Source organism: Anomaloglossus baeobatrachus, chromosome 3, assembly GCF_048569485.1.
Source record: "Anomaloglossus baeobatrachus isolate aAnoBae1 chromosome 3, aAnoBae1.hap1, whole genome shotgun sequence".
In the NCBI taxonomy this organism is placed as follows: Eukaryota; Metazoa; Chordata; class Amphibia; order Anura; family Aromobatidae; genus Anomaloglossus; species Anomaloglossus baeobatrachus.
Window position 1 is genome coordinate 591,021,337 of NC_134355.1, and position 144,179 is coordinate 591,165,515.

Consider the following 144,179-nt stretch of genomic DNA (forward strand, 5'->3'; position numbering starts at 1 on the left):
TCAGTCCCAATCTAGAAATCAGCCCATCTAATAATGGTTCATGGCTTTTTCTCACTTGTCTTTTTAGGATCACCTAGTATCCTGGCTTGAGACCGTGTGCTCCTGAGTGATTTAGGATCTGGAATTGGAGAATGCATCTGTTTACCACACTGTTTAGTCAATTATATAAGGCTTAGTGATGAGCGAGCATGCTTGTCACTACTCGGTACTCGCACGAGTATCGCTGTACTCGGGCTGCTCGGCGGGGACCGAGTAATCTCGCGATACTCGTGCTGTACTCGTGGTCTTCATTTCTGCATGTTGGCGCTCTTTTGAGAGCCAGCCCTCATGCAGGGATTGGCTGGCAGACCACTGCAATGCCACAGCCCTGTTAGTTGTGGAATTGCAGTGATTGGCCGGCCTGCACAGCGTGACCGAGCCTTTATATCAGCCGGCGCGCTGTGCTCTGCTCACAACTATCCAGACAGTCAGTGCAGGGAGAGTGTCGCTGATTCAGGGAAAGCTTTGCGGCCCTTTATAGTTAGTTCCGGAGCAGGGCTGCAAACAGTGTGACCAGAAGTCCTTCTCAGGACTATTCTAGTTGTATACAGGCAGGCAGGGTATAGCCAGGTCGGAGTACAGTAGCAGAGTCCTTCTCAGGACTATTGTTGCTATATACAGGCAGGGTATAGCCAGGTCGGAATACAGGCTAGTGACCAGAAGAGTCCTTGTCAGGACTATTGTAGCAGTATACAGGCAGGCAGGCAGGGTAGTGGTGACCGTATACCAGCCTTTATCATATCTGGGGCTGGTGTACACAGTGTAAAACAGTCCAGATAGTGTCAGACTTCTCAGTAATTGTCGCTCCTAAAAACCAGTTAGGTTCTTATTGCGTCCGTGCTTGCATTTAAAAACAGCACGTGTGTGGCAGTCGGTGGCAGGGTACAGGTGCGCGTTTTGCACAAACTATTATATAACGCACAAGTCTAGTGTATAATAATACACGTCAGTCAGCAGTGTCTGATAGTGTCAGACTTCTCAGTAATTGTCGCTCCTAAAAACCAGTTAGGTTCTTATTGCGTCCGTGCTTGCATTTAAAAACAGCACGTGTGTGGCAGTCGGTGGCAGGGTACAGGTGCGCGTTTTGCACAAACTATTATATAACGCACAAGTCTAGTGTATAATAATACACGTCAGTCAGCAGTGTCTGATAGTGTCAGACTTCTCAGTAATTGTCGCTCCTAAAAACCAGTTAGGTTCTTATTGCGTCCGTGCTTGCATTTAAAAACAGCACGTGTGTGGCAGTCGGTGGCAGCGTACAGGTGCGCGTTTTGCACAAACTATTATATAACGCACAAGTCTAGTGTATAATACACGTCAGTCAGCAGTGTCTGATAGTGTCAGACTTCTCAGTAATTGTCGCTCCGAAAAACCAGTTAGGTTCTTATTGCGTCCGTGCTTGCATTTAAAAACAGCACGTGTGTGGCAGTCAGTGGCAGCGTACAGGTGCGCGTTTTGCACAAACTATTATATAACGCACAAGTCTAGTGTATAATACACGTCAGTCAGCAGTGTCTGATAGTGTCAGACTTCTCAGTAATTGTCGCTCCGAAAAACCAGTTAGGTTCTTATTGCGTCCGTGCTTGCATTTAAAAACAGCACGTGTGTGGCAGTCAGTGGCAGCGTACAGGTGCGCGTTTTGCACAAACTATTATATAACGCACAAGTCTAGTGTATAATACACGTCAGTCAGCAGTGTCTGATAGTGTCAGACTTCTCAGTAATTGTCGCTCCTAAAAACCAGTTAGGTTCTTATTGCGTCCGTGCTTGCATTTAAAAACAGCACGTGTGTGGCAGTCGGTGGCAGGGTACAGGTGCGCGTTTTGCACAAACTATTATATAACGCACAAGTCTAGTGTATAATACACGTCAGTCAGCAGTGTCTGATATTGTCAGACTTCTCAGTAATTGTCGCTCCTAAAAACCAGTTAGGTTCTTATTGCGACTGTGCTTGCATTTAAAAACAGCACGTGTGTGGCAGTCGGTGGCAGCGTACAGGTGCGCGTTTTGCACAAACTATTATATAACGCACAAGTCTAGTGTATAATACACGTCAGTCAGCAGTGTCTGATAGTGTCAGACTTCTCAGTAATTGACGCTCCTAAAAACCAGTTAGGTTCTTCTTGCGTCCGTGCTTGCATTTAAAAACAGCACGTGTGTGGCAGTCAGTGGCAGCGTACAGGTGCGCGTTTTGCACAAACTATTATATAACGCACAAGTCTAGTGTATAATACACGTCAGTCAGCAGTGTCTGATAGTGTCAGACTTCTCAGTAATTGTCGCTCCGAAAAACCAGTTAGGTTCTTATTGCGTCCGTGCTTGCATTTAAAAACAGCACGTGTGTGGCAGTCAGTGGCAGCGTACAGGTGCGCGTTTTGCACAAACTATTATATAACGCACAAGTCTAGTGTATAATACACGTCAGTCAGCAGTGTCTGATAGTGTCAGACTTCTCAGTAATTGTCGCTCCGAAAAACCAGTTAGGTTCTTATTGCGTCCGTGCTTGCATTTAAAAACAGCACGTGTGTGGCAGTCAGTGCCAGCGTACAGGTGCGCGTTTTGCACAAACTATTATATAACGCACAAATCTAGTGTATAATACACGTCAGTCAGCAGTGTCTGATAGAGTCAGACTTCTCAGTAATTGTCGCTCCTAAAAACCAGTTAGGTTCTTATTGCGTCCGTGCTTGCATTTAAAAACAGCACGTGTGTGGCAGTCGGTGGCAGGGTACAGGTGCGCGTTTTGCACAAACTATTATATAACGCACAAGTCTAGTGTATAATACACGTCAGTCAGCAGTGTCTGATAGTGTCAGACTTCTCAGTAATTGTCGCGCCTAAAAACCAGTTAGGTTCTTATTGCGTCCGTGCTTGCATTTAAAAACAGCACGTGTGTGGCAGTCGGTGGCAGGGTACAGGTGCGCGTTTTGCACAAACTATTATATAACGCACAAGTCTAGTGTATAATACACGTCAGTCAGCAGTGTCTGATAGTGTCAGACTTCTCAGTAATTGTCGCTCCTAAAAACCAGTTAGGTTCTTATTGCGTCCGTGCTTGCATTTAAAAACAGCACGTGTGTGGCAGTCGGTGGCAGGGTACAGGTGCGCGTTTTGCACAAACTATTATATAACGCACAAGTCTAGTGTATAATACACGTCAGTCAGCAGTGTCTGATAGTGTCAGACTTCTCAGTAATTGTCGCTCCTAAAAACCAGTTAGGTTCTTATTGCGTCCGTGCTTGCATTTAAAAACCGCACGTGTGTGGCAGTCGGTGGCAGCGTACAGGTGCGCGTTTTGCACAAACTATTATATAACGCACAAGTCTAGTGTATAATACACGTCAGTCAGCAGTGTCTGATAGTGTCAGACTTCTCAGTAATTGTCGCTCCTAAAAACCAGTTAGGTTCTTATTGCGTCCGTGCTTGCATTTAAAAACAGCACGTGTGTGGCAGTCGGTGGCAGCGTACAGGTGCGCGTTTTGCACAAACTATTATATAACGCACAAGTCTAGTGTATAATACACGTCAGTCAGCAGTGTCTGATAGTGTCAGACTTCTCAGTAATTGTCGCTCCTAAAAACCAGTTAGGTTCTTATTGCGTCCATGCTTGCATTTAAAAACAGCACGTGTGTGGCAGTCGGTGGCAGGGTACAGGTGCGCGTTTTGCACAAACTATTATATAACGCACAAGTCTAGTGTATAATACACGTCAGTCAGCAGTGTCTGATAGTGTCAGACTTCTCAGTAATTGTCGCTCCTAAAAACCAGTTAGGTTCTTATTGCGTCCGTGCTTGCATTTAAAAACAGCACGTGTGTGGCAGTCAGTGGCAGCGTACAGGTGCGCGTTTTGCACAAACTATTATATAACGCACAAGTCTAGTGTATAGTACACGTCAGTCAGCAGTGTCTGATAGTGTCAGACTTCTCAGTAATTGTCGCTCCTAAAAACCAGTTAGGTTCTTATTGCGTCCGTGCTTGCATTTAAAAACAGCACGTGTGTGGCAGTCGGTGGCAGGGTACAGGTGCGCGTTTTGCACAAACTATTATATAACGCACAAGTCTAGTGTATAATACACGTCAGTCAGCAGTGTCTGATAGTGTCAGACTTCTCAGTAATTGTCGCTCCTAAAAACCAGTTAGGTTCTTATTGCGTCCGTGCTTGCATTTAAAAACAGCATGTGTGTGGCAGTCGGTGGCAGCGTCAGGCTCCATATTGTCCCTGGATAGAGACGTGCATGATGGCCTGTAAACATGAAGTGCCCATTGTAAGGAAGTGGGTCTATTGTAGTATAGCCCTTAGGCAGGGCAGCCAAAAATTGGGAGGCTCCACGTTGTCCCTGGATAGAGACGTGCATGAGGGCCTGTAAACCTGAAGTGCCCATTGGAAGGAAGTGGGTCTATTGTAGTATAGCCCTTAGGCAGGGCAGCCAAAAATTGGGAGGCTCCACGTTGTCCCTGGGTAGAGACGTGCATGAGGGCCTGTAAACCTGAAGTGTCGATTGGAAGGAAGTGGGTCTATTGTAGTATAGCCCTTAGGCAGGGCAGCCAAAAATTGGGAGGCTCCACGTTGTCCCTGGGTAGAGACGTGCATGAGGGCCTGTAAACCTGAAGTGCCCATTGGAAGGAAGTGGGTCTATTGTAGTATAGCCCTTAGGCAGGGCAGCCAAAAATTGGGAGGCTCCACGTTGTCCCTGGGTAGAGACGTGCATGAGGGCCTCAAAACATTGTTCCCATTGCAAAGGAGCGGGTCTCCTGTCGTTGTAATGTCTATTCTGCAAAGAATGGGCGAAAAAATTTACCACTGGGGGTATACCTGAAACAAAGGCCTAAGTATTGCAATTTGTAACGGTCATCATCATGGTGGCGCATGAGGAGAAGGAGGAGCAGTCCAGCGATTATCCAAAGTCCAGAAGTGTGTACCCATGGGTGAGTGGAGGTACATGGCAAACTTTAAATTCCGCTCTCATTTGCTGGTGGTGTGGTGAAGTCTGGCCCAATCCAACCCTTGTTCATCTTGATCAGAGTCAGCCTGTCAGCATTTTCAGTTGACAGGCGGGTGCGTTTATCTGTAATGATTCCACCTGCGGCACTAAAAACACGCTCTGACAAAACGCTAGCAGCAGGGCAGGCCAGGACTTCCAAGGCGTAGAGAGCCAATTCATGCCACGTGTCCAGCTTGGATACCCAATAATTGTAAGGCACAGAGGAATGTCGGAGTACAGTTGTTCGATCTGCAAGGTACTCCTTCAGCATCTGGGCAAACTTAGGATTTCTTGTGGCACTACCCCGCACCTCAGGGGCTGTGGTACGTGAGGGGCTGAGAAAACTGTCCCACATCTTAAAGACTGTTCCCCTACCTCTGGCGGATTGGACTTGTGCCTCTCTCGGCTGTACGCCTCGGTTGTCCACTGATTCATGACCTATGCCGCTAGCGTTTTGTGAGGGGAATGCTTTGCCTACTTCCGTGACTATGGCCTTCTGGAACTGCTGCATTTTGCCTGACCTCTCCGCCTCGGGAATAAGAGACATAAAGTTCTCCTTTTAGCGTGGGTCTAACAGTGTTACTAACCAGTAATGATTGTCGGCCAAGATGTTCTTAATGCGAGGGTCACGAGACAGGCAGCTTACCATAAAGTCAGCCATGTGTGCCAGACTCTTAACAGCCATCACTTCAGTATCCTGACCAACATGATGACTGAACATGCTGTCCTCCTCCTCCTCCTCATCATCATCTACCCTGTCCTCTGGCCAGCCACGCTGAACCGAGGATATGACTGCATGTCATATCCTCAATTTGGCCAGAGAGTTGCTCCATGTCTTCATCCTCCTCCTTGTCATAGTCCTCCACTGCACGTTGTGATGAGACGAGGCTGGGCTGTGTGTTATCATCACCCACACCCACTACTGTTTCTTGCTCAAACTCATCGCGCTCCGCCTGCAATGCATCATGGTTGTTTTTTGAGCAGAGACCATTTTAGAAGGCAGAGAAGTGGTATGGTGACGCTAATAATGTCGTCATCGCCGCTCACCATCTTGGTGGAGTCCTCAAAGTTTTGGCGGATGGTGCATAGGTCGGACATCCATCTCCACTCCTCAGGTGTTATGTGTGGAGTTTGACCCATTTCCCGACGGCTTAGGTGATGCAGGTACTCAACAACTGCCCTCTTCTGCTCACATATCCTGACCAACTTGTGCAGAGTTGAATTTCAACGCGTGGGGACATCACACACCAGTCTGTGTGCCGGAAGATGCAAACGGCGTCTTAAGCCGGCAAGGCCGGCTGAAGCAGTAGGTGACTTTCGAAAATGTGCAGACAGGCGGCGAACTTTTACCAGCAGATCAGACAGCTCTGAGTATGACTTTAGAAACCGCTGAACCACGAGGTTGAGCACATGGGCCACGCATGGAACATGTGTCAGCTGGCCTCGCCTCAAAGCCGCCACCAGGTTCCGGCCATTGTCACACACGACCTTTCCTGGCTTTAGGTTCAGAGTTGTGAGCCAGTGATCTGCCTGCTGTTTCAGAGCTGTCCACACCTCTTCTGCATTGTGGGGTTTGTCACCTATGCAGATTAGCTTCAGCACTGCCTGTTGCCGCTTCGCCGAGGCAGTGCTGCAGTGCTTCTGTGTCGCCCTGGACAAGCCAGGGGCCACAGAGCACAACACTTAAACACCCCACACTCCCTGCAGGCATATCATAGTCAAAACACAAAATCCTTGTTGCCTTCAACAGGGGCTGTTGTCCACACCAGGGTGTGGAGCCAGGCGGTTGGTCTCCACCCACCGAGGAGGAGGGAAAACACAGGCAGTGAGAGTTAAGCTAAGGAAGTGGAAGGAGGAAAGTAGTAGAGAGGAGAAAAGTGAGAGCAAAGAGCCTGAAGTTGGTCCGGGTGTGTGGCCCGGACAGGACAGCAAGGTTGGCAGGATGTGGTGACCGTCTGCAGTGGAGGCCGATTGGAGTCTGCCATAAGGACCGTGGACGGGTGGTGACCCGGCCGTACCGGACCGGTATACAAAGAGAAGCCAGCACCATTGGCAGAGGACTTTCGGATCCCGGCAAGGCTTGGTGTCGCCGTGAATTTGCCAAATCCGTTAGTGAAGGGAACCTCAGGGTTTCCAAACAGCCAAGTCCAGATAGAAGGCAACCGTACAACCGTGAAGGGGAGACACAGCCACCGCCAAGGGCAACCGTCTCCCAGGGCCAGCGCCTGTGGGCAAAAGGGGCTCCTCCGGCCCATATCCAGGTCGGGGAGCGGGTTACCGTTGGGAAACCATCACTACCAACACTTAACTTAGGTGCAAGGAGAGACAGTCATCACTAACCTGCAGGGAGGAACAACCGCAGCCGTCCGAGTGACCCGTCCATCCAGCCACTTGTTTAACCGTGAACTGTGTCATCATCATTGGGCTGAGTGAGTACCTCCGTGCCGTGCGGCACAGCGCTGCCCCTGCGACCCTGCACCTCATCAGGCCCCGCAACCCGCCTGTCATCCATGTCTACCCCATCACCAGGCCCCGGGACAACCAACCCCCCTACCCACGGAGGGGAGAAATAACAACAAAGCTGCTCCCTGTCACAGGCTCCCGGGATCCCCGTCCAGAGCAGCGGTGGTGTCCACACAATCACCACAACCGTGGGTGGCGTCACGGACAATATCCCCAAAACCCAAACCACCCCTTTTCACTCACGGGCGAGTAGCGCCGCTCGAGTCCCCGGGATCCGGCCATCGCTCGAGCCAACGAGCAGCAGCAGCCGTAGAGCAGCGTCAGCCGGACCCGAGCAGTGGCAGAGCGCACCGTCCCCTCCTCCGCCCGCGACACTTCCAGCTTGGGACTGGTGTGGAGGGTAAAGTGGATCAGGATGCGCAGGAGGAGGAGGAGGCTGAGGAGCATGACATTCCGGAGCTGTAGAGTGTGTGTGAAACCCTGACTGAGGTAGGGCCTGCAAAACTTGGTGTGTGAAGGACGTGTTCCGTCCCTCGCTCAGACTGGGTCCCAGCTTGCACAATATTAACCCAGTGTGACGTCAACGAGATGTAGCGGCCTTGCCCACATGCACTTGTCCACGTGTCTGTGGTTAGGTGGACTTTGGCTGAAACAGCGTTGTTCAGGGCACGTGTGATGTTTTGTGACACGTGGTTATGCAATGCGGGGACGGCACACCGGGAGAAATAGTGGCGGCTGTGGACCGAGTAACGTGGGACAGCTGCCACCATCAGGTCGCGGAATGCTTCTGTCTCAACCAGCCTAAAAGGCAACATTTCCAGCGCAAGCAGTCGCGAAATGTTAGCATTTAGAACTGTGGCATGTGGGGTGTTGGCAGTGTATTTGCGCCTGCGTTCAAAGGTTTGCTGAATGGATAACTGAACGTTGCGCTGGGACAAGGACGTGCTTGATGATGGTGTTCTTTCTGCGTAGGCAACTGCAGGTGCAGGAGTGGAGGAGGCTTGTTCTCAGGCAGCATGGACAGGGGATTGGCTCGCATGCACAACCAGCGAAGACGTAGCAGTGACATCAGCAAGCACTGCTCCTCGACTCTGTTGTACTTCCCACAAAGTCGGGTGCTTGGCTGACATGTGCCTGATCATGCTGGTGGTGGTCAGGCTGCTAGTTTTGGTACCCCTGCTGATGCTGGCATGGCAGGTGTTGCAAATGGCCTTTTTAGAATCATCTGGAGCCAACTTAAAAAACTGCCAGTGTCAGAGTTCCGGGTTTTCCAGTTTTCTTTTGAAAGAGCTTGCCCTTTGTTAACATGGAGTTTTCTGTTCTGTTGCCCTACTTCCTGTCCATCTGTTTAAAAGCCGCCCCTAAAGCTTAGTCCAGTGCCTGAGTATACTGCTTCCTGTGTGCTCCAGCCCTGCTGCTTTTGGTTCCTGATTGTTATTCGGATCCTCTTGGAAAACAACCGACACCGACTCTGAACTTCATCTGGTATCATCTAGCTGTGCCCGGACTCCGTTTGCCGTCTTTGGTCGGCACTTCTGCCCGGTTCCTTCCGTTTAATACCACTCTGGACTCACATCACGTACGGACATTTTTGGACTTACCTATTGCCCTTTTGTGTCCCGGCTGCTGCGCATTTAGGGCTTCTGGGGTGATTTCCAGACAGTCCCTGTATAGGGGTTCGCTCTTGGTGGTCTCCCTGGGGGAGTCCGGTGCGCGGTCCCGGGAATTCCCTTTCGCTCCGTCCCTGGAAGGTATTTCCTGTATTTATGTTCTACTGTGTTTTTGTTCCGTTTATGTACATAATTGCTGGTTGCATATTATAAACGTCTTGCACCAAGAACTCGTCTCTGGTTGTCATTGCCCTAACGCAATCGAAATCCTAAATACATACAATAGTATTACAGCCAGACTCGGGAAGACCTAACATTTGTACAGGCACCTTGTGTCGTGTTGTTCCGGGGAACAGTTGCCTGACGTCTGCCTGGGGCCACCACTCTGCTTCTTACTGCCTGTTGTGATGCTACGCCTCCCTCCCCCTGTGCACTGCTGTCCTCGCTCTGCATATCCTCCTGCCAGGTTGGGTCAGTTACTGGATCATCCACCACGTCGTCTTCCTCTTCCACACCCTGCTCCTCCTCCTGACTTCCTGACAATTGTGTCTCATCATCGTCCACCCCTTGTTGAGACACGTTGCCAACTTCGTGAGAACGTGGCTGCTCAAATATTTGGGCATCTGTACATACAATCTCGTCATGGCCCACTTCAACAGGAGCTGGCGAGAGGCCAGAATTTGTGAATGGAAACGTGAACGAACAGCTCTTCCGAGTGTCCAAGTGTGGGATCAGTAATGTCCGTGGACGTGTACTCGGCCTGGTGGTAGGAAGGAGGATCAGGTTCTGAAATGTGCGGTGCAGTATCACGGCTACTGACACTTGACCGTGTGGAAGACAGAGTGTTTGTGGTGGTGCCAATCTGACTGGAAGCATTATCCGCTATCCAACTAACAACCTGTTGACACTGGTCTTGGTTCAAGAGCGGTGTACTGCTGCGGTCCCCAAGAATTTGGGACAGGACGTGCGAGCGACTAGATGTGGCCCTTTGTTGTGGCGAAATTAGAGCTTGCACACAACCTCGGTCTCTGCCTGCACCACCATCACGTCCACTTCCTTGTTCGTTGACAACGCCCTTGCGCATTTTGCAATGCTGTGCTGATGTGTATTCACTAGACTTGTGCGTTATATCCAAGTTTTTGCAAAACTCACACAAATGCAGCGGAAAACTGCCACCAACAGGCACACACGTGCGGTTTTTAAATGCAAGCACGGAGGCACTAAGAACCTAACAGGTCTCTATCCAGGGACAACGTGGAGCCTCCCAATTTTTGGCTGCCCTGCCTAAGGGCTATACTACAATAGACCCACTTCCTTACAATGGGCACTTCAGGTTTACAGGCCATCATGCACGTCTCTATCCAGGGACAATGTGGAGCCTCCCAATTTTTGGCTGCCCTGCCTAAGGGCTATACTATAATACACCCACTTCCTTACAATGGGCACTTCAGGTTTACAGGCCCTCATGCACGTCTCTATCCAGGGACAACGTGGAGCCTCCCAATTTTTGGCTGCCCTGCCTAAGGGCTATACTACAATAGACCCACTTCCTTACAATGGGCACTTCAGGTTTACAGGCCCTCATGCACATCTCTATCCAGGGACAACGTGGAGCCTCCCAATTTTTGGCTGCCCTGCCTAAGGGCTATACTACAATAGACCCACTTCCTTACAATGGGCACTTCAGGTTTACAGGCCATCATGCACGTCTCTATCCAGGGACAATGTGGAGCCTCCCAATTTTTGGCTGCCCTGCCTAAGGGCTATACTATAATACACCCACTTCCTTACAATGGGCACTTCAGGTTTACAGGCCCTCATGCACGTCTCTATCCAGGGACAACGTGGAGCCTCCCAATTTTTGGCTGCCCTGCCTAAGGGCTATACTACAATAGACCCACTTCCTTACAATGGGCACTTCAGGTTTACAGGCCATCATGCACGTCTCTATCCAGGGACAATGTGGAGCCTCCCAATTTTTGGCTGCCCTGCCTAAGGGCTATACTATAATACACCCACTTCCTTACAATGGGCACTTCAGGTTTACAGGCCCTCATGCACGTCTCTATCCAGGGACAACGTGGAGCCTCCCAATTTTTGGCTGCCCTGCCTAAGGGCTATACTACAATAGACCCACTTCCTTACAATGGGCACTTCAGGTTTACAGGCCATCATGCACGTCTCTATCCAGGGACAACGTGGAGCCTCCCAATTTTTGGCTGCCCTGGCAAAGGGCTATACTAAAATACACCCACTTCCTTACAATGGGCACTTCAGGTTTACAGGCCATCATGCACGTCTCTATCCAGGGACAACGTGGAGCCTCCCAATTTTTGGCTGCCCTGGCAAAGGGCTATACTAAAATAGACCCACTTCCTTACAATGGGCACTTCAGGTTTACAGGCCATCATGCACGTCTCTATCCAGGGACAATGTGGAGCCTCCCAATTTTTGGCTGCCCTGCCTAAGGGCTATACTACAATAGACCCACTTCCTTACAATGGGCACTTCAGGTTTACAGGCCATCATGCACGTCTCTATCCAGGGACAATGTGGAGCCTCCCAATTTTTGGCTGCCCTGGCAAAGGGCTATACTATAATACACCCACTTCCTGACAATGGACACTTAATGTTTTGAGGCCCTCATGCACGTCTCTACCCAGGGACAACGTGGAGCCTCCCAATTTTTGGCTGCCCTGCCTAAGGGCTATACTACAATAGACCCACTTCCTTACAATGGGCACTTCAGGTTTACAGGCCCTCATGCACGTCTGTATGCAGGGGCATTGGTGAACCTCACAATTTTGGACTGCCCTGGCAAAGGAAAATACTACAAAGACTCACTTCCTCAAAATGGGCACATTAGACTCAAGAGGCCTTCATGTACATCTCTTCTCAGGGACATCGGAGTGCCACACAATGTTTTCACGTAAAATCTTTCATGTATTAATCTCAAAAAGTAACATACACCAGCTCTATCTCACTATTGGGTATGTGCCCTTAACATTTCCGCCATGAAAAATCATTTTGGGGTCATTTTGGAAGGTTTTCTGGTGAGTCCGTAAAAATGGCGTAAAACGCGGACAAAATTGTTCACAGCTGTGACTTTTCAGTGATAAATGCTTCAAGGGGTCTTCCCCATGCTGTTGCCATGTCATTTGAGCACTCTTCTGAGACTTTTGTGCCATTTTTAGGGTTTCTCCATGCTGCCGGGGGGTCATTTCACAAAAATACTCGGGTCTCCCATAGGATAACATTGGGCTCGTTGCTCGGCCCGAGTACACGAGTATCTTGGGAGGCTCGGCCCGAGCTTCGAGCACCCGAGCTTTTTAGTACTCGCTCATCACTAATAAGGCTCAGACATTGCTGTTCAAGCTATCATAGCGTATCTGAAGTATCTGTGGGAAATATGATGTTTTAATAGGTGCTAAACAAACAATTATTCTATGTGGATACCTATTTGTTAAGAAAAGGAAACAAAAAGCTAAAATTCATTCCATGACTTGCCAGTCTCCACCTTTACCTTCTGGATTTTTACCTTTTAATGGTCCATTAAGCCTTTCCATCTTCCCACTGCTTTGTGGATGGTAAGGAGTCTAGACATTTTCTTTTACATACCACCTCCATCATGAGTTTTTCAGCAGTAATGTAGTTTTCTGCACTGGGTATGCCTCAGATCAGTCCTGGAAAGAAATTCACACAACGTGCACAAACTCATGTAAACCTACTCATGGTAGGTGTATATAATCAATCTGCAATGTCGGGAATGGTAGAGCGGATGAAAGGTGTGTTTCTGTGAGGTCTTTACAGTTTTTTTTTCTACATTGAATTAGGCACATGTCTTACAAGACTGCGGGTGTCTGGCAACCTTGGTACTGAACCCTGGTGCTACCCATACTTTGTCCACCACCACCCTTATAACTGTCTTTGTCAGATGTGTTAGTCTATGGTTACCTGGGCCATCATTGAGTAGGGAGCTCATGACAAAGAAAGCTAACCACCCTTTATCCACAGGCTTTCCTCAGTCAGCTGGCTCCCTGCATCTCACATTCCATTATTTGTTGAACAGCTTGTGCCTGTATGGATTTAAGAACACCAGGAATGTCAGATGCCATGGAAGTACTGAGGTGCTGGTCTGCAATCATAAAAACTGTCAACTCCAGGCCTGTTCGCTACTTCTTTTTTGGCTGCATCTGTACGAGCATGTCCTCTGGCTCCATCAGTGTCAGTTCAGGTGTGATCTTTATTTTTACTATGCCAGGCTCATTTAAAAACAGGTGAACCTTCATTTGGACTCATAAGTATTCTATGGTCTTTTTAATTTTTTTAAGTGACATGAGGAAAGATCTGCTGTCTACATACACATTTTCCCATTTTACTCTTTGCCACTCTACATGCTACAGTGATTTTAATCTCTGCCTCCTATACTGATAGGAGAGGAGGGAGTGGTTTGGCTTACCTCATGTTGTATAACCTCAGCATATCCAGCGAGGAGTTGACCAGCAACTTGGAATCTGGATCCATCTACGAAAAACTCAAAATTTGCATTACCAATAAGCTCAACTGAGACATGTTCAAAATCTGCCGTTTCTTGTTGCATCAGAGAAATCATGAGATGTATGCATGTCTGCTGTATCCTCTGTTAGAGATAAAGAAATATATAAAAAAAACTAGAAAAATTAAAAACTTAAAATAGGTGACTTTCCATATCTTTCCCCCCTTTTTGAATCCATTATTCAAAGCATAGCTGGATTCAAAACCGTGTGCCACTTGAGTTTTACATATAGGGCATAAAAAAGTCACAATGTGCCTAGATTGTACCTAACTGAGAACACCATAAATATCATGTTAACTGTAACTTTGTAATGGAGAATCATTTCTGTGGCCTTTTCAAGTTTGGCTTGAACCACAGAAATAGCTCTGATATAAGAAATGTACCCCTGGTGACAGGTCCAGACTACCTGGATAATAAGCCACAGGTCTCTGCTGTAAATCATGTTTTTGGGTCAATTTAGGCTTCTGTATTGTAATCTTTATTTCCTCTGTGATACCCTATACTGACAGAACTATAGTTTGCTCTCTGCTGGGAAATACAAAAATAAAATAGGTGACTCATAACATAAGATGTGATAAAAACAGAACACCATACTATAAACTAAAGCAACACAACCTCCGGATATGGAGGAGTCCACGTTTGCAAAACTGAGGATATTTCAGCAAGCAATATAGATTATCAGTACATTTTGGGCACCTCTTGATAACACTGTCCAGGTATACTATAATCACTTTATGTGCATGAAGGGAGGAAAAAACTAAAATAAATAAATACTAGCAGTCTGGGAGGATAGGCATGTAATAAAAAATGAATTTTCCAAGTAAATCACAATAAATGCTTTGATGATTTCCATAGAAAACTATTATTTGTATATACAACAGACTTCACTACTCCAGTATCTATTAAGTAATCTAAACTTGTTCAAAGGTAATTTACTCATTGAGGTATGATCGGTAAAATAAAAAAAAAATATTGCTAATTACTTTTTCCATTATCCTAAGGTGAGCAAAAATAATTTAAAATGAATCGTTAAATGTAGGGGAAACTCTTATTTAAAGGGTATTTTTTTTCTTATGTTGGCCTTTAGGTTGTAACAGATAATAGAACCATATGCTTTCAACCATGTTAGTTTGTGGGAGATTCTTTTTCTTCATCCAAGGTGAATAAAACTTACTGGCTTTTGTCCTACAAGTTTGAATTAAGTCCTGCAACTCGCCTTAACCAATTGTAAAAAAATATATAATATATCACAAGACTGTTCACAATATGCAACTTTTCAGATCCATTCAATTCATATAAAAATGGCAAAATATTTTATCATTGCTTCTTTCTCTAAAGTACGCCATTTAAGATTTTTGGATTGCGCCTACTATTCTGTCAGATGCAGTGCTGCAGGACTTTAAAATACTGATCCCTGAGTCTCAAATCTGCAAATACTCATTCTATCTAATTATCTACTAATTAGATATTCTTTATGACTGTCCCGACTCCCAAATATTACTTTTTTAAAATTTGTAGTCACCTCTTTCACTTTACATTTACAAATTCCTCAGGGTTTTCAATTGGCAGTTATATCTGACCTTCAGATTGGATTTATCTGAGTACGGGAACATGCTTTTTATCTTTTTAGTAAACAGTATAGTATAAAAAGTATAATTACTTAATCATTTAGTATTAAGTCTTTTAGTACTACAGACTTTTACAGTAGTAATACTTCATGTCTCATTCAATTGTTCGAGTTTGGCTATGTGCGCACGTTGCGTTTTTTCCGCGGAAACGCTGCATTTTGAACTGCAGCGTTTTCAGTGCCAAATTGCATGCATTCAGCTTCCCCAGCAAAGTCTATGAAAAAGCCGAAAAATCAATGTACATGCTGCGCTTGTAAACACAGCGTTTTGGATGCCCAAAAAAAGCAGCATGTCACTTCTTTTGTGCGTCGTAGCTACGTTCTCCACCCATTGAAATCAATCATGTGGGTCAAAACGCAACCAAAATGCACTTGGACTGCATTTTTATTGCGTTCTGCATGCTTTTTTGACAAGCAAAACACAGTTCTTTTCAGTCTCTCTCTGTCAATGTCGATCAATCTCTGTGGATGTCGGTCAATCTCCCTCTGTCTGTCGGTCGGTTGGTCTCTTTCTCTGTCAGTTGGTCGCTCCGTCTGTCTCTCTCTCTGTCGGTCAGTCTCTCTCTGTCTGTCCCTCTCTCTGTCCGTCGGTCAGTCTCTCCCCCTCTCTCATACTCACTGATCCCCGATCACCGGCGCGGCGCTGCACTGCTGTCACACTGCTCCGGCGGCTTTTCCTCTATTGAAAATGCCGGCAGCTCATTATTCAATCTGGTATTCCCTGATTTTCCTGCCCACCGGCGCCTATGATTGGTTGCAGTCAGACACGCCCCCACACTGAGTGACAGCTGTCTCACTGCAACCAATCACAGCCGCAGGTGAGCGGGTCTATATCGTGCAGTAAAATAAATAAATAATTAAAAAAACAACGACGTGCGGTCCCCCCCAATTTTGATACCAGCCAAGGTAAAGCCACACAGCTGAAGGCTGGTATTCTCAGGATGGGGAGCGCCACGTTATGTGGAGCCCCCCAGCCTAACAATATCAGCCAGCAGCCGCCCGGTATTGCCGCATTCCTTTAGATGCCACAGTCTCGGGACTCTACCTGGCTCATCCCAAATTGCCCTGGTGCGGTGGCAATGGAGGTAAAAAGGAGTTAATGGCAGCAGCCCATACCTTCCATGATTAATCTGTAAGTTAAAGAAAATAAACACACACATCCAAAAAATCCTTTATTTGGAAAAAAAGACAAAAAAACCCACCCTCTTTCACCACTTTATTAAAATCCTCAAATACCCCTCCAGGTCCGACGTAATCCACATGAGGTCCCGCGACGCTCTCAGCTCTGCTACATGAAGCTGACAAGAGCAGTCATAGACCAGACCGCTTTCTGTCAGCTCCACGCAGCAACTGAAGTGAGCCGTGCGATCAGCGATGAAGTCACAGGTGAGTTGCAGTCTCGGGTGGAGGAATCCAGCTAGCCGCGGGTAACCTGAGTGACGGCAACGCTAAGCGCGCTGCTCACTTCAGTAACTCAGGGGAGTCCTTCACGGGTGACCGCTAATCAGGATGCCACACACAGACAGAGCCGCAGTATGACAATGAAGTCAGGTGAAGTTCACCCGAGTTCATTCTCATCGTGCGACTGTCTTTGTCTGCTGTCAGCCGGCATGTAGCAAAGCTGATTTGCCGGGGAATGCACTGTCAAAAATGCATGGAAAAAGCATCCAAAATGCATGCGTTGTGGATGCTTTTTTTTTTACAAACGCAGTGTCCAGTCTGCCAGAGGGTGCGTTCTTTTCTGCACTTTAGAGAACGCAACGTGCGCACATACCCTTTCTCAGCTTCCCCACAAGTCTACAGATGTAGAGAAAAGGCTCCTCCAGGTATAATATGGTTATTTGTTAGAGCATGGTAGGAGCATGTGGGGAACTGACCTTAGATCTGGTCAAACAAGTTGAAAAAGTTCAACAATTAGAGTATCTTTCCCACCTATAGTCTGTACTATAATATAATGTAATATATTGTACGTGTCCACGGTCCTGGTCCATTATAGGTAAAAGGTACTGGTGGGTCTGTCTAAGTCTGTCTACATCCATCCAGTCCATTGTCTAAACATTAACATAACATGTGGTTTCTGGTAACTCCCCACCTCCCCTTCTCACTTCCCTTATCACATTCTTTCAGTGTCTTTTTGTTTTCAACAAGCTTGTTCTAATGAACAGCAGACATTTTAACTGAACACATACAAGCCAGACATCCTCATCTAGGGCAATCTCAGAATTTAACATTCTTTTGCAATCCGTTTCTTCACATTATTTGAACACTCTTCTTTTTGCTGTCTTTCATTTGGGTTTCTGTATCCATTTACGATAGCAAGCTTCCGTACTTGCTCCCACAACCTACCTCAGAGCTTACATTAGTGATAGCACACATTTTCCCAATTTGGAGGCAGTCACAAAGACACTTTAAAATCCTACATATACTGTAGACAGTCCCAAAGACGCAACCCTACAATCCAACCAGTAAACAGACTGCAAGATACCCCTCTGTTGAGATGATCAACCACAACAAACACATCACATCAACTCTTAACAATCCTCCAAGTACAACTACCACTACACTGTGTGCAGAATTATTAGACAATTGATCACATGATACTTTTTATACATGTTGTCCTACTCCAAGCTGTATAAGCTTGAGAGCCAACTACCAATTAAGTAAATCAGGTGATGTGCATCTCTGTAATGAGGAGGGGTGTGGTGTAATGACATCAACACCCTATATAAGGGGTGCTTAATTATTAGGCAACTTCCTTTCTTTTGGCAAAATGGGTCAGAAAAGAGATTTGACGGGCTCGGAAAAGTCCAAAATTGTGAGATGTCTTGTAGAGGGATGCAGTAGTCTTGAGATTGCCAAACATTTGAAGCGCGATCATCGAACAATCAAGCGTTTCATGGCAAATAGCCAACAGGGTCGCAAGAAGCATGTTGGGCAAAAAAGGTGAAAAAACTGCCCATGAATTGAGGAAAATCAAGCGTGAAGCTGCCAAGATGCCATTTGCCACCACCAGTTTGGCCATATTTCAGAGCTGCAACATTACTTGAGTATCAAAAAACACAAGGTGTGCCATACTCAGGGACATGGCCCAGGTAAAGAAGGCTGAAAAATGACCAACTTTGAACAAGAGACATAAGATAAAACGTCAAGACTGGGCCAAGAAATATCTTAAGACTGATTTTTCAAAGGTTTTATGGACTGATGAAATGAGAGTGACTCTTGTTGGGCCAGATGGATGGGCCAGAGGCTGGATCAGTAAAGGGCAGAGAGCTTCACTCCGACTCAGATGCCAGCAAGGTGAAGGTGGGGTACTGGTATAGTATTTGGTATCTGGTATGATCAAAGATGAACTTGTGGGACCTTTTTGTGTTGATGATGGAGTGAAGCTCAACTCCCAGACCTACTGCCAGTTTCTGGAAGACAACTTCTTCAAACAGTGGTACAGGCAGAAGTCGGTATCGTTCAAGAAAAACATGATTTTCATGCACTACAATGCGCCATTCCATGCATCCAACTACTCCACAGCGTAGCTGGCCAGTAAAGGTCTAAAAGATGAAAAAATAATGACATGGCCCCCTTGTTCACCTGATCTGAACCCCATAGAGAACATGTGGTCCCTCATAAAATGTGAGATCTACAGGAAGGAAAAACAGTACACCTCTCAGAACAGTGTCTGGGAGACTGTGCTGGCTGCTGCATGCAATGTTGATCATAAACAGATCAAGCAATTGACATAATCTATGGATGGTAGGCTGTTGAGTGTCATCATAAAGAAAGGTGGCTATATTAGCCACTCATTTTTTGGGGGTTTGTTTTTGTATGTCAGAAATGTTTATTTTTAAATTGTGTGCAGTTATATTGGTTTACCTGGTGAAAATAAACAAGTGAGATGGAAATATATTTGGTTTTTATTAAGTTGTCTAATAATTCTGCACAGTAATAGTTACCTGCACAAACAGATATCCCCCTAAGATAGCCAAATCTAAAAAAAAAACCACTCCAACTTCCAAAAATATTAAGCTTTGATATTTATGTTATCCAAATAATAAGATTTGTTTTACGAGCACTTGGGAAATCATTGCAACACACATGCTTTGTGGTATACTAAACATTTCTGCTTTGTTACATCATGTGACCAGTTTATATAGTACCTCAAACAAAGAAATAACTCTTTCGAACTATGCACCAATAAGAACAAAAGGGGCATGAACAGAAATGTGAAACTTCCCCGCCCATTAGTGCTAGCTGAACCCTATGACATCATTAGCTATAAGACAAGATGGACATTAGGACATTTCAGGAACAAAATAGATTCTATTTTCTCACACACAAAACCCAGGGCACCCACAATGGCAACGCCACAACAATATAAACAATTTAAGTATAAAATGGCTGTAAACAGTTAAAAGATTTAGTACAGAGGCAAACCCCCCAACCTTGCAAATCTACTGCAACACCTCACCTTCTGATGGAGAGAGATATTAATATCCCATAATTAATACTTCTAACTTACACGGGACTTACACCCGCTACTTACATTGCTGTACCAAAAGCCACTTTTCCCCAATATTGCCTTCCCACCAAAGGACATGACCAATGAACCAGCCTCTGAAACTGCTGTGACAAAGTTTTTTTTTTTTTTTAATAAATACATACTGTTATGGTTGCCGAGGGACAGCGAACGTCCGGGAGTGGACCCACTGGGCAATACACTGGACTCCCCTGAAGGAGTTAACCTAGAGCTAAACCCTATACAGGGATTGTCAGTTTCCACCCTTGGGGGCCTAAATTCACAGCAGCCAGGACCAGTGAAGTTGGCTCTGACAAACTGGTGAGTCTCTGATGTCCAGTATGGGTGTGCTCAGACCTGAAGACTCAGACATGGCGGCAAAGAGGTGGTAACGCGGACGTGGCAGCATGGAGGTGGTAACTCAGACATGGCAGCACTGAGATGGCAATTCAAATGTGGCAGCACAGAGGAATAGGCAGCAAGCAGATTCTAAGAAGAGACATAGATTAGCAGAACAAGACACTAGTACTAGGACTCGAGACACTGAACTAGGCACAGCAATGACTATAGGACCTGAAAACTAGCAACACACTAAGGATTGACAACATTGCTCAGGTGCCTCCCCTAAGGGGAAGCAGTCTTAAATACCTTCAGGGTGATCATTTGACCTTAGGGGTCACTTCCAGGTAATAGGACACTGGCCTTATAAGAAAGGGGGTGTGGCCACGCGCGCACCCTACTGGTACTCACAGAAGGCCTTCATATGACCTGGAAACAGGAAGAGGCTGCAGCAGACCCTGGGGCAGGAACGCGATGCCTGAGACCGCCGGATAGGTGAAGCATGGCCACGTCACCTCTTCATCATGAACACAGTACCACCAAACCCAAATATCAGGGCCAGTGTTAGCACCCAGCAAACCCAGTCAAATGTTGAGGCCCTGGGCTGCCGGGGAGCCCACTTGTGGTGTCAGGAGTGGCATACCACTAGTAAGGGGATGTTTACCTTGGTTACGAGTGTCTGCAGCTCTCAGGTGGAGGAGAGGGAGGGGGAGAGACAGAGAGAGAGGGAGGAGAGAGACAGAGAGGTAGGAGAGAGGGATAGATCACACCAGGCTGGCTTCTTTGCATGCTCAGTAGAGCAAGCAGGATCCTGCCTATCAGCACGCCAGCGTTCACATGCGTTTGCGTGCTGTTTAGTCAGGATCCAGCAATTTGCAGAAGTTGGACGCAGCTCAAAAACGCTACAAGTAGCGTTTTTGAAAGATGTTAAAAAACTGCAAGTTGCTGGATCCTCACTATAACGCACGCAAACGCAGGTGAACGCATGTTAACGCGAGTCCATTGCAAATGCATTAAAATGAAAACGCATTTGCACTGGATCCGTTTCTGCGTTAAAAAAACGTTCAGGATGCATGTTAAAAAGACGTAGTGTGAAAGCAGCCTTAGGCCGTTGCCGGCTTCCCAATATTAGAAACTAGCTGTACTACCCGACTTCGCCCGGGTTAATAACTGCTGTTAACAAAATAGAATGTATTAACAAAAATGTATTCTGCACACAAAAAACACAAAACAAATAAATAGAAATGTAATTATTAAAAGGCAAAAACTAAGCTAATAGAAGCATTTCACAACATATATTTCAACACCACAGATATTCCACACAGATTTAACTAAATTGTCCAAGTAATGTGCTTCGTCTGTCTCTTTTCAGGTCTGTCTCTTTCCAGGTCTGTCTCTTTCCCCGTTTGTCTCTTTCCCCGTCTGTCTCTGTCTGTCTCTTTCCCCGTCTGTCTCTTTCCAGGTCTGTCCTCTTTCCAGGTCTGCCTCTTTCCCGTCTGCCTCTTTTCCCGTCTGCCTCTTTTCCCGTCTGTCTCTTTCCTCGTCTGTCTCTATCCCCGTCTGTCTCTATCCCCGTCTGTCTCTATCCCCGTCTGTCTCTTTCCCTGTCTGTCTCTGTCTGTCTCTTTCCCAATCTGTTTTTTCCCCGTCTGTCTCTTTCCCTGTCTGTCTCTTTCTCCATCTGTCTCTTTCCCCGTCTGCCTGTCTCTGTCTGTCTTTTTCCCCGTCTGTCTCTATCTCTCTGTTTCTTTCCCCATCTGTCTCTTTCCAGGTCTGTCTCTTTCCCAGGTCTGTCTCTTTCCCCGTCTGTCTCCCCATCTCTTTATCTGTGTATTTTCCTGTCTGTCTCTTTCCCTGTCTGCCTGTCTTTGTCTGTCTCTATTTCTCTGTCCCTTTCCCAGTGGAAATTGGTGCTCAAAAAAATGTATATTTTATTTTGGTATATTCATGGAAGACATTGTCCAACATTTCAACCCTGTGTGTCTTTATCAAGGACTTTTGTCTATAGATATAAGGAATATTTCACAAGGTGCACCGTAATATTTCTCAGAGAGATCATGGGGTTTCTGCAGTTGCCTTTGTTGTATGCATAGGTGTCAATCAGACAATAGAAAGTGATGTATGGAAAGACCAGGTGTGTGGACACCTTGTGCTATGAGTAAATATTCGAAAATATCAGGTATGATATGGGAGGTACATGGTACCTGTATCGAAACAGCAAGTAAACCATCAAGAGTGAGCCTCAGACTACTTGAGGGACAAGGAGATATATTTATATTATTGGCATCTGCACTGTCGCAGCTACAGCCACAACATTTTGTACACTCACACGTCTGGACCCTGAGAGTGTCATAGGCTATGTTGTGAGGCGAAATTTTAACCCCACGCATTCCAATTTACCAATCAATTTTGCCCCTAGCTACATAATGGGGAAAAAGTGAAACGAAAAGTGTATCTGCACCGTCGCATTTACAATCACAACATTTTGCACAGACACCTCATGTGACCCAGGGAACGCCGTAGACTATGTTTTGACAGGAAAATTTAACCCCGCGCTTTACAGTTACTCTCCAAAAACCATGCATTTATTAAAGTAAATGGAGCCTGGAACTACAGGTTATTAGTAGGAGCTGTGAGTGGTTGCTATAGGAACTAAAGACATTCATAGTATAAGAAGCTTATATGTGAGGTAATAGGATGTTGGTGGGGAGACGGATAGAGAGAGACAGAGAGAGACAGAGAGAGAGAGACAGACAGAAACAGACAGGGAAAGAGACAGAGAGATAGAGACAGACAGGGAAAGAGACAGACAGAGACAGATGGTGAAAAAGACAGACAGAGACAGACCTGGAAAGAGACAGACCTGGAAAGAGACAGATGGGGAAAAAGACAGACAGACATGCAGACAGGGACAGAGAAAGGCAGACAGGGAAGGAGGAGACAGCCAGGGAGACAGACAAAGATGGGGAAAGACACAGACCTTGATAGAGACAGACGGGGAAAGAGACAGAGAAAAAGAGACAGACAAGGAAAGAGACAAACAGAGACAAGCAGACAGGGAAATAGACAGACAGGAAAAGACACAGACAAAGAGATGGGGACACAGACAGGGAAAGAGACAGACCTAGGACAGAGGCAGACCTAGAAAGAGACAGATGGGAAAAGAAACAGAGAGATAGAGACAGACAAAAAAAGAGGCAGACAGACAGGCAGACGGGGAAAGAGACAGACCGGGAAAGAGACAGACGGGGAAAGAGACAGACCTGGAAAGAGACAGACAGAGCACATTACTTGACCAATTTATTTAAATCTGTGTGGAATATCTGTGGTGTTGAAATATATGTTGTGAAATGCTTCTATTAGCTTAGTTTTTGCCTTTTAATAATTACATTTCTATCTATTTGTTGTTTGTAGTTTTTGTGTGCAAAATAAAATACATTCTATTTTGTTAACAACAGTTATTAACCCAGGTGAAGCCGGGTAGTACAGCTAGTTATACATATATATATATATATATATATATATATATATATATATATATGTAAAAATAATGTGTGTGTGTGTGTGTATGATGTGTATCTATGAATCTCAATGTATAGGACTGTGTCTAGACTTATGTCTATTCATATATATTTTTGTGAATTTCTCTTTAAATATACAGTACAGACCAAAAGTTTGGACACATCTAACTCAAAGAGTTTTCTTTATTTTCAGGTCTCTGAAAATTGTAGATTCACATTGAAGGCATCAAAACTATGAATTAACACATGTGGAATGAAATACTTAAAAAAGTGTGAAACACTTAAAAATATGTCTTATATTCTAGGTTCTTCAAAGTAGCAACATTTGCTTTGATTACTGCTTTGTACATTCTTGGCATTCTCTTGATTAGCTTCAAGTTATAGTCACTGGAAATGGTTTCCAACAGTCTTGAAGGAGTTCCCAGAGATGCTTAGCACTTGTTGGCCCTTTTGCCTTCACTCTGCAGTCCAGCTTACCCCAAACCATCTCACTTGGGTTCAGGTCTGGTGACTGTGGAGACCAGGTCATCTGGCATAGCACCCCATCACTCTCCTTCTTAGTCAAATAACCCTTACACAGTCTTGAGGTGTGTTTGGGGTCATTGTCCTGCTGAAAAATAAATGATAGTTCAACTAAACGCAAAACGGATGGAATAGCATGCCGCTGCAAGATGCTGTGGTAGGCATGCTGGTTCTGTATGTCTTCAATTTTGAATAAATCCCCAACAGTGTCACCAGCAAAGCACCCCCACACCATCACACCTCGTCCTCCATGTGTCACGGTGGGAACCAGCCATGTAGAGTCCATCCGTTCACCTTTTCTACAAAGACACGGTGGTTGGATCCAAAGATCTCAAATTTGTAATCATCAGACCAAAGCACAGATTTCGACTGGTCTAATGTCCATTCATTGTGTTCTTTATCCCAAACAAGTCTCTTCTGCTTGTTGCCTGTCCTTTACAGTGGTTTCCTAGCAGCTATTTTACCATTAAGGCCTGCTGCACAAAGTCTCCTCTTAACAGTTATTCTACAGATGAGAAGGTGTGTCCAAACTTTTGGTCAGTACTGTATATGTGTACATATGCCTGTATGTGTATGTTTCTGTGCATGTCTATGTGTGGATGGGGCCCACTGAGACTCTTTCGCCCAGGGCCCACAAAAACCTGGAGCCGGCTCTGCCAAAGACTGTAAGCAGAGTGTTATTCCATTATTCAAAACTGTTGTATTCAGACAGAGCTGCCTGCTTTGACTAATTTTTTAAAACTAAATGCTTTGGATTCATGGGATACACACCCTCATACATATTCACTGCTTCACTTGCCTATCGGCAGTCCCGTTGCCTTTGATTAGTAGCAGTCAGACAGCGCCCCAACCATGTTTGACAGTGTCAGTGATTGGTTGAAATCACACACACTGTCTACGTCCCTATAGTGTTGTAAAAATTAATAAATAAATTGCAAAGAGTCCCCGTATATTGTGACACCCAGTGCAGATAAAGCAGATGGCTCCACGCTGCAGCCCCTAGCCATGTGCTTATCTTGGCTGTGTATTTAAATATGAGGGGCCTCGTGCAGCTTTTTTTAAGTAAATAAAAAACTTGATACCCAGCCAAGATAAAGCCGTCAGCTGGGGCTGGTATTCTTAGGCTGGGGACACCAATTCTAATTGCTCCCCTGAGGCTAAAAATAGCCCCCTGCAGCCATCCAGGATTGTTGCATCCATTAGAGGCAACAATTCCGTGCTTTACCCGGCTCATCTTGATTGCCCTGGTGCAGTGGTAATCGGGGTAATATCGCAGGAGGTTACTAAGGTAGTCCACCTGTTACCTCAGGTAAACTCATCTCAGGTGAACTGATTGAACTCAGTGACCTCACCTCAGGTGAACTAAGTTAAATCAGACCTGTATCTCTTGCACCTGCACAAAATCTGTATCTTCTGGCAAAAAAAGAATGTAATGCGGTTTTGATGTGACGTTGATGCGGGTATTTGCCAGGAGATGCAAATTTGCTGCAGGAATTTGCTGTATAAATTCCAGCACCAAATCTGCATTTCTTGGCACAAAAACGCATTAAAATGGTTTTGACGACTTTTTGGTGTCATTTTCTGCCAGGAGATGCAAATTGGTGCTCAAATGTCTGCACTAGATTTTTGCACCAAAGTTGCATCTCCAGGCAGAAAACCAAACTGAAAAACTGAAACTGTGTTAAAACCATTTTTGTTAGTTTTTTTTTGTCAAGAGATGTAGATCTAGTGAAATTACTGCAACAAATCTATATCTTCCTCCAAAAAAATCTAATCACATCTAAACAAAAATGCGGTATTGATGTGTTATTGATATGATTTTTTGCTAAGATGCTATGTCATTAACCCCCTTATATTGCCACTGCACCAGGGCAATCAGGAAGAGCCAGGTAAAGTGGCGGAATTGTCACATCTAATGGATTCGACAATTCTGAGCTACTATTTTTAGGCTCAGATAGCGCAATTATCATGGGCCTCCCCAGCCTGAGAATACCAGACCACAGCTGTTTACTTTATCTTGGCTGAGTATCAAAATTTTAGGGGGACCGTACGCCATTTAGTAAAATTATTTAAATAATTTAAAACAAACATATGGAGTCCCTCGTATTTTGATACACAGCCAAGATAATTCACACACCGGGAGACTGCAGCCTGTAGCTGTCTGTTTTATCTGGCTGTGCACCATTTTTTTAATTTACTTATTTATTTTTACACTTTACTCTGGCAGACAGACAGCTACTGTGAGGGCAACCAGTAAGTGATGCTGGCACACTGGAAGTCTAGCAAATCACGGACGCTGTCACAGACGGTGCGTGGGGGAAGCAGTGAATATGCAAGAAGGATAATGAAGAGACCCAGAAGTAGTGTTACAGCAGCAGGGAGACAGGTGAGTATGTCCTGCTTTAAACATTCTGTTTTCCTGACCAGCCAGTCTCAAGTAACCCTTGGGGTTTGAGTGGCTTTGTGGCAATACCCCTGTTTGCAAGGCTCTGTATGCAAAACAGGTACTGGTTTTGGCTGCACGACTGGTATGGGTGCTGTTACTGCAGCTGCCGTGTCCGGACAACAGAGTCCCACATCCAGAGCAAACCAGCCCTGCTGCCCTTTTTGCCGAGTGTAAATTACCCTGTCACCAGGATGACCTCTAGAAAGATGGGCCTCTACTTCCCGCCGGGACACAAACACTTCCCTCCCGAGTCCCGGTTCAGTGATTAACCCCCACCCCTTACTTAGGTCAAACTTGGTGACAGTACCTTTATGGAATTCTCCACAGGTCGATGGACAGGCCCGCCGGAGAAACACCTTGTTGGCCAGGTTCCTCCGTTCCATCGTGGCCAGCCGAGCCTGCCGCTTGCTTTTTTCAGCGGCTAGCTGGATCAGGGTTGCCCGATGGTACTCCTCATCAGCGTCCATAAACATGGAGTCCCCTGTTGGGTCCGTGGAGGAGTTAGAATGGAACCAGTCTCGGGTGGGTGTCCTCCGGTTGTCCGGTTGGAGCCTCGGCTCCCGGTTCTCCACACGCTCCCGATTCAGTGGCAACAGGTCCCCCTACTACCGATGCTCGTGAAACGTAGCAGGCAGTCTGGTCGACGGCAGACAGTTCTGTGGCTACCTGATAGGCAGTAGCTGGATCCGGGTCTGGGTCAGGAATCTGATCTTCCCCACTCTGGTCGTCATCGCCCTGGGCGTTGGCTGTCCAGGTTGGAAGCAGCGGGATCGTTGGTCACCAAGATATCAGCTACCGGGTCCTCTGCAACCTTGGCATCAGCTTGGGCGTTGGCTGCCAGATTAGAGGCGGCAGGCTCGTCGGCTACTGGGATGTTGGTGGCCGGGTTCTCAGCCACTTGGTCATCAGCAGCCGGTTCCAGACTTGGGTCACAGAGCTCCCGTTCAAGGGCTGGAGCAGGCAGACAAATCGGTGGTTCCTGGACGGCATCGCTTTCGGCAGGGGCAACCAGGTCAGTTGTCATCAACCCGTTTTGCTCTACCTCCAGGTGCAGAGGCCTTGGTTTAGCGTAGGCCTGCATCACCGCCACCGAGCCCATCATGGAAGCCTCCCATGCCTTGATGGCATCAAGTTGCTGCTGTCTTAGCTGCTGGGTTAGGCGCAGCACCTCCGCCTCCAGGTCCTCCGGTGTCCACATGCATAGGTGCACGGGTTTGCCCCCTTGGCGGCCGTGATCTGCCATCCTGGAATCTCTTCAGCGCATAAAGCTAAAGTGCATCCATCTCCTTCAAGCTCCGGGGTCATCTCTCCCTTGTGGTCATCTTTAGTTTCGCTTCTGCTCCCTGCTGGCATCCAGAGGTGGAGCTTAACTTTTGCACCACTCCATCCTGCCAGCCCGGCAATGAACGGGAATTTTCCTGCCACTGGTATTCTGTAATGGCGGCTAAGTCCAAAGTTCAAATAAACAGTTCTTTTTCCATAGGGCGCACAGTAACCGTTTGTTGCGGGCACGATTATCCTGTTTGTGACTCTAAATGTAGCGCCCCACGGGGCAGGTGTTTTAACTTACTCGTGGCCAGGCCGGAGGGGCAGATCTTCTACATCGTCATGGGGTGGGTTGGCCCGGTTCCGTTGCCTCAAGGCATACAAGAGGGAGAATAGGAGGGGGACAGGGAGGTTAGAAGTAGTTGGAAGTTAGGAAAGTCTTTTAAGGTGATCGTGACGCTATCTGTGGTACGCGGCCAGGGATGGGGCCGCCATTGAAGGTTCTCTCACTGGGGTAGATGTTAAATGCAGCCGGGATAGTGTCACTACCCACAGGCGGAGCGGGATTACCCCAGGGAGGATAACAGGGGTGGTGGTAGTCCATGATGGCGCTGCAGCGCTGGGTGACGGCCCTGATAAAGGACAGGCAGAGACAGGGGCTGCGGTTCCAGGTGTTTTTACTCACAAGTCTTTCAGAGGCTGCCCGAGGTACGGTTCTCTGCCACGATGGGCTCCAGCCAATCCCGGATCCGTGAAAGGTCAAGTCCGGTGTACGTGTCAGCCTGTGAGCTCTCTCCTCCTTTTGTTCACTAAGTATTGGACTCCCGTGGCGTGAAGCACTTGAGGGTTCCAGTATCAGTAAAGTGTGTCCCATTCTGTATGCTGTATGCTGATAGCGCGGTTCCGTTATGGGGCCGATCCTCAACCCCCGGAACCTATGTGCTATTTGCTGCAGACTCATGGGACGGGTCCAGTGACCTTTCGTTATCATTCCCCGCGACCCTTGCAGAATTGGTAGACAACGTGAAGCATGCCTGCCATACAAATCTGTATCCTGACCGCACCAGTCCTGTGGAAACAGCTGTCCTGCTTCACCCCAGTGACTGTGTTGAACTCTTTGGCCCACAGAGCTGCACACGGCACATCCACTCTGCTCTGTGACTGAAGCTGAACTTTCCTTTGTTGTTGTGTGGTGTGTTCTGAGCTGTTGCCCCCAGCCACTGCCACCGACTGGTTCACTACTCTCACTAGGTCAACCTGCTCTTCCCACTGTGTTCCTAACTCCCCCTGGTGGTTGCTTCTCCCTGACCCTGAGTCCCCAGTCCAGTGGATCTGGGGAGCCCCTGGTGCGGTGGCATCCTGTAAACCCACCACTGTAATGGCCTACTACTGTGACCCGACCCTGGTCCACTCCCTATTGGGGAGAGCAACCTGTATGTTGGTGTATGTGTAAACCGGCCTTGACCTTCCCTGGACCTAGGATGAGTACTACACCCTAATGGGGGTGTAGTACCCTGTGGCGCCTGAAGCCGCAGGGGCGCCACACAACCCCTTTAAGAGATGTTTATATTTAATAGGAGTGTGGCTAGGAAAATTTAAACGAATTATTAATTTCATTAACCAGTTGATTTAGAAGCTTGGGGCAATGACTTTTTCACTTCGGGATAGACCTAAACAAAGTGTTACCTTCAGTAAATGAAATCATAAATTAAAAATAGCATTTGGGTTTTTATGCTATCTTTGCCTAATTTTAAATAGTAGTTTTAGGATCCAAAGCAGGCAAATAAGGCAAAAACAGAAAAAATTGGGAAGGATCAAAATATTTTGGCATCGATCTACAGCAATACCTACAGTATGTATTGTTTAATAAGTAAACACATTTTTCTGGTACAGTACATTTCATCTAGATTTCTTTTTACCTTCATTAGATTACATTTATATGAATGTTTTGACATGTTTCTTATTCTGATGTTATTTGTTTTTTTACACCACTTTTCACCTTGTACAATTTATACTTACATTTCTTTGTGACTTACGGTATCTTTTGTTTTTCAGTCTGAGAACATATGCTTCAGAAATGTTAAGATCATTGAGAGTAGTAGTCTTCTTGCTTCTACTGATAACCGTTGGGTTCTTTTATGGAATTACCTACAGAGAGAGAATTATTCCTTACGTGTCTTATATCTCAGGAAATAACATATTAAATGGATCCTTTATGCTGATAGGTGAAGATTTCAATCCCATAAATGGTTGGGAAAACATCACAATTACATCTAGTACCAAAGTATCACGTGTTAAGGAAAACACGTTATTGGAGACCATCACTATGTCTTTAAGCACATCAATGAACATTGCTGTAAAGTCTCCCGCTGAAATATTAAAAGATGGTGATGGGATCATATATTTGGAAACTACAGATCGAATTCAGCCTCCTGCATTAGTTTTATGTGCCATAGAGTCAGCAGCTCGTGTGTACAAAAACCGACCAGTAGCTTTCTTCATGAAAGGATTAAATAACACCAACATTGAAGAAACAGTGAAAAGACATTTCTCAGTGCTCTCATCCATGAAGAACATTTACTTCTTACCTCTGAGAATGGAAGAACTGTTTATTGACACTCCACTTCACTCCTGGTATCACAAGGTAATGTACACCAAATTCCTATTAGGTGTTATGTAGTTAAAATGACCAAATGTAAACCAGACTTTTATTTGTCTAGGGTTGACCTAAGCATCATCCGGTAACTTCTATCCTATCCCTCTCATTGCGCTAGTACCCCGATTTTGGAGCGGGTGGAGAACGGATCATGAAGGCTTCATCCTCGTCGGGTAAATTGCCAGGACGCCTGAAGCTCCTTCCTGACCTAAGGTCCACGTACCCTGTTGTGTCCTGGCCCCTGCCCGGTAATATCACAAGGCCGCCAGCTGTCCTCCTTGACACTCCGTGCCCCTTGTCACGATCCCCTGCGACCGGGGTCCAGCTCCTATTAGGCCAGACCAACGTCTGCCACCTAGCAGTCTCAAGGAGCCCCGCTCCTGACCTCTCCTCTCGAGCGTCACCACTTCACAACTGACTGACTCCTGACACACCTGACCTCCCCTTCAACCAACCCCCCAAGTGGGCGACCCTATTCCCTTCAGGCCAGCCACTGGTGTGTCTGGTGTGTGTGGTGCAGAGTGTTCCTAGGATTTTGATTAGCTTGTTCTTAGCAACACCAAAGGTCAGGGACCCGTAACCAAGGAGGAGGTGGATATCATGCAGAAGGGCAGATTGCACAATACCCTGTGACGACCTGATAGGCCAGGGCGTCACAAGTATAGGACTCCAGGAACCACGGGGCATCTGTGGAAGTACGGAATCAAGGCTCACAGGACTAAACACAAGGCGGGGTGCAGATCCTAGGACAGCCGGACACTTTATGGTCAACTGTTAGATCTGCCAGGTGAGGGGATCTCCAGGGTCCCTTGCCAACCAAAGAGTCTGAAGCATCAGCAGCAAAGTGGGGACCTTGGATCAGGGACAAAAGTCCACCCATTAAATAGTCCAGGCTGCCTGCAATAGGACCAAGACTGAAACGGAGGGGCTCCCCTCAAAGCTCTAAGCCACGGGGGCCCAATACCAACAAGTGTGCATGGAGGACAGCTACCTCAAGTCACAGCTGGCACGGACAACAAGGGGAGCGGGAACACCTTGAACCGGCACCAGCAGGTACAGGTACCAAGCCAAAGTAAAAAGGCAAGTTGAAACTGCAATACCGGTGTGGAGTGTTTCCTTCTCGCCTCCATACACATACACTGACTACCCCTTACTATAGCCCCCCTCATCATCCACTGCTGGGGCCTAGCCCTGCTTGTGGAGGGACCAAAACACCTAAGCTGCATTACTACACCAGCCCCAGCAGGAACCTGCAGCGGCGGCTTTAATAATCTGGCCGCACACCGCAAGTGTCATAGTCAAAAACTCTTTTATTTTATTTTCTTTTATTTTTTTCTCCATTTTTCACCCCTTTTATCGGACCGACCCCCAGGGTCATGGGACCGGGTATCGGCCGCGACCACGACTGTTCCCCCCTGCGCACCACATGCCCGGGACTGAGTACCCCACAGCCCTTGGGCAGCACATATACATAAACACATGACACATTTCACATTAGTATAATACAACGTAGTCGGTGTCTTCAGGGCAATGTCCCCATCCTTACAACTACAAGCTCCTGGGAGGAATAAAGTTTATTTTCTACTAGTAGCTGCACTTTCAGTATGATGACTAGACAGCACTTTAACACTATTAACCTGCACAATAAGCCTACAATTGCAGGTTAATATAATTTGGCAATGTGACAGGTTCTATTTAATAGAATTTTCATCACTATTATATGGGATTCACATTGCATTGCTCTGTGTACAGCATTACTGTTTGATCACTGCATTTTGACATTTTGATTAATGTATGATTTGAATTAAAATTTGGTTGGTAGAGATGAGGAAATCACTGCAAATTAATTTTCAGGAGTTGATAGTGTACCGCCCCGCGGCCTCGGCTGCGGCCGCCGAGCCGCTCGGATCCGTGCTCGCGTTCTACGGGTGGTTACTCGAGCCTCTCCCGGACCCGGGGGTCACGTCGCTCTGCAAGGGGGGGTTGGCGTTACACGCGGGGGAGGCGGGTATTTGGTTTTGGGACGATTGTTCGTGACACCACCCACGTGTTGTGGTGATGGTGGAAACCACCGCTGTGGTGAAGGTACGGGGACTCCCGGGAGCAGTGTAGTGGCGCAGCTAGGTGTTGGCCCCTCCGTGGGTAGGGGATGTTGGTCCCGGGGCACGGTTGTGCGAGGGCCGGGGTGCTGGGCGCAGTTTTGCGGTGCAGCGTGGTGCGGTGCCTGATGGCACTGGTGTACTCACGATTAAACCACACAGAGTCACTGGTAAACCAAACGAAGGTATGAACAGGGCCCGCAGCCGGCTGCAGCTTCCTAGTCGGGTTGGCAATGTCCACCTTTCTCCTGCACCTATGTTGTAGTTTGACTACTGTGCCTGAGCACTGGTAGTCCGCTCCCCGGCGTGTAGATGTTGGAGGAGCTCGTTTGCTCACAGGCGCTGGCCCTTGGATCTCTGGCCTTTGGTGGTGGCTACTATCCGGACGGGTTGGGCTGTTGCCTTCAAACGGGACTTTGGTGGGTATGAACTCCTGAGGTCCAGACCGCAATCAGTTAATTCGACTATGGTGGTGGCATATAGCCTAGTTCGGGGTCTGAGTACCCTGCCTGGTGCTCCGGTATCCTGTTAGCTCCCCAGTTCAGTTCCGGCGGGCCACTACCCGTCCCGGTCCCTTACGGTTCCGCTGGTCGCGTTCCCGGTCTCCTGCAGGCGGCCACTGCCATCTGCCTGCCTGACTGTTTGAACCGTCTGTCTGCACAGGACTCTGTACTGAACTTGACTGCTCTCTTTGCTGACCTCTACTCAACTCCTTGTGTTTTCCCTGCCTCAGGCCAGTAGACTCCTCGGGGGCGTGTCTTTCCACCTGACTCCGCCCACCTGGTGTACCTGTCTAACACTGAGGGAGGCAATCAGGTCTTTATGGTTGACTGAAGGTACCTTTCTAGTGTGGGGGTGCATGTGGTGAGTGTTGTAACCTGTGACCCCTGGGGTCCAGGGCGTCACATTCCCCCTTGGTTTAATGCAGACTGTCCGCGGGCTGCCCATTCACACCGGTTTATTTTGTTGTTAACTGCAAAAAGATAAATAACAGGTAAAAACGTTCAAAAAGCATTTTCTTTTCTTCCCTTACGGGAGGCACATCACTTGAACCATTGCAAACGGGAAAACAAACATTTTTAATAACATTAACGGGGACGGGTCTTTCCGCTTTCCCAACCAAGCAACCTGAACCTTGATGCTGCCCCTAAGAAACAGTCAGCACCCCTTTTCCCCAGTCCGGAAAACGGGAACTGACCCAGGCCACCCAAGCAGGAACGGGTACGGTGCTACCACCCGGCAGTCCTTCAGAGGCCCCACGTCCAAGGGGACCCCTGACCCGGAGGATGGTCACCGGTCCTGGTGGTGACCGGACCCCAGCCTGCTCTGCTGCCAGTCCTTCCTCCAACCAGCCTCTCCGGGGACTGGAAATTGCGGGAAGGGGCAGTTGGGGACTATTTACAAACCTAATAGTTTTTGGGTGGCTTGCATGTTCTCAGCCTTGTCTTTAAGGGGTAAAGGTGACAACATCAGTCCCAATGGGGACGGGCACTTCAGCAGCCAACGAGCTACCACCAAATAAACTGTTGGTCCCAACGGGGACTGTCCTTTTGACAACGGGAGTCCGCTGCCTCACTTTTCATTGTGAGAAGGTGGCGGGGAAGCTCAGAGGTCCAGCTGAGCACCCAGGTGCACCCTCCTTACGCCTGGGGCTTGCACAGAGATTTGGGACATCTGGGATTCACGGGCCTCACCATGAACGGGCCCTGCCTCCTGGCGGGCCAGCAGGTCTGGGAAGGTTTGATCCTGCAGGGGCATTTTCCCCGAGGCGGGCCTCTCGCTCACCCGCACCACGGCTGCCATCTCTTCTATCTCTTGCTTCCAGCCCAGAGCCTGCTGCATCGACTCAACCCGGACCTGGATGCAGAACTGCGCCAACTTTCTTTCCAGCCACGTCGCCATTCCCGGCGGTAACGGGACCCATGCTGCCTCAGCTTCAGCGTCTTGGGCGGGCGCCGCTCCTGCGGCCCACGCGGGAACTGTTGCATCTCCTTTTCCACTGGTGGTCTTCCCTGTAGGCGGGTCTCCTTGGGCCAGGACCGTGGCCTCCGCTGCCGGTGGAGACGTCCGGGCGGGGAAGTAGCGGCGGCCGGCGCGGGCACCGGGAGAGACCGTGTAGGAGCCGGTGGCAGACCAGGTCCCTCAGCCACAGCGGCTGGTCTCTCAAGGACATAGGGGCGTGGGTCACCTACCCGCTCCTCAAGAATGGTCTCCACTTCGTACAACCGCGCGACTGTAACCAGCTCCCCCACCTCGGCCGTCCATCAATCCATCAGGCAGAGCGCATCTCCGCTTGGTTGCGGCGACACAGCAGCATCGTTTGGGCCTCCAGCCATGCCGGTGTTCTGGGCGCGGGCTCCGGGGCTTTAGGTTTGCTGGATGGGGCGGACATGTTTCATTCTCGGGATCCAGGAACAAGACGGGTGCAGAGTCCTGGCGTCCCTGCTTCTTATCCCCGAGATCACATGAGGCCAGCTCTTTGCCCGCCCCCTTTTGGTTTTTCTACAGCACTCTTTGGGGGCGGGGCTTCATTTTCGTGCCTCCACTGCTTGGGGAAGACGACTCGAGCTGGAAACCTTCGCGCCCAAGATGGCGGATCTTCAGATTTTTTTTTTTCTTTCAGTGGGACGCCGCTGACTGGAATCACAAGGCACACTTCTACCGGTAAGTAGACTGGTTCTATCCTGTTCGTGACGCCAAGCCGCTCAGATCCATGCTCGCGTTCTACGGGTGGTGGCTCGAGCCTCTCACGGACCCGGGGGTCACGTCACTCTGCAAGGGGGGGGGGTTGGCGTTACACACGAGGGAGGCGGGTATTTGGTTTTGGGACGATTGTTCGTGACGCCACCCACGGGTTGTGGTGATGGTGGAAACCACCGCTGCGGTGAAGGTACGGGGACTTCCGGGAGCGATGTAGTGGCGCAGCTAGGTGTTGACCCCTCCGTGGGTAGGGGATGTTGGTCCCGGGGCCCGGTTGTGCGAGGACCAGTGTGCAGGGCGCCGTGTTGCGGTGCAGCGAGGTGCGGTGCCTGATGGCACTGGTGTACTCACGATTAAACCACACAGAGTCACTGTTAAACCAAACGAAGGTATGAACGGGGCCCGCAGCCGGCTGCAGCTTCCTAGTCGGGTTGTCCAAGTTTCTCCTGCAATGTCCACCCTTCTCCTGCACCTATGTTGTAGTTTTACGACTGTGCTTAAGCACTGGTAGTCCGCTCCCCGGCGTGTAGATGTCGGAGGAGCCCCTTTGCCCGCAGGCGCTGGCCCTTGGATCTTTGGCCTTTGGCGATGGCTATGTCGTGGGCGGAGGGGTGGGAACGCCGCTCGCCTGGGAATCGCTGGTGCTCGGGTTCGGTGCTTCTGCTCCTCGGTGCTTGAGCACGGGGCTGGACCCGGGGCTCGAGCAGCGCCTCCTCGCCCACGAGAGAAAAGGGGAGGTTTGTGGTGGGATGTCGGTCGTGATGCCACCCACAGGTTGTGGTGATGGTGGGCACTACCGCTGCTGGTGATGGGAGATCCCGGGAGCGATGGCGGAGAGCAGCTGAGATGTTGACCCCTCCGTGGGTAGGGGCTGTTGGTCCCGGGGTCCCGGTTGGGGAGTAGGGAGGAGGTGTAGGTGCAGGTGCCGATATGGGGAGGCAGCGTGGGCGCAGGTGCAACGTTGCGGTGCAGCGCGGTGCCGGATGGCACTGTTGTACTCATTCAGATACAGAATGACAGAGTCTCTGGTAAACCAAATGGCTGGATGGACGGGGCCCACAGCCGGCTGCGGTGTTCTCACTCTCCCCGGATAGGTTGATGGTGACTGTCGTTTTCCTGCACCTGTGTAAGTGTATTTGACTCCTATGGCTTCCCACGGGTAGTCCGCTCCCCGGCGTGTACGTGTCGGGAGAGCCCGTTTACCCGCAGGCGCTGGCCCTTGGATCTCTGGCCCTTGGCGGTGGCACTTATCTGGACGGGTTGGGCTGTTGCCTTTTGACGGGACTTAGGTGAGAATGAACCCCTGAGGTCCAGACCGCAATCAGAGAATTTGACCTTTACGGTGGCTTTGAGCCTGGTCGGGGTCTGAGTACCCTGCCTTGGTGCTTGGCTTCAATCGGCTCCCCAGTTCTGTACCGGCGGGCCACCGCCCGACCCCGGTCCTACGGTTCCGCTGACCTACGCCAACTCCTGCAGACGGCCACCACCATCTGCCGACCTTGCTGAGCGTGCCTGGGCTCCAACCCAGACACAAACAGTTTCACTCCTCACACTTTCACTGTCTACCACCAACTACTGTCCACTCTTTTAACTGTCTACTTTTCCCGCCTCCAGGCCTGTGAACTCCTCAGTGGGCGGGGCCAACCGCCTGGCTCCACCCCACCTGGTGTGGACATCAGACCCTGGAGGGTGGCAACAAGGGTTTCTTTTTGACTGGTGTCACCTACCCAGGGGAGGGGGTGTGTGTGGTGTTAATGTACTGTGACCCCTGGGGGTCCAGGGCATCACACTCCCCCTTGGTAAAATGCAGACTGTCCGCGGGCTGCCCGTCTATCACAGGTTTGATTTTCTGAAAAATATAAATAACAGAGAAAAACAAACAAACGTTATGCATTTTTGTCAACTCTTCCCTGACGGGAGGCATGTTACTTTAAACGTTGCAAACGGTAATGAAAAACATTTTTTTAATAACAACGGACGGGTCCCAGTTCTTCCGCTTTCCCACCCAAACAACCTAAACCTTGATGCTGCCCCTAAGAAATGGGCAGCACCCCTTTTCCCCAGTCCGGAAAACATAACCTGGTTCAGGTCGCCCAAGCGGGAACGGGTACGGTGTCTCGCACCTGGCTGTCATTCAGGGGGCCCCACATCCAGGGGGCCCCCTGACCCCGGAGGGTGGTCACCGGACCCCAGCCTGCTCTGCTGCGGGTCCTTCCTCCAACCTGCCTCTCCGGAGGCAGTTAACGGAACTCCAGCCCGGAATTATTTACAAGCCCACCAGTTTGTGGGTGGCCTGTGAGTTCTCGGCCATGTTCATGATTTCTCATGTGGGCAAGGGCTTTTAAGGTTAAGAAAACATAACTTAGGGTCCCAACGGGGACTTTAACTTTGGTTACCATTACTCCAGCTCTCCCTCCGACGCAGACTCGACCTCTGCTTCAAACATCTGCAATACACAGCAGGCGTGGTGGGAGAGGGCCATGCGATATCCATTCCCTCCGTTCCGCGGGATGTAAGTGGCTGCCGGGGCACTGCCGTTGAGGAGACTTTCATCGGCCTCCTCCGATTCCGAGACCGGCTCCGTGTCAGCCCCTGAGCCGCTATCATTTGACTCCAGGTGGCTGGTGGTGGGGTCCTGCAGATCGGTTACGGTTTCCAACTGGGCCCAAACCAGCGGCTCCTCGGCGGCAGGCGGGTCGTCGTCAGATGTAGCACGGGGGCCCACCATCGGCTCCCTTGAACTAACCGCTCCTGCGGCCTGCGCGGGGACTTCAGCGCTCAGCTGGCTGGCGATCTCTCTAACATCTGGGCCCTGGCGGGGCAGCATCACAGACTCCACTTCTGACGTTGAGGGCAGCAGGCTGAGCAGGGAAGCACAGGCGGCCGGCACGGGCCATGGGGGAGGCCAAGTGGGGGCCAGGGGCAGACCGGGTCCCTCAGCCGCAGCTGCCGGTGTGGGTCACCTGCCAGCTCCACTAGAAGGGTCTCCATCTTAGGCTCCCGAGCCATCTTCGCCAGCTCCTCCACCCCTTTGGTCCGGGCCCTCATCCACGTCGCTGTTCCGAGCGCGGGCTCTTCGAACTGGCTAGACGAGGCGGACATGTTACTTGCTCGGCTTCCAGGAACAATACGGGTGCACGATCCTGGCGTCCCCGCTATCCTATCCGGTTCTGTACCAGCGGGCCACCGCCCGACCCTACGGTTCCGCTGACCTACGCCAACTCCTGCAGACGGCCACCACCATCTGCCGACCTTGCTGAGCGTGCCTGGGCTCCAACCCAGACACAGTTTCACTCCTCACACTTTCACTATCTACCACCAACTACTGTCCACTCTCAAATGTCTACTTTTCCCGCCTCCAGGCCTGTGAACTCCTCAGTGGGCGGGGACAACCACCTGGCTCCGCCCCACCTGGTGTGGACATCAGACCCTGGAGGGTGGCAACAAGGATTTCTGTTTGACTGGTGTCACCTACCCAGGGGAGGGGGTGTGTGTGGTGTTAATGTACTGTGACCCCTAGGGGTCCAGGGCGTCACAGCTACTATCCGGACGGGTTGGGCTGTTGCCTTCAAACGAGACTTTGGTGGGAATGAACCCCTGAGTTCAGACGTAAATCAGTTAATTCGACTATGGTGGTGGCATATAGCCTAGTTCGGGGTCTGAGTACCCTGCCTGGTGCTCCGGTATCCTGTTAGCTCCCCGGTTCGGTTCCGGCAGGCCACTACCCTGTCCCGGTCCCTTACGGTTCCGCTGGTCGTGTTCCCAGTGTCCTGCAGGCGGCCACTGCCGTCTGCCTGCCTGACTGTTTGAACCGTCCGTCTGCACAGGACTCTGTACTGAACTTGACTGCTCTGTTTGCTGACCTCTACTCAACTCCTTGTGTTTTCCCTGCCTCAGGCCAGCAGACTCCTCGTAGCCGGCTATTGCCATTCTCGCCCTGCACTCACGGTACACCAGTGTACTGCAAGTCCAGTGTGATTTTTCTCTCGCCCCATAGACTTGAATGGGTGTAAGAGAAACCAGGAACGCATTACAGTCGCAGCATGCTGCGATTGTTTTCTAGGTCCGATTAAGGCTAAGAAAATAATTGCTCATGTGTGCTGACACACAGACTAATATTAGTCCGACTCGCACTGATTTTCATGCCGTGTGTCTAAAGCCTGCTTTACATGTTACGATTTCGCATACGATATCGTATGCGATCGTAACCACCCCCATCGTATGTGCGGCACGTTCAATTTTGTTGAATGTGCCGCACAAATGATTATCCCCCGTCACACGTACTTACCCATCCATACGACCTTGATGTGGGCGGCGAACGTCCACTTCCTGGATTGGGAGGGACGTTTGGCGTCACATCGACGTCACGTGACAGCCGGCCAATAGAAGTGGAGGGGCGGAGATGAGCGGGACGTGAACATCCCGCCCACCTCCTTCCTTCTGCATTGCTGGCCGGGAGCCGCAAGACGCAGGTAAGATCTGTTCATCGTTCCCGGGGTGTCAAACACTGTGATGTGTGCTACCCCGGTTACAATGAACAACCTGACGTTCAATTTATGAGGAATGAACGATGTGCGTGCGATGAACGTTTTACCGTTCAATCGTAATCGCACGTAGCTGTTACACACTACAATGTACCTTACGATGCCCGATGTGCGTCACTTACGACGTGACCCCGCCGACACGTAAGATATATTGTAGTGTGTAAAGCGGGCTTTAGGCCTTAATGCTCAACTTCCCATTCTGTTACCTGCCCTGACACAGCCTCGGGACACCACAATCCCCATCTTCCACATGCAGCAGACATTGCAGATGATTCTGAGACTGTTTTTTTCCATGGCATATAATTTAGCTTCATAGTAGTAAATTTAAGGTGATATTATTTGCAGATATTGGTAAAAATATCTAACTTTTAGCTAAAATTTAGAACATTTCACAATTTTCAAACTATGAATTTTTATACCATTAAATCCAAGAGATATGTCACAAAATATAGTTACTAAACAACATTTTCCACACAAAGAGTGTACTTTACATCAGCATATTTTTTTAAACATCATTTTTTTGCATTAGAAAGTTAGAAGGGTTCAAATTTTATCAGCAATTTCTCATTTTTCCAACAAAATTTACAAAATTATTTTTTTTAGCGACTACTTCACATTTGAAGAGACTTTGAGAAGCCTAGGTGATGGAAAATATGCAAAAGTAACACCATTGTGAAAACTGCACCTCTCAAACTGCTGAAAACCACATCCAAGAAGTTTATTAACCCTTTGAATGCTTCACAGGAATTAGAGCAATGCGGGGAAAAAAAAAATAAAATGTAACTTTTTGACACAAAAATATTTTAGTTCTAAATTTAGTATTTTCACAAGGGCAACAAGAGAAAGTGCACCATACAATTTGTTGTGCAATTTTACGTATACCTCATATGTTACCCCATTTTGTAAACTATACACTTCAAGGAATTTACCTAGCTGTTTTCAGAGTACCTTGAACCCAAAGATGCTTCACAGAATTTTTCACCATTGAGCCATAAAAATGAAAAAAATACATTTTTACCACAAGAATATTACTTTAATCACAATTTTTTTATTTACATAAGGGTAGGAGGAGAAAATTGACTTTACAATTCCTTAAGCAACTTCTCTTGAGAATGCTGATATCCCATATATGGTGGAAATCTACTGTTTTGGTGCATGGCAGGGTTCGGAAGGGAAGGTGCGCTACTTAAATTTTTCATTGCAAAATTGGCTGCAATCATTAGCAGATGCCATGTTTCATTTACTGAGCCCCTGTCATGCCTAAACAGTGGAGCTCCCCCACAACTGACCCCATTTTGGAAACTAAATCCATCAAGGAATTTATCTAAATGATTGGTGAGCACCTTGATCCACCAGTTGTTTCCCAGAATTAGGCAACGTTGAGCTGGGAAAATTAAATGCACCATACAATTTGTTATACAGTGTCAGCTTAGCACCGTAACCCCTTTATGACCGCCGTATGGATTAAAACATTGGTAGCAAAGGGTACGTATTCCAATCTGCTGTTTTAAAATGGCGGTAAGAAAAAGGTGAATAGCGCCCCCAGCGTTGGAAAATCTCCAGGGTTTCAGCTCCGGAAGTAGCTGAGACCCTGGAGATTACAATTCGGGCCATTTTTCCTGGTGCCCAGTCTTGTGATCATCGGTATACACCGTATACCGATGATCACGTTACATTAAATGACAGCACCAGTAAAAAAATATTTATCTCCCTCTGGCATGATCAAACATGTCAGGTGAGAGATAAATATCCTCCCCTAATCTCCTCCAGTCCCCCGGTGTTGCCAAAGTGCCCCCCCTGATCCCAAACTCCCTCACAATCTTCCAAGATGGCAGCGCGCACGACTGGCGCACCTGCCGCATTCCTCCTCCTCTCATTTCTGTAGCATGTGACATGTCACATGCAACAGAAAAGTCGTCCCCATGTCCTGCCAGATCACCCACCATCACCCTTTGTCACCCCCCCTCCCCCCGGTCTTTCCCGGTACCTGCTGTCACACCGGTCCCTGTGATCCCTCCTCCATCTGAAAAGATGGTGGCCGCATGTGCAGACAGCGGCTGTCAGCCGCCTCATTGCAGAGCAGGGACGCTGAGCTTTTTGCAGCTCATACTGCTGTACTGTGGACCGGGGGAGTGTGAGTGCAGTAACTGTGAAGCCCCACAGGTGTTGTGTCGGTGTATTACCTTCAGGGACTCCACGTGGATGATACAGTCTGGTCACAGGTAGGGAACCTTCTTTTAGGATTGTCGTGATGCCACTCTCGGTATTGCAGTCAGTGGGGACCGCCACTGCAGTTTAAGGGGTGCCTGGGGCTGATGGTGGGTGCAGTCAGTTGTAGTGGCCTCCCGAGAGTGAGGCAAGTCCCAGGACCCTGTCTAGGTGTGTGGAACCACAAGGCGCAGAATGACTCAGGCACAGTCCAAACAGTCTTTCAGGGATTTTACTCACTGGTGGCAGGGTGAGTAACCCGGGCGTAGCTGGGATGAACAAGGCTGGAACCAGGCGTCCTTCGGGCTGACTTGTGAGGGTGGCTACTGACTCGCCTTCTCTAGCCCTTCTGTTGTTTGTGATGACCCCGACTTGAAGACCCTACGGGAGTCACCCAGGGAAGTTGCTGCTCCCCTCGTTTCGGCCCGTTTGCTTGTAGCCTGGACCAGGTCACTCCGGCTTCTTGCCTCCTGTGAACTATGGGCCCTCTCTTTGCTACGTGGCTGCGGACTCTGTGGTGGTATTGTGTGGGCTTTAAGGGCCCCACACAGGCAGGTTTGGCAGAAGAAAGGTGAATCTATTTCTGCACTGGGACCTGTTACCCCTGTGGGCCTGGTACCTCCCTGGCAGTCCCCTTACTCTGCCACCCATTTGCTCTCTCTAGCCTTGGGTGGATTTCGGGTGGCACTACCAGATGACCGATCTCCCCCATCAGTAGTCACTGCGCGTACGCTGTCAGCTTGTGTCAGACTCCAGGGTCTGCTGCACGTGACTGCTCTCCCTGAGCTGCACTCACTAACTGGCTCACTCGTGGGTTCTGCACGTCCGCTCTGTCTGAGCTCCACTTCCAGACTCCTCACTCCTCTCTCCTCTGCTTCAGACTGCTTGTTCCTCCTTCTCTTCCTCTTTCCCCACTTGTGCCTGCCTACGTCACCTAGCAACCAGGCTCTCTACCACACCCCTTGAGTGGACATGGAGGCTACGCCCCCTCCTGGAAGAACTCACAAGTCCTCCCAAAGGTACATGTGTGAGACCTGATTACTATGTGCCTGTGTAGTCACACCTCGGTCAGCCTTCTGGATTACCTGTATTATACTGCCCCCAGCATGGGAGCAGTACTCATTGGTGCCTGACCAGGTCTGGGGCGCTCAATAAGCTGCAGCCACACTCTTCACATGGAGGGCCTACTGTTCCAGAAAATGAGGAATACGTCCTCTGAGCGTGCCCCTCATATTCTGGAATGAGATTACTGCAGGTCACTCTGCCCTCGGTTGGACCAGGAAAGTGTGAGTGCAGTATTCTCAGATCACTGCAGCCACATTTCTCACATGGAGAGATTGCTCTTCCAGTAAATGACGGATACATTCTCTGAGCATGCCCCCATATTCTGGAAGGTCCAGAGTCATCATGGGACCTCCAAAATGGATTATGGCGGATCGGATTTTTTTCTTTTCAATAAATTGGTGCTAGATGGAATGTTTTGGGGTGCATTTTTTCAAATAAAATTTTTTTTCTTGTCTTTATTTTTTTATTACTGACTGGGTTAGTGATGTTGGGTATCTTTTTAGATGACCTGACATCATAACCTCCGGGCTTGATGCCATGTGACATTACACAGCTGGTGTCAACCCCATATATTACCCTGTTTGCCACCGCGCCAGGGCAGGGGATGAGCTGGGGCAAAGCACCAGAATTGGCCCATCTAAATGGATGCGCCAATTCTGGGGTGCCTGCAGCCTGCTATTTTAAGGCTGGAAAGAGCCAATAACTATGGACTTTCCCACCCTGAGAATACCAGACCACATTTTTTTTATTACTAATTTATGAACAATTTAAAAAAACAGCGTGGTATGACCTCCAAATTGGATTACCAGCCTAGGTAAAGCTGATAGCTGGGGTCTGCAGGCTGCAGCTGTCTGCTTTACCCTATCTGGCTGTCAAACATGGAGGGGACCCTATGTTGTTTGTTTTTTTAATTATTAATTTATTGGCTAAATACAAGGCTAAGCAACATTTAGTGCCACATGAAAGTCATTAAAGGGTGCCAGCTTAGAATATGCAGGGGGTAGGACATTCATTATATATGTGTTTTATTTTTATTTATCCATCCAACCATCCTATCTTTTTAGGCTGCGTACCCACGATCAGCGTTTGCAGTTTTTTGGATGCAGAGTGTTTTTGTGTTGTCCAAAATGCTGAGTTGTGCAGTACAAGCTTAGTGGAAGGATTTATAGAACTCTCCTGCCCACTGTGCTTCTTTTCTCTGCAGCATAAACTGACCTGTGGCGTGGCTTTCTGACACGCAGCATGTCAATTTATGCTGCGGAGACGAAAATGTTCTCCACCGGGAGAATAGAGCTAAAGTTCACAGCGGCCTGAACCTGGATCATGGGCACGGGCAGCCCCGTTCTCCAATGGACAACACTCACATCTCTGCATCTGCGTCCTAGACACGGTGTCATCGAATTGTGGGTACGTAGCCTAAAAGTGAGAAATTTGCTGCTGCAGCAACATTTTTTTGAAGTACCATATTTTTCGGACTATAAGACGCACCGGACCATAAGACACACCCTGGTTTTAGAGGAGGAAAATAGGAAAATAAAATTTTAAGCAAAAAATGTGGTCATGACTAGAGATGAGCGATGTTCGAATCGAACCGTTCACCAATTTCAAATTCGAGTGGTTTTGAGCGGTGTTTGAGTTGAATGATTTGCATCATGTTCGACCGTTCGAGCTACCATTCGATAACGGTTCGATCACCAAAAGTGTGGCTTTTCACAGTAAGGCTATGTGTGCACGTTGTGTATTTGCATGCGTCCTGCGTCCCCAGCACAATCCCTCTCTCTTTCCTACTCACCGATCAGTGGCGCGGCGCTGCACGGCTGTCACAAAGCTCTGGCGGCTTTTCCTCTTTTGAAAATGGATGCCGCTCATTATTCAATCTGATATTCCCTGCTTTCCACCCACCGGCGCCCATGATTGGTTGCAGTCAGACACGCCCCCACGCTGAGTGACAGCTGTCTCACTGCAACCAATCACAGCTGCTGGCGGGCAGGTCTATATCGTGCAGTAAAATAAATAAATAATAAAAAAAAAAAAAACTGCGGTTCCCCCCAATTTTGATACCAGACAAAATAAAGCCACACGGCTAGAGGCTGGTATTGTCAGGATGGCGAGCGCCATGCTATGGGGAGCCCACCACCCTAACAATATCAGTGAGCAGCTGCCCAGAATTTCCGCATGTATTAGATGCGACAGTCCCGGGACTCTACCCGGCTCATCCCGAATTGCCCTGGTGCGGTGGCAATCAAGGTAATAAGGTTACGTTAATCATGGCAGGCGTCTCCCCGAGATACCTTCTTCCATGATTAACCTGTAAGTGAAAGTAAATAAATACACACAGCGAAAAATCCTTTATTTGGAATAAAAGACAAAAAAAACCCTCTTTTACCACTTTATTAATCCCCAAACACACATCCAGGTCAGAAGTAATCCACACGACACTTTCAGCTCTGCTACATGAAGCTGACAGGGAGCACCGTAGAACACGAGCGCTCTGTGTCAGCTCCACGCAGCAACTGAAGTGAGCCGCGCTGTCACCGGAGACTTCACTCAGGTAGTACCTGCGTATGTCTCTCTCTCTCTCTTCTCTCTCGTCTATCTTCATTTCTCATTTCTTTCTCTCTTCTCTCTCCTCTCTCTCCTCTCTCTCTGTCTCCTCTCTCTCTCCTCTCTCTCTCCTCTCTCTTCTCTCTCTCCTCTCTCTTCTCTTTCTTCTCACCTCTCTCTCCTCTCTCTCTCCTCTCTTTCTTCTCTCCTCTCTCTCCTCTCTCTCTCCTCTCTTTCTTCTCTCTCTATCTCCTCTTTCTCTCCTCTCTCTCTTCTCTCTCTCCTCTCTCTCCTCTGTCTCCTCTTTCTTTCTCTCTCTCCTCTCTCAGTCTCTTCTCTCTCTTCTTTCTCCTCTCTATCTCTCTCCTCTCTCAGTCTCTTCTCTCTCTTCTCTCTACTCTCTCTTCTCTCTCTACTCTCTCTCACCTCTCTCTCTTCTCTCTCCTCTCTCTCTTCTTTCTCTCTCTTCTCTCTCCTCTTTTTCTCCTCTCTCTTCTCTCTCTTTCTCTCTTCTCTCTCTTTCTCTCTTCTCTCTCTTCTCTCTCTCTCCTCTCTCTCTCTTTTCTCTCTCTCCTCACTCTCTCTTCTCTCTCTCTCCTTTCTCTCTCCTCTCTCTCTTCTCTCTCTCTCCTCTGTCTCTTCTCTCTCACTTCCTTCTCTCTCCTCTATCTCGCCTCTGTCTCTTCTCTCTCTTCTCTCTCTTTCTCTCTTCTCTCTCCTTTCTCTCTCTCTCTCCTCTCTCTCTCCTCTCTCTCACCTCTCCCTCTCTTCTGTCTCCCCTCTCTCTCCTCTCTCTCCTCTCTTTCTCTCTCACTCATCTCATTCTGTCACTCATCTCTCTCTCATCTTTGCAGCTGAATAATCTACTTATGGTTTCTCTACTACAATACATAGGTCAAGATTACCAAATCTTACCATGCATTTCATTACGGGCAGTGGCTCAATGGGTAGAGATGCTGCCTAAGGAGAAGTAGTTCATGAGTTCGAGTCCCGGCCGTCCCGGTAAATCAGGTGTGAGCCGCGGGACACACCTCTAAAATCGGAGCTGTTCACAGAATGAGGCTGAATTGCTTTCTCTTCTCTCTCCTCTCTCTCTTCTTTTCTCTCTCTTCTCTCTCTCTCAGACCTGGCGATGATCAGCTGATGCGGTCACCTGACGGAATCAGCTGACACTATAGGTTGAGCGGTGAGGCCGGCTTTTTACCGCCCGGCCGGTTAAACTATCAGCTGATGCTGTAGGACAGGAGTCTGCACAGAAGTTCCAGCAAACCGATCAGCTGATATTGGATCCGGATTGGACAGCGCGGGACCCTTGACCCAGGATTACTATGGAGGGGGGTTCTTTATTTCAATAAAGATGGAGTCACTAATTGTGTTGTGTTTTGTTTCTAATAAAAATATTTTTCTGTGTGTTGTGTTTTTTTTTATCTGTACTAGAAATTCATGGTGGCCATGTCTAATATTGGCGTGACACCATGAATTTCGGGCTTAGGACCAGTTGATAATATGCAGCTAGCCCTAACCCCATTATTACCCAGCGAGCCACCCATCACCAGGGCAGCTGGAAGAGTTGGATACAGCGCCAGAAGATGGCGTTTCTATGAAAGCGCCATTTTCTAGGGTGGCTGCAGACTGCAATTTGCAGCAGTGGTGCCCAGAAAGCTTGGTCACCCTGCGGTGCGGATTCCAATCCCCAGCTGCCTGGTTGTACCTGGCTGGACAAAAAAATTGGGAGAAGCACACATCATTTTTTTTTAAATTTATTTCATGAAAATCCTGAAATAATTTTTTAAAAAAAGGGCTTCCCTATATTTTTGGTTCCCAGCTGGGAACAAATAGGCAGCTGGGGGTTGGGGTCAGCCCGTAGCTGCCTTCTGTACCTGGTTAACATACAAAAACATGGCGAAGCCCACTTATTTTTGGGGGGGGCAAAAAACTCCTGCATACAGTCCTGGATGGAGTATGCTGAGCCTTGTAGCTCTGCAGCTGCTGTCTGCTGTCTGTCTGTATGGAGGAGAGCAGACAGCAGCTGAAGAACTACAAGGCTCAGCATGCTCCATTCACTAGTGAATGCAGGAGAGCAGACAGCAGGTGCAGAACTACAAGGCTCAGCATGCTGCATCCAGGACTGTATGCTGGAGGGAGAGACAGGGGGAGCAGAACGACAAGGCTCAGCATGCTCCATTTACTGGTGTATGCAGGAGAGCAGACAGCAGCTACAGAACTACAAGGCTCAGCATACTCCATCCAGGACTGTATGCAGAAGTTTTTTGCCCACCAAAAAATGACGTGGGCTTCATATTTTTGTATGCTAGCCAGGTACAGCAGGCAGGTGCGGCTGTCCCCAACCCCCAGCTGCCTATTTGTAACTGGCTGGGAACTAAAAATATAGGGAATTAGTTCTTAATTATTTCATTAATTTCATGAAATAATTAAAACAAAAAATAACCACATGGGCTTTTCCCCATTTTTGTGTCCAGCCAGGTACAAATAGGCAGCTGGGGATTGGAATCCGCAGCACAAGTTGGCCCGAGCCCCTCTGCTGTGAATTGCAGTCTGCAGCCGCCCCAGAAAATGGTGCTTTCATAGAAGCGCCATCATCTGGCGCTGTATCCAACTCTTCCAGCAGCCCTGATGCTGGGTGGCTTGCTGAGTAATAATGAGTTAATACTAGCTTTGTTTTACTAGCTAGTATTAAGCCAGAGATTCTAAATGTCAGGCACGTATGACCCGGCCATTAAGAATCTCCAATAAAGGGTTAAAAAAAAGACACCACACAGAGAAAAAATACTTTAATAGAAATAAATACACAGACACACTTAGAGGCTCCATGTTTATTACTCCCTCTCACCCCTCCACGATCCTGGTCTTCTGTCTTCTTTCTCCTTCAACCCATGCAGCTCTGCTACATCAGCACTGCATGGGAGGAAGACGCTGTCTAATCACTCAATGAGTGAGCAGAGGCTGCGGGTTGTAAGCGGTGACGTCACCGCTGCCACCGTTGCAATAGTAATCTGACAAGCAGGTTTCTATAGCAACGGTGATCTCTGATCACCTGATTCCCGATGCCGCTAATCACCTGCTGTGGCATCCAGTCCCTGCATGTGGGCTGACTCTGTAAAGAGCGCTGACATGTAGGAACGGGGAGCCAAGCATGTGTCCAAGCATCTCGCCAGTAGACGGAGATGCTCAAACGAGCACCGCGTACCAGAGAGATGCACTGACAGGACCTAGCATGACGTCTAGCCATGTGACCAGTCTGTAGCCAATGAGATAATAGACATGTGTCTGGTCACATGCTATGACAACGTCACGGAAGGTCATATCATAGTGCTGGTTACCGGGAGGGCGCAGCGATGATCAGAAGGAAAAGCGGTGGGAGACAGAGTCTGCAGTACGCATCGCGGGGACCTGTAAAAAAAAATGGCAATGTTTATTAACTGTATGTGTACATGTATAATGTGTTTGTAAGTGTTTGTGTTTGCCTGCCATTGTTTTCAATGGGGCTCGAAGGTGTTCGTCGAACATTCGTCGAACATTCGTCGAACACACCTGCCGTTCGATGAATTGAACCGAACTCCAACACTAGGGGGGTGGCTCATCTCTAGTCATAACACACTGTTATGGGGCGAGGATCTGTTGCTGACACTGTTATGGGGGTAATGTCCCCAAATTCTCTACTAAGGTACCCCATCCTGGTAATGATCCTCCTGCCTTGTATATACAGTATATGTCCCTCATCCTGGTATAGCCCACATCCTGCTATATGGCCGCATCCTGCTATATACTGGCATATGGCCGCATCCTTCTATATACTCCATCCTGGCATATGGACCCATCCTGTTATATACCCCCATCCTGCTCATATACCCCCATCCTGCTCATATACTCCCATCCTGCTATAAACCCCCATCCTGATATATACCCCCATCCTGCTATATAACCCTATCCTGCTATATACCCCCATCCTGCTCATATACCCCCATCCTGCTCATAATATACCCCCATCCTGCTCATAATATACCCCCATCCTGCTCATATACCCCCATCCTGCTCATAATATACCCCCATCCTGCTCATAATATACCCCCATCCTGCTCACAATATACCCCCATCATGCTATATGCCCTCATCCTACTATACACCCCCATCCTGCTATATACCCCCACCCTGGTATAGGCCTGCATCCTGTGGCACATAAAAGAAAATAAATGTTCATACTCACCTTACCTCACTCCCTGCAGCATCGCTCCTCCTCCGTCTGTGTCAGCAGCAGCGCCGGTGAGTGGAGCCGGCCACGATCCCGGCAGCACCGCGATGTTCTCCTGTCTGTGCCGGTGGCGGCTGTGTGTGGACACGTGCGCACAGCGATTATGTCATCACTGTGCGCACCACTAGTCTCCACACAGCCGCCGCCGGCACAGACAGGAGGACATTGCGGTGCTGCAGGGATCGTGGCCGGTGAGTATACTGACTCACTGCACCCCACGCTGATGTTGATACGCGGGGGGCAGTGAATACAGCCACGCATGATCACTCCAGGCTGAAGTTGCCAGGGGTGATCACTTTGGCAGGCTGTTTTTCCCTCGCCCATCATCCCGCCCACCTGCCAGCGCCGGCTTCAGCGCTGAGAGATGATGGGCGTACATATTAAATGAGCGGGTTCACGTGGTCTTGGCAGGCTGCAGCAGCCTGCTCGTGCCGCAGATGACCCGCTCCACCATGGCACCCTCAATCCCCACAGCCCTACATTCAGACTATAAGATGCACCCCCCACTTCCCCCCAACATTTGGGGGAAAAAAAGTGCATCTTATAGTCCAAAATATATGGTACCTGTGATTTAAAATGCTCACTATACCCCTTAATAAAATCCTTGAGGGGTCTAGTTTCCAAAATGGGGTCACAGGTGGGTGAACTCCATTGTTTAGGCACCTCAAGGGCGCTAAAAAATGCGACATGGTGTCCACTAATGATTCCAGACAATTTTACAGACAAATGGTGCTCCTTCGTTTTTCGAGCCCTGGTATGTGCTCAAACAGTTAATTTCCACCACATATGAGGTATCTACGTACTCATAAGAAATTGACCAATACATTTTATGGTGCACTTTTTCCTGTTACCCTGGTGGAAAAAAAAGCTATCTGGTTGAAGTAACAATTTTGTGGTAAAAATGTATTTTTTTTATTTTCATGGCACAACAATATAAACTTCAGTGAAGCACTCAGGAAATCAGAGGATTCACCAAACTTCTAGATAATTTTCCTGAGAGGTCTAGTTTCTAAAATGGTGTCACTTGTTGGAGGTTTCTGTTGTTTAAGTACCTTAGGGACCCTATAAATCCAGCATGGTACCTGCAATCTTTGTCAGCGAAATTTGCTTTCCAAAATTCAAATATTGCTCCTTCCGTTCCGAACCCTACCGTTTGTCCAAACAAAACTTTCTGACTACTTTTAGGGTATCACTGTACTCATGTACCGTACTCATGTACTGATGTGGGTAACAAACTGTGTGGTCCATTTTTTGGCATTACCTCTTGAAAAAGTGAGAAATCTGGTGCTAAATCAATATTTTTGTGAAAAAAAATGAAAATTTTCAATATGACGGCCTAATATTATCAAATTCTGTGAAGTATCTGTGGGTTCAAAATGCTCACTATACCCCAAGATAAAATCATTGAGGGGTCTCGTTTACAGAATGGGGGGGTCACTTGTGGGGGTTTCTGCTGTTTAGGGGTACCTCACGGGCCAGCAAATGCAACATGGTGCCCGCAATCTATTTCAGTCAAATTTGTGTTCCAAAATTCAAATATTGCTCCTTCTGTTCTGGGCCCTCCCATTTGTCCAAAGAGAGGTTTCTAACCACATGTGGGTTATCAGCGTGCTCAGAAAAAGATGGGTAACAAATTTTGGGTTCTATTTTGTTGTGTTATTTCTTCTAAAAGTGAATAACTTGGGGCTAGAGCAACATTTTTAGGTAACATGATGTATTTTTGTTTTCATTCCACATTGCTTTAGCTCATGTGAAGCACCTGAAGGGTTAATAAACTTCTTGGGTGTGATATTGAGCAATTTGAGGGGTGCAGTTTTTAGAATGGTATCACTTTTGGATGTTTTCTGTCACTTAGGCCTCACAAAGTTACTTCAAATGTGATGTGATCCCTAAAAAAATGGTTTTGTAAATTTTGTTGAAAAATGAGAAATTGCTGATGAACTTTGAACCCTTTTAACTTCCTAACCCTAAAAACGTTTGGTGTAAAAATTGCGTTTATGTGAAGTGGACATGTGGGAAATGTTATTTAGGAACTTTTTTGTCTGACATAACTCTCTGGTTTAAGGGCATAAAAATTTGAAAATTGCAACATTTTCATTAAATTTCTGATTTTTTCCATATTAAAGCAAAAATTATTGTCCTAAATTTATAACTATCCTGAACTACAATATGTCATTAAAAAAAACTTTCTCTGAATCACCGAGATCTGCTGAAGCGTTCCAGAGTTATAACCTCATAAAGTGACACTGGTCAGAATTGCAAAAAATGGCCTGGTCATTAGGTACAAAACTGGCTTCGTCCTTAAAGGGTTAATACCCTATATGTGGTCAAAAACTACTTTTAAGGCACAGTGCAAAGAGAAGAAGTGAAGGAATGCCATATTTCAGTTCAGATTTACTTGGAATGGTTTGCGGGTGCCATGTCACATTGGCAAAGCCACTGATATGCCATAGCAGCAGAAACCTCCCACAAAAGACCTCATTTTACAAATTGCACCTCTCAATGAATTCATCCAGGAGTTCAGTGAGCATATTGACACTACAGGTGTGTCACAAAATAATATTGGACGTGAAGAAAAAGCATTTACATTTTTACCACTAATTTGATGTTTTAACCCTATATTTCTAATTTTCTCAAGGCTTAGGTGCTGTAGAAGGAGCTGGATATAATACCGCTCTACCACCAATGCGAAGAATTGTTAATTTTATTTTGTAGGTCGACGCGTTTCTGGGATCTAAGTCCCCTTCCTCAGGACCATAAGAATCAACAATGGACATTGTTGATTCTTATGGTCCTAAGGAAAGGGACTTACATCCCAGAAATGCGTCGACCTACAAAATAAATTTATTAACATTAATCAACAATTCTTCGCATAGGTGGTAGTGCGGCATTATATCCAGCTCTTTCTACAGCACCTAAGCCTATCCACATGGGGCTGTTGCAACCGCCATCACATTTTTTTGCCTATATACGAGTTGTGCCTTTCACAACTCTGCCAGGTGAGTGTTTCATTTATATTTCTCACTTCTTAACCTGTTAAAGCCCTATTGCGCTCTTCATTTATTACAATCATTTTCTCAAGGGAAATAGGTAAAAAAAAGCTCTATAATGTTTTGCACAATTTATCTTGAACATGTCAATACTGCATATGTGAATGTGCAGTTCTGTTTGGCTGCACCACAGGGCTCGGGAGGGTGAAAGAGCCATTTGATATTTGGAGCACAGATTTTCCTAGAATAGTTTGTGGACTCTATTTGCGGAGCCCCTAAGGGGTACTTTGCACGCTGCGACATCGCAGGCCGATGCTGCGATGCCGAGCGCGATAGTACCCGCCCCCGTCACAGCAGCGATATCCTTGTGATAGCTGCCGTAGCGAACATTATCGCTACGGCAGCTTCACATGGACTCACCTGTCCTGGGACATCGCTCTGGCCGGTGACCCGCCTCCTTGTTAAGGCGGCTGGTCGTGCGGCGTCATAGCGACGTCACACGCCAGGCGGCCAATCGGAGCGGAGGGGCGGAGATGAGTGGGATGTAAACATCCCGCCCATCTCCTTCCTTCCGCATAGTCTACTGAAGCCGCAGTGACGCCGGTAGGAGATGTTCCTCGCTCCTGCGGCTTCACACACAGCGATGTGTGCTGCCGCAGAAGCGAGGAACAACATCGGACTGTCGCGTCAGCGTCATTATAGATTACGCCGACGCTGCAGCGATGATATGATTACGACGCTTTTGCGCTCGTTAATCGTATCATCGAGCCTTTACACACTACGATGTCGCATGCGATGCCGGAAGTGCGGCACTTTTAATTTGACCCCACCGACATCGCAGCTGCGATGTCGTAGTGTGCAAAGTACCCCTAAGTGCTAGAACAAGAGAAACAACCTCAAGTGACCACATTTTCAAAATCACACCCCTTTAGCAATTCACCTATGGGAGTAGTGACAATTTTGTCTCTGGAAAAAATCCATGGTGTCAAACGCAGTGAATGTTGCAGTATTGATGACCGCACTTTTGTGCATGTCTAAAAATATAAGCAAAAAGATTGACACCGCTGAAGGACAGGCCAGAAGGAGTTCAAAGTGACTTTCTCTATCTCATTACAGTGACTTTTCTCTGGTGTAAGTGCTCAGTGTAGAGCGCAGGATAAATATCAGCTGAATCGTACAATGATTTTTGGGAGGCAGAATAAACAAATCAACAGCAATTGAAGATTTGGCTTTATTTATTTCTTTTTTATGCCATACACCATGCGGTATAAATTATTAGGCTTCTTTATTCCTCCAGTCAGTACGATTACAGCAAATTATCTTGTTTTTTTAGGGTTTTTTAAGTTTGGCTATGATCATGCTAAAAGCAATTTTTTTTTACAAAATAAAAGATTTTTACATCCCAGAATTTTGAGGGTTATAGTTTTTTTTATTTTTCAGCCGATGCACTGGGTTTTTTATTTGCACCATTCAGGGCTACATAATATTTTTTGATTGCTTTCTATTCCGCTTTTTGTGAGGCAGAATCATGAAGAAACAGCAATTCAGGAATTATTTTTTGTTTTCTTTTACGCTGTTTGCTTTGTCATAAAAGTGACAAGAGAGTTTCATTCTTCGGGTTAGTATGAATGCCGCGATACATACAGTTTATACAGTTTTATATGTTTTGCCACTTTACACCATAAAAACTATTTTATAGAAAAAGAACAGCTTTTGTATTGCTGTATTCTGAGAGCTGTATGGTAGTTTATTTAGTTTTCAGTTCTAACATTTTTTATTTATTTATGACTTTTTTCTCACATTTCATTCCACTTTTTTGTCAGCTGTATGATGAAAAGATATAGTTTTTTCTACGTTTTTTTTTTTACCGTATTCACTAAAGGGGTTAACTATTATGACAGTTTCATAGATCTGGTTGTTTCAGATGCGGCAATACCAAATCTGTGTACATGTTTTTTTACATAAATATACATATTTATTAGAATTATTATTTTTTTTATTATTTTCATTTTTTTATATATTTTTACCATTTTTTTAACTTTTTTATTTAGTCCCTTTATGGGACATTGCTTTTTACTACTCTGATTGCTCATATAATCCTCTGCCCTGCAGCAAGGACCATATGCTTCACACACCATGCATCTAGCATGGTGTGTGAGGCTTTTCAGCAGCTGTGTGACCCAGTGTTGATCATGTTTATGACCCATGGTTAACATGGCAGCAGTCGGGTCCCCGTGATTGCATTACAGGAACCTGATCACTTGGGAGAGGAACGTGATCCTCTCCCACCTAAATGCTGCAATCACCATTGATTGCAGCATTTAGAAGATTAAACTGTCCAGAGATTGCATGGGCACAGCTGCTGTGGGTGCAAAATTGCCAAGACATACTGGGTACATCCTTGGTCATTAAGGCACTGACAACCACGACGTACCCAGTATGTCTAATGTTGGTAATGGTTAATGTGAAAACTACTAGCACACCCCTAAGTGAAAAGGGCCAAATTTTGCCCAATTAGTCATTTTCCTTCCCCGTTTTTATGTGACAAATTAGCGTTACAAGATCTCAGGTGTGAATGAGAAAATTTGTTAAATTTGGTGTCATCACTTACAGACTCTCTCATACTGGTCACTGGAAGTTCCACACAGCACCTCATGGCAAAGAAATCTCTGAGGATCTGAAACAAAGAATTGTTGCTCTACATAAAGATAGCCTAGGCCATAAAAACATTGCCAACACCCTGACACGGAGCTGCAGCACGGTGGCCAAGACCATACAACAGTACAACAACATAGGTTCCACTCAGAACAGGCCTCACTATCGTCAACCAAAGAAGTTTAGTGCACATGCCCAGCATTATTTCAAGGTTGTTTTTTCAAAATAGACATATAGAGCATCATCCCAGAAGAAAGTCTCTTCTAAAGATGATGCAGAAGAGAGCCCACAGTTTTCTGAAGAAAAGCAAACTAAGGAGATGGATTACTGGAATCACGTGCTATGGTCTGATGAGACAAAGATAAACTTATTTGGATCAGATGGTGTCAAGAATTGCGATAGCAAGTCTGTATTGCCTAAAGTCACGCATGGTGATGGAAGTGTCATGGTTTGATGCTGCATGAGTGCTGCCAGCTGTGGGGAGCTACAGTTCATTAAGGGAACCATGAATGTCAACATGTACTGTGACATAATGAAAAGCATGATCCTCTATTTACAAAAACTTGAGGGGTGTATTTTTTTACAGTGGTAAGCAAAAGGGTAACAATGTTCTGACCTTTGGGCTTTCAGGCTTTATATTTCACTAACCTCTATATATTTGAGTGTGAGACTACCTTCACTTTATAGACAATCATTTTGATGATTTCATACATAAATTTGACTATTTTGCACATGAGTAGCTATGCAGATTCTTCTCGTGTTACTGCATTGTTACTGTTTTGCTCCTGGTGTTTGACTTTTTTTTTCTTCCTGTATAGTACAATTTACAACATGTTCTCACATTCCATAAAAGCTCAGTGTGTTGTTAGGCAGACTCACAGGTCACTGGATCAAATTGAGGATCATCAATGAAGACGATTTCCCAAGAAAAGAGAAACAACATCATCCATCACAGTTGTGTGAATATGAAATTAGGTACATCCATTCAAAAGCCAATAGGTGGTCGTCCAGACAAATTATGTGTTTTATCACAAGGTCTATTCGTTTCAGCAAGACAAACATGGCAGTTGACAGAGCTCGTATGCTTCCTAAAAGAAAGATCACAGATGTCCACGCACGCACGGTGGGATGCACGTTATAAAAGTCTGGCGTAGTGGCCAGAAAATAGGTGAAGAAGCCTCAACTTCAATATCATGATAAGAAGCATTGGCTCGAGTTTGCAAAGAAATACAAAAAGTGGACAGAAGCAGATTGGAAATGGGGGATTTGGAGCGATGAGACGAACATTAATAGGCTAGGCTCTAATGAGTGCAAATGGGTCTGGAAGAAACATGGAATGTAGCAAGAAAAGCCGGTGTGCAAAAAAATTGGGCTCATTGAAGGAATAATAAGAATATACAATATTTATTGAACAAAAGAAGACAAAATGGCACACATTAAAAACATTTAAAAAATACTACAGCTTGTACAAAAATTCATTGGATGTGTGAATAAGAGTCAACACCCATACTCCAATCCATAGAGTATTAGAACAAACTCCCACCAAAAGCTATCAACTGAAACAGATGCAAGATTGATAACATACCGTGCACAGCACTTCGCAAGCAAAGCCTGTGACCCAACTAATGTGAACAGTTAAAAGCAAAAGGAAACATCAAAATATGCAACTACAGTTAGGTCCAGAAATATTTGGACAGTGACACAATTTTCGCGAGTTGGGCTCTGCATGCCACCACATTGGATTTGAAATGAAACCTCTACAACAGAATTCAAGTGCAGATTGTAACGTTTAATTTGAAGGTTTGAACAAAAATATCTGATAGAAATTGTAGGAATTGTACACATTTCTTTACAAACACTCCATATTTTAGGAGGTCAAAAGTAATTGGACAAATAAACCAAACCCAAACAAAATATTTTTATTTTCAATATTTTGTTGCGAATCCTTCAGAGGTAATCACTGCCTTAAGTCTGGAACCCATGGACATCACCAAACGCTGGGTTTCCTCCTTCTTAATGCTTTGCCAGGCCTTTACAGCCGCAGCCTTCAGGTCTTGCTTGTTTGGGGGTCTTTCCGTCTTAAGTCTGGATTTGAGCAAGTGAAATGCATGCTCAATTGGGTTAAGATCTGGTGATTGACTTGGCCATTGCAGAATGTTCCACTTTTTTGCACTCATGAACTCCTGGGTAGCTTTGGCTGTATGCTTGGGATCATTGTCCATCTGTACTATGAAGCGCCGTCCGATCAACTTTGCGGCATTTGGCTGAATCTGGGTTGAAAGTATATCCCGGTACACTTCAGAATTCATCCGGCTACTCTTGTCTGCTGTTATGTCATCAATAAACACAAGTGACCCAGTGCCATTGAAAGCCATGCATGCCCATGCCATCACGTTGCCTCCACCATGTTTTACAGAGGATGTGGTGTGCCTTGGATCATGTGCCGTTCCCTTTCTTCTCCAAACTTTTTTCTTCCCATCATTCTGGTACAGGTTGATCTTTGTCTCATCTGTCCATAGAATACTTTTCCAGAACTGAGCTGGCTTCATGAGGTGTTTTTCAGCAAATTTAACTCTGGCCTGTCTATTTTTGGAATTGATGAATGGTTTGCATCTAGATGTGAACCCTTTGTATTTACTTTCATGGAGTCTTCTCTTTACTGTTGACTTAGAGACAGATACAACTACTTCACTGAGAGTGTTCTGGACTTCAGTTGATGTTGTGAACGGGTTCTTCTTCACCAAAGAAAGTATGCGGCGATCATCCACCACTGTTGTCATCCGTGGATGCCCAGGCCTTTTTGAGTTCCCAAGCTCACCAGTCAATTCCTTTTTTCTCAGAATGTACCCGACTGTTGATTTTGCTACTCCAAGCATGTCTGCTATCTCTCTGATGGATTTTTTCTTTTTTTTCAGCCTCAGGATGTTCTGCTTCACCTCAATTGAGAGTTCCTTAGACCGCATGTTGTCTGGTCACAGCAACAGCTTCCAAATGCAAAACCACACACCTGTAATCAACCCCAGACCTTTTAACTACTTCATTGATTACAGGTTATCGAGGGAGACGCCTTCAGAGTTAATTGCAGCCCTTAGAGTCCCTTGTCCAATTACTTTTGGTCCCTTTAAAAAGAGGAGGCTATGCATTACAGAGCTATGATTCCTAAACCCTTTCTCCGATTTGGATGTGAAAACTCTCATATTGCAGCTGGGAGTGTGCACTTTCAGCCCATATTATATATATATAATTGTATTTCTGAACATGTTTTTGTAAACAGCTAAAATAACAAAACTTGTGTCACTGTCCAAATATTTCTGGACCTAACTGTATATAAATATGGGTCATGTAAATCGTCACTAAATATAGAGTGATGCGAAAACATCACCTAATGAAGATGAACCCAGTATGGTGAGTGTAAAGCCTATAGTAAACTATGGTGGAAGGTTAGATGAACAGAACAATCAAAGGATGCCACTACCCCGAAGCATGCTCCCTACCTCCTGACACCTGGTTATAATCTATAAATTAGAATTCTATGATTGATACAGTTATATTGCACTTTTCTACCCCCTAGGAAGCCATCTTTTCAGCGTAACGTTATGCGTGGGGTCATCTCTCCTCCACCTCTTCAATGTACTGACTGATCATGTGTCAAACAGAGATGAGCGAACCGGTCATGGTTCGGCTCAAGTTCGGTTCGCCGAACGGAGGTCCCGTTCGAGTTCGGTTCGTCGAACATTCGACGAACCGAACTCGAACTGCATAGGAAACAATGGCAGGCATTCACAAACACATACAAACACCTAGAAAACACCCTCAAAGGTGTCCAAAAGGTGACAAACAACTCACAACACAACACAAACACATGGGAAAGTGACAAGAACAAATTCTCATGTGAAAACAAAAGAGCGTAATGAGGAAAAAGAGGACGACACACAGATATAGGCATGGCACGCCCTTCTAAAATCATGTAAAAGACCGCAAGGTGACTCCAAGCGGAGTCTCCCTTTTTTCCAAAAATTGTGCCCCACACACACCCACCCATTCAGTGGCAGCACTTGTGCCCTAGTTGTACACTTCACAGCTAGATTTGCATCAAGCACATTCAAAAATACGCCATAATTAACCGTCCCCAGGATGACCCCGGGGTAGGTAGCAAAGTCTTTCCTGATCCCAGCTCTGTTCATCTTGGATCATTTTTAAAAACAATGTAAGCAAGGGTTACTCCAAGCGGAGTCTCCCTTTTTTCCAAAAATTGGGCCACACACACCCACACCTTCAGTGGCAGCACTTGTGCCCCAGTTGTACACTTCACAGCTAGATTTGCATCAAGCACATTCAAAAATATGCCATTGTTAACCGTCCCCAGGATGACCCCGGGGTAGGTAGCAAAGTCTTTCCTGATCCCAGCTCTGTTCATCTTGGATCATTTTCAAAAACAATGTAAGCAAGGGTTACTCCAAGCGGAGTCTCCCTTTTTTCCAAAAATTGGGCCCCACACACACCCACCCCTTCAGTGGCAGCAGTTGTGCTCCAGTTGTACACTTCACAGCTAGATTTGCATCAAGCACATTCAAAAATACGCCATTGTTAACCGTCCCCAGGATGACACCGGGGTAGGTAGCAAAGTCTTTGCTGAACCATGACTTGTTCATCTTGGCTCCTTTTAAAAAACACAGCAAGCAAGGGTTACTCCAATTGGAGTCTCCCTTATTTTCCAAAAATTGTGCCCCACACACACCCACCCATTCAGTGGCAGCACTTGTGCCCTAGTTGTACACTTCACAGCTAGATTTGCATCAAGCACATCCAAAAATACGCCATTGTTAACCGTCCCCAGGATGACCCCGGGGTAGGTAGCAAAGTCTTTCCTGATCCCAGCTCTGTTCATCTTGGATCATTTTTAAAAACAATGTAAGCAAGGGTTACTCCAAGCGGAGTCTCCCTTTTTTCCAAAAATTGGGCCACACAGACACCCCATCAGTGGCAGCACTTGTGCCCTAGTTGCAAACAGGATGTTTTGATTTGCATCAAGCACATTCCAAATCCACAAGCATTTACTCTCACCAGGATGACACAGGGGTAGTAAATTCCTTGTGGATCCATGACTTGTTCATTTTGATGAACGTTAGTCTGTCCACATTGTCACTGGAAAGATGTGTGCGCTTATCTGTCAGCACACACCCAGCAGCACTGAAGACACGTTCAGAGACAACGCTGGCAGCTGGACACGACAAAATGTCCAAGGCGTAAAATTGCTGTTACCAGTAGCACCAGATACGGTCCTACTGGTACGGGTAGACTGTTGAAGATGACGAGACCATCCCATGTTTGTCAAGTTACAACTGGGAAATTCACTCCCTGCACCTGCACAGTTGTTTGGTGGAAAAGCCGAGCTAAGATCGAGTAACAGCTTCTGCTGATACTCCTGCATACGTGCGTCCCTTTCTATGGCTGGAATTATGTCACAAAATTTGGACTTGTAGCCGGGATCTAATAGTGTGGCAAGCCAGTAGTCATCATCACTTCTAATTTTGACAATACGAGGGTCATGTTGTAGGTAGTGCAGCAAGAAAGAACTCATGTGTCTTGCGCAGCCATGCGGAACAAGTCCACGCTGTGTTTGTGGCATAGAGGTGCTACCCGTTCTTTCTTCCTCTGACATCTCCCCCCAACCTCTTTCAACTGAAAATTGACCAAGGTCTCCCTCATCCGCTGAGTCTTCCATGTCTATGGACAGTTCATCCTCCATTTCTTCATGTTCTCCTGCACCTTCCTCAACATTTCGCCTGCTACCATGCGCCCTTGTTGATCCCTGTCCCCCATGGTCCCATGCCTGCCGCGTTGGTGATGATGAACGTCTGGACCTTGGTGATGTTGTTGTCTCTTGCGCATATGAATCCTCCTGTAGTTCCTCCCCTTCCTGTTGTCCCACCCCCTGACTCCGAATAGTGTTTAGCATGTGCTCCAGCATGTAAATGACTGGAATTGTCATGCTGATAATGGCATTGTCAGCGCTAAACATATTCGTCGCCATGTCGAAACTGTGCAGAAGGGTGCATAGGTCCTTGATCTGAGACCACTCCATCAGGGTGATCTGCCCCACCTCTGCATCTCGTTGGCCCAGGCTATACGTCATGACGTATTGCACCAGGGCTCGGCGGTGCTGCCACTGTCGCTGTAACATGTGGAGAGTCGAATTCCAGCGTGTCAGCACATCGCATTTCAGGCGATGAACCGGCAGGCCGAAATATTTCTGGAGCGATGCAAGTCGCTCAGCTGCGGCGGTTGAACGGTGGAAGTGAGCAGACAGTTTTCGTGCCCTGGTCAGAAGGCCATCTAGGCCGGGATAGTGTGTTAAAAATTGCTGGACAACAAGGTTCAACACGTGAGCCATACAAGGCACGTGTGTCACCTTGTCCAGGTGAAGGGCCGCACCCAGGTTTGCAGCATTGTCGCACACGGCCTTACCAGGCTGCAGGTTGAGTGGAGACAACCATTTATTAAACTCGGACCGCAGAGCTGACCACAACTCCTCAGCTGTGTGACTCCTATTACCAAGACATGTTAAGCTAAAGACCGCCTGATGCCGTTGCGCTCTGCTGCCAGCATAGTAATGAGGGGTGCGTGATTCCTTCTGCCCAGTGAGAACGCTGGTGGCCTGACCAGGCAGGCTTGGGGCGGAGGTGGAGGACACAGATGAGGTGGAGGAGGCAGAAGCAGTGGCGGAACTTGGAAAGACAGAGGATTGACACACAATTCGTGGGGACGGCAAGACTTGTGCAGCAGCAGACCCTTCACCATCTATCACCATAGTTACCCAGTGCCCAGTCAGCGACATGTAACGTCCCTGTCCATGCTTACTGGTCCAAGTATCGGTGATGAAATGCACCCGTTCACACACGGAGTTTCTCAAGGAAGCGGTGATGTTGTGTGTGACATGCTGGTGTAGCGCGGGCACACCTTTCTTAGAGAAGTAGTGGCGACTGGGCATCTGGTACTGGGGCACAGCGACAGACATAAGGTCTCTAAAATCCTGTGTGTCCACCAGGCGGAAAGGCAGCATTTCGGTAGCCAAGAGCTTACAGAGGGATAAAGTCAACCTCTTAACTTTGTCATGGGTCGCAGGAAATGGCCTTTTATTTGTCCACATCTGAGGGACAGAGATCTGGCTGCTGTGTGTAGACGGTGTTGAGAAGGGTGTCCCTGGAAAAATGCAGGTTTGTGAGGAAAGTGCAGGCGGAGACATGATGTTGCCTTCATCCAACGTTGGTGCTATCGATGTCTGACAGAGCTGTACAACGCACTTGTTTCCCCTTCCAAACCAACTGACGACCTACCAAGCAAACTGCCTGTTGCGGTTACAGTGGTGGAAGTTGTGCGTGGAAAACCAGGTGTGACAGCTGTCCCCACAGTCCTAGAAGATGAAGAGCACGCGGATGCACTGGAAGGGGCAGGCCATGGATGGTTCGCTCCGCTAGGCCGCATTGCAGCACGGTGAGCTTCCCACTGGGACCTATCATATTTATTCATGTGACGATTCATGGAAGAAGTTGTCAAACTGCTGAGGTTTTGACCTCTACTAACAGAATCACGACAAATTTTACAGATCACATAATTTGAGCGATCTTTTTCTATGTCAAAAAAGGACCAAGCTAGGCAAGGCTTAGAGGGCATGCGACCTGCTGAGCCCCCCCCCGACTAGTGTTCAGAGGCAGAGTGGTGGCTGATGATGCAGTTGTAGACGTGCTACCAGTGCTCCGACTCTGTCCAGGAAGGCGCAAGGTAACTTCGTCGTCGGTTGCATCCTCCTCCACCGCCTCTGTTGACCTCCTTGAGTGCCTGACTGTGGGTTGCAAGTAGGTGGGATCTAGAACTTCATCATCAATTGTTGTGTTTGCACTTCCCTCACCCTCAGACCAAGCCTCTTCTTGCCCTGACCGAATATTTAAATTGTCATCCCAATCTGGTATCTGCGTCTCATCGTCATCAGTATGTTCTTCATTGTCTATAACCACAGGTGTTACAGTTTCTGACAAAGGGTCAACATTATGCTCAAATACTTGGTCCTCACGGCCTGAATCAGAGTCACAAAGGTTCAGGGCATCACTGCAGACCATTTCTTGGTCTGTACTCACTGTAGCTTGGGAGCAGACCTCTGATTCCCAGGCTATAGTGTGACTGAACAGCTCTGCAGACTCAGCCATCTCAGTTCCACCATACTGTGCAGGGCTGATGGAGACTTCAGAGCTGGGAGAAAGCAAGTTTGATTGGGATGACAACTCAGAGGACTGGTGTTTTTTGGATGCGGCAGTTGAGGTGGCTGAGAGGGCACTTGTTGGACCACTTGAGATCCATTCAAGCATTTTCCTTTTTTGGCCATCATCTACCTTTGTTCCTGTTGTTCGTGTCCGTAAAAAAGGGAGCACATCGGATTGTCCACGGTAAGTAGTAGACATCTTACTTTTGCTGGTAGATGGTCTATCATCAGCAAATGTTAATGGAGCTTTGCCACCTTCCCCACGGACAAACCCTTTCTTTCCTTTTACAACACGCCTCTTCCCCTTTCCACCAGCATCTGTCGTTTTGCCACTCATGTTTATGGCGACAAGATTGTGCACTTAAAATGTTGTAGTAAAAATTCAGAGGTGGTGTAGATTGCAGCGGTGGTCTAGCTTTATTAACAGCAGAATAAACAACAATAATTATCCCTGACAATGCAACTACGGCCCTTAAACTGGCAGCATAAATTGCTAGTATAATGGCTTAGTAACAATGAGTTTGAGTGTGCAATGCAGGCAGACGTGCTGCAAATATCTTTGCACTACTGGTACTATACAGAAGTCCAATAGCCACGTTTAGGATGCCACTAAGTTCACTCAGTGTTTGCTAGTATAATGGCTTAGTTACAATGAGTTTGAGTGTGCAGTGCAGGCAGACGTGCTGCAAATATCTTTGCACTAGTGGGACAATACAGAAGTCCAATAGCCACGTTTAGGATGCCACTACGTTCACTCAGTATTTGCTAGTATAATGGCTTAGTAACAATGAGTTTGAGTGTTCAATGCAGGCAGACGTGCTGAAAATATCTTTGCACTACTGGGACTATACAGAAGTCCAATAGCCACGTTTAGGATGCCACTAAGTTCACTCAGTGTTTGCTAGTATAATGGCTTAGTAACAATGAGTTTGAGTGTGCAATGTAGGCAGACGTGCTGCAAATATCTTTGCACTACTGGGAATATACAGAAGTCCAATAGCCACGTTTAGGATGCCACTAAGTTCACTCAGTGTTTGCTAGTATAATGGCTTAGTTACAATGAGTTTGAGTGTGCATTGCAGGCAGACGTGCTGCAAATATCTTTGCACTAGTGGGACAATACAGAAGTCCAATAGCCACGTTTAGGATGCAACTAAGTTCACTCAGTGTTTGCTAGTATAATGGCTTAGTTACAATGAGTTTGAGTGTGCAATGCAGGCAGACGTGCTGCAAATATCTTTGCACTAGTGGGACTATACAGAAGTCCAATAGCCACGTTTAGGATGCCACTAAGTTCACTCAGTGTTTGCTAGTATAATGGCTTAGTAACAATGAGTTTGAGTGTGCAATGCAGGCAGACGTGCTGCAAATATCTTTGCACTACTGGGACTATACAGAAGTCCAATAGCCACGTTTAGGATGCCACTAAGTTCACTCAGTGTTTGCTAGTATAATGGCTTAGTAACAATGAGTTTGAGTGTTCAAAGCAGGCAGACGTGCTGAAAATATCTTTGCACTAGTGGGACTATACCGAAGTCCAATAGCCACGTTTAGGATGCCACTAAGTTCACTCAGTGTTTGCTAGTATAATGGCTTAGTAACAATGAGTTTGAGTGTGCAATGCAGGCAGACGTGCTGCAAATATCTTTGCACTAGTGGGACAATACAGAAGTCCAATAGCCACGTTTAGGATGCCACTAAGTTCACTCAGTGTTTGCTAGTATAATGGCTTAGTAACAATGAGTTTGAGTGTGCAATGCAGGCAGACGTGCTGCAAATATCTTTGCACTAGTGGGACTATACAGAAGTCCAATAGCCACGTTTAGGATGCCTTTAAGTTCACTCAGTGTTTGCTAGTATAATGGCTTAGTTACAATGAGTTTGAGTGTGCAGTGCAGGCAGACGTGCTGCAAATATCTTTGCACTAGTGGGACTATACAGAAGTCCAATAGCCACGTTTAGGAAGCCACTAAGTTCACTCAGTGTTTGCTAATATAATGGCTTAGTAACAATGAGTTTGCGTGTGCAATGCAGGCAGACGTGCTGCAAATATCTTTGCACTAATGGGACTATACAGAAGTCCAATAGCCACGTTTAGGATACCACTAAGTTCACTCAGTGTTTGCTAGTATAATGGCTTAGTAACAATGAGTTTGAGTGTGCAATGCAGTCAGACGTGCTGCAAATATCTTTGCACTAGTGGGACAATACAGAAGTCCAATAGCCACGTTTAGGATGCCACTAAGTTCACTCAGTGTTTGCTAGTATAATGGCTTAGTTACAATGAGTTTGAGTGTGCAATGCAGGCAGACGTGCTGCAAATATCTTTGCACTACTGGGACTATACAGAAGTCCAACAGCCACGTTTAGGATGCCACTAAGTTCACTCAGTGTTTGCTAATATAATGGCTTAGTAACAATGAGTTTGCGTGTGCAATGCAGGCAGACGTGCTGCAAATATCTTTGCACTAGTGGGACTATACAGAAGTCCAATAGCCACGTTTAGGATGCCACTAAGTTCACTCAGTGTTTGCTAGTATAATGGCTTAGTTACAATGAGTTTGAGTGTGCAGTGCAGGCAGACACACACACAGTATATACTGTATACGCACAATATATGGTTGTATAAAAATAAATAATTTAAAGAAATGACGTAGCGCTCAGCTTTATTTTTGATTCTCAGCGCAGATAAAGCGGATGGCTACGTGCTGCCACCCCCATCTGTTTGCCTTTACCTTGGCTAGCAATCAAAATACAGGGAAGCCAATTATTTTTTTTAATTATTTAAAAAAATAATTAAAAACAAATTGTGGGCTCCCGCTGTATTTTATCACCAATCAGGTAAAAACAGGCAGCTGGGGACTGGGATTCTCCACAGCTACCTCTGGAAATGGCGCATTGTTTCTTAGCGTTATTTCCAGGTGCTTTACTCGGCTCATGCAGCAGCCCTGATGGCATTGCCATGCTGGGTAATAAAGGGATTAATACCAGCTTTGTATTGTCTGCTGGTACTAAGCCCGAAATTCATGGTGTCATGCCAAATTAGACATGGCCACCATGAATTTCCAGTAAACTGTAAAAAAAGAACACAAAACATTAGAGATAACATAAAAAATTATTTAGAGACTCCTTCTTTATTATAAAAAAACTACTTAGTCCGACACAGTCCACAGGGAGAGCCATGTCAGCTCTGCTTCATCGCTCTTTCCAGACAAATGTCTATACAGAGCGAGCAGCAGGCTGACACTGAGGGTATGATTCCAATTGTGTATGAATCCTTCGAGTCTCACATCAGTATCACCCATCACGGCGCACACTCTCCTGACAGGAGCACCTCAGCTGTATGGAAATACATGCAGCTGACCCGCTCCTGTCAGGAGAGTGAGCACCGCGCCGGGTGATACTGCTGCGAGACTCGCACAGTGACACTCAAAGTTCAATCGAGTCCATGGCTCATGGACTCAGGTGAACCCTGACGTCACCGCAAACACGGCCGAAAATAGCCGACGACTGCCGAGTGATGAGCAATGAAGTGAATACCACCGGAAGTTAATGATCGGACGCGGAAGGAGAAGCGGAGGGAGACATCGGCTGAGCGGGTCTACAGGATGCGTCGCGGGAACAGTAAGGCTGTGTGCGCACGCTGTGTTTTTTCCCGCGTTTACGCAGCGTTTAAAACAGCAGCGTAAATGCATGTGTTCTGCTTCCTCAGCAGTCTGAGAAGTCAGCAAATTCCATGCGTACGTTGCTTTTTTAAACACAGCATGTTGGATGCCAAATATTTGACAAAATCGATGCATTTAAAAAAGCAGCACATCGGATTGTCCACGGTAAGTAGTAGACATCTTACTTTTGCTGGTAGATGGTCTATCATCAGCAGATGTTAATGGAGCTTTGCCACCTTCCCCACGGACAAACCCTTTCTTTCCTTTTACAACATGCCTCTTCCCTTTTCCACCAGCATCTGTCGTTTTGCCACTCATGTTTATGGCGACAAGATTGTGCACTTAAAATGTTGTAGTAAAAATTCAGAGGTGGTGTAGATTGCAGCGGTGCAGAAACTAGTCGCATTCATTGTTCAGGTGTGATTTTGGCCCATTCTTCCACGCAAACACTTTTAAAATCCTGAAGGTTCTGTTTCCTCCTGCTATGAATATTGGATTCAGGTGAGGTGATTGGCTGGGGCATTCTAGCAGCTTTATATTCTTTCTCTGAAACCAATTGAGAGTTTGCTTGGCTGTGTGTTTGGGATCCTTTTCTTACTTAAATGTCTACCCTCATTTCATTTTCATAATCCAGAAAGATGGCAGCAGATTTTTAAGAAGAATATTTAAGTACATTTGTCCATTCATCCTTACTTCAATTATATGAATTTGCTAGTGCCGTGTGCCAAAAGACAGCCCAACACCATGATGTTCCATCCTCTAAATGTCACTGTTGGCATGTTTTTTTTGGGGTGATATGCAGGGCCTCTTGACTTCCAAAGATAGTGGGTATTATGGCCAGGGGCTAAACAATCACAGTCACTGAGATTTACCAGGATGGGGGACATAGATATCAGAAATAGGGGACATATTTGCCAAGAAGGGGTCCAAGATGGGGACAGATATACCAAGATGGGGGACATATTTTATTTTATTTTTTGGCACCCTCATCTTAATATTTAGAGGAAAACCCGTTGGAATAAATAATTGCAATTAATCTCTTCATATAACCATCAACAAGCTTCCTACACCTCTCAAAATGAGTTTTGGACCTCTCTTCTTTTGTACACTGCTCCAGTTCTCTCATATTTGAAGGCGTCTTCTCCTAACAGTAATTTTAAGATCTCTCCACAGGTATTAAATGGGATTTAGATCCGGATTCATTGCTGCCACTTTAGAACTCTCCAGCACTTTGTTTCCATCCATTTCTGGGTGCTTCTTGAAGTATGTTTGGGGTGATTGTCCTATTGGAAGACCCATGACCTAAGATGCAAACCCAGCTTTCTGACACAGGACACTACATTTTGATTCAAAATCCTTTGGAAATCTTCAGATTTCATCATGTCTTGCACACAACAAAGGCAGCCAGTGCCAGAGGCAGCAAAACAACTCCAAAACAGGCCATCAGTCAAACCAGTTGATATTATTTTTCACGAATTGGCAGGATTGTTTTCTAATTACTGATAGATTTCAGCTGGGGTCATGACTTTCCATGGGTTTTTGCACCTCTTTTTCTTCTTGTGTTCAATAGTTTTCCCTATGTCATTTCTTATTATTACACGAACTTTAATTTATGGACATCTATGGTTTGATTTATTTCATTGTGTGCATTGGATAGGTTGTTACTGACATATAGTGAGAAATTCATGTCAATAGCACCTTTAGAAATATGATTACTTAAAAAAATTGTTGACGAGTTCAATGCTTATTTTACCCGCTGTTTATAGTATGAAATGACAACTGGAATGTGTTATAATTAATTCTCAAACCAGCAATAGAAGAGGAGACTTCAGTTTATAGAGTATGAAAATGTTTCAAACTTGTAAAATTGAGACGGCATGATAGAAAGCATGGCAGAGAACAACGGACATGGGTCCACCCAATCACGGCAGCCGATAAGACCCGTGAAGAGTGTGCCACTCTTTATAAGGAACTTAAACTTTACCCTCAAAAGTGGGATGTCTATGACCAGCTTTGATGACCTGCTTCACCGAATATCACCACCAACTCGGTGCTAAGAATATGTAAGAATGAGTATTTTACCAGAAGAGCCTTTTATGGTGACTTTGAGCTATTTTTTTTCGTAATTAATAGTGATATATTATCCAAATGTTTCATTTAATAAAAAATAATAATAATAACCTCCACAACATGTACAATTTTTTTTCTTAACATATTTCTTGCAACTGCAAAAAAATATTTTTCACCAATACCGGCTTGGTAAATCAACAATTTTCACCGAAACACAGGACACTGTTCTTCATGATGACTTTAATCCACATCTGTAAAAGCAACAATGGATAGAAATTGTTGAAAAGTTTTTGGAAGCTGCTGTGTTTTTATACTATGTTGTTGTTGATGGAATTTGCATTCGAATTCAGAAGGTTCCATGGACCGGATCACAGGATTACAACTACAGGAAATATATTGCTGTCATTCTGATAGACATAGTGAATGCATAGTATTGGTTTATTGCAGTTGACATTGGGGAAAATGAATGTTACTTCTCTCAGGAGAAATCACTGGCTTTCACTCATACATGTATGCTACTTTGACTACTGCCTCTTTACTGATGCTGCACTACCGAGCCTTCTGTCAGTCAAAATGCCTGGTCATGCTTAGGCTATGTACGCATGATGCAGAAAATTCATTCACAAAAAAATGCACTTTGTGGCAGAAAAGCTAATCTTTTGCCAGAACCTGTGGCAAAAAAAAACGCTTGCATTTTTGGGGCATTTTTTGCATATTTTTTTTGCGTATTTTCAGTGTATGTTTTTTTTTTTTAGTGAAATCAATGGCTGGAAGGGCTAAAAAAACACAGGACAGAAACAAACAAAGCATTGACATGCTGCAGTTATTTGTCAACCCAAAACTACAGGCAAAAATAAAAGAAATGTGGACAGCATTTTTAATTCTCATAGACATTGCTGGGAGAAGGAAAAGCATGCAGTTTTGGGCAACAAACTGTAGCAAAAAAAGTGGCAAAAAATGCAAGATGCATACACAGCCTAAGGCCCGTTTCACACGTCAGTGAAAAACACAGACGTTTTTCACTGGCGTGTAAAACACGCACATGTCCCTACGTGTGCCGAAAATCACGGCACACGTGGGTTGTCTAAGTGCAATCCGGGCTCCGTTCTCCGTGGCCCGTGATTGCACTTAGAGATTCACTCACCTGCGCCAGCTCCCGCTGTCCGTGGTGCTGAATCCTCCCACGACGCAGCATCCGGCCGGCGGTGACCCCTGCAGGAGCTGCTTCCGGGTCGGCTGTGTCGCGCATAATGAATATGCGCGACAGTAATCAGCCGGCACAGAAGGAGCAGGGAGGACGGGCTGCAGAGGACATCGCTGGACGCCGGGTGAGTTAAAATGTTTATTATTTTAAAAGCACATTTTTTTCTGGCACGTGTTTCACGGACCACACCACTGCGTGGTCCGTGGAACATCAGTGATGCCAGAAAAAAATGGACATGTCTCCGTGCAGCAATCATGCACACGCGGGTACGCTGCACGGAGACACGGTATAAATAAATAAATAAATCACGGTACGTTTGTGCTTTTTTTTAAACGTACCAGAATCACTGACATACGCAGACCCATTCTAATGAATGGGTCTGCTCACACGTCAGTGATTTGTCACTGCACGTGTCTCCGTGCAGCGTACCCGCGTGTGCGTGATTGCTGCACGGAGACATGTCCATTTTTTTCTGGCATCACTGATGTTCCACGGACCACGCAGTGGTGTGGTCCGTGAAACACGTGCCAGAAAAAAACGTGCTTTTAAAATAATAAACATTTTAACTCACCCGGCGTCCAGCGATGTCCTCTGCAGCCCGTTCTCCCTGCTCCTTCTGTGCCGGCTGATTACTGTCGCGCATATTCATTATGCGCGACACAGCCGACCCGGAAGCAGCTCCTGCAGGGGTCACTGCCAGCCGGATGCTGCGTCGCGGGAGGATTCAGCACCACGGACAGCGGGAGCGGGCCAGGTGAGTGAATCTCTAAGTGCAATCACGGGCCACGGAGAACGGAGCCCGGATTGCACTTAGACAACCCACGTGTGCCGTGATTTTCGGCACACGCAGGGACATGTGCGTGTTTTACACGCCAGTGAAAAACGTCTGTGTTTTTCACTGACGTGTGAAACGGGCCTTAGGCCTCTTTCACGTCGGGAAAATCACGCACGTTTTTCAAGGACGTGTCAAAGGTGCGTATTGCCCTCCGTGTGCCGTTTTTATGGCACAATGTGTGTTCGTGTGCTATTTGTGCTAACACACGGAGAACAGGAACTTTCTGCTCACCTGCCCCTGGCGTTGCTGTCCGTGGTGCTGATCTACAGGCTCCATTCCTGCTGACTCCCCGCTGCTGCAGCTTCCGGCTCGCAGTGGGGTGAATATGCAATGAGGATAATGAGCGGGGATCGAAAGCAAGTGACAGCAGCGGCAGAGACTGCAGGGCTGGAGAAAGTGAGTATGGAAAATCATTTTATTTCACAGACACGTGTGTTTTCTCCAGAGCATGGCGTGTCATATGGATCACATCCGTGCGGTCCGTGTGTGGTCCATGTGACACCCGTGATGCCGAAGAAAAACGGACATGTCTATGTAGCGCCCCTGAAGCCATCAGGGTGCTACAAGGTTCTGCATACCCACCGGGATGCAGGGCTTACCCCCTTAGGGACCCAAAACCTCAGTGCCGGTAACACCAAAAACCCAGGTAAACCCAGTTTTCCCCAACAAATCCCCCATACAATGGTTCTGAGCTAGGGTAGGACCAATGGATGGCCACCTAGAGATGGAGCCACTCCAGTCCACTAGTTGACCAGGTGGGAGGGGCAGACTGTGGAGAGTAGTCGGGAACACAGGAAGGCAGTAATGAGAAGGAAGTCTGCAGTGAAAGAAAGCAGACACAGTGAGAACAGTGCTGACAGTGGAAGGGTGAAGGTGTGACTGAGCAGCGTCCTGACTCAGGTTGACGGTGACCTGGTACCCAGAAGAAGTGGTTGCCAGTGGAGTACGGTGGAGTACTACCGGAACTATGAACCAACGGGGTACAGGACCCTAGGACAGGAAAAAGCTTTAAGCCGACCTGTTAACACCTGCACAGCAAAGGGGACCATCAAGGACCTTGCTGACCCTAAAAAATCCAAAGACTCAGTAGCAAAGGAAAAACCGGAGACAGGACCACAGACTCCAACCCCACAGGGTTCACGCTACTATCAGGCGAACCGAAGTGGACAAACCACAGAACGAGGACTTCAAGTGTTCTATACCATGGAGACCCACTTACCAGAGACAGGTGCAGGGAAAGAAGGTAACAGAGAACCAGACTGGCACTGGGATGAAGGGGACCTGAAGGAGAAATCAACCGGCCTCGGGCAACAAGTTAACATCTCAAGTGAGTAAACCCGTTGCACTGAATACATGTCTGGACTCCCTTCTTCTGACGCCCACTGCACGATACACCCTGTGGGACAAAACCCTACTTGCGGAGGGACTACAATACTAGCTGCTGATACCACCAGCCCCAGTAGAGACATTCTGCACCGGTGACTCCCTAAACTTAGCCGCAACACCGCAAGTGGTGTCACGTATAAACTTTATCAACAATCCACTGTAAATATCCCCATTACAAAAAGGTCCCAGGGCATATAACCGGGAAACGGCCATCCCCGTGACATTCCCAAGAGAGTCACTGCCCGGAACCGAGTACCCCATATCCCTGGGTGCTACATCTACGTGTGGAGAACACGGGCACATGTATGACCCACATGGTCCATGGCAAAACATGCACGTGAGCGCAGAACCATTGATTTTAATGGGTCTACGTATGTCAGTGTCTCTGGCACATGAGGAAACGGACCAAACACGTACCGTAGACACGGACGTGTGAAGGAGGCCTTTCAGCCACCGCTCACAGTAGAGAGCGGTGATTGTAGCACACCTATATGACTGAAGGTCAGCAGTTCCTGAGAGGAACAAAATACATTTTCTCTCATGTACTGCACTTTCAGTAAAACAGCAGTACACCTTCAGAATTCTATTAACCTTCAGATTAATCTTATATCTGCAGGTTAATAGTGATCTCTGACCTGACAGGTTCCCTTTAACCACAGGCTTATTATGTTTGACAGCTGCTCCATTGCTACTTGACAAAATCTTTCTTCTTCTTTGATGTTGTATTATGTTTAAACATTTGCTTTCCTTAGTTAAAGCTTTATTAATGAGTTTAACTGTCAACCATGTCGACTACAGAAATGTGCTATTCATGTGTCTGTACAGTGTATATATATATATATATATATATATATATATATATATATATATATATATTCTCCATCTCCCATCTCTCTGATAACTACATAGATAATAGACGTACGTGTATATTACACAAGGTACAATATAGCATAAAACACTTTGTTAACATTTCCAGAAGTGAAGATGCCTTACTAATTCAATAATTTAATATATATTTTCTTGCTTAAAATTATAGTTTATCACCTGCTAATCTTGTGTGTCTACAAAGACCCAATAGGAGTATAGCTCTACATAATCTGACAAAGAGTGGAATACAGAAAAGGGTCAAAATGCCGCAATGCTGTAGTAAAGAGTAGTGATGGGCGAACCCGAAATATAAAGTTCGGGGTCCTTACTGAACACATAGTGTTCATGCACATGATCCCGAACACGAGCTTTCTGGGAAGCTAGTGTTACAGTTCGGGTCCAGGGGCTGTAAAAAAAGCACATTAATAAAAAACATTATGATTATACTTAGGGGCACTTTGCACACTACGACATCGCAAGCCGATGCTGCGATGCCTAGCGCGATAGTCCCCGCCCCCGTCGCAAATGCGATATCCTTGTGATAGCTGCCGTAGCGAACATTATCGCTACGGCAGCTTCACATGGACTCACCTGTCCTGCGACCGTCGCTCTGGCCGGCGACCCACCTCCTTATTAAGGGGGCGGGTCGTGCGGCATCACTGCAACGTCACACGGCAGGCGGCCAATAGGAGTGGAGGGGCGGAGATGAGCAGGATGTAAACATCCCGCCCACCTCCTTCCTTCCGCATATTCTACGGAAGCCGCGGTGATGCCGGTAGGAGATGTTCCTCGCTCCTGCGACTTCACACACAGCGATGTGTGCTGCCGCAGGAGCGAGGAACAACATCGGACCGTTGCGTCAGCGTAATTATGGATTTCGTTGACGCTGCATCGATGATATGATTACGACGCTTTTGCGCTCGTTAATCGTATCATCGAGCCTTTACACACTACGATGTCGCATGCGATGCCGGAAGTACGTCATTTTCAATTTGACCCCACCGACATCGCACCTGCGATGTCGTAGTGTGCAAAGCCCGCCTTAGGCTATGTGGGCACACTGCATTCTAGCTTGACACATAAACTGCAGCGTCTTGACAACTGTAAACACTGCGTTTGACAAAAAACATGCATCCAAAACGCATGCATTTTGGATGCATTTTGAATTTGTTTCAAATGCATTTTTGACAGTGTGTTCTCACTCGGCTCTGCTACATCCCTACATCCCCATAGAGCTTGTCTTTTATTCCAAATAAAGGATTTTTTGGATGTGTGTGTTTATTTTCTTTAACTTACAGGTTAATCATGGAAGGTATCTCAGGGAGACGCCTGCCATGATTAACTTAGGACTTAGTGGCAGCTATGGGCTGCTGCCATTAACTCCTTATTACCCCGATTGCCACCGCACCAGGGTAATCTGGGATAAGCCGGGTAGAGCCCCGGGACTGTCGCCTCTAATGGATGCGGCAATTCCGGGCGGCTGCTGGCTGATATTTTTAGGCTGGGGGGGCTCCCTATAACGTGGGGCTCCCCATCTTGATAATCCCAGCATTCAGCCATGTGGCTTTACCTTGGCTGGTATCAAAATTGGGGGGAACCGCATGCCATTTTATAAATCACTTATTTATTTATTTTATTGCACGATATAGAGCTGCCCACTGGCGGCTGTGATTGGTTGAAGTGAGACAGCTGTCATTCACGTGGGGGCTCATCTGAATGCAGCCAATCATAGGCACCGGTGAGTGGAGAAAGCAGTGAATACGAGATGGCATAATGAGCGGCCGGGATTTTCAAAGCTGGAGAAGCTGCCGGAGCTTTGTGACAATTGCAGCGCTGCACGACTGATTGGTGATCGGTGAGTATGAAAGAGAGAGGGAGAGACCGACAGAGAGGGAGAACGACCGACCAACCGACAGAGAGAGAGACCGATACCGACAGAGAGAAAGAGAGACCGAAAGACATGCAATTTGTTTATCAAAAAAGCATGCAGAACGCAACAAAAATGCAGTGCAAGCGCACAGCTGAACATTTTGGTTGCGTTTTGACACACCTCATTGATTTCAATGGGTGGAAAATGCAACCAAAATGCACAAAAGAAGTGACATGCTGCTTTTTTAAATGCATCGATTTTGTCAAATATTTGGCATCCAACATGCTGTGTTTAAAAAAGCAACGTACGAATTTGCTGACTTCTCAGACTGCTGAGGAAGCAGAACACATGCATTTACGCTGCTGTTTTAAACGCTGCGTAAACGAGGGAAAAAACACAGCGTGCGCACACAGCCTTACTGTTCCCGCGACGCATCCTGTAGACCCGCTCAGCCGATGTCTCCCTCCGCTTCTCCTTCCGCGTCCGATCATTAACTTCCAGTGGTATTCACTTCATTGCTCATCACTCGGCAGTCGTCGGCTATTTTCGGCCGTGTTTGCGGTGACGTCAGGGTTCACCTGAGTCCATGAGCCATGGACTCGATTGAACTTTGAGTGTCACTGTGCGAGTCTCGCAGCAGTATCACCCGGCGCGGTGCTCACTCTCCTGACAGGAGCGGGTCAGCTGCATGTATTTCCATACAGCTGAGGCGCTCCTGTCAGGAGAGTGTGCGCCGTGATGGGTGATACTGATGTGAGACTCGAAGGATTCATACACAATTGGAATCATACCCTCAGTGTCAGCCTGCTGCTCGCTCTGTATAGACATTTGTCTGGAAAGAGCGATAAAGCAGAGCTGACATGGCTCTCCCTGTGGACTGTGTCGGACTAAGTAGTTTTTTATAATAAAGAAGGAGTCTCTAAATAATTTTTTATGTTATTTCTAATGTTTTGTGTTCTTTTTTTACAGTTTACTGGAAATTCATGGTGGCCATGTCTAATTTGGCATGACACCATGAATTTCGGGCTTAGTACCAGCAGACAATACAAAGCTGGTATTAATCCCTTTATTACCCAGCATGGCAATGCCATCAGGGCTGCTGTATGAGCCGAGTAAAGCACCTGGAAATAACGCTAAGAAACAATGCGCCATTTCCAGTGGTAGCTGTGGAGAATCCCAGTCCCCAGCTGCCTGTTTTTACCTGATTGGTGATAAAATACAGCGGGAGCCCACAATTTGTTTTTAATTATTTTCTTAAATAATTAAAAAAAAATAATTGGCTTCCCTGTATTTTGATTGCTAGCCAAGGTAAAGGCAAGCAGATGGGGGTGGCAGCACGTAGCCATCCGCTTTATCTGCGCTGAGAATCAAAAATAAAGCTGAGCGCTACGTCATTTCTTTAAATTATTTATTTTTATACAACCATATATTGTGCGTATACAGTATATACTGTGTGTGTGTCTGCCTGCACTGCACACTCAAACTCATTGTAACTAAGCCATTATACTAGCAAACACTGAGTGAACTTAGTGGCATCCTAAACGTGGCTATTGGACTTCTGTATAGTCCCACTAGTGCAAAGATATTTGCAGCACGTCTGCCTGCATTGCACACTCAAACTCATTGTTACTAAGCCATTATACTAGCAAACACTGAGTGAACTTAGTGGCATCCTAAACGTGGCTATTGGACTTCTGTATAGTCCCACTAGTGCAAAGATATTTGCAGCACGTCTGCCTGCATTGCACACTCAAACTCATTGTTACTAAGCCATTATATTAGCAAACACTGAGTGAACTTAGTGGCATCCTAAACGTGGCTATTGGACTTCTGTATAGTCCCAGTAGTGCAAAGATATTTGCAGCACGTCTGCCTGCATTGCACACTCAAACTCATTGTTACTAAGCCATTATATTAGCAAACACTGAGTGAACTTAGTGGCATCCTAAACGTGGCTATTGGACTTCTGTATAGTCCCACTAGTGCAAAGATATTTGCAGCACGTCTGCCTGCACTGCACACTCAAACTCATTGTAACTAAGCCATTATACTAGCAAACACTGAGTGAACTTAGTGGCATCCTAAACGTGGCTATTGGACTTCTGTATTGTCCCACTAGTGCAAAGATATTTGCAGCACGTCTGACTGCATTGCACACTCAAACTCATTGTTACTAAGCCATTATACTAGCAAACACTGAGTGAACCTAGTGGTATCCTAAACGTGGCTATTGGACTTCTGTATAGTCCCACTAGTGCAAAGATATTTGCAGCACGTCTGCCTGCATTGCACACTCAAACTCATTGTTACTAAGCCATTATACTAGCAAACACTGAGTGAACTTAGTGGCATCCTAAACGTGGCTATTGGACTTCTGTATAGTCCCACTAGTGCAAAGATATTTGCAGCACGTCTGCCTGCACTGCACACTCAAACTCATTGTAACTAAGCCATTATACTAGCAAACACTGAGTGAACTTAGTGGCATCCTAAACGTGGCTATTGGACTTCGGTATAGTCCCACTAGTGCAAAGATATTTTCAGCACGTCTGCCTGCATTGAACACTCAAACTCATTGTTACTAAGCCATTATACTAGCAAACGTCTGCCTGCATTGCACACTCAAACTCATTGTTACTAAGCCATTATACTAGCAAACACTGAGTGAACTTAGTGGCATCCTAAACGTGGCTATTGGACTTCGGTATAGTCCCACTAGTGCAAAGATATTTTCAGCACGTCTGCCTGCATTGAACACTCAAACTCATTGTTACTAAACCATTATACTAGCAAACACTGAGTGAACTTAGTGGCATCCTAAACGTGGCTATTGGACTTCTGTATAGTCCCAGTAGTGCAAAGATATTTGCAGCACGTCTGCCTGCATTGCACACTCAAACTCATTGTAACTAAGCCATTATACTAGCAAACACTGAGTGAACTTAGTGGCATCCTAAACCTGGCTATTGGACTTCTGTATAGTCCCACTAGTGCAAAGATATTTGCAGCACGTCTGCCTGCACTGCACACTCAAACTCATTGCAACTAAACCATTATACTAGCAAACACTGAGTGAACTTAGTTGCATCCTAAACGTGGCTATTGGACTTCGGTATAGTCCCAGTAGTGCAAAGATATTTGCAGCACGTCTGCCTGCATTGCACACTCAAACTCATTGTAACTAAGCCATTATACTAGCAAACACTGAGTGAACTTAGTGGCATCCTAAACATGGTTATTGGACTTCTGTATAGTCCCACTAGTGCAAAGATATTTGCAGCACGTCTGCCTGCACTGCACACTCAAACTCATTGTAACTAAGCCATTATACTAGCAAACACTGAGTGAACTTAGTGGCATCATAAAAGTGGCTTTTGGACTTCTGTATAGTCCCAGTAGTGCAAAGATATTTGCAGCACCTCTGCCTGCATTGAACACTCAAACTCATTGTTACTAAGCCATTATACTAGCAAACACTGAGTGAATGTAGTGGCATCCTAAACGTGGCTATTGGACTTCTGTATTGTCCCACTAGTGCAAAGATATTTGCAGCACCTCTGCCTGCACTGCACACTCAAACTCATTGTAACTAAGCCATTATACTAGCAAACACTGAGTGAACTTAGTGGCATCCTAAACGTGGCTATTGGACTTCTGTATAGTCCCAGTAGTGCAAAGATATTTGCAGCACGTCTGCCTGCATTGCACACTCAAACTCATTGTTACTAAGCCATTATACTAGCAATTTATGCTGCCAGTTTAAGGGCCGTAGTTGCATTGTCAGGGATAATTATTGTTGTTTATTCTGCTGTTAATAAAGCTAGACCACCGCTGCAATCTACACCACCTCTGAATTTTTACTACAACATTTTAAGTGCACATAAACATGAGTGGCAAAAGGACAGATGCTGGTGGAAAGGGGAAGAGGCGTGTTGTGTGTCGCCAGGGGTTAAGGGGATACCCAGAACCGGGCCAAGGGGTTGCTTCTGGAAAGGGGATCACGGTGTCGTGACCCGGTCCGTGCTCCCTGGTTCCACAATAAAAAGGGGGGTTATGTTCGTGACGCCACCCGTGGAATGTGATCAGAGATGACCACCGCTGCTGCAGAACCTCCGGGGTGATGGAAGGCAGCTTGAGATGGGACGGCTCCCCACGGGTAGAGCCTTTTCCCCGGGGCAGTATGTTAGTCTATGGGGGGAGTGCAGGACACGAGCACAATAAACAGGCAGACTCACGGTTTTGCAGTTTCTTTGTCTTTTACTGATGATGGTATTCAGCAGAGTACTGTCCACGGAGTCTGTGAGGGGTTCAGGGCTTCTCCCACCCAGCCGGGCCGTTTTGGCTTCCTTGCCTGCACTGTGTGTCTGTGGCCCTGCTGCGGTATGAACTATGCAGCTGGCTCTGCTCTGCTCTGCTCCTAGGTACCGACCTGACAGGCAACTCGAGTCCTTCCTAGTATGTTCCTGAACTCTCCTATGTTGCTTGTGTCTGTGGTACAGGTGAAAGATCTGGAATCTTCACTTCTCTGGTGGTAACTGTGCAGTATGTAACCTGCAGTCTCGGATCCAGCATCCGTTCTGTGTGCTCCACTGGGATGAACTCAGCAATGCTCTGTCTCCCAGGAATGTTCCTCTGTGTACGCTTTCTCCTTTCCTCAGACCCTCAGCTAGGCCTGGAATTGGTCAGTGGATCCTGAGGTGAGCTAAAGCCAGCTCCAACCTGCAGAGATCCTTTCTCCTCAGTCCTCTGCACTGAACTTCCAAACTGAAACTACTGACCATTTCCTCCCCCCACCAGAATGTACAGGGAAGCAGCTTGGTCTCCCCCTTCTGGCCAGGAGGTCTTGGTGTTGTGTGTGGGGAGTTAACCCTTTGTGTTGTTACTGTGGCAACCCTGGGGTGCCACATTCCCCCTTAGTGAAGAACAGTACTCCGGGACTGTGAAAGAAACAAACAAGTTATGAACAACAAGTGTATATATAAATACAGAGTCTCAAAAGGAAAAAATACAAAAACCTTAAAGCTCAAAAAGAGTCCAAAATGTTCAAAAATATGTAAGTGTTCATACAGTATAGTCTCTGTAGGTACTGGGCTTTTGGTCTTAACGTTGCAATTAAATAAACATTTAAACAACCAAACGCTTCTTAAAGGTGTCTCTACTCTGGTCATAAGTGCAGTAGACCTCACGGCCCTCGGGCCACCAACAATGTGATCAAGTTGTAACTCTCCGTGCTGCCACCTTACACCACTCTTCTCTCACCTTTTCTGTACACTAAACTGTTACGGTTTCTCATATAAACATTATAACATATATACACTTTATATGCAATTCCACATTAGTCTTTATATCTTGCTGGTATCTGACCCGGAGTACTACGCTGTGATCTGCGTACTGTTGCTGTACTGGGTGTACTTAGCATAATGGTGTGGGTGGATGTGTACCTATTTGGTGTTTCTGGTACTGGTGAGGATGGGGGGCTGACTGTAGGACTGGCAAGCTCACTGGGACCAGGAATCTGTTCTTCCTCTACGGTTTCAACTTCCAGTTCTTCTTGTCTTGATACTTCTTGTGGTACGAGTTCTGATGCTGGTTCCGCCACTTGAGGGAAGGCGATCATTGGGACTACTACTGCTCCATAGTAATTTGGCCATGTTTTTGGGAAATCTCCTAAGACTGTATGGAATACATCTTCTTCCTTCTTGACAGGTTGTACCTGTACGGGTAAGGTGACTTCTGGTGTCTTCAGGGTTTCAGGACATGGTTTGAGTTGATCTCTTGACACGACAGCTGATGTCCTTCCTTCATCCTTACTGATGAGACACACTTTGGGATTATCCATTCTGGATGGTAAGACTGTATATGGGGTGGTTTCCCACTGATTATCCAATTTGTTTGTGCGCCGTTTCCTCTTGAGAACTTGGTCACCAGGTTGCAATGGGGTTGCTAGAGCATGCTGGTTGAAGGTTCTCTCCTGTCTTCCCCTAGCTTGTTGGAGACTTTTCTCTACGCACTCTTGTACTTGGCAATACTGCTGCTGATGTAGGGTATCCCAATTGGACTCTTGAACTTCCGCATCTGGCTTCAGAATTCCCATATCTAAATCAATTGGCAGTTTACCGGGCCTTGCACGCATGAGGTAAGCGGGGCTGCAGTTTGTAGAACTCACCGGGACATGATTGTACAAGTCCACTGGGTCTGGCAACTTCTCTGGCCATTGATTTCTTTCTGACTCTGGTAAGGTCTTCAACAGGTCAATCACAATATGGTTCATCTTCTCACATAAGCCATTTGTTTGGGGATGGTATGCTGTTGTGCGGATCTTTTTACAGCCATACATGTTGCAGAATTCTTGGAAGATCTGTGATTCGAAAGCTGGACCTTGATCTGCAAGGACTTGTTCTGGGTAACCATGGGGTCTGCAAAAGTACGTCTGGAATGCTTTAGCTGCTGTTCTAGCTGTAAGGTCTTTCACGGGTACCACCACTAAGATGCGTGAGTAATGGTCCACGATGGTTAAGGCATAGACATAGCCAGACCGGCTTGGTGACAACTTGACGTGGTCTAATGCGACTAGCTCGAGTGGTTGCTTGGTTACTATGGACTGGAGTGGAGCTCTCTGGTTCTGTTGATCCTTTCTTCTGAGGTTGCACGGTCCGCATTTTCTACACCAATCTTCAATTGATTTTCTCATGCCAACCCAGTAGAATCTTTCTCTTAAGAGCACTTCCAACTTTTTCCAACCAAAATGACCAGCACCGTCGTGGTAAGCTTCCAGAACCATCTTGACGTCTCTCTTGGGTACGATGATCTGCCAGACCAACTCATGTGTTTTTGGATTGGTGTGCCTTCTACAGAGCTTCCCTTGGTACAGGAACAATTTACCTCTCTCTTTCCAGAGATGTTGTGTCTCAGCTGGGGCATTCTGATTAGGGTATGCACCTTGTTGTGTAAGCAGTTCTTTCACTAGCTTCACAGCTGGATCACTGTCTTGTGTGTCAGCCCATCCGTGGTGTGCTAATGGGTTGAGAGTTGCCTGCTGTTGTTTTTGGTAGACACTTGGTTGATACCGTCCCACCTTAGGACAGTGAAAGGCCGGCAACTCAATTTCTTCCAGTCCCTCCGGTTCCTCTTCCACGTTCCCCGAGTGTGGCATCCGGGATAAGGCATCTGCATTCCCATTCTTGTGGCCTGCCCTGTACTTGATGACAAAGTTGTAGTTTGACAGTCGGGCTATCCATCGCTGTTCCAGCGCACCTAATTTTGCAGAGTCCAGGTGGGTCAACGGATTGTTGTCAGTAAAGATGGTAAATTCTGCAGCTGCCAGGTAGTGTTTGAAACGCTCTGTTACAGCCCAAACTACTGCCAGTAGTTCTAACTTGAAGGAGCTGTAATTCTCTGGATTTCTTTCTGTAGGCCGGAGCTTCCTGCTTGCAAAGGCAATAACTTTCTCCTTGCCTTCCTGCTTTTGAGACAATACTGCTCCCAGTCCTACGTTGCTGGCATCCGTGTACAAAATGAAGGGTTGATGGTAATCTGGATATGCCAGGATCTCTTCTCCTGTCAGTGCCCACTTCAACTTCTTAAAGGACTCTTCTCTCTCATCACTCCACTGGAAAGCAGGATTTCGGGCTGCAGACTTCTTTGACTGTCCTACCAGGATGTCTTGTAGGGGAGCTGCTAGCTTCGTGAACCCTTTTATAAATCTTCTATAGTAGCCCACCAGTCCCAGGAATTGCCTCACCTCTTTCACGCTGGTGGGTCTTGGCCAGTCTCTTATCACAGTAACTTTTTCAGGATCTGGTGCTACCCCTTCTGAGCTCACGACATGTCCCAGGTACTGTACCCTTGGCTTTAGAAGGTGACACTTGGATGGCTTGATTTTCATGCCATATCCAGATAAGGCTTCAAACACTTCTGCCAGGTCTTGTAGATGCTGTTCATAGGTCTTGGAGTAGACTATGACGTCATCCAGGTACAGGAGGACAGTTTCAAAGTTCTTATGTCCTAGACAGCACTCCATCAGTCGCTGGAAGGTTCCAGGTGCGTTGCAGAGTCCAAACGGCATACAATTGAACTCACAGAGGCCCATCGGCGTGGTGAACGCTGTCTTCTCCTTGTCAGCCTCTGCCACAGGAACTTGCCAATACCCACTAGTCAGATCTAGGGTGGAAAAGTAAGTAGCGGATTTTAATGCAGCCAATGACTCTTCTATCCTAGGTAATGGGTATGCATCCTTGTGTGTAATGCGGTTGATCCGTCTGTAGTCTACGCACATCCTCATGGTCCCATCTTTTTTCTTAACTAGCACTAGTGGGGCTGCCCAGGGGCTACAACTGTCTCTTATTACCCCTGCTTCTTTCATTTCTTTGAGCATGTCTTTGGCGCATTGGTAGTGAGCCGGTGGTACTGGTCTATACCTCTCCTTTATGGGTGGATGGTTACCTGTGGGTATAGTGTGCTCTACCCCTTTGATCTGCCCAAAGTCTAATGGGTGTTTGCTGAATATTTGTTCATATTCTTTCACTACCCTGTATACTCCATGCTTTTGATGGGAGGGTGTAGAATCGGTACCTACATGTAGCTTTTGGCACCAATCCTCCAGCTTTCCCTCTGAGCCATTGTCCTCCGCCTGATTTGACGGCTTCAAGGGCTCAACGGTGGTGATGGCGTTGTTATCAACCGTATATAGCTTAGCCATGGTAGCATACTTAGGTAGGGTGACCTCATCTTCCCCACAATTTAGAAGGCGTATTGGCACTCTTCCCCGATGTACCTCAACTATTCCTCTGGCCGTCAGTACAGTGGGCCTACTGTCTGAGTGCACGGGTTCTACCAGGGCCTGATAGTCTCGCCCTCTGATGCCTATTGCGGCTCTACACCAGACCAGCATTTCTGTTTTGGGAGGAATTACAATAGGTATTGGGTCACTTACCCTTGCACTGCCAATTTCACCTCCTGACATTTCTACCTGCTGCTTCAGCATCAAGTCTTTAATTTCCTTCTGCAGGAGTCTCTGTTGCCCAGGTTTGGCAGTCTCAACGATCTGCTGCAAGACAGTAATTACCTCTGCAAAACAATTTTCAATTACATTCATTCCTAGCAGCATAGTTGGTTCACGTTCTCGTCGGTCAACATCAACAATGATAATACCTTGTTTCTGCAATTCTACTCTCCCAATCTTAATGGTCATTTCTCTGAAACCAACCTGTGGTACTAATTCACCATTGCTAGCCCATATATTCAATGCAACATTAGATGGACCACTGCTAACGTCTGAATCAGCCCAGTACCTCTTATAAAGGACATGCGGAATTGATGTTATTTGGGAACCAGTGTCCAGCAAGGCATTGAGCGGAATGCCATCCAGCACGATGGGGATGACTGGACGTCCCCCCACATACTTGTCGTGCCAGGGTGAAGGACCTTGAGAGTTCATTCCTGAGGAGCGGCCCGCCTCCCCAGGGGATCCCCATTTAAAGCACATTCACGGGCAAAGTGACATGGCTCATTGCAACGGCGGCAAATGGGCTGTCCATCCGGCTGGTAGCGGTCGCTGGGTCGTCCTCTCGTCGCTTGGTATCTCCTAGGCCTCATCCATGGGACATCCTCCTTGCTGGTCGCCAGCTCAATCTTGGGTGCAGACTTGGATCCACGCAGCTCCTGGACGATTCTAGCCATGGAAGCAACAGTGTCTGTAAGGGCTTCAAGCTTTTGATGTAGAGCCTCATTAGTGATCGGCTCCAGGTGGTTAGCAGCAGCCGCTGACATGGCCGATGTCACTGGCACTACTGGCTGCTGGGGTGCCACTGTAAGGTGTTGAACAGAGTCTATATCCTGCGGCTCCTCCACCTGCTGGAGGCGGATGGCTCTATCCTTTAGCTGGGCAAATGTTAGTCCTGGATCCTGGATCACCATCATGCTCAGTTGTCCCCGGTGGGAAGGGGATGAGAGTCCATCCAGGAATTGGTCTATCAGCAGCTTATCTGCTCCAGGGGCTAAGGCAGGTTCTGCTAATTTAAGTGCTCTGAGCGCCTCCTGTAAGTTTAAGGCAAAGTCTCTTGCGCTCTCTCTAGGTTTTTGCTTGCATCCAAAGAACCTCATTTTAGCCCAGCTGCCAGCAGTGGATTCAAAAGCTGCTTTTAGTCCAGCTACTATATGCTCTACAGTGTCCTTTGCATCGTCCGGCCAGGATGTAGCCTCCCGCTGGGCATTGCCGGTTAACTGTCCCATAAGCATACCAACACGCTGGGTTTCTGTCAGGGGGTACATGCTGTAGTAGATTTTTAGCTTTCCGATAAAGTCATTAAGTGTGTTGGGCTCACCTGAGTACTGCGGCAGCCACACTGCACCCGGGGTGTACGGCATCAGGAACGGCATGATAGGTGCCGCTGCACCGCCGGGTACAACAGCGTCTCCCTGCTGCGACATCTTTGCGCCCCCTTAGTTAATTTCACCAGTCTTCTTGACAGCAAGCCTGGGACACTTTTCTGCGTTTTCGTTCGGGTCGCAGCACCGAGCGCACCTCCTCTGCAAGCGGTAGGCGGAGTCTTAGTTTAGGCGCGATGTTTTCCCGCGCGTAGCAGGTAATGGCGTGATTAAAGATGGCGCCTGGAAAATTTTACCAATGATGTTTTGGATTTTTCCAGGTATCTTTGCAAAGTTTAAAGTCCGTTCTTTGTTGCAACAATTCACAGTGCAAGTCTTTTATGCGATGCAATAAGTCTTTACAGGCACACGTCACCCGGGTTGCAGCCGGGTCCAGTCCGCATCCTGTTCGTGACGCCAAAGTTGTGTCGCCAGGGGTTAAGGGGATACCCAGAACCGGGCCAAGGGGTTGCTTCTGGAAAGGGGATCACGGTGTCGTGACCCGGTCCGTGCTCCCTGGTTCCACAATAAAAAGGGGGGTTATGTTCGTGACGCCACCCGTGGAATGTGATCAGAGATGACCACCGCTGCTGCAGAACCTCCGGGGTGATGGAAGGCAGCTTGAGATGGGACGGCTCCCCACGGGTAGAGCCTTTTCCCCGGGGCAGTATGTTAGTCTATGGGGGGAGTGCAGGACACGAGCACAATAAACAGGCAGACTCACGGTTTTGCAGTTTCTTTGTCTTTTACTGATGATGGTATTCAGCAGAGTACTGTCCACGGAGTCTGTGAGGGGTTCAGGGCTTCTCCCACCCAGCCGGGCCGTTTTGGCTTCCTTGCCTGCACTGTGTGTCTGTGGCCCTGCTGCGGTATGAACTATGCAGCTGGCTCTGCTCTGCTCCTAGGTACCGACCTGACAGGCAACTCGAGTCCTTCCTAGTATGTTCCTGAACTCTCCTATGTTGCTTGTGTCTGTGGTACAGGTGAAAGATCTGGAATCTTCACTTCTCTGGTGGTAACTGTGCAGTATGTAACCTGCAGTCTCGGATCCAGCATCCGTTCTGTGTGCTCCACTGGGATGAACTCAGCAATGCTCTGTCTCCCAGGAATGTTCCTCTGTGTACGCTTTCTCCTTTCCTCAGACCCTCAGCTAGGCCTGGAATTGGTCAGTGGATCCTGAGGTGAGCTAAAGCCAGCTCCAACCTGCAGAGATCCTTTCTCCTCAGTCCTCTGCACTGAACTTCCAAACTGAAACTACTGACCATTTCCTCCCCCCACCAGAATGTACAGGGAAGCAGCTTGGTCTCCCCCTTCTGGCCAGGAGGTCTTGGTGTTGTGTGTGGGGAGTTAACCCTTTGTGTTGTTACTGTGGCAACCCTGGGGTGCCACATGTTGTAAAAGGAAAGAAAGGGTTTGTCCGTGGGGAAGGTGGCAAAGCTCCATTAACTGGTTTTCTCCTCCTCTGCATATGGTTTCATTTACAGGGAATAACGGTGACCATACATTGTCCAGAATAATGAGGATATCCACAGACATACCACTAGAATAGAAAACGTATTCCGTGTGTTTTTTGACATCTCTGACAGGACTGTCAGCCTTATTCTGCTCTATACGGTACACTACTCGGTGCTGAAGTCAAAGTGGACATAGTCTCATCCGTCCAGACAAACCAAGCACCACTGCATGCACAATCTATTACATCCCAGCTCAGGGACTAGTCAGTAACATCTGGCCGGACTAACTAGTCTTCCCTTAACTACGTCACACATGAACTAAGAAATAAGCCTTAGCCTGAAATTCAGGAATAGTCCCCAGTGTGTGATAATTAATGAAGTGATTCAGAATTGATCCCCTGATGATCCCCTGTATTGCGTTAGGGGGGGTGAAACGCGTCGGAAGAGTTTGAGGGGGTCCATAAGCTAAGTGGACCTCTTTACTCTTACCTAACAGTTGTAAACCTATGCAAGGGAAACCGTGTCCCATTGAAGAACCTTGACAACTAACGCAGAAATCAGTCATGTTGTTTGTTTAATTGTGGTTCCGTCCTGCACTACACCTTATCACTTTTTTCTGGTGATGGTCACCCCCGCTATAGGCTTTTAGGACAGTGAGGGATAGCGTATCGATAGGAACAGAAGTTGAGGACCCTGGGATTATGCGCAGGAGAAATAACGTAGGATTCATGTGGCGCAGGAGTATCCTGATACTTATCTAAGAAAACCTCTGTACCCTGTTCTCCCTTACAAACCATTTGTCCTGAGCCTATCCTCTGGCGAGGGTTGAACACTGGTCAACACCTGCACTAATTGTCTTTGTCTTATTTGTGGTCTTGATGATAAGAGAGAGAACATCACGATTGTTCTGTTTTAGAATATGTATCGAATAAAATATATTTTTTTCTGAGAGTAGTGTAAATTGGTGGTTTTTTGGTAATTATTACTACCTCTAGCATTAACCTTGTGGTTCTAGCCTCCTTTTAAAGGCCCTGCACTCCCTAACAGGATATTGCATCAGTCAGGGTCAGGTATATTAGGAGCTTCCTGCCTGGAGGGCGTCGCCTGTTTGTCGAGTTTTGCAAGCTAGAAGTCCAGGTCCCTTGTGCCTTACTCGTACTAAAACTTTGTCTCTTCTGTAGAGCCTGCTCTGCCTCCGTAACCGGTCCCTGAATCCAGTATTGCCAAGAGGTTCTCCGGTGTCCGTCGGCGGGGAATCCAACCACCGTTTCGGCAGCCTGTGCCTTTCTGGTATCTCCGACTTCACCCAGCTGCCTTCCCATCACACCCAGCTAACCCGGATCCCACCTGAGCTTCCTAACCGGCACCCATACTGGACTCCCGTAATTGTCTCCGAGGACTCTGTGGCTCCAAAGACTCCGTTTTACCCTTTCCCTGTGGGACGCTACCCCGGTTCCGCTAGTACTCCGGCTACCGTGTACCTAGGCCCTCTGGTGGGGTGACTGGACAGTCCCTGTATAGGGGTTAGCTCCAGGTTGCTTCACTGGGGGAGTCCGGTACACGTCCCAGAGGATCCACCATCACTCGGACCTAACACTGTGTAGAACATAAAAAACACTTTATAATACTCACCTAGAAGGTTGCTCCGGTGCAGACTGGTCGAATGATTGTCTCCATTCTCCGGGATCAGCGCCTCCTCTTTCGGCCATCTTTGTTCTTCTTCTGAAGCCGGCGTGCATGACGCATCCTACACACTTGCCGGCACTGAGGTCCTGCGCAGGGCAGATCAAAGTATTGTAGTTCGCCTGCGCAGGACCTCAATACCGGCCTGTGTTCATGACATAGGATGCATCATGCACGCCGGCTTCAGAAGGAGGACCAAGATGGCCGAAAGAGTAGGCTCCGGTCCCAGAGAATATAGACTCCCATTCGACCAGTCTGCACCACAGTGACCTTCTATGTGAGTATTATAAAGTGTTTTTTATGATATATGCAGCACCCTGGGATATGCTACCCCAGTGATCTGCAGGATCCTAAGGCTTTCTGGAACACCCTATGCTGACAACCCACACCTCACACACAGGTAGGGGCACATTCCCTGAGACCTGGGTGCAGCATGTAGAGGGTTAACAGTGGTCAGATGTGAGAACCAATCCCTTAGCTGTTAGCCTGGGAAAGGGGTGTGGCTTGTGGGAAGCAACAGGTGTTGATAGGCAGAGTTGTCAGAGAGGAAAAAACGACAGTTGAAGGAGTGACAGTTGAAAGGAGCTAGAGAGTGAGAGGGGTGTGAGGATTGTGAGGAGACCCCCAAAAGGCGACTAGGAGGTATTAGCCTGAGGGTAGACAGATCCCAGGCACTACGCACGAGGGGGTACTGGACCCCAGAGTAGATGACAGCTGCAGGCGGTCTGCTGATCCAGCCGTGTGTGGTGACTTCCAGGGTACCACACCACCCATAGGCTCAGGGACACAGCCTCATATATAGGACCCGAGAGAGGGCACAGAGAAGTAGCCTACCCCACAAGGGACCGCGAGACCTGTCATACTGGGCCTGGAAAGACAAAGGATCAGAGCGCCACAGGTCACCAACAGCTTCAGGCAAGGGGACCATCAGCTCTGCATGTGCACGGAGGGCTCAACTGGGACTCACGTCAGCACTGGGGCAAAGGAAAGTCAGTTAACCAGCCGTGCCAAACTGCACTTGCAAAATCCAGTGAGTAAATTACCAGTTAATCTGCAAGAACTGTGTCGTGTTTATTACTGGCGCAGCACACCTACATGGGACTTAAGCCCCTACTGGCGGAGTGTGCGAACACACTTGCTGCTATACCATCTGTCCCTAAAACCAGAGCAGCGGCGGGACATCTTATTACTGCAACCCGCCAGTGGCGTCACAAGTGACATACCAAATAATCCTGTTACCGAGCGCCCCCCCCCAGGTAACGGAACCGGGCACGGCCACCTGTGATGGTGATCCCCATTATCCACCGCCCCGAACCGAGTATCCCAAGGGCCTGGGGTGTGGCAGCGCTCTACAATATACACAGTGGCCTGGGCTGTTATATACAATATGTTAGGATGCTGTATATAAGAGCCCAATGGTGGTGGCCGCAGTTTATAGGCCCAAATTCTGGTGAGAGGTTCCCTTTAAACTTCATTAATGCTATATGGAAAATACTTAGAAAGATGAAAATACTTAGTACATAAATTAGCCTCAGTGTGTTTTTAATTAATGCCAGATCCAACTTGCAAACAAATTTGTAGACTTTTAGTCCAAGAGAGACATGAAATTAGGATAGCGTCCCATCAAAGAAAGGTGACCTTGCCGCAATTTATGGGCTCTCATGAACTAGCCAATTTATGCATTAAGTACCTTAATTTTTCACAGTATGTTCCACGTAACATTAATGCAGTTTACATTTCATATATTCTCTGTTTGCATATATCTTTATGCTTACAGATTGCTATTGTATTCTTTTATTTGTGTTAAAAATCTGGATAGCCATCCAAAGTTAAAGTCCATTTTATAGGATATACACAGCTTGTAATTCATTTTTTTACTTAAAGGGGTTCTCCATTTTCAGAAAACCTCTCTCCCCAGCTGCACTTTACCCACCCTCTCCAGGTCCAGTGTTGAGTCACTGCCCTTGCTCCTAATGTCTGTTATTGTCTTCAATGCTGACTTCACGTTGACATGACTGAAGCCAATAACTTAGCTCAATGGCTCTACCTAAGTAAATGTCAGCAGATCTGACCAGAAGAGAAACAACTGCTCTACTGATGTGAGGTCAAAGAATGCAAGAGAATTGCTGGAAGGAGAGTTCTGTGACTACTCTGTGACTACTACGAGTCGGTAAAAATAATCAACAGGCAGAACAGGCAGGTAGTTAGCAACTACCTCCCGGAAAGTACTTATCCCCATAAAAAAAAATAAGCAAAGACCCAGATAACCCCATTACCCAGTGGTGTATATAAAAATCATGGGGCCCTATAACAAAAGTTGTATCCCCCTCCCAACAAAACAAACCCCTATATATTCAACAGATTTATATCTCCATCTTTTCTAAACCAAGGACATTTATTGTGGTATAATTTCTGTAACTATTGAAACCCCTGAGTGTCCTCACTAGTCATATTCCTTTTATGACCATTATAGAATATGCTGATTCCATAATTAAATGCAACCTATTAATTTGAACAGGGGATGGATCAATAGTACATGGCCATGGCCACTATTGCATTAAGGGTGCGCTCACACGAACCATATGACTAGCACGAGTATCTGCTCGCATCACCCGGCGCAGTCGCACACTCTCTGGACAAGAGCATCTCAGCTGCATAGAAATACATGCCAACCCGCTCCTGTCTGGAGAGTGTGAGGCCGTACCGGGTGATGCGAGCAGATACTAATGCGAGTCATACGGCTTGTGTGAGCGCACCCTTACAGAGGTAATCTATCCTCCGGAATTGTGAATAGTTGATCGGTATGGGTGCTGGATGTCACACCCCAACCGATAACACATCTTAAGGACAGTTCTTCAATATAAAAGTCTTAGACAACCCTTTCAAGTTCATAAACCTGTATACAGCAATTATCAAATAATTTAGAGTATTAATGAAAAGTTTAAAAATAATAATAGTGTGATGGAAATCAGTTCACTGTATCCATTTTACTTTCAGATTGATCCACAAAAGCAGTTGCACTGGACCCACGTCAGCTCTGATGCCTGCAGGTTAGCTCTGATCTGGAAGCATGGGGGCATGTATATGGATACGGATTTCATCTCAATACGAAGCATTCCCTACAAGGACTTCTTGGCTGCACAATCTTCTCAGTTCTCAAGCAATGGTATTTTTGGATTTTCTTCTCATCATAATTTCACCCAAAAATGTATGGAGGACTTTGTTCAGAATTATGATAGCAGAATATGGGGACAGCAAGGACCATATCTCTTTACCCGTGTTTTAAAAACATTTTGTGATATACCCAACTTTAACACAACTGAAGATGTCATGTGTGGAAACATTACCTTCTTCAATCCCCAATGCTTCTACCCTATATCGTACTCTTCGTGGAGAGAATATTACAAGGTTTGGGACAAAATGCCACCTTTCAATGACTCCTATGCTTTGCATCTCTGGAACTACATGAACTCAGGTGCAAAACTAACAATGGTTCCTGGAGATAACACCTTAGTAGAACATCTCTACAAAGAATACTGTCCTTCTGTATATAATTCAATACTTAGGAATGAGACAACTTACCTCTGAACACTACCCACTATTTATAAACCTATTTTTGCACATCAGTCCAGGTTATCCAGTTAACGACTGTGAAATTCCGCTACTAATTTGTCAAATCCTATACAAATTTACCCTGAATAGACTTATATATGTTAATGTATAGCAACTTTTAACACATTAATTAAAAGATCCTGAACATAAGGTTAAGTTAACACATCTGGAGTGAACATCTGGTGCGGCACAATGGTAATATCCCCTGACATATGCTACATGGACAAAAATAATGGGACACATCTATTTTTTAATACACATGAAATTGCAACAAGTATCAAGCAACTGAGCACATAATGCACGAATGTTGTTATTACTGTGCCAGCATTATATCATAAGTCAATATGAGGCTTTGGATGAAGTGGTGTAAAACAGCCACCACTAGACACTGGAGTAGCAGAAACGTTCTGTGGAGCGATGGATTGCATTTTTCTATCTGGCATCTTATGGACGAGTCTGGGTTTGGCACATTCCAGGATAATATAACCTCCCTGACATATTGTGCCAAATGTAGAGTTTGATGGATGAGAGATAATGCTATGTGGCTGGTTTTAAGAGATAGCTTGTGCCCCTAAGTTACAAAAAAGGGAAATCTTAATGTTTTAGCATATCAAGGGATCTAAGGGGAAACCTCTTCTCCTTGCAGAGACTGACAAACCAATCTGGCTGCCAGTAAGAAGTCATATAGCTGCAATGCTCCTCTGGGAAATATACAAATTGTCTCTTCAGGAAGGAAGGAGACAAACTCTAGTGCCATCTATTGGAAGTAGCAATCCTAAAAGTCAAAAGTGACTCTCCAACAAGCCTTGTCATATGACAAGGCTTGTTGGAGAGTCACTTTTGACTTTTAGGATTGCTACTTCCAATAGGTGGCACTAGAGATTATCTCCTTCTTCCCTAAAGAGATAATTTTAGCATATCAAGACTCTTTGGATAATTGTTGGCTTCCAATTTTATGGGAACAGTTTGGTGAAGGTATATTTCTTTTCCCACATGACTCTGCCTTATTGGACAAAACAAAGTCAAAAAAGGCATTTGTGTTAAAAGACTTGACTGACCCACAAAGAGCCCTGATCTTAACCCCATTGAATGCATTTGGGAGTAATTAGAAAAGAAACTAAAAGCCTTGCCCTCTCATCCAACATTAGTGTCTAACCTCATAAATAATCTTCTGAATGAATGGCCAAAATTGCCCAAATATAAACTTCATAATCTTGTAGAATAGCTTCTCAGAACAATGGCAATTGTTTTGGCTGCAAAGTGAAAACCCACCCCATATCACTGCTTCCTGTGGGTGTAGTGTTTAGGTGTCCAAAATTAATAATGGGCAGACCCGGACTGTGAAAGTCCAGACCCTTGCGGGTTCAAAGGTACCCAAGTGAAATAAAATACAAAAAAGCACCCACTTTCACCAATTTTTATCACCCAAAACACCTCTGCAGGTCCAACATAATCCACATGAGGTCCCACATCGATTCCAGCTCTGCTACACCTGAAGTCACAGAGCGCTGCCATAGAACATGAGCTGCGCGAAGAGCAGTGATTTCACTCAACTTAATTGCAGCCACAGCTGGAGGTTCCCAAAGTCCTCCACCTGTGACCGCAGGTAACTTGACCTCAGGATACTTCATTAAATTAAGTAATCTCAACACAGGTAAAGTCACTGAGTTTAATGAAGTCACCTGATGTCAGGTTACTGGCGGTCACAGGTGTAGCACCGTGGGAACCTCCAGGAGTGGCCGCAACTAATCTGAATTATGTCATCGCTCATCCCTGTTTAGTCTCTGCCTGAAGTCCACAGCGGGTGGTCATGTGCCATGATCACTTACTGTAACATCAGAGCTGGAATCATCACCCCATGAGTTTTTGGTGCATTTTTGTGCCATGCATTTTTTTATTAAAGGGAAGGTGTCGTCCAAAAAAAAAAAAATTCAATAACTGAAAAAATGTTAAGTATTAATGTTTTAATGTTTTGGTTAAATATTATTATTTGTTTTTTAATTGAGCAAAATATAATAAAAAAATATATAAAAAGTTAGATATTTTCCACTGTTAAACAACAGGGGGAGCAGTTGCTGAAATCATACAGAAATCCCACTGTAGAAAAAGCCTGGATTACAGCTGCAGTAAAGTGGGCAGAATCTGCTCTCCTGTGTGTGATAACAGAGAGCAAAAGAGAAGGGTGTTTGATACTGTGCCAAAGGATCACAGGAACAGATGTTTAGATTAATGCATCTTTATTTCATCCAGGTCTACGCGTTTCCGGAGCCACTGCCCCCTTCCTCAGGACCGTCAGGAAAGACAAAACATCAAATCACTGGAGATTTGATGTTTTGTCTTTCCTGACGGTCCTGAAGAAGGGGGCAGTGGCTCCGGAAACGCGTAGACCTGGATGAAATAAAGATGCATTAATCTAAACATCTGTTCCTGTGATCCTTTGGCGCAGTATCAAACACCCTTCTCTTTTGCTCTCTGTTATCTGCCAATTGGGTGGCTGCAGCCTTGGATCAGATTCTACATGCGAATACAGTTGTTGTGACTCTCACAACGACATCTGGTGAGTAGTTTCACCCTCCTCCCACCCCTTATATACTGGGGTAAGACCCTATATGCGCTTTTCTCTCCACAGATTTCTCTCCTGTGTGTGATATCACAGCTCCCCCTCCCAATCTGGGTGTTTCTAAAGGATAAGAGAGAATGAAATTTAGGATCACAGTGCGGAGCCATTTTGCTGGTGACCAGAAATGTCTAAAGTGTCACCAAGGACAGCTGGTGTATCACACAGGATAGGATTAGATACACAGCTCAGCAGACAGTATCACACAGGAGAGGATTAGATACACAGCTCAGCAGACAGTATCACACAGGATAGGATTAGATACACAGCTCAGCAGAGGGTATCACAGAGGATATGATTAGAAAAGCAACTCAGCAGACAGTATCACACTGGACAAGATTAGATACCCAGCTCTGGAGACAATATCACACCGGATAGAATTAGATACACAACTCAGCAGACAGTATCACACAGAATAGGATTAGATACACAGCTCAGCAGAGGGTATCACAAAGGATAGGATTAGATACACAGCTCTGGAGACAGTATCACACAGGATGGGATAGATACATGGTGCAGCAGACTGTATCACACAGGATAGGTTTAGATACACAGCTCAGCAGACAGTATCACACAGGATTGGATTAGATACACAGCTCAGCAGAGGGTATTACAGAGGATAGGATTAGATACAGCAACTCAGCAGACAGTATCACACTGGACAGGATTAGATACCCAGCTCTGGAGACAGTATCACACAGGCTAGGATTAGATACACGGCTCAGCAGGCAGTATCATGTAGGACAGGATTAGATACAGCAGGCAGTATCACATAGGAGAGGATTAGATAAACGGCTCAGCAGACAGTATCACATAGGAGAAAATTAAATACACTGCTCAGCAGGCAGTATCACATAGGAGGATTAGATACACAGCTCAGCAGATAGTATCTCACAGGAAAAGATAGGTTTAGATACAGAAACTCAGCAGACAGTATCTAATCCTATCCTGTGTGATACTGTCTGCTGAGTTTCTGTATCTAAACCTGTCTGCTGAGTTGCTCTATCACACAGGAGAGGATTAGATACACGGCTCAGCAGACAGTATCACATAGGAGAGGATTAGATACAGGGCTCAGCAGACAGTTCCACATAGGACAGGATTAGAATAGGAGCGGGTAGGTGTCAGTGGAGACAGTAGCAGCTGCAGCAGGGGGAGGGGCGCCAGTACTCACATGCTCTGCATACAAACACAAACAAACAAACACACAGCTCTGCTGCATGGACGTCGGCGGTGGGGAGAGAGCGGGGCTGGGTTGAGTGGGGGGAGGGGGTGTCATTGGAGAGGGTAATCCACGGCTGCACGTCGCTCCAGCTGTCGGTAACGTTACTGTTCTAGGATCTATTAGGATGGTACTGCTTGGTCTTTCAGATCCTGGCTGTAGGGGAAAAATGCAGCCCAGCCGAAAGCGTGGGCTATGGAAAAATGGCGGCTGAACACACCCACAGCTGTGAATTGGGCAGCCCACATAGGCGTTACCATTTCAGTTGTAATAGAACTAAAGGGGTTGGAATCCGACTACTATCACCTATGTCCATGAAATGCTGTAAATTGAGCCTGCACTGTCGTGCTAAAACTTGGAATGTAAAATGGCAGGACCAACTGCCAGCTTTCCAGGATTATATATACTGAAAGACATCTTTATTTAAAGTAAGATAACATTAGAACTGCATGTTATCTTACAAGTAAAAAAAATTCTCTAAAAGAACAGAGTCCTCAGTGGTTGATACCTTTTAATGGCTAACTGAAAAGATGGTAATAATTGCAAGCTTTCGAGACTACTCAGGTCTCTTCATCAGGCATGGTATAACACAAAATCTGAAGAGTCACATATTTATACACAACAGGACATAGAATAATGCAGTAAAAAAAAAAAAAAAACAAGTTATATGAAACAGAACTATCACTATGGCAGGGGGGACAAACTGTTGTGGGGCCATAAATACTGCTGCAGTTCAGTGTGAAAGTTTTATTGTCCTTTGATAAGGGTCTGGTCCGGGTTGTGACACGCTCGGATGGTCAGAGGAGCACATCTCTTAACTGATGTAAAAAGACATGAATCCATGAGACACATTCATTCCTACTCTGAATGTGTAACTCAGACCACAGCATCATGGACATGAAATTGCTGGTATTGAAAGGAAACTTCAAGTCCCAGAGAGATAGGAGACTATGGGAATACAAACTTATGATGACCTTTGACACATTCAGAGAAGGAATGAATGTGTCTCATGGATTCATGTCTTTTTACATCAATTAAAAGATGTGCTCCTCTGACATAGTTACATAGTTACATAGTTACTTAGGTTGAAAAAAGACCTAGGTCCATCTAGTTCAACCTTCCTCCACCAGTTCTACATTTAGTCACTAAGTCATTTATAACTAACAATGTTTTGTGTACTGAGGAAATCATCCAGCCCTTTTTTAAAAGCTGTTATAGTATCTGCCATTACTACCTCTTGTGGTAGTGTATTCCACAGTCTGACCGCTCTAACTGTAAAGAACCCTTTCCTATTTAGGTGTCGGAATCGCTTTTCTTCCACTCGCAGTGAGTGCCCCCTGGTCCTTAGTATTGTTTTCGGAAGAAATAAGTTATGTGCCAGTCCTTTATATTGACCACACATGTATTTATACATATAAATGAGATCTCCTCTGAGACGTCTTTTTTCTAAGCTAAACATATCTAACTTTTTCAATCTGCCATCATATGGGAGGCCTTCCATTCCTTGTAATAGTCTAGTTGCCCGCCTTTGAACTGACTCTAACTTCTGAATGTCCTTTTTAAAATGTGGAGCCCAAAACTGGATCCCGTATTCCAGATGTGGCCTTACAAGTGATTTATAGAGGGGTAACAATACGTTGGGATCACGGGATCTAATCTCTCTTTTTATACACCCTAAAATCTTGTTTGCTTTAGCAGCTGCTGCTTGACATTGAGTGCTGCTGCTCAGCTTATTTGTAATGAGAATACCCAAGTCCTTCTCCTGTTCTGTAGTCCCGAGTTTACTTCCATTTAATGTATACGCAGCTATAGGATTACTCCGTCCTAGGTGCATTACTTTACATTTATCAACATTAAATCTCATTTGCCAAGTATCTGCCCATTCTGACATCTTATCCAGATCTTTTTGTAATATTGTACTATCCAGGTCAGTTTTTAATATCCTACATAGTTTGGTGTCATCGGCAAAGACTGACACTTTACTATCAATCCCATCCACAAGGTCATTAATAAAGAGAGTAAAAAGAATTGGTCCTAGCACAGATCCCTGCGGCACCCCACTGCTGACTATAGCCCATTTAGAGAATGTAGCATTTATGACTACTCTTTGTTTCCTATCTTTTAGCCAATTCCTTACCCAGTTGCATATTGTGTCCCCTAGTCCTTGCTTCTGGAGCTTTAGTATAAGGCTATTATGTAGTACAGTATCAAATGCCTTTGCAAAGTCCAAATAAATCACATCAGCTGCATTACCAATATCCAGGTTTGCACTTACCCCCTCATAGAACCCCAACAGGTTGGTAAGACACGACTTATCTTTCATGAATCCATGCTGTTTGTCAGTTATCATATTATTTTCTGCAATATATTTTTGCATGTCATCCCTTAAAATGCCCTCAAAAACTTTGCATACTACTGATGTCAGGCTTACTGGACGGTAGTTGCCTGGATCTACCCTCTTACCTTTCTTAAATATCGGTACCACATCAGCAATCCTCCAATCCTGAGGCACCAACCCTGTTACAAGTGAGTCTAAAAAGATGAGATACAGCGGTCTGTCGATTACGGAGCTCAATTCCCTCAATATTCGTGGATGAATGCCATCTGGCCCTGGGGATTTGTCAATGTTTAATTTACTCAGACGTAGGCGTACTTCATCTTGTGTTAAATTAATTATATCGGGTGGTGGACTTTGATTTTTCACTTGTTGAATGATCCCTGGTACAGTCAGTTCCTTGGTGAATACAGATGAGAAATGCCTATTTAATATCTCAGTCTTTTGTTTGTCCTCTATAACTAACTTGTTATTATATTTTAAGGGTCCGATACTATCCTTTGTTTTCCTTTTGGCATTAATGTATTTATAAAAGATTTTGGGATTTATTTTAATGTCATTGGCGATTTTTGTTTCAGTAGCTAGTTTTGCTTGTTTGATTTCTTTTTTGCATTGCCTATTGATATCTTTATACTCCTGCAATGCTATTTCTGTATTCTCAGCCTTTAAGATTTTAAACGCCCTTTGTTTTTGTTTTATTATACTTTGTACAGTCTTATTTATCCATAGTGGTTTCTTTTTATTCCTGGACATTTTATTACCAGAGGGTATACGTTTTTTACAGGACTCTAGTAGTATATCCTTAAACTTACCCAATTTATGTTCGGTATCCCCAGTTACCATGACTCTGTCCCAATCTACACATTTAAGCTCTTCCCTTAATTTGTTGAAATCAGCTTTCCTAAAATTCCAGGTTTTAGCATTCCCCCTTTGAAATGTTCTATTGAATATTATGTCGAAGCTTACCATATTATGATCGCTGGTGCCCAAGTGCTCCCGGACCTGTAGATCTGAAATTGTATCTGGTCTATTTGACAGGACCAGATCTAGCAAATTATCTCCCCTGGTCGGTTCACCTACCATCTGAGAGAGGAAATGGTCTTGAATGGTAGATAAGAACTTACAGCTTTTAGCAGAACCAGAAGATTCTATGTCCCACTGTATGTCTGGATAGTTGAAATCCCCCATAATAAGAACCCGATTATTATTATTAGCTGCCTTTTCAATTTGTTCCAGCATTTCACCCTCTATTTGTTCAGGTATGTTAGGAGGCTTATAGCAAACTCCAATTAGCATTTTTCCATTATTCCCCTCCCCATGTACATTTACCCATACTGACTCTACATTGTTGCTGTTCCTCTCAATGTCATCATACAACACAGGTTTTAGGTTAGATTTGATAAATATACACACCCCACCACCTTTTTGGCCTTTCCTGTCCTTCCTAAATGTACTATAACCCTGTATGTTTGTCACCCAGTCATGGCTTTCATCCAGCCAGGTTTCCGTAATGCCCACCACATCATAATCCATGGTTGACATAAGAGTCTCCAATTCATTCATTTTGTTTGCAAGACTTCTTGCATTTGCCAGTAGACATTTAATCCTATTAACACCTTTATTACTCCTAGCCTCCCTACTTTCCTTGTATGTCCCATCCCCCCCTAATCCTTCATTGACCCCTACCATCTCCCTGTCTTTATCTGCTCTATCTATCCCCTTATTTGCTCCACTACCCTCCCTCCCCCCCCCGATCGTAGTTTAAAAGCTCCTCCATCCGTCTGACCATTTTCTCCCCCAGCACAGCTGCACCTTCCCCATTGAGGTGCAGCCCGTCCCTACCGTAGAGCCTGTAGCCGACTGAGAAGTCGGCCCAGTTCTCCATGAACCCGAACCCTTCCTTCCTGCACCAATTTCTAAGCCACATATTTATCTCCCTAAGCTCCCGCTGTCTTTCTAGTGACGCTCGTGGCACCGGTAGTATTTCTGAAAACACCACCTTGGAGGTCCTGGACTTCAGCTTCTCTCCTAGTTGCCTGTAATCATTTTTAAGGACCTTCCACCTGCCTCTAACTTTGTCATTAGTACCAATGTGCACCATGACCACTGGGTTTTCCCCAGCCCCACCCAGCAATCTGTCTATCCGATCCACAATATGCCGAACCCGAGCACCCGGCAGACAACACACTGTTCGGCATTCACGGTCTCGGCGACAGATGACCCTGTCTGTCCGCCTAATTATAGAGTCCCCTACCACCAACATCTGTCTGGGCTTTGCTGCACTCCTATTTCCCTCCTTCCTACAGCAGTTGTTTTCCTGGTTGCTAGGAGCAACGTCCTGCTGTAGTGACCCTAGTCCAGGCCCTTCATTCCTAATATCAGCCAAACAGGCATATTTACTAGGTTGTGCCAGGTCAGGACTAGGCTCCCTGACACTTTTTCCCCTACCTCTTCTTCTAACTGTTACCCAGCTACCTACCTCTGGGTCCTGATCTTCCCCACTTCCACCCTCCTCCATATCACTGGCCCCAGCCAGAGAAAGCTCAGTGAGCTCTAAACTCCTCTCCAGGTTTGCAATGCCCCTTAGTGTTGCAAGCTGCTTATTTAGATCAGTTACCTTGGCTTCCAAATACGCAACATGCTTGCATCGAGTGCAGACATATTCACCCTCGAACGGCTGCTCAAGGCATGCATACATCTGACAAGATACACACCTGGTAGCATTGTCCATGGAGCACCTATCAAATGGGGATCAACAGTAAAGTAGAAAAACAAAGAGAAAAAAACGAAAGAAACCTAATGGGAAACGTATAAGGATAAATTCAAACTATGTGCTTGTGTCAAACTATGTAATTGTGTTGAAACTATGCACTTATCTTAATTTCAGCACTTTACTTCAGTTCAGCACCTCGCTCGCTCAGCCCCTCACTAGTACTGGCTGGTTTATATAGATGTACAATGACTATCAGAAGCTGCTGGAAGCTTCTAGAAACAGGTGTGACTAATCCTACTAATTAAATCACAAGACTAACCTTTTTTTTTTTTTTTTCCCTTTTCACAGAATCACAAACAGACACACAATTCCCTAATGAAATTCAACAATTACAGTTATCACCACTATGTAATTGTGTTGAAACTATGCACTTATCTTAATTTCAGCACTTTACTTCAGTTCAGCACCTCGCTCGCTCAGCCCCTCGCTAGTACTGGCTGGTTTATATAGATGTACAATGACTATCAGAAGCTGCTGGAAGCTTCTAGAAACAGGTGTGACTAATCCTACTAATTAAATCACAAGACTAACCTTTTTTTTTTTTTTTTTTCCCTTTTCACAGAATCACAAACAGACACACAATTCCCTAATGAAATTCAACGATTACAGTTATCACCACTATGTAATTGTGTTGAAACTATGCACTTATCTTAATTTCAGCACTTTACTTCAGTTCAGCACCTCGCTCGCTCAGCCCCTCACTAGTACTGGCTGGTTTATATAGATGTACAATGACTATCAGAAGCTGCTGGAAGCTTCTAGAAACAGGTGTGACTAATCCTACTAATTAAATCACAAGACTAACTTTTTTTTTTTTTTTTTCCCTTTTCACAGAATCACAAACAGACACACAATTCCCTAATGAAATTCAACAATTACAGTTATCACCACTATGTAATTGTGTTGAAACTATGCACTTATCTTAATTTCAGCACTTTACTTCAGTTCAGCACCTCGCTCGCTCAGCCCCTCGCTAGTACTGGCTGGTTTATATAGATGTACAATGACTATCAGAAGCTGCTGGAAGCTTCTAGAAACAGGTTTGACTAATCCTACTAATTAAATCACAAGACTAACCTTTTTTTTTTTCCCTTTTCACAGAATCACAAACAGACACACAATTCCCTAATGAAATTCAACAATTACAGTTATCACCACTATGTAATTGTGTTGAAACTATGCACTTATCTTAATTTCAGCACTTTACTTTAGTTCAGCACCTGGCTCGCTCCATCCGAGCGTGTCACAGCCTGGACCAGACCCTTATCAAAGGACAATAAAACTTTCACACTGAACTGCAGCAGTATTTATGGCCCCACAACAGTTTGCCCCCCTGCCATAGTGATAGTTCTGTTTCATATAACTTGTTTTTTTTTTTTTTTTTACTGCACTATTCTAAGTCCTGTTGTGTATAAATATGTGACTCTTCAGATTTTGTGTTATACCATGCCTGATGAAGAGACCTGAGTAGTCTCGAAAGCTTGCAATTATTACCATCTTTTCAGTTAGCCATTAAAAGGTATCAACCACTGAGGACTCTGTTCTTTTAAACAAATTTTTTTATCTCTACTGGCTAACACGGTACAAAGATATATTTTACTTGTATCTTACAAGTAATCATTATTTGGATTATATAAATGGAAAAGCTACAAGTTGCAGGAAAAAACACACCAACAATTGACATGCTGTAGATTATTTTCTGAACCAAATCTCCAAGTAAAAAATAAGCAACATGCACACAGCACTTCAGAATTCCCACTGCTGTGCTGGCATAGTTGGCATGAAGATAGACATGCAGATTTGGGACACAATCTGCACGAAATCTCCATAAGAAATCACACTGTACACACAAGACCTTAGGGGTACTTTGCACGCTGCGACATCTCTAGCCTCGGCTAGCAATGCCGAGCGCGATAGTACCCGCCCCCGTCGCACATGCGATAGCTTGTTATAGCTGCCGTAGAGAACATTATCGCTACGGCAGCTTCACACGCACTTACCTGCCCTGCGACGTCGCTCTGGCCGGCGACCTGCCTCTTTCCTAAGGGGGCGGGTCGTGTGGCGTCACAGCGACGTCACACAGCAGATGGCCAATAGAAGCGGAGGGGCGGAGATGAGCATAGCCGGTGAAGGCAGGTAAGGAGATGTTCCTCGCTCCTGCGGCTTCACACATAGCGATGTGTGCTGCCACAGGAACGAGGAACAACATCATATCTCCCATTGGTGCGACATTATGAAAATGACCGACGCTACACAGGTCACTGATTTTTTACGCTTTTGCGATTGCTTATCGGCGCATCTAGGCTTTACACGTTGCAACGTCGTTACCGGCGCCGGATATGCGTCACTTTCGTTTTGACCCCGACAATATCGCAGTAGCGATGTCGCAGCGTAAAAAGTATCCCTTAAACTATCTAATTGAACACAATTAAAAGATGTGTTTTATAGACTGACCCTAACCAAAAGATGTTAGGGTTATAATTACTAGCAGAAACAAAATGAAAGACTATTTATCACAATGAAAATAATGATCTTAAATTCTGTATTTAAGCAAAAACATTATGCAGTACATTGCCATATGGTACTGTGATGTTCATCAGTACAATAAAAAACGAGAAAAAGATAGCATTATGGGACATAAAATCTTTGCAAAATCTTCCCATAAAGGCTATCCTACTCTGAAGGCTTCCATGAACTTGAGTTGTCTAGTAAAGTAGCAGGCCCCACCCCATTCACATGTATTGTATTCACATTGTTGGGGATTTGTGGTGTGCATTTGTAGAGTTCAGTTATTCAGCCATAATTAACTTTAGCCTACACATATAAGCATAGAGTAGCAAGGGAAACACACCCTAATACAGCAATTCTCACAGGCGCTTTCTTAAAGATTATTGTTACTAAGATGATTTAACATTACATATTTGGATTCCTGACATACCAGAGCTCTGAGTCAGCAATAGACTGCACCAGGGTCAGACATAGTTCGTAATACCACTAAAAGATACATACAATTTAAAAAAATATATAAATCTGAAAACTGAGATGTGTATTTGTATTCCGCCCCTGTAGTCTGATACCCCTAAGTAATGTCCAGTGACCAATTGCCTTCAAAAGTCAGCTAATTAGTAAAACCTATGCGTAATTTCTTTTCAGTGTAACTGTGACGCCCTGGCAAAACCAGGTAGTCACAAATAGTTCACATCCTCCTTGTTACCATCACAACCCACACCTAGGCATAACACTCAGCCATAAAACCCTGGTCACCCACTCATGATAACTAGGACACACTAGTGGGCGGGATCAGGCGGATGAGAATGCCCACCTAGGTGTCCTGAGGTGTCAGAGGCGGGAACAGAACAGTTTTGACAGTTGAAGTGTGGAGAGCTGACTGTAGAGTAGTCAGGGGTCATAGACCTTGGACTACTTGGCTAGGTGGCAGATGGTGAGCAGAGCCACAGGCGACGGAGATCCGGTCGCGGAAGATCTAAAGTGGACCAGGGCAGGGTTGTAGCCCACCGTTACCGACAGCGGGAATCCGATCCAGTGGCCGTGCGCAGTCAGGGTGCCTGGACCCTAGGGCGAGGAAGGTTGCAAGCCCCTCTCCAATTAACCAGCCGGGGACAAGGTTCCAGATGTTTTCCAAATTTACTGCCCAGATAGAGCGAAACGGAAGCCCAACGCGGGGGATAGGGTCTCCGCCAACAACCCACTGAAATCCCAAGGGTCAGCTTTCGCGGGCCACAGCTCCCAACACAAATAGAACCGGGAGTGGACTTCTCCATTCCATGCAAAGTTGTTCCAAAGAGAAGAAAACATGAAGTGCAGGAGAAAGGGTTATCTGCTCATCAACCTGGGTGCAGGACCCGAATGCACCCTCCAAAGGCGGCCGGCCACTGACAACTTGATTTACTACTGGACTTGTGTGAAGTTATTGAACTGGGAGTACACCACTGTCCCCCGGTCTGGTCTGGCGCATCACCTTCAGCAGCCATCACTCCCGTGTTACATCCCAGGGCCCCAGGACTACACCTCATCTACCCATGGAGGGGATCCCAACTTGCTGCCCTGCTCTATCAGCACCAGGCGCCCCCATCAACAGGCAGCGGGGGGTGCCAACATCCTTTACTGCAACCCACGGGTGGCGTCACAGACAACATCCCTTGTAAATATCCCCTTTCCGACGGTTGTGAGGACGGGCGGTCACGACTCGAGCCGCAGAAGCGAACCCGGACCCGAGCAGGCCCCCGAGAGAGAGAGAGAATCGGCAGCAGCCCCCACCCGCAACATAACTACAGCTGTTCTGCAAAAGCCTCAAAAGTTTGTTTACTAACATTAGGTATCAAACAACATCATAATAAAACAAACACAGCAGACAGGTCAGGGATACAATTGTGGAGAAGAATAAGCAGGGTTAGGTTATAAAAATACATATGCAGAAACAGAATATATGAAAAATTAAGATACATAGAGCATTAATTGGCCAATTCATGTGAACCTACTGTATAAACCATTGCAAAGGGATTTTTCTTTGATGGGACTCTAACCTAATTTCATACCTCTCTTGAACTTAAAGTTGACAAAATGTCCTATTTTCTATGTTTACATATATTTTAGCACTTGCAAACTGCTGCTTTATTCTTTTGTTTGTGCACTGTGTAGTCATAGCAGCATGCACCTGTTCACATTTGCTTTGTTCAGTTTGGAGTTGCTGGTCAGTTTTTTGTTTTTTTGAAGTATAATAATTGAAAGTAATATCTGCCTCTTTTTTTGACTGTGCTCTTCTTCCATTAGCCCCATGGTGTTTTTAATTAGTGGTGGATCCCACCTGCCCAAAAAGTTGAAACAGGAGAGCAAACATGGTTATATTGCAAAAGATACATATCAAAGTTTATTAACTCATCTATTGTTAGATGCAGCACAAATTTATGCAGTTATATGCAAAAAGACAGAGGGCACTTTAGGCACAACACAAGGTTTTAGTCAGAAAATTCACATGGCAAGTACAATGGTAGACAAAATACAAAACATTGCATGCCGATTACAAAATTTTATTGCCAAGTGAAACCAGAAAGCAGTAGCTGGTGTCCAAACTAGAAGTAAATTGAACAGCACGCTAGACATATGAATACGTCCGGACAAAGGTACCTACCAGCGGCTGTGTGGAGTACAGGAGGATCACCAGTGATTGCTTTAAAGTGCCAGAGTGCAGGAATCAAAGACCGAAAAAGTCCCCCCTAAAACAGGTAACGCGCGTTTCACGTATTTATGGTGTTTAACGCTTCGTCAGACCAAGGAGGGGTGGTGACTCATTGATTTCTAGGACCTTTTAAGAGAACATGTGATAGATCATGTGGGAGAAAAGTACCCAATTAGTGAAGATCTTTCGGCGCATGCGTAGTCCCCGCTAATCACCCCAGCAAATGCGAGCGGCGTCAGGCCGAGGAGTGCAGGGGAGGGGGATGAAATCACGCCCCCTCACCGGCACCCATCCGCCCCCTGTGACACCGCCAGGCATGTCAGGGAGAGAGCGAAGACCGTGCATGCGCACACAACACCCACTGGGACATAGAGCAATATATGTAGGCTCCCAATCGGCAGCAGCACATGGACATTAGAGAAAAGAAGGGCACATCAAGAACCAACAGTAATGCATAAATAACAATAGTAATCCCTCGTCCTAAGTCCCAGGCATATTCCGGATATGTCATAAACGGAGTCTTCTTGTAAATGCAGTCCCAGTAAACGATGTGCTCAGGCAATCAAAAGATGGAAACAAAAAGGTCCCAAGGAAGCAAGAGAGAGAGCTGCAGAAAAAAGAGCACAAATGGCATAAAAAACATGCAGCAAAAAAATAAAAAAGTTAAAAAAGTATATCATACCATAATACCCCCAATAAAAAATACAGTAATGGAAAAAACCACTCTAGAAAAAAGGGGGGGTGGGAAAGGGGGAAAGGGGGGAGGGGGAGAACCACAGGGATCTATAGGAAGGAAGCGAAGCTAAGGGACTCATTCAGTCCAGACGGGACCATTGTACCCAACATAACAATCCATTTCGTTTATTTCTGGGCGAGAATTTTTTTAAAATTCCCGCCCCTATTACCGCAATGTACGACGTCTATCCCTGTGACTCTCAAAGATCTCGCATTACAACCGTGGTGATGCCGAAAGTGTCTTGGAAGGGTTTTCAGGGTAGAAAGATCCGTCACTGTCTTTGCCGCACCAATATCTCTCACATGTTCTCGCACTCTCACTCTCAGCTCCCTGGAAGTTAGACCAATATAAATCTTGGGACAGCTGCACGTCGCGTAATAGATGACAAAGGAGGTAGCACATGAGATGAAACTCCTAATATCAAAGGTCCGGCTACCATCTGCAGTGGAGAAGGTCTTGCTGCGAGAGACATTGGTGCATGCGAGACAGTGACCACACGGAAAACACCCACGGACCGGATTAATAGAACCAAACGGGTGAGGGGTCACAGGGGCATAGTGGCTATGTACGAGAAAATCTCGTAAATTTCTTGAACGTCGTGCCGTCATTAGCGGATAGTCTGGGATCAAATCTCTAAGGGTAGGGTCAGATTTTAAAATTGACCAATATTTGTTCAGAATGGCACGCATGTTGTGCCATTCATGGTTATAGGCAGATATGAATCTAGCCTCTCCCGACCCCGTATTCGCTCGACTAGATGGTTGCAAGAGCTCCAATCGCTGGGGTTTTTTTTGCCCTATTGTACCCTCTCTTAATGACTTGGCGGCTATATCCCCTATCACCTAATCTAGATGTTAAATCATTGGCCTGGGACTGGAAATTCTCAGATGTCGAGCAAATCCGCTTCATTCTGAGAAATTGTCCAACCGGGATGGCTTGGATAGTACTAAAAAGATGAGAAGATGAAGCATGTAGAAGGGAGTTGACCGAGGTGGGCTTCCTAAAGACATCCGTCTGTAGTTGCCGACCACGGTCAATCCCGATCATAATATCCAAAACATCAATAGACTGTAAATCATATCTAAAGGTGAGCTTAAGGTTCAAGGAATTGTGATTTAAAGAACCCATAAAATCCGAGAGCTGCTCCACCGTACCCTGCCACAAAATAAAGACATCATCGATGTATCTTAACCAGCACTGCGCCTGGGACGCGGCCGGCACACCCCCGTCGCCAAAGATGTCCCTCTCCCAATGGCCGAGGAACAAATTAGCGTACGAAGGCGCACAGGCTGCGCCCATCGCAGTGCCTCTGGTCTGTAAATAAAACCGGTCTTTAAAAATAAAAAAGTTGTGTGTTAGGATAAAGTGGAGCAGCTCTAGGATCAGCTCACATAAATGGCCATCACGGTTGGAATTGCCCAGGAAGAAGCGGACTGCCTCCAGGCCATCATCATGGTTAATATTAGTGTAAAGGGACTCTATATCCGCCGTGACCAACAGGGTATCATTATCCACAAAAATCCCGTCGACCCTATTCAGGACGTCCGTCGTATCTTTTACATACATGTTCGGGATTCTTGTGGATCTTGGGCAGGAGATAGAAGGTGGGAATTTTTGGAGATGTAACGAAGAGGCCATCAAACACTTTCTTCGTTTTAATTCCTTCATCGAAGGCCCCCTGCAGTATCCGGTGGAGCGAATCTGAAAAGGGAGCGAGAGGGCTTGAGTCAAGTCTGCGATATGTATCAGTATCCCTCAGTTGACGGTGAGCCTCCCTTTCATAAAGATTGTTGGGCCAGATCACTGGGGCCAGATCATGTGACAACCTTAACTCATCCCAAAGAGCCGCACTTAGGGACCTACAATCCCTGAGTGATGTTCAGATCAAACCAGCAGACAAGGGGGGGAATATAGTGATCTGGCCCAACAATCTTTATGAAAGGGAGGCTCACCGTCAACTGAGGGATACTGATACATATCGCAGACTTGACTCAAGCCCTCTCGCTCCCTTTTCAGACTCGCTCCACCGGATACTGCAGGGGGCCTTCGATGAAGGAATTATAACGAAGAAAGTGTTTGATGGCCTCTTCGTTACATCTCCAAAAATTCCCACCTTCTATCTCCTGCCCAAGATCCACAAGAATCCCGAACACCCGCCAGGACGTCCTATCGTATCTGGCATAGATGGATTATGCGACCCTGTTTGTCGATTTATTGACTATTATTTAAAGCCCCTTGTGGAGACATTACCATCTTATGTAAAAGATACGACGGACGTCCTGAATAGGGTCGACGGGATTTTTGTGGATAATGATACCCTGTTGGTCACGGCGGATATAGAGTCCCTTTACACTAATATTAACCATGATGATGGCCTGGAGGCAGTCCGCTTCTTCCTGGGCAATTCCAACCGTGAAGGCCATTTATGTGAGCTGATCCTAGAGCTGCTCCACTTTATCCTAACACACAACTTTTTTATTTTTAAAGACCGGTTTTATTTGCAGACCAGAGGCACTGTGATGGGCGCGGCCTGTGCGCCTTCGTACGCTAATTTGTTCCTTCGGCCATTGGGAGAGGGACATCTTTGGCGACGGGGGTGTGCCGGCCGCGTCCCAGGCGCAGTGCTGGTTAAGATACATCGATGATGTCTTTATTTTGTGGCAGGGTACGGTGGAGCAGCTCTCGGATTTTATGGGTTCTTTAAATCACAGTTCCTTGAACCTTAAGCTCACCTTTAGATATGATTTACAGTTTATTGATTTTTTGGATACTATGATCGGGGTTGACCGTGGTCGGCAACTACAGACGGATGTCTTTAGGAAGCCCACCTCGGTCAACTCCCTTCTACATGCTTCATCTTCTCATCTTTTTAGTACTATCCAAGCCATCCCGGTTGGACAATTTCTAAGAATGAAGCGGATTTGCTCGACATCTGAGAATTTCCAGTCCCAGGCCAATGGTTTAACATCTAGATTGGGTGATAGGGGATATAGCCGCCGAGTCATTAAGAGAGGGTACAATAGGGCAAAAAAAAACCAGCGATTGGCGCTCTTGCAACCATCTAGTCGAGCGAATACGGGGGCGGGAAAGGCTAGATTCATATCTGCCTATAACCATGAATGGCACAACATACGTGCCATTCTGAACAAATATTGGTCAATTTTAAAATCTGACCCTACCCTTAGAGATTTGATCCCAGACTATCCGCTAATGACGGCACGACGTTCAAGAAATTTACGAGATTTTCTCGTACATAGCCACTATGCCCCTGTGACCCCTCACCCGTTTGGTTCTATTAATCCGGTCCGTGGGTGTTTTCCGTGTGGTCACTGTCTCGCATGCACCAATGTCTCTCGCAGCAAGACCTTCTCCACTGCAGATGGTAGCCGGACCTTTGATATTAGGAGTTTCATCTCATGTGCTACCTCCTTTGTCATCTATTACGCGACGTGCAGCTGTCCCAAGATTTATATTGGTCTAACTTCCAGGGAGCTGAGAGTGAGAGTGCGAGAACATGTGAGAGACATTGGTGCGGCAAAGACAGTGACGGATCTTTCTACCCTGAAAACCCTACCAAGACACTTTCGGCATCACCACGGTTGTAATGCGAGATCTTTGAGAGTCACAGGGATAGACGTCGTACATTGCGGTAATAGGGGCAGGAATTTTAAAAAAATTCTCGCCCAGAAAGAAACTAAATGGATTGTTATGTTGGGTACAATGGTCCCGTCTGGACTGAATGAGTCCCTTAGCTTCGCTTCCTTCCTATAGATCCCTGTGGTTCTCCCCCTCCCCCCTTTCTCCCTTCCCCCCCCCTTTTTCCAGAGTGTTTTTTTCCATTACTGTATTTTTTATTGGGGGTATTATGGTATGATATACTTTTTTAACTTTTTTATTTTTTTGCTGCATGTTTTTTATGCCATTTGTGCTCTTTTTTTCTGCAGCTCTCTCTCTTGCTTCCTTGGGACCTTTTTGTTTCCATCTTTTGATTGCCTGAGCACATCGTTTACTGGGACTGCATTTACAAGAAGACTCCGTTTATGACATATCCGGAATATGCCTGGGACTTAGGACGAGGGATTACTATTGTTATTTATGCATTACTGTTGGTTCTTGATGTGCCCCTCTTTTCTCTAATGTCCATGTGCTGCTGCCGATTGGGAGCCTACATATATTGCTCTATGTCCCAGTGGGTGTTGTGTGCGCATGCACGGTCTTCGCTCTCTCCCTGACATGCCTGGCGGTGTCACAGGGGGCGGATGGGTGCCGGTGAGGGGGCGTGATTTCATCCCCCTCCCCTGCACTCCTCGGCCTGACGCCGCTCGCATTTGCTGGGGTGATTAGCGGGGACTACGCATGCGCCGAAAGATCTTCACTAATTGGGTACTTTTCTCCCACATGATCTATCACATGTTCTCTTAAAAGGTCCTAGAAATCAATGAGTCACCACCCCTCCTTGGTCTGACGAAGCGTTAAACACCATAAATACGTGAAACGCGCGTTACCTGTTTTAGGGGGGACTTTTTTGGTCTTTGATTCCTGCACTCTGGCACTTTAAAGTAATCACTGGTGATCCTCCTGTACTCCACACAGCCGCTGGTAGGTACCTTTGTCCGGACGTATTCATATGTCTAGCGTGCTATTCAATTTACTTCTAGTTTGGACACCAGCTACTGCTTTCTGGTTTCACTTGGCAATAAAATTTTGTAATCGGCATGCAATGTTTTATATTTTGTCTACCATTGTACTTGCCATGTGAATTTTCTGACTAAAACCTTGTGTTGTGCCTAAAGTGCCCTCTGTCTTTTTGCATATAACTGCATAAATGTGTGCTGCATCTAACAATAGATGAGTTAATAAACTTTGATATGTATCTTTTGCAATATAACCACGTTTGCTCTCCTGTTTGTTCATTGTTTCCTCAGTGGTTTGCATGCTCTTTATAGATAGAGGCCCATACAGGACACTCTATATTTAGTATTGTTAGACTATTTAGTCATGTTACATATCCTATTGAATTTGTATACTTTTTCCTCATGGATATTTTTGTTTGTTTAACTGCCTAAAAAGTTGTAGATTTTAAGTCCAGGGGAGGCATGAAATTAGGTTAGGGTCCCATCAAAGAAAGGTAACCTTGCAATGGTTTATGAGCTCACATGAATTGGCCAATTAAGGCCTAGCACACAGGGTGAGTAATATAAACCAATATTACTCTACGGGGCAGCTCCCATGAGCGATTATTATCTCAGCCCTATTTGGACCCAGAAAACAGTTGCAGTATGCTGCGATTGGAATGCGATCCTGTTCCACTCTCACCCATTCAAGTCTATGGGTGCGAGAGAAACATCGCATTGCACTTGCGTTACACCAGTGTAATGCGAGTGGAATGCGATTCTTGCATCAAGTGGCAGTGGAGGAGATAGGGAGATAAATCCCTCCTCCTCCGCAGCGCCAGCCCTACCCTCCACAGCTCCGGCCTTCCCCCCCTGCAGCTGTGGTCTGATCGCACGATCGGACCACAGTCGCATGACCCTCGGCTCCCACTGTGCTGCGAGCGTGAGCCGAGTATCATGCAAGGTTTCGCACATAACCCCTTATGTGCTAAGTACCTTCCTTTTTCTAAGTACATTCCATACAGCAATAATGCAGTTTAATCTGTTCACAACTGTGGCTGTACCAGTACGTCGAAAAAACAACAAAAAGAGGACTAAATATCTTTCACAATTTAACATACTCATATTAACCAGGAGAAAGAGCTGGGAATCATAGTCCACACATATAGTAATTAAGCGTCAAAAAAATCTTGCATTTAAAAAGTTTTTTTATTTTACCAAAAAATATTATTAGCAAGATTATAAATACATTACATTAGATAGTGGTTTTATCACATACAGGTTAATACAGGAGGGAATCCTGACACAATGCACTATGGTCCGACACCAAACATGGCAAAATTACAATATCCTAGAATGTTCATAAAGGAAGGCCTCACATATGGTACAGTCATCAAAGACATATATTATAATATTAAGGATATAAATGCATTGTGGGCATTCAAAAAGTCAATAAGGATTAATATGCAGGCTGCCGTTAAAGAAGGGGAACATCAAATAGTCACTATAGTGACAAAGTCACAGAATAAACAAATTTTCCCCAACTAAACATGCAGTCATACAAGATTAAACATAATTACCCATGTTCAGGTGGATGCCAGTGTGGAGAACGTGCCCCGACGCGCACGTTTCGTTAGCTTCCTCGGGGGGCCGTGGTGTAACCACGTGGTGTTACACCACGGCCCCCCGAGGAAGCTAACTAAACGTGCGCGTCGGGGCACGTTCTCCACATACATGCCCCATCACTCTCCTTCTTAGTCAAATACCCTTACACAGCCTGGAGGTGTGTTTGGGGTCATTGTCCTGTTGAAAAATAAATGATGGGCCAACTAAACGCAAACTGGATGGAATTGCATACTGCAGCAAGATGCTGTGGTAGCCATGCTGGTTCTGTATGCCTTCAATTTTGAATAAATCCCCAACAGTGTCACCAGCAAAGCACCCCCACACCATCACACCTCCTCCTCCATGCTTCACGGTGGGAACCAGCCATGTAGAGTCTATCCGTTCACCTTTTCTACAAAGACACGGTGGTTGGATCCAAAGATCTCAAATTTGGACTCATCAGACCAAACCACAGATTTCCACTAGTCTAATGCCCATTGCTTGTGTTCTTTAGCCCAAACAAGTCTCTTCTGCTTGTTGCCTGTCCTTAGCAGTGGTTTCCTAGGAGCTATTTTACTATGAAGGACTGCTGCACAAAGTCTCCTCTTAACAGTTGTTCTAGAGATAAGAAGGTGTGTCCAAACTTTTGGTCTGTACTGTATATATTAGTGCTTACAGAGTTCTGCTGTATTCTTTTGTTTGTGTATAGTGTAGTTATAACAGCAGGCACCTGTTCACACTTGCTTTATTCAATTTGGAGTTGCTGGTCAGTTTTTTGTAGTATAAAAAAATAGCCCAAGCTGTAACCATCTCACAAAGAACTGTTAAATCCAACATCTTAAAATGAAAGTAGAATGCTACAACTACAAACCTACCAAAGCATTGATGTCCACCAAAAGTGACATCCCACCCAAGGAGATCATTAATTAGAGAAGCAGCCAAGAGGTCCATAGTCACTCTAGAGTAGCTTTGGAGATCCACAGTTCAGATGAGAAAAAAGTTGTTCACAGGACAATTATTAGTCCTACAGTATATTCCACAAAACTAGCCTTTATGGAAGAGCGGCAAGAAGAAAGCCATTTAGCCATTTTTGAAAGCAAGCCATAAGAAGTCCAGTTTTCAATTTGCAGAAAGCCATGTAGTGAAGCTAGCTAGCATGTGGAAGAAGGTGCTCTTGGCAGATAAGACCAAAGTGGAACTTTTTGAGCTAAATGCAAAAGCTAAGTTAAAAAGAAACAGTTAAGGGTACTTTACACCACAACTATATCGCTAACGATATATCGTGGGGTCACAGTGTTCATGACGCACATCTGGCGCCGTTAGCGATATCATTGTGTGTGACTAAAAGGAGCAACGATCAATGATTGGAAAAACGTCAAAAATCGTTGATCGCTCCTTTTCATAATATCGTTGGTGGTGCATGCCGCTGGTTGTTCGTCGTTCCTGCGGCATCACACATCGCTGTGTGTGACACCGCAGGAACGACGAACATCTCCTTACCTGCATCCACCGGCAATGAGGAAGGAAGGAGGTGGGCGGTAGGTTCTGGCCGCTCATCTCCGCCCCTCTTCTGCTATTGGGCGGCCGCTTAGTGACGCCGAACAAACCCCTCCCTTAAAGGAGAGATTGTTCGGTGTCTCCAGCGACATCGCTAAGCAGGTATATGCGTGTGACGCTGCCGTAGCGATATTGTTCGCTACGGCAGTGATCACCCCATGACAAAACAGCGACGTGGGCGGGTGTTATCACGCATGACATCGCTAGCTATTGCTAGCGATGTTGCAGTGTGTAAAGCCCCCTTTAGAGGCTGCTAAACACTTGAGACTGGGGTGAGGGTTTACCTTCCCGCAGGGCAGAAAAATTACTCTAAACATACTGTCAGTGCTACAAATGATGGTTTAAATGGAAGCAAATTCATGTGTGTGAATAGCTCAGTCAAAGTCGAAACATAAACCTTATTGAGAATCAGGGGCAAGACGCAAAAATTGCTGTTCACAGATGCTCTCAATCCAATCTCACTGAGCTAGAGATAGTCTACAAACAATAGGCACAAATTTAGCCTCTAGATGTGTTAAGCTGGTAGAGATGAAGTTTAGAAGGTTTCCATCAGTAATTACAGCGAAAGGTGGTCCTACAAAAAATTAACTCAGGGGGCTGAATACCAATGCTCATGACAATTTCCATATTTATATTTTTAAAATATTTACAAAAATACCTAGCAATTTCCTTTACTTTTTGTTCAACAGTAATTTTTAAAACGGGACTTGTCGTTTAAAACAGTACAAAATGTACTCTAAAAAAATGACAACGGAGAGAACAATTTAAAAGAATAAAACACCCATACCACAGAATCTGGCAATAAAAGTATGGTAGTCATAAATAGGGATCAGCGGACCGATGGGAATTCAGGTTCGCCGGGTTTGGCTGGACATTAGCTAAAAGTTCGGTGAGCTACCCGGACTGGACCTGAACTTGATTCTGCACCCCAAACCCCAAAAAATTCAATGGGGACCTGAACTTTGGTACTGTAACATGGCTGTAGAATGGTCATATTAAGGGCTAGGAGGCTGCAAAAGGAAAGAAAAGGGGGGCAAACAACCTGCAATTAAATGTGGATAGCAATACAAAAAAATAAAAGTATAGAAAAAATTCTGTACTACAACAAACATATGGAAAGAAATAAAATAACATTTTAAAGTGTTATTTTATTTCTTTCCAAATTTTTGCTGTGGTACAGATTTTTTGCTATAGTTTCATTCGTAACTGTGTAAGGCAATTTTTTTGAAAGCATCTTTAGTGCACATCTACACTTGTTTTTGACATTTAATGATGTGCTATTTGATTGCCTAAATAAGCTCAATAAAAAATGTCATGGAGTTTCCCCCTAATTTTGATAACTAGAGCAGGTAATGCAGACAGCTGTAGGCTGAAACCCTCAGCTATCTTCTTTTCCTCTGGCTAATTATCAAAAATAGAGGGCATCCCACACTATTTTTTTTAATTATTTATTTAAAGAATTTTAAAACTGGCATGCGGTCTCCCATATTTTTGATAACTAGTCAAAATAAAACACACAGCTGGGGGCTGATATTGTAAGGCTAGGAGGGCCCATGGTTATTTGGCCCTTCTCAGCCTAAAGATAGCAGCTAACAGCCATCCCAAAAGTGGCTCATCCATTAGATGTGATAATTTTAGCGCTTTGCCCAACGCTTCATGTTTGGCCTGTTGCAGTGCCAATCAGGATAATACTTTTAGGGTTGATGTCAGCTGTGAATTGACAGCTGTCTGCTTTAACTGCACTGGTTATCAAAAATAAGGGGGATCCCATGTCATTTTTATATTTTTATTGTTCACAGCATTGTACTGGCATCTTCCCCATGCCAAAAAGCTTGTTGATTGGCTGTGCTGCAGCCTTTATACAAACATTATAAGGATATGAACAGCACCTTACTCCAAACTCAGATACGGACTTCAGCAGGGAGAGACAGACACTGAAGGCACAAACCATGCCTATAAAACTAGCGTAATGATGATGATTTGTTTCAGGGAGGGGGAAAGAGGCTGCTATTACTAACTTAGACTCTGCTCCAAGGTGATAGGTCAGTTGAGTATCCATGCATGCACTGGGATTCTCAAGAAATTTGTCACCAGACAGGAAATAGATAAAAATACAATAATAATAGTTAGATAGTGTAGTTAGAGAATGGTGGGGAATTTGTAATACAAGTATATTAAAAAGTAGCTTACATTATAGCATCAAATAGGGTTTTAAGTGAAATTTACTTTTGCTTTCGGACCAACTCTTTAAGGATTCTGATGTATCTGTAGTGTTGGTCTAGAAGGTTTTGTTCATAATGTGTTTTATCCTACGGTCAGTGGCTCCGTTGGGACTAATGTCTGAAGCTCTAGAAAACGGGATTTGAATGTCTGCTTTGATGAGACTGTAATGATGCAGAGGCGGTCAGTGTGTGCTGTGTCGGACATCCTTTTCTTCCATATCCGCCTGTCATGTGATATTTTCCTACCATGTGGTTTCTGTCACAGCCTCTGCCTCTACACAGTCATATCTCCTGACTTTACACTATTTCATATTGCTGTACTATACTCTCCATTGTATAGAAATATGAAACAGCTACCAAAATAGGGACAGGATCGTTGACAATAAATTATTGTTTCTTCAAATAGAGAGAATTTTCACTCTTATGCCCCTTTCACACATCAGTTTTTTGCCGTCAGTAACAATCCATCGAATTTTGAAAAAAACGGATCCAGCAACTCATGAAAGAGAGAGCAAAATAGTGTCTTACCAGATATTAAAATAAAAATACCGTATTTTTTCGCTTTATAAGACGCACCTGATTATAAGACGCACCCCCAAATTTGGTGAAGGAATAGAGAATTTTTTTTTTAATGTTAAATGGGGTCCATCTTATAATGCCAGTGTCCGTCTAACAAATCATATAGGGTATATGTCCCTCATAGCCCCCCATCCTAAAATTAGCCCCCTTAATCTGGATATGGCCCCCTTATATTGAATATAGCCCCCTTGTGCTGGCACACGTTCCCCTGTGCTGCCTATGGCCCCCTATGGATTGCATACGTTTTCCTGTGCTGCCTATGGTCCCCTATGGATTGCATACGTTCCCCTGTGCTGCCTATGGTCCCCTATGGATTGCATATGTTCCCCTGTGCTGCCTATGGTCCCCTATGGATTGCATACATTCCCCTGTGCTGCTTATGGTCCCCTATGGATTGCATACATTCCCTCGTGCTGCCTATGGTCCCCTATGGATTGCATACGTTCCCCTGTGCTGCCTATGGTCCCCTATAGATTGCATACGTTCCCCTGTGCTGCCTATAGCCCCCTATGGATTGCACACATTCCCCTGTGTTAGATATCACCCCCATGCTGCTGCCCATAGTAAAATAAAACACTCTTTCCTTAACTCCTTCAGCGCTGATCTCCTCTTGGTGCCGGTCATTTGATCGGCAGAGCAGAGTGATCTCATCTCTGCGTGCCTGCCTGATCACAGTGGAAGCAGGGACACCGGGGAGAAATACTGGAGGGGGTAAGTAAAGCTTTTTTATTTTAGAATGAGCAGCAGCATGGGGGCCATATCTAACACAGGGGCGGCATGTGCGATCACAGTGGGACGCAGGCTCATATAATATGCACCACTGCCCCAGCCCGTCACTGCGGTGCGATTTCAGCACCATGGTGGTGGACAGCGGCTGTGCATATTATATGAGCGGGAGCAGGAGATCAAAGGCTGCAGCCCGCAGCTTCACCTGCCCCCAGCAACCCCCCCAGCACCGCTCCAGAGCGGACCCTGCAGTATATATATATATACCCCACCGTATATTCAGCTTATAAGTAGAGATGAGCGAACCGGTTCGGCTCGGGGGCGGTTCGCTGAACGGAGCTCCCGTTTGAGTTCGGTTCGTCGAACGTTCGACGAACCGAACTCGAACCAATAGGCTATAATGGGAGGCAATCACAAACACATAAAAATGCATTATAAATGTACACATACAGTTAATAAACATTGCCATAACACTTACCGGTCCCCGCGATCCCTCCTGCACTCTGTCTCCTGCTGCTATTCCATCCGATGATCGCTGAATCCTCCCGGTGACCGGCACTGCCAGCAGAGATGCAGGACCTATCGTGACGTCAATATAGCCATGTGACCAGTCACGTGGCTATTATCTCATTGGCTACAGACTGGTCACATGACTATGACGCGTCATGTAGGACCTGCGAGTGCATCTCTCCGGTACACGGTGCACATGTGTGTATCGCCGTATACCGGCGACATGCTCTAGTACACGGTCGACTCCCCGTTCGTTAGGGACTGGCTGACACAGCCGGTCATTAACGGAGATCACCGTTGCCATAGCAATGCAGTTAGCGGTGACGTCACCGGTAACCGCGGCTCCGGGAGCACCGTTGCTATGGTAACGCGTCTGTCAGCGTTACCGCTGTTACCGCTAGCAGCACTGATCACTCACGGAGTGAAGGCTGCACGCTGCTTCTCGTGCAGCTTTCACGGAGTGAATGCTCCACGGAAAGCAGCGTCTTCCACCATGCAGCAGTGATGGAGCAGAGCTGCATTTGTTGAACGAGAAAGACAGAAGACCATGGATCGTGGAGGGCTGACAGGGGGTAATAAAGAGGGAGTCTCTAATGTGTCTGTGTATTTATTTCTATTAAAGTATTTTTTCTCTGTGTGGTGTCTTTTTTTTAACCCTTTATTGGAGATTCTTAATGGCCGGGTCAAACGTGCCTGACATTAAGAATCTCTGGCTTAATACTGGCTAGTAAAACAAAGCCGGCTCCATGGCTGTTGGAAGAGTTGGATACAGCGCCAGATGATGGCGCTTCTATGAGAGCGCCATTTTCTGGGACGGCTGCGGACTGAAATTCGCAGCAGAGGCGCCCAGAAACCTCGGGCTAACCTGTGCTGCGGATTCCAATCCCCAGCTGCCTAGTTGTACCTGGCTGGAAACAAAAATGGGGCAAAGCCCACGTCATTTGTTTTTTAATTATTTCATGAAATAAGTGAAATAATTAAAAAAAACGGGCTTCCCTATATTTTTGGTTCCCAGCCGGGTATAAATAGGCAACTGGGGGTTGGAGGCAGCCCGTGGCTGCCTGCTGTACCTGGCTAGCATACAAAAATATGGCGAAGCCCACGTCATTTTTTTGGTGGGCAAAAAACTTCTGCATACAGTCCTGGATGGAGTATGCTGAGCCTTGTAGTTCTGCAGCTGCTGTCTGCTCTTCTCCATACAGACAGCAGCTGCAGAACTACAAGGCTCAGCATACTCCATCCAGTACTGTATGCAGAAGTTTTTTGCCCCCTGAAAAAATTATGTGGGCTTCGCCATATTTTTGCATGCTAGCCAGGTACAGCAGGCAGGTACGGCTGCCCCCAACCCCCAGTTGCCTATTTGTACCCGGCTGGGAACCAAAAATAAAGGGAAGCCCTTTTTTTATTATTTCATGAATTTCATGAAATAATTAGAAAACAAATGATGTAGGCTTCGCCCCATTTTTGTGTCCAGCCAGGTACAACTAGGCAGCTGGGGATTGGAATCCGCAGCACAGGTTGGCCTGAGCTTTCTGGGCTCCACTGCTGCGAATTGCAGTCTGCAGCCACCTCAGAAAATGGCATTTTCATAGAAGCGCCATCTTCTGGCACTGTATCCAACTCTTCCAGCACCTGCCTGCTATACATGGCTAGCATACAAAAATATGGCGAAGCTCACGTCCTTTTTTTGTATTTTTTTTGGCCAAAAAAATAAAAAATGCTTCCCTGGATTTTCCATTGCCAGTGAAGGTAACACCTAGCAGTGGGGGTTAGCAGCCAGTAGCTGCTTGGATTACCCTTAGCTAGCAATACAAAAAATGCAGCGGGAGCCCATATATATTTTTTTTAATTATTTATTTAAATAACTAAAAACAAAATGGGCTTCCCTGTATTTTGATTGCAGGACATCACAGTGCTGTAAAAATAAATCTTTAAAAAAATGATGTAGCGCTCCGCGGTATTTTTGATTCTCAGCGCAGATAAAGCAGACAGCTATGGGTTGCCACCCCCATCTGCCTGCCGTTACCTTGGTTGGCAATCAAAATACAGGGAAGCCCATTAATTGTTTCTATTTAAAAAATAGGTAAAAAAAAAATGACGTTGGGTCCCCCCATTTTTGATAGCCAGCTAGGGTAAAGCAGACGGCTGTAGCCTGAAAACCACAGCTGGCAGCTTTACCGTGGTTGGGGATCCAATGTGGAGGTCCCCTCAGGCTCTTTTTTATAATTATTTTATAAATATTAATAATTACACAATAAAAGTAGGGTCCCCCCCAAATTGGATCACCAGCCAAGCTAAAGCGGACAGCTGTGGTCTGGTATTCTCAGGGTGGGAAGGTCCATAGTTATTGGGCCTTCACAGCCTAAAAATAGCAGGCCATAGGCACCCCTGACGTGGCGCATCCACTAGATGCGCCAATCCTGGCGCTTCACCCCAGCTCATCCCGTGCCCTGGTGCAGTGGCAAACGGGGTAATAAATCGGGTTGATACTAGCTGTAAAGTCACCTGAGATCAAGCACAGCAGTTTGTGATGTCATGGCATCTATTAGATACCCAACATCATAAACTGTCAGTACTAACAAAAAAAAAAATCGACAAAAGAAATTTATTTGAAAAAACAGTCCCCAAAACATTTCCTCTTTCACCAATTTATTGTAAGAAAAAAAATAAAGGGGTCCCACGACGACTCTGGACCGTCTAGAATATGGGGGGGAGACACTCAGGGAACGTATCCCCCATTTTCTAGGAGTGTGGACCCTTCATGTGAGGAGTGTGGGTGCAATGAATCTGCACTCACTCTCCCCGGGTCCACAGCAGCAGAGTCCATGTCGTAATGGTTGCTACCAAAGCTGCAATGCCCTGCTCATGAGGTAAGGGCATGCCTAATCAGGAGAACTACTGCAGAGGAAGCTCTGCTCACTGGTATATAGGTGCTCCGAGGTAATAATAGATAAAATTAGTGAGTAACCTCGGCACTCTAAATCTCCCAGACTAAGTCAGTAAGTCACAACGGATAGTAATGCAAAATCACTCTTTATTGGTCCGTATTAAGAAAAAAAAAATTTTCATAAGCATATATGTTTTTGTCCAAAACAAGTTACAAATGACGTTTCGGCCTGAGCCTTCGTCAGATTGGACTTATCTGCATGTAATCATGAAAAATGGCAATAATCAGTATCACATAAGAGTGAGAGAACAATAACATAAACTCGAACAATGTAGAGGTACAATTGGGATGCAGCAAAAAAATTGCAACACAGCAAGAAATGAAACACATGATACAAATGTCATAATATAGTACAAGGACAATATAGTAATGACAAATATGGGGTCAGAGTAGACTTAGACAGCTCTGGTACGAAAGAGATGTCAATCATAGAGTAACATGTGCAGTAGGTGTAGAGCTACACTATGCATGGCAGAGCTAATGGGTAGACCGACCATAGAAAAAGAATGGAGAAAAAGTGGAGAAAAAATGGAGAAAAAATGGAGAAAAAAAGTGGAAAAAAAAGTGGAGAAAAAAGGGAGAAAAAAGGGAGAAAAAGTGGAGAAAAAGTGGAGAAAAAGTGGAGAACAAGTGAAGAAAAAGTGGAGAAAAAGTGGAGAAAAAATGGAGAAAAAATGGAGAAAAAATGGAGAAAAAATGGAGAAAAAGTGGAGAAAAAATGGAGAAAAAGTGGAGAAAAAGTGGAGAAAAAGTGGAGAAGTGGAGAAGAAGTGGAGAATAAGTGTTTGTTCATGCCAGATGGGAGATAAATAATTTTTTACCGGCACTGTCATTTACTGTAACGTGATCATCGGTGTACGGTGTATACCTGTGATCACGTGAGCGGGGACCATAAAAACCATCCTGAATCATGATCTCCAGGGTCTCAGCTAGCCCTAAAACCCCGGAGATTTTCTGATACTGGGGGGCGTTATTCACTTATTTCTGCCTGCTGTTTATAAACGGCAGATCAGAATAAGGCTACATTAACACGACCGATCCATTTTTGCGGTCTGCAAAAAACAGTCCGTTTTTTTCACGGGTGCATCCGTGTGGCATCCGTTTCCGTTCCGTAGACGGTCCGTATGCCATCTGTTTGTCATCCGCGTGCCTTCCGTTTTTTTTGTGTACTGCAAAAAAACTGAAGGAAGGTAAATGCATAAATTTACCCAGGATCCATAGCTTCATTCTACATGAGGCGGTCACATGTTCACTCCAGTGCCATTTTCTACTGCTTTTCACAGCGTACAGCGCTCTGGTGATTTTCTTGTGCTTGTGCACATCATATCAGTCTTTTCTGTCATTATAATGGCAGAAAGACACATAATGTCCCACTCGCCTGCATTTTGTAATTTTGCACCCTTTGGTGCCTTTCATGTGGCACTAAGGGGTGCTTAGCTTTGTATTTAGCCAAAAAAATGAAAAAAAAAATGATGTAGTGTTCCCCCTAGTTTTGTAGCCAGCTAGGGTAAAGCAGACGGCTGCAGCCTGCAGACCACAGCTGGCAACCTCACTTTGGCTGGTAATCCAAAACTGAGGGCACCCCACGCTATTATTTTAAATTAAATAAATAATTAAAAAAAAAACACGTAGGGGTCCCCCCAAAATTGGATCACCAGCCAAGGTAAAGCAGACAGCTGGGGTCTGATATTCTCAGACTAGGGAGGTCCATGGTTATTGGACTCTCCCCAGCCTAAAAATAGCAGGCCGCAGCCGCCCCAGAAGTGGCGCATCCATTAGATGCGCCAATCCTGGTGCTTCGCCCCAGCTCATCCCGCGCCCTGGTGCGGTGGCAAACGGGGTAATATATGGGGTTAATACCAGATGTGTAATGTCACCTGGCATCAAGCCCTGGGGTTGGTGAGGTCAGGCGTCTATCAGATACCCGACATCACCAACCCAGTCAGTAATAAAAAAAAATAGACGACAAACACATTTTTATTTGAAAAAACACTCCCCAAAACATTCCCTCTTTAACCAATTTATTAGAAAGAGAAACAAATCCAGGTCTGGTGTAATCCAAGGGGTTGCCATGACGATCCACACTGTCCCAGTCAATGAAGAGCAGAATGTTCCCCATTGGCTGGGAGAGCAATGCAGTGACCTGAGCTAACATCAATAGGTCAGCCCAGGTCACTGCAGGGCATGACAAGTGCTGCTGTCAGCGAGGTACATTACCTGCGCTGATCTCCAGCACACTGACAGCACCTGTCACTGAATTCAATGACCGCCGCCTTTACAGCCAAGTATCGCGAGAGGCTCGTGACGTCACCGCTAGTCAGTCTCGGGTCGGAAGCGAGAGAAGGTGATGTGACAAGCGGCGGCCATGGAGGACAGTGACAGCGCTGAGGTCGGGATGGCCGGACTTCATCACCGCAGGTAAGCCGAGCGGGGCCATGTGTGCAGAGTGTGTGTGTGTGTGTGTGTGTACATGCCGCGGGCAGGAGGGGGCGGAGTGAGCTGAGCGGGGAAGTGTGGGCTTCCTGCACGTAACTAGGATAAACATCGGGTTACTAACCAAAGCGCTTTGGTTGGATACCCGATGTTTATCTTGGTTACCAGCTTCTGGCAGGCTGCCAGCGATGGCTCCTGCACACTGTAGCTGTAAAAAGTCCTGCTTTTTGCTGCTAGAACTGTTCTCGAACGTATCTAGAACTATCGAATTTTAGCAAAAAAGCTCGAGTTCTAGTTCGATCTAGAACAGCCTCAAAATCACTCGAACCGCGAACTGGAGAACCGCGAACCGCGAACCGCTAACCGCGCTCAACTCTACTTATAAGACGCACCCCCTACCCAAAAGTGCGTCTTATAAAGCGAAAAATACGGTATGTTACTGTACACTTACCTAGTGTGGTTGTGAAAGTCACAACCAACACAAAAAGCACACAGATAATAGGTGGCTGCTGCAGCCACACGTGTAGGTATCGCCAATGCTGGAGAGTAGAAGGGGTTAACGTCGTGCTATCGCCAAAGGATGATAAAAAAAATTGTTGATTTCATGAAAGATTATTTTATTTCATAGGTCTACGTGTTACGAGGTGAGGACCTCTTCTTCAGGACCACAAAAATCAGAGAAAGCAACAATGTTGATTTTTCTGATTTTTGTTTTTTCCTAGCAAAATATGAAGTTTTGCTGCAGAAAAAAACTGACCAAAAATGCCCTGTGTGAACATAGCCTTAACAGCTCTATAAAAATGCCTTAAACAATTCTCTCCCACTCTTTATTCTGGCATTTGGCAAATATGAATAATATTGGTTCCTAATTGACTTAAAACGGGAAAGGTTTATTCTGATTTCATGTCAGACGGTGAGAAAAACATGCAGATGTGTCTTTTTAGATAGTGTATGGAAACTTCTGGTTTCAACTGTCTGTGTTTAGGCCCCATCATATGCTACGATATATCTAACGAAATTTGTGACGCACATCCGGCATCGTTAGAGATGTCGTAGCGTGTGACACCACCGAACGACTGTTAACGAGCAAAAATACTCATCTTATCGTTGCTCGTTGACACGTCGTTCATTTTCATAATGTCGTTCCTCCTTCTGCGTGCCGGTTGTTCGTCATTCCTGAGGCAGCACACATCGCTACGTGTGACACCCTGGGAACGACAAACACAGTATACCTGCCGCCGCCGGCAATGTGGAAGGAAGGAGGTGGGCGGGATGTTACGTCCTGCTCATCTCCGCCCCTCCGCCTCTATTGGGTGGCCGCTGTGTGAGGTTGCTGTGACGCCGAACATCCAACCCCCTTCAGGAAGAGGATGTTCGCCACCCACAGCGACATCGTTAGGGAAGTACAGTATTTTTTGGACTATAAGACGCACTAGACTATAAGACACACCCTGGTTTTAGAGGAGGAAAATAGGAGAATAAAATTTTAACCAAAAAATGTTGTCCTGACACACTGTTATGGGGCGAGGATCTGCTGCTGACACTGTTATGGCGGTAATGTCCCCAAACTCTCTACTAAGGTACACCATTCTAGTAAGGATCCTCCTGCCTTGTATATGATCTTGCTCATATACCCCCATCCATTCTGCTCATATACCCCATCCATCCTGCTCATATACCCCCATCCATCCTGTTCATATACCCCCATCCTGCTCATATATCCCCATCCATCCTAATCATATACCCATATCCTGCTATATACCCAGCATCCTGCTCATATACCTCCATCCATCCTGCTCATATACCCCCATCCCGCTCAAATATCCCCATCCATCCTGCTGATATACCCCCATCCTGCTCATATACCCCATCCTGCTCATAATATACCCTGTTATTATCCGGAACCATGGAAGACCACCACAAACCATTGGCAAAATGTGACAAGAGCAGTGGCAACTAATCTGGCCGCCATCCCCTTACTAACCATCACAACTAGAAGTAGCCGAGGGGTTAACTAACATCCTGTGCACCGCGAACCCAGCCGGAGAACTAACTATCCTAAAGGTAGGAAAGATGAATAACTCTCTGCCTCAGAAAATAGACATGAATAGCTAGCCCCCCACATTCAAAGACTGCGGTGATATAGGAAAAACACAATACACAGGTAGATGACAGGATTAGCAAAAGGTGAGGCCCCCGCTGACTAAAATAGGAAAGAACAGGAAAGGGACTGATGGGGCCAGAGAAAAACCCTGCAAAATACCAACTTCCTGATAGTACAAAAAAGGCCCTCAGATCGCACGATCTGAACTTCGTCCTATACCAGGTGCCCTTGTCATACCAATGAACAGAAAACAAGAATCATAACAAAGTAAACAAGCCACAAACACATGGACCCAAAGGAGCTATACTCCACACAGAACTGCAGGGAGTTCCCCAACAAGCCACTGAGGGGAAAAATCCCTGTAAGCCAATAAACTGAAAATAACCACAGCAAATGACAAACCCAGATAAACAAAAGAACCAGACAATAAATAAAGAGCAAGCACTTATCTGGGGAAGATGTGGTGTAGAGCAGGATTAAGCAGGCTGGAGATACAAAGCACAACTGACATCCGGCAACAGCCTGCAATCAGACCAGGATTTAAATAAGCAGAGAGTTAGCAAAGGAAACACCCACTGCACAACACACCTGGTCCAAGTCCAAACCATTCCTGGCCACCAGAGGTAGCCTCCCAGAAGCCAAAACATAACTAACATTCACAACAATACCCCCATTCATGCTGCTCATAATATACCCTCATCCTGATATATGGCCTGTATCCCGTGGCACAGAAAAAAAAAAATAAATGTTTATACTCACCTTTCCTCACTCCCTGCAGCACAGATCATCTTCTGCTCTGTCTCAGCTGCAGCACCGCTGTGTGGAGCCGTCACCATTGTCTGCAGCATCGCGATGTCCTCCTGTCTGTGCCGGTCAGCTGATCTGTGTGGACACTAGCGGCGCGCACAGCGATGACGTCATCGCTGTGCTCACCGCTCACTACACAGATCAGCTGACCGCCACAGACAGGAGGAAATTGCGATGTTGCAGGGGGACGGCTCTACACACGGTGACGGGTGAGTACACTGATTCACTGCACCCCGCGCTGATAATGATGCACGGAGGGCAGTGAATACAGCCGCAGATAATCACTCCAGGCTATAGTGGCCAGGGGTAATCATGCGGGCCGGCTGTTAATTATGCGCGCACCCCCCGCTCAACCCCCCGCCCATCATCCTGCCCACCTGTCAGTGCCGGCTGCAGCGCTGAGAGATGGGCGGGAGAATGGGCGTGCATATGAAATGAGCGGGCCCACGTGGTCACGGCAGGCTGCTGCAGCCTGCTCTTGCCTCCGATGACCCGCTCCACCGCAGCACCCTCATTCCCCGCAGCCACATTCAGACCATAAGACGCACCCCCCACTTTCCCCCAACATTTGGGGGGGAAAAAAGTGCATCTTATGGTCCGAAAAATATGGTAAGTATGTGTGACGGGGGTTAACGACATTGTGCGCCACGGGCAACAAATTGGCCGTGACGCACATACGAGGCGGGCGGGTGCGATCGCTCATGCGATCGCACGATATATCGTTGCGTGTGACGGGGCCTTTTGACAACAGCATTTAGGGATTTAATTAGCCCTGATATGTTTCAAAACTAGTCGGAGGAATTAGCTATCATGTGCAACTGTCATCCACGGAGTGGCGCTATTCACTTATTCTGTTAAAACACGGCACTGAGGAATAAACACCATGATCGACCGCCATAAAAAGGCGTATCGCCGATTGTTAAGGGGTTAAGCAACTTTAACTTTTTAGAAACCCAAACTTGGACTAAAATTTCACTGACATGTTGTTTCTGCATCGCTTGTTAACGAAAGCTATCCTTCATTTATGCCACCCATGTTTAACTTTTCCTTAAAATAAATGAACAGAAAGGTTGTACGAGATTTACTAACCGTGTTATATTTTCTGCAACAGGTTCAACCACTTTTATAAACAGGTTGATCTACATTTTTAGCAACAATAAGGTGATATCGGTACTTCACATCTGCTGTTTGCTGTCTCTCTCATTTATTGGTAAATTGATTTAGGTTCTGCTAAAGGTTAAACCAAAAATATCTCATTTTGTTTCTCCTGGACTGTAACTCCCTTCTCGCAATGTTCAATATTAGTTTTAGAGCTCTTGTTTTTCCTCCCCATCTTCAAAGACTCTAAAAAATTGTTTTTATTTATTTAGAATGTCACTATTCATCGTACCATACAATGTTCTAGAGAATGGGAAAAAATGCAGTGAAATGTTGCAAGAAATCTAATTCTTAGATTTTTTTATATTGATTGTCGACTAGAAAGAACCTGCAATAGGATTATAATAACTATACAAGTTTTGTATAGTTTTTCTTTTTATTTAGACAGTGAAAAAAATCTGAAATGTGAAAAAAAAAGATTTATTTATTTGTCATTTTCTAAGATCTGTAACTTTTTATTTTTACCTCAATGGACCTGTATGAGGTCCTTTACTGTGTGTTGAGCTGTAGCTTTTAATGGTACTATTTTGGGGTATACATTCAATGTTTTAATCGCTGTTTATAGCATTGTTGGGACAGTACATAGTTACTTAGGTTGAAAAAAGACCTAGGTCCATCTAGTTCAACCTTATAACAACCAAATAATGATAATTTGGGGATTTTAACTTGTTTTTGGTTTTGCAATTTCTTGTATGAGTTCAATAATTTTCGATTTTGATAGAACAGGTTTTTGTGGATGTGGCAATTAGGAATATGTTTTCTTTTATTCCTATATTTTCCTTATTTCTAAAGCAATCTAAAAGAGGCTGGAATACAAAGGAGGGAGCACAAAAAAGGGTCTTATCCAGGTGAGAGGATAAGGGTAGGACAACAAAAGAAGCTACCCTTGAAGGGCTGTGACAGTCACAACCACGAAGATAGTGTGGAACACAGTCCCTGTAGCCCCATGTGGAAGAAGCATAAAAACTGATGCATAAGGGTTAATGCCACGTTGCCATGAATGAGCAGAAACTCCAGGAGACATACGATGATGATTTTTTTTCAACAAGACATTTCAGAAATACCCATCTCCTTCATCAGGAGATAGCATTGCAGTATATAGCAAAAGTCACCGTCTCCTGTAAAGCCAAGAGCCAATTATATAGCTGGGGTTCAAAAGATTTATAATATAGCAGTCATGGGGGCCTTCAGCAACAAATCATACCTTGTCTTCACATCATATAGGTGGTGATTGGCGACTGATTGGATGATCAGGCAGATTTGCATACCTTAACCCCTTATTGACAGAGACATTTTTGACCTTTATGACCAGACCAAAGTTTAGTAATCTGACTAGTGTCACTTTATGATGGAATAACTTTGGAACACTTCAGTGGATCCCAGTGATTCTGAATTTGTACTTTTCACGACATATTGTACTTCATGATAGTGGTAAACTTAAGACAACATTTTTTGTGTTTATTTCTAAATTAAATTTGAAATTTGGAGAAAATTTAGCAATTTTCAAATGTTGAATGTTTATGCCCTTAAACCAGAAAGTTATGTCACACAAAATAATTAATAAATAATAGGGATGAGCAAATGTATTCGCCATTATTTGGTATCCGACAGATAATAGGGTATCCGAGGTATCCGCTATCAGACGGCTAATATGGTATTCACTCCGGTACTTTCATTTTTGTTTCTGGACTTCCTGGTGCCATTTTCCAGCCAATGAACACATCTGATGTTGCTTGCCCTCACAGTAACGCCGCAGCCATCTTTGTTGTGGTGTTACTGTGATTGGCTTGGCCGTACAACGTCATAGGGTCTATATAAGCCAGCGGCCATTATGGTCAGTCGGTCTCTCCCTCTCTCTTTCTTACTCACAGATCACGGGCGCGGCTATGCAGGGTTGTCACACAATGGTGGGTTCTCCAGCTTTTGAAAATGCCGGCTGCACATTAATCCATCTTGTATTCCCTGCTTTCCCCGCCCACCGGCACCTATGATTGGTTGCAGTCAGACACGCCCCCATGCAGAGTGACAGCTGTCTTACTGCAACCAATCACAGCCGCCGGTGGGCGGGTCTATATTGTGTAGTAAAATAAATAAATAAATAATTTAAAACAACGACTTGCGGTCCTCCCAAATGATACCCAGCCGAGGTAAGCACACAGCAGCGGGCCGGTATTCTCAGGCTGGGAGGGTGAGGACCATGGTTATGGCCCCCCCTCTCGCAGCCGATAATATCAGCCCGCTGCTGCCCCAAGAATGTCGCATCTATTAGATACGACAGTCCCGGCATGTCACCAGCCCTTCCTGATTGCCGTGATGCGGTGGCCATCAGGGTAATACGGAGTTAATGGCAGCGCATCGCTGTCACTAAGTCCAAGATTAGTAATGGCAGCGTCTATGACATGCCACCACTAATCTGTAAGTAAAGTAAATAAACACAACACCAAAAAATTCTTTATTTGAAATAAAACACCAAAAAGCCCCTCTGTCACCACTTTATTAAGCCCCCAAATATTCTGGTCCAGCGTAATCCACACTCGGCGACGTCTGTGATCACGTGCTCAATGCAGCCTCATTCCCTGAACTGCCCTGTTTTTAGAGGTGTGTCCCACGGCTCACAGCTGATGTTCGGCTCCTCCCCTCAGTGCATAATTAAATTAAAATATAATTAGAAATAAATAATAATTATAATTATAAATTAAATTCTTTACCAGGACTCAAACTCATGAACTATTTGTCCATAGGCACCAGCTCTCCCCAATGAGCCACTGCCTGTAATGAAAAACATAGGAAGATTTGGTAATCTTGACCTCTGTATTGCAGTGGAGAAACCAGAAGCAGATTATTCAGCTACAAAGATGATAGATAGAGAGATACAGAGATAGAGAGAGAGAGAGAGAGAGAAAGAGAGAGAGAGGGATAGATAGATAGATAGATAGATAGAGGGATAGATAGAGGGATGGATAGATAGAAAGATTGATAGATATATAGATAGATAGATAGATAGATAGATAGATAGATAGATAGATAGATAGATAGATAGATAGATAGATAGATAGATAGATTATGGATATATAAAGGGATAGAGACATAGAAAGATAGAGGGTTAGAAATATAGATAGATAGATGGATGGATAGATAGAAGGACAGATAGAGGTATATATAGAGGGATGGATAGATAGATAGATAGATAATGGATAGATAGATGGAAAGATAGAGGGATAGATAGATGGATAGATAGAGGGATAGATATAGGGATAGATAGATTATGGATATATAGAGGGATAGAGAGATAGATAGAGGGATAGATAGATAATGGATGGATAGATAGATAGAAAGATAGATAGATAGATAGATAGATGGATAGATAGAAAGATTATGGATATATAGAGGGATAGAGAGATAGAAAGATAGAGGGATAGATAGAGGGATAAATAGATAGATAGAGGGATAAATAGATGGATAGATGGAGGGATAGATAGATAGATAGATAGATAGATAGATAGATAGATAGATAGATAGATAGATAGATAGATAGAAAAATAGCTGGAGCTATATATAGAGGGATGGATGGATAGATAGATAGATAGATAGATAGATGGATAGATAGATAGGATAGATAGATAAGGGATAGATAGATAGATGGATAGATACAGTAGATAGATTATGGATATATAGAGGGATAGAGAGATAGAAAGATAGAGGGATAGATAGATAGATAGATAGAGGGATAAATAGATAGATGGATAGATGGATGGACAGATAGATAGAAGGATAGATGGATGGATAGAAGTATATATAGAGGGATGGATAGATAGATAGATAGATAGATAGAGCGATAGATAGAGGGATAGATAGAGGGATTGATATATAATGGATAGATAGAGGGATAGATAGATTATGGATATATAGAGGGATAGAGAGATAGATAGAGAGATAGATAGATAGATAATGGATAGATGGATAGATAGATAGATGGATAGATAGATAAAAAAGGACAGATGGATAGATAGATAGATAGACAGGCACACCAATGTCATACACATATATAATGTCCCACCTCCCTGCATATTCTAAGCTGGCACTCTTTAGTGACTTTCATGTGGCACTAAAGGGTGCCTAGCCTTGTATTTAGCCAAAAAAAATATTTAAAAAAAAAAAGTGACGTGGGGTCCCCCCATTTTTGATAGCCATCTAGGGTAAAACAGATGGCTGCAGCCTGTAGACCACAGCTGGCAGCTTTACCTTGGTTGGGGATCCAATTTGGAGGGCCTGCAGGCTCTTTTTTATAATTATTTATAAATAAATAATAAAAAAAAAGGGGTTCCCCCAAATTGGTTCAACAGCCAAGGTAAAGCGGGCAGCCGTGGTCTGGTATTCTTAGGGTGGGAAGGTCCAAAGTTATTGGCCCTTCCCAGTCTAAAAATAGCAGGCTGCAGCCGCCCCAGAAGTGGCGCATCCATTAGATGCGCCAATCCTGGCACTTCGCCTCAGCTTCCTGTTGCCCTGATGCGGTGGCAAACAGGGTAATGAATGGGGTTGATACCAGATGTGTAATGTCACCTGACATCAAGCCCAGCAGTTGGTGATGTCACGGCGTCTATCAGATACCCGACATCACCAACTGTCAGTAATAAAAGTAGAAAAAAAATAGACAACAAAAAAAAAAATTATTTGAAAAAACACTCCCCTAAACATTCCCTCTTTCACCAATTTATTGTAAGGAAAAAAAAATCTCCTGTAGTCCATTTTGCAAGTCACTTGACGACTCTGGACCTTCTAGAATATGGGGGGCACGCTCAGGGAACGTGTCCCCCATTTTCTAGGAGTGCAGACCCTCCATGTGAGGAGTGTGGTTGCAAAGAATCTACACCTGCTCTCCCTGGGTCACAGCAGCAGAGTGCATGCAGCCAGCGTAGCTCCACAGCCATTCTCATGGAACACAGAAAGCATAGCTGAGCTGACATCTGTGCTCTGCGAATGCACCCAGCATTCATTGTGATGGAGGAGGGATGTGGAGGATCAGCGCTGCAAAAAGGTAAAAACAGCGGGGGAACACCGGGAGACACTGGGGAGGTATAGGGAGGACTTAGCGGGACCCGGGGAGTAGTTTTCTGTCGCATGTGTCATGGCACATGCAACAGAAATCAGAGGAAGAGGGTGAATGCGGGCGGCGCGTTAGTGTGCTTCCTGTCACCTTGGATGAATCGGGAGGGGGCAAAAATGCAGTGAGGCACCTTCTACAGGCTGTGCCCATACTGTTTCTGCCTTTTCCCATCCATTTCAGCCTTTTCCTCAGTCACCACAACACACCGACGGGTTCAACATGAAATTATTCTGGTTTCCAATAGACTTGCATTGGGGGTCGGATATTCGCGAATACTTGAATAGCTGCGAGGTATTCGACGGCTATCTGTCGAAGCGAATAATAGGGTATTTGATCATCCCTAATAAATAACATTTCTCACATATCTACTTTTTGAAACATAATTTTTTTATTAGGAAGTTAGAAGGGTTCAAAGTTTATCAGTAATTTCTCATTTTTCCAACAAATCTTACAAAACCATTTTTTAGAGACCACATCACATTAGAAGTTGCTTTGAGATGCCTTAATGACAGAAAATACCAAAAAGTTACATCATTATAAAACCTTCACCCCTCAAAGTACCTCAAAACCACATCCAAGAAGTTTATTAACCGTCTAGGTGCTTCACAGGAACTAAAGTAATGTAGAAGGAAAAATTTAAAGTTTCACCATTTCCCACAAAAATGTTAATTTAGTCATAAAATGTTGCATTGTTCACAAGGGTAATAAGAGGAAATGCACCACACAATTTATTGTGCATTTTTTCCTGAGTGTGCTGATACCTCATATGTGGTGAAAATCAACTGTTTTGGCCCATGGCAGGGCACGGAAGGGAAAGACGGCAATTTCAGTTTAGGAAGCCTTTGCAGGTGTTTTGTGGTAATTATTCTAATTTTCTGAGAGAATGACTTTTGGGTTTTCATTGGCTGTAAGTCATAATCATCAACATTAACAGAAATATATGTCACGATCAGCCGGGGGAGTCACTCAGAAGTCCCCCGTGCTGGCCACCAGTGTCACGATCGGGGGGTAACAAGCGGGAGTCACACTCCTCCTTTATACCTCCCGACAGACAGACAGAGCACGTGACGCGCTCTCTAGCGCCCCTCTTATAGTCAGGCCAATTATGGAATTGCCCGAAAATAAGCAAGGAGGCCGCTATTCTCCTGTGCCGATGATTGAAGGGTTCCCGGTGAGAGCAGAGTATATATTTCTCCGACCTCCGCGGACAGAATATATAAGAACCTCCTCGCCTCTCACTGGCCACCCCACAATGATCCTTGGCACAAACTCGCTGCCACCAACCGATTCATGGTAACTATTAGCCGAACACACAGATGTGGGATTCAAGATCGAGATAACAGAACAGCCCAAGATTAATTATATAATTTAATCAGCATAAAGCACACTAGAAACTACAATATATACAATAGGGAATCTACAGAATATACAGTTATGTCAGAGTACAGTTACAGATAAAGCATGGTTTACAAACAGGCATACAATTCTATCAGTTACCTTGTGCATCTGGCCACAGGGGGGGCGCCGTAGACCAGCTTTCTAGGATTTTTCCCACAGATGTTTCCTACACTGGCCCCCGGCGAAAGAAGCAACAGAAATAAATACTTGAAATAGATCACTCTATTTGTAATGACTCTATAAAATATATGCTTTTTTTTATATTAGATGACTGAAATAAATTAACTTTTTGAGGATATTCTAATTTATTGAGATGCAACATGGAGACAATGTCCTAAGAGTATGAAAGAACTTGATGTATGAACTGACAGAATGATTGTCCAGTGAATTCCCAGTTGTACACTTCACAGCCAGATTTGCATCAAGCACATTCAAAAATGCGCCATCATTTTCCGTCCTCAGGATTGCACCGGGGTAGGTAGCAAAGTCTTTCCTGATCCTAGCTCTGTTCATCTTGGACCATTTTTAAAAACAATGTAAGCAAGGGTTACTCCAAGCGGAGTCTCCCTTTTTTCCAAAAATTGGGCCACACAGACACTCACCCCTTCAGTGGCAGCACTTGTGCCCCAGTTGTACACTTCACAGCTAGATTTTCAGCAAGCACATTCAAAAATACGCCATACTTAACCGTTCCCAGGATGACCCCGGGGTAGGTAGCTAAGTCTTTCCTGATCCCAGCTCTGTTCATCTTGGCTCCTTTTAAAAAACACAGCAAGCAAGGGTTACTCCAAGCGGAGTCTCCTTTTTTTCCAAAAATTGGGCCCCACACACACCCACCCATTCAGTGGCAGCACTTGTGCCCTAGTTGTGCACTTCACAGCTAGATTTGCATCAAGCACATTCAAAAATACGCCATACCTAACCGTTCCCAGGATGACCCTGGGGTAGGTAGATAAAGTCTTTGCTGAACCATGACTTGTTCATCTTGGCTCCTTTTAAAAAACACAGCAAGCAAGGGTTACTCCAAGCAGAATCTCCCTTTTTTTCCAAAAATTGGGCCACACAGACACCCTATCAGTGGCAGCACTTGTGCCCTAGTTGCAAACAGGATGTTTTGATTTGCATCAAGCACATTCCAAATCCACAAGCATTTACTCTCCCCAGGATGACACAGGGGTAGTAAATTCCTTGTGGATCCATGACTTGTTCATTTTGATGAACGTTAGTCTGTCCACATTGTCACTGAACAGACGCGTGCGCTTATCTGTCAGCACACACCCAGCAGCACTGAAGACACGTTCAGAGACAACGCTGGCAGCTGGACACGACAAAATCTCCAAGGCGTAAGTTGAGAGCTCTGACCATTTTTCAAGATTTGAAGCCCAAAATGAGCAAGGCTCCGTTTGCAAAGTCATGACATCGATGTTCATTTGGAGATACTCCTGTATCATCCTCTCCAGCCATTGACTATGTGTCAGACTTGTTGTCTCTGGTGGCCTTGCAAAGGACGATTTAAAAAAATTATGAAAAGATTCAATAAAATTGCTGTTACCAGCACCAGATACGGTGCTACTGGTATGGGTAGACTGTTGAAGATGACGAGACCGTCCCATGTTTGTCAAGTTACAATTGGGAGATTCACTCCCTGCACCTGCACGGTTGTTTGGTGGAAAAGCCGAGCTAAGATTGAGTAACAGCTTCTGCTGATACTCCTGCATACGTGCGTCTCTTTCTATGGCTGGAATTATGTCACAAAATTTGGACTTGTAGCGGGGATCTAATAGTGTGGCAAGCCAGTAGTCATCATCACTTCTAATTTTGACAATACGAGGGTCATGTTGGAGGTAGTGCAGCAAGAAGGCGCTCATGTGTCTTGCGCAGCCATGCGGACCAAGTCCACGCTGTGTTTGTGGCATAGAGGTGCTAACCGTTCTTTCTTCCTCTGACATCTCCCCCCGACCTCTTTCAACTGAAATTTGACCAAGGTCTCCCTCATCCGCTGAGTCTTCCATGTCCATGGACAGTTCGTCCTCCATTTCTTCATGTTCTCCTGCACCTTCCTCAACATTTCGCCTGCTACCATGCGCCCTTGTTGATCCCTGTCCCCCATGGTCCCATGCCTGCCGCATTGGTGATGATGAACGTCTGGACCTTGGTGATGTTGTTGTGTCTTGCGCATATGAATCCTCCTGTAGTTCCTCCCCTTCCTGTTGTCCCACCCCCTGACTCTGAATAGTGTTTAGCGTGTGCTCCAGCATGTAAATGACTGGAATTGTCATGCTGATAATGGCATTGTCATCGCTAAACATATTCGTCGCCATGTCAAAACTGTGCAGAAGGGTGCATAGGTCCTTGATCTGAGACCACTCCATCAGGGTGATCTGCCTCACCTCTGAATCTCGTTGGCCCAGGCTATACGTCATGACGTACTGCACCAGGGCTCGGCGGTGCTGCCACAGTCGCTGTAACATGTGGAAAGTCGAATTCCAGCATGTCGGCACATCGCATTTCAGGCGATGAACTGGCAGGCCGAAAGACTTCTGGAGCGATGCAAGTCGCTCAGCTGCGGCGGTTGAACGGCAGAAGTGAGCAGACAGTTTTCGTGCCCTGGTCAAAAGGCCATCTAGGCCGGGATAGTGTGTTAAAAATTGCTGGACAACAAGGTTCAACACGTGAGCCATACAAGGTACGTGTGTCACCTTGCCCAGGCGAAGGGCCGCACCCAGGTTTGCAGCATTGTCGCACACGGCCTTACCAGGCTGCAGGTTGAGTGGAGACAACCATTTATTAAACTCAGTCTCCAGAGCTGCCCACAACTCAGCCGCTGTGTGACTCCTATTTCCAAGACATGTCAAGCTAAAGACCGCCTGATGCCGTTGCGCTCTGCTGCCAGCATAGTAATGAGGGGTGCGTGATTCCTTCTGCGCAGTGAGAACGCTGGTGGCCTGACCAGGCAGGCTTGGGGCGGAGGTGGAGGACCCAGATGAGGTGGAGGAGGCAGAAGCAGTGGCGGAACTTGGACAGACAGAGGATTGACACACAAGTCGTGGGGATGGCAAGACTTGTGCAGCAGACCCTTCACCATCTATCACCATAGTTACCCAGTGCCCAGTCAGCGACATGTACTGTCCCTGTCCATGCTTACTGGTCCAAGTATCGGTGGTGAAATGCACCCGTTCACACACAGAGTTTCTCAAGGAAGCGGTGATGTTGTGTGCGACATGCTGGTGTAGCGCGGGCACACCTTTCTTAGAGAAGTAGTGGCGACTGGGCATCTGGTACTGGGGCACAGCGACAGACATAAGGTCTCTAAAATCCTGTGTGTCCACCAGGCGGAATGGCAGCATTTCGGTAGCCAAGAGCTTACAGAGGGATAAAGTCAACCTCTTAGCTTTGTCATGGGTCGCAGGAAATGGCCTTTTATTTGTCCACATCTGAGGGACAGAGATCTGGCTGCTGTGTGTAGACGGTGTTGAATAGGGTGTCCCTGGCAAAATGCAGCTTTGTGAGGAAAGTGCAGGCATAGACATGATGTTGCCTTCATCCAACGTTGGTGCTATCGATGTCTGAGAGAGCTGTACACACGTACTTGTTTCCCCTTCCAAACCAACTGACGACCTACCAAGCAAACTGCCTGTTGCGGTTACAGTGGTGGAAGTTGTGCGTGGAAAACCAAGTGTGACAGCTGTCCCCACAGTCCTAGAAGATGAAGAGCGCGCGGATGCACTGGAAGGGGCAGGCGGTGGATGGTTCGCTCCGCTAGGCCGCATTGCAGCACGGTGAGCTTCCCACTGGGACATATGATATTTATTCATGTGACGATTCATGGAAGAAGTTGTCAAACTGCTGAGGTTTTGCCCTCTACTAACAGAATCACGACAAATTTTACAGATCACATAATTTTGGCGATCTTTTGCTATGTCAAAAAAGGACCAGGCAAGGCAAGGCTCAGAGGGCATGCGACCTGCTGAGCCCCCCCGACTAGTGCTCAGCGGCAGAGTGGTTGCTGAGGATGCAGTTGTAGACGTGCTACCAGTGCTCCGACTCTGTCCAGGAAGGCGCAAGGTTACTTCGTCGTCGGTTGCATCCTCCTCCACCGCCTCTGTTGACCTCCTCGAGTGCCTGACTATGGGTTGACAGTAGGTGGGATCTAGAACTTCCTCATCAATTGTTGTGTTTGCACTCCCCTCACCCTCAGACCGAGCCTCTTCTTGCCCTGACCGAATATTTAAGTTATCATCCCAATCTGGTATCTGCGTCTCATCGTCATCAATATGTTCCTCATTGTCTATAATAACAGGTGTTACAGTTTGTGAAAAAGGGTCAACATTATGCTCAGAAACTTGGTCCTCACGGCCTGAATCAGAGTCACAAAGGTTCTGGGCATCACTGCAGACCATTTCCTGGTCTGTACTCACTGTAGCTTGGGAGCAGACTTCTGATTCCCAGGCTATAGTGTGACTGAACAGCTCTGCAGACTTAGCCATCTCAGTACCACCATACTGTGCAGGGCGGATGGAGACTTCAGAGCTGGGAGAATGCAAGTGTGATTGGGCTGACAACTCAGAGGACTGGTGTTTTTTGGATGCGGTAGTTGAGGTGGCGGAGAGGGCACTTGTTGGACCACTTGAGATCCATTCAAGCATTTTCCTTTTTTGGCCATCATCTACCTTTGTTCCAGTTGTTCGTGTCCGTAAAAAAGGGAGCACATCGGATTGTCCACGGTAAGTAGTAGACATCTTACTTTTGCTGGAAGATGGTCTATCTTCAGCAGATGTTAATGGAACTTTGCCACCTTCCCCACGGACAAACCCTTTTTTTCCTTTTCCAACACGCCTCTTCCCCTTTCCACCAGCATCTGTCATTTTGCCACTCATTTTGATTGCGACAAGATTGTGCACTTAAAATGTGGTCGTAAAAATTGAGAGGTGGTGTAGATTTCAGCGGTGGTCTAGCTTTATTAACAGCAGAATAAAAAACAATAACTATCCCTGACAATGCAACTACGGCCCTTAAGCTGGCAGCAGTGTTTGCTAGTATAATGGCTTAGTAACAATGAGTTTGAGTGTGCAATGCAGGCAGATGTGCTGCAAATATCTTTGCACTAGTGGGACAATACAGAAGTCCAACAGCCAAGTTTAGGATGCCACTAAGTTTCCTCAGTGTTTGCTAGTATAATGGCTTAGTAACAATGAGTTTGAGTGTGCAATGCAGGCAGACATGCTGCAAATATCTTTGCACTAGTGGGACAATACAGAAGTCCATTAGCCACGTTTAGGATGCCACTAAGTTTCCTCAGTGTTTGCTAGTATAATTGCTTAGTAACAATGAGTTTGAGTGTGCAAAGGGCAGGAGGGTACAGTGGCAGGGTTGTGGGTCTTGGTAGAGGAAATTAAGCCTCCCTTTCTATCCCTCCTAATGGGGAAATGCAGCGAGGAAATCCCTGACCTTAGCTACACAGACCCTGTCATCTTGTGTAGCTGTTAAAATCTGTTTTCACGGCACTGACTGTCACCTATGGCTCTGACCCTGTCGGTATTAGCCCTTACAAGGGCTGAAAGAAACTTCTATCCCTATTCTGTATAGCGCTGTGTATAGAGCGTGCACAGCAGTATCGGAGACAGGAGCTACGCCAGCGGTGACTGACACCCAGACGCAGAAGAGATAATGGCGTCCGGATGGGCAGATACTCGTTTTTATAATGCAGGGACATGTGACATGGACATCCTATCACACATGCCGTTGCTTCTCTGGCTAAAAGTCCACTTAGCTGTGTGTGTGTCTGGGATTGGCTGACATGCTGGCCCGCCCCACTACACGCGCGCGCTTAGGGAGGGAAGACAAGGAAAAAAAAAAATGGCGATCACCATTATCCAAACAGCAGTGATCTGAATGCGCTGTTCCCGCACACTATACACTGAAATTTCATAATAGTGTGAGTCACTTAGTGACTTACACTATTACAGCGGAAAGCCAGCTAGTAATTAGCTTGTCTTTTTGCTGCTAGAACCGTTCTCGAACGTATCTAGAACTATCGAGCTTTAGCAAAAAGCTCGAGTTCTAGTTCGATCTAGAACAGCCCCCAAAATCACTCGAGCCGCGAACTGGAGAACCTCGAACCGCGAACTGCGCTCAACTCTAGTAACAACAGAACAAACTGATAGACTCAGTGACTACCTGAAACCGTGAAGCGCTAATTCTACTTGCAGCATTGTCACTGCCAGAAGCTTTATTTGGATGTTTGTATAGAAAGAACAACGTATTTATTTATACAGTGACAATTTATAATTCAGTATTGTTATAAAAAATTGCACCTTGACTTCTATGGCAGAACATGTCTTGTTACACAACGTTACTTAGCAATTATTTTTCCATCCCCTCTATTATGTACTATAACGTTTTACAGACAGCATTGGCCTTTGGCAATTTTGAGACTCATTATTTAAAATTATATGTTTACACATACTGAGTTTATGTGATGTTTAACCGCTTGAACGTCCAAACAGGATTTCCTTTGTTTTCTCTGTTTGGAATGTGGTTCCTGGTTTAGCTTAAGGGTTTTGTTCTCAGAGTTGATTCTTCTAACTCAGGCAAGAGTCCTGATAAGATACCAGTGAAGCAATGGCCTTAATGGACTTAAGGTCCAGTCACACTAAGCAACTTACCAGCGATCCCAACAACGATAGGGATCGCTGGTAAGTTGCTAGGAGGTTGCTGGTGAGATGTCACACTGCGACACTCCAGCGATCCCACCAGCAACCTGACCTGGCAGGGATCGCTGGAGCGTCGCTACACGAGTTGCTGGTGAGCTCACCAGCAACCAGTGACCAGCCCCCAGCGCCGCGTGGAAGATGCTGCGCTTGGTAACTAAGGTAAATATCGGGTAACCAACCCGATATTTACCTTGGTTACCAGCGCACGCAGCTACACGTGCAGAGAGCAGGGAGCAGCGCACACTGAGCGCTGGCTCCTTGCTCTCCTAGCTACAGCACACATCGAGTTAATTACCCGATGTGTGCTGCAGCTAAATGTGCACAGAGCAGGGAGCCGCGCACAATGCTTAGCGCTGGCTCCTTGCTCTCCTAGCTGCAGGACACATCGGGTTAATTAACCTGATGTGTCCTGCAGCTACATGTGCACAGAGCAGGAGCTGGCACTGACAGTGAGAGCGGCGGAGGCTGGTAACAAAGGTAAATATCGGGTAACCAAGGACAGGGCTTCTTGGTTACCCGATGTTTACATTGGTTACCAGCGTCCGCTGAAGCCGGCTCCTGCTGCCTGCACATTTAGTTGTTGCTGTCTCGCTGTCACACACAGCGATCTGTGCTTCACAGCGGGACAGCAACAACTAAAAAATGGCCCAGGACATTCAGCAACAACCAACGACCTCACAGCAGGGGCCAGGTTGTTGCTGGATGTCACACACAGCAACATCGCTAGCAACGTCACAAAAGTTGTTCATTAGCAGCGATGTTGCTAGCGATGTTGCTTAGTGTGATGGGGCCTTTAAGGTCCAGTCACACTAAACAACTTACCAGCGATCCCAACAACGATAGGGATCGCTGGTAAGTTGCTAGGAGGTTGCTGGTGAGATATCACACTGCGACGCTCCAGCGATCCCACCAGCAACCTGACCTGGCAGGGATCGCTGGAGCGTCGCTACACAAGTTGCTGGTGAGCTCACCAGCAACCAGTGACCAGCCCCCAGCGCCGCGTGGAAGATGCTGCGCTTGGTAACTAAGGTAAATATCGGGTAACCAACCCGATATTTACCTTGGTTACCAGTGCACGCAGCTAAATGTGCACAGAGCAGGGAGCAGCGCACACCGGGTGCTGCTGCTCAGGGTACATATATAGGGTATAGAGTACAGGGTGCAGCTGCACAGAGCAGGGAGCAGCGCACATCGCTTAGCGCTGGCTCCCTGCTCTCCTAGTTACAGCACACATCGGATTAATTACCCGATGTGTACTGCAGCTAAATGTGCACAGAGCAGGGAGCAGCACACACTGCTTAGCGCTGGCTCCCTGCTCTCCTAATTACAGCACACATCGGGTTAATTAACCCGATGTGTACTGCAGCTAAATGTGCACAGAGCAGGGAGCAGCGCACACTGCTTAGCGCTGGCTCCCTGCTCTCCTAATTACAGCACACATCGGGTTAATTAACCCGATGTGTCCTGCAGCTACATGTGTACAGAGCAGGAGCCGGCACTGACAGTGAGAGCGGCGGAGGCTGGTAACAAAGGTAAATATTGGGTAACCAAGGACAGGGCTTCTTGGTTACCCGATGTTTACTGTGGTTACCAGCCTCCGCAGAAGCCGGCTCCTGCTGCCTGCACATTTAGTTGTTGCTGTCTCGCTGTCACACACAGCGATCTGTGCTTCACAGCGGGACAGCAACAACTAAAAAATGGCCCAGGACATTCAGCAACAACCAACGACCTCACAGCAGGGGCCAGGTTGTTGCTGGATGTCACATACAGCGACATCACTAGCAACATCGCTGCTACGTCACAAAAGTTGTTCGTTAGCAGCGATGTTGCTAGCGATGTTGCTTAGTGTGACGGGGCCTTAAAAACATACAATATTGACCAATGTGTGCTAACCATAAGCCTATGTGCGCACACTGCTTCTTTGTGTTGACAACGAAAATTCAG

At 46.0% G+C, this 144,179-nt stretch overlaps 1 protein-coding gene across 1 annotated transcript; it reads left to right on the plus strand.

Moving 5' to 3' along the window:
- Positions 1–29,957: 29,957 nt before the first annotated feature.
- Positions 29,958–93,626, plus strand: LOC142295623 (alpha-1,4-N-acetylglucosaminyltransferase-like). The gene is made up of 2 exons (XM_075338723.1): positions 29,958–30,524; positions 92,265–93,626. The coding sequence occupies exons 1-2, from the start codon at positions 29,958–29,960 to the stop codon at positions 92,853–92,855; spliced, it is 1,158 nt and encodes a 385-aa protein (XP_075194838.1). The 3' UTR covers positions 92,856–93,626.
- Positions 93,627–144,179: the final 50,553 nt, after the last annotated feature.

Bases quoted from the DNA above. Each gene is read 5' to 3' on its own strand.
- LOC142295623 (XM_075338723.1), top strand. From the start codon at position 29,958: ATGTTAAGATCATTGAGAGTAGTAGTCTTCTTGCTTCTACTGATAACC. The intron at 30,525-92,264 runs GTAATGTACACC...TTTTACTTTCAG, and splicing joins TTCACTCCTGGTATCACAAG to ATTGATCCACAAAAGCAGTT.